General features: G+C 34.4%; 1 long non-coding RNA gene across 1 annotated transcript; it reads left to right on the forward strand.

Moving 5' to 3' along the window:
- The first annotated feature begins 55,031 nt into the window (after positions 1-55,031).
- Positions 55,032-117,474, forward strand: LOC102154182. The gene is made up of 4 exons (XR_005369955.1): positions 55,032-55,137; positions 71,025-71,086; positions 73,142-73,262; positions 117,383-117,474. It is a non-coding gene; the product is annotated as an uncharacterized LOC102154182 (long non-coding RNA).
- The last annotated feature ends 26,705 nt before the right edge of the window (positions 117,475-144,179 follow it).

Here is a 144,179-nt window from a genome sequence, read left to right on the forward strand (position 1 = left end):
AAGTCATTTGAAATATATTATGCAAGATGGGACACTTTAATTAAAACACACAAATTAACTAATGCTACCCATGTCAATGTGTATAAACTTTACAAGGATAGTATTGAGTAAATAAAGCCAAATTGCAAAAAAAAAAAAAAAAAGTTTACTCTAAGATAAAATATGTAAAAATGATGATTATATGCAGAGGAGATGGGAGACTACTTTCCAACGTTGAATATAATAGAATGTTAAATTGATTTTAAATTTCTCTGTGTATATTTAATTACATGTATATAGACCAAATAATTTTTGTGACACCTTCAATCATACTGTGCTTCAGCAGCACTAAAGAAATCTGTGGTTTTTGTTCTTCTCTGGTTTTATTATGAAAAGTAGAATTTTCCATGCCAGAAAACTTTTCTTATGATAGTTCCCATCTTTGGAACACCTAAGTTGTTCAAGAAAATTAAAACCAAAATATTGAGTCAAGTCATTAACAGAAAAAAATAAAACTATAGCTTATGTGAGGGACTAGCTGCTTTCTTCTTCAGAAGTTTGCTATTTATTTTTATTTCTGTAAAAGCTAGAGATAAAAATTGTGATTATTCTTTCTTTTAGTATTTGTATTTTTAAATCAGTATCAGTAAGAATGCAATGTTTCCAGACATCTTTGTGACTTTATTAATCTTTGGTATTTAGTAAATAAGGCCCCCAATTCTTTATAGCAACTGGCATGAAGAGATGAAGTTTAATTCTTATAAGAAAGGTGGTCTGGCTCACTGAAAGGTAAGAGACAGCCCAGAGAACTGTGTTGTCACAAAAGAGACATAGCACCAACTTTCAGATAGGTGAGTGAGGCCATATGATACCTTATGGCTAAGGGTAGAAAATATGCTGTCCTCAAACATGCCACTATAGCATATTGATTATTTTGAAGTATGGGCATTGAAAAACAGCAAACACAGAGAGAGGCTTTCTATGAACTCCTCTTATTCACCTAAAGACAGATCCTCCAAAAGATCAATTGTCATAAATTCCCTCCCTGAGAGTTTTACCAACCAAGAAAGATGATCTCTTATTATAGGAAAAAAGACACTGCACCCAGACAAAACTGTCACAAGCTATCATGTCTATTCTCTTAAGGATCCATCCATAGCCATTTATTTACTCTCTCCTAACAGGTCTGTGTCTCTTCTCCCCCATTTAAGCCTGAACTCCAAACCACTTCTTTGAATTACTCATTTTTCTCTGTTATCTTTCATCATATATGAGGCACACATATTAATAAACTTCTGTTTATTTTTTTCTTGCTGATCTTCTTCATCTCTTTTATCACCAGGTCCTCAGCAAGAACTCAGAAGGGTACAAGAAAACTCATTTTCCTTCCCAAATAGCCCAGTTCGTCCTCCAGCAGCCATTGAGAGTAGCCAAGTAAAACAATAGGGGAATCACCTGCCAACCTACAGGATGAGGGGAAATGATAAATATTTGCAGTTTAAGCCACAATGTCATGGTATGGTTTGTTTTGTAACAATACTTAACAACTACAGAAACCCATATTAAAATTGGGAGCTACTATAACATAACCTTAAAATAATTGTTGGCTTTGAAACCTGGGTGGCAGGTACAACTTGGAAAAGTTTTGAGAAATCTATAAGCAAAGACAGGGAAAATGGCAAAGGGATAGTTGGAGGTTAGAGAAAGGACAGCCAATGTGATGTAGCAGTGGAACAATTAACACAAGTATTGGAAGAGGAAAATACATGTAACAAACAGGAATGGATTAAGGATATTCACAGGGAGAATATTGAGAGGTCAGATTGGTTTCATTTAGCTGAGGTATTCATAAGGTTTGGAAGAAAAGATGAATTAAAGAAGGAAATGATTTGCAATTAGAATTTAAAAAAATATAGGAGGTCCAGAGCATGTTGTGTTAGAAGCATCATTCTGATTAGCAGTAAAAAGTCTTCAGCATAAAATGAGCCCAGGACACAAAGATCTATTCAAGGCTGTAGCAATACGATTTCTTTGTTAAGTCCTCTGAGAGGGATGCCTGGGTGGCTCAGCAGCTGAGCATTTGCCTTCAGCTCAGGGTGTGATCCTGGTCCTGGAATTGAGTCCCACATCGGACTCCCTGCAGGGAGCCTACTTCTCCCTCTGCCCGTGTCTCTGCCTCTCTCTGTGTGTCTCTCATGAATAAATAAATAAATAAAATCTTTTAAAAAATGTCCTCTGAGAGATTTAAATCAGTGTCTCATTTTCTGTCTCTGTTTGCCATAAGAGTCTCTAAGAATCTTGAGGGTCTCCTTTCTTCCTGGTTTCATGCACTTGAACGTGGGCTAACCTTGTGACTTGCTTTGACCAACAGAAAGTAATTCCTAAGCCTGGACCTTGAGAGTGTTTTAGTGGCCACTTTGAGCTGCCCTGAGAACAGCTCAAACAGCTAACAGTTTGTTAGCTTTTCCCTATTGTGTTTTTGCCCAACTTTTTAAGAGGACTTTATTAAGGATTTGCATAACAGAAGCTAGTCAATACTGTAGGATGGAAGGCTACATGCAGAAAAGCTAAAGTACCTCAGCTAAAAGTCAGCAATGACTGCCTGAAAAGTAAGGCTTTCCTACGTATTTAGTCCCAGCTAACCCTCCACCTGAATGAAGCTGCATACATGGGTCAAGGTGAAATATCAGAACTGCCAGCCCATATACCCATTACAGAAAAATTATGAAGTTCCATTTTTTGGGGGGGTATATGACTGAGGTTTAGAAGGGTTTGTTAGACAGCAGTAGTTATAGTCTGATGCCATCTGCATTCCCAAACCCAGTGCTAAGGATTGCAAATACAAATGCTAATAAATGAACACAAATGGTAGTCTCCAGAGAAGAGCCAAACATATCTAAAAATCAAGTTTCATAATATTAAATTACACTTTTAAATGACTAATAAAAAATATTTTATATTACTAAATGTACTACAAACAAAAATCAGCCTTTTGAAAATAGAGCTTATATAATTTCTTTTCTTTCTTTTTTTTATATCATATATTTTCTTTAGTGCACATTTGAATTGATCTGACCACTCCTTAAGATTTAAATTACCTGGAAGGACAGAGAAAGTCTCAAATTTCTACTATATTTTTCTGCTACTTCTTTGTATTTCTCGCTATTATTTTCCATATATTTGTATAACTTTGATGGAACAATGGTTCTTCACTACAGTCTTATCATTCTGATTATATTCCCATTGCAATAAAGTAACTCTTTGTCTAATTTAATGTCTTTGGCTTTGATTTTGATTGCATTCATGCTTGTAAGGCAGAGATCACACCTTACCCTAGTTACACTTGAAACCCTCCTAAATTGGTCATATTTCCTGTGTACACGATTTTATTTTGTATATAAAATAAGCACGTAATTCTTATGCAGTTTGATAAACACTAGTCTGAGAAAGGAAGAAACTATTAAACATCTGCAGATGTTGGAGTAATCAAACCATTCTGCATTTAGAACAACCCTCAAATTGCAAAGGAGTATAAGGATGGGTCGAGAACCTCAAAATGTTTCTAATTCTGCGCTTTAGTGTTAATCCTCTATAAGGTGTTTTTGTTTATTTGTTTTTGTTGTTTTTTATCAACAATTCTTGCAGTGCAATAATGGAGTACATATTATAGGAGGGTAGATTTTAAAGACATCTCCTGAGTTAAATGCTCTTATGATATAACTATTGAATTGTGACCCCCTATATTCGTTTGTTAGCTTTTCCCTATTATATTTTTGCCCAACTTTTTCAGAGGACTTTATTAAGGATTTGCATAAAAACTACATATTTAAGGTGTAAATTTTGATACATTTTAATATATGTATACACTTATAAAGGGATCACCATCATCAAAATAATTTACATATTACCCCAAAAAGTTTCTCTGTGATCCCGTCATTACTTCATCACACCTGTCACCCTCCCTCAGAGCCCTGGCATAGCCAGGCAACCATTGATTGGTCTTTTGTCATTATAGAATACTTTACATTTTCTTTTTTTTTTTTTTTAAGATTTTATTCATTTATTTATGGGAGACATGGAGAGAGAGAGAGAGGCAGAGACACAGGCAGAGAGAAAAGCAGGCTCCCTGCAAGGACCCCAATGCAGGACTTGATCCCAGATTCTGAGATCATGCTCTGAGCCAAAGGCCCAACCACTAAGCCACCCAGGCATTCCTACTTTATATTTTCTAGAGTTTTATACAAATAAACTGTTACAGTATATAATTTTGTCTGGCATTTTTCATTCAATGTAATCACTATGAATGACTGTTCTTTCATAATCTTCACTAGTTTCACTGAGAAGTAGATCCATGGAGCCCCTCTCATTGTCAACCAGTAGAACTCCTTCTTTTATTTCTTAAAGCATAGTTTCCTTTAGTTTTTTAAACATATTTATAAAAGTTTCTTTGATGATTTTGTCTGCTTAAGTAGACACCTGGCCCTCTCATAGACTGTTTCTGTTACTTGCTGTTTTGTTTTGTTTTGTTTTTTTGGTATGGATCACACTTTCCTGTGTCTTGGTATGCCTCATAATATTTTATTAATAACTGACCATTTAGATAATATGTGGACTCTGGGTACTAATCCTCCCTGTTCAGGACTTTCTTGCTATTGTGTGTTTGTTTATTTGGTTAGTGATTTGGATGGACTATTTTTGTGAAGTCTGTTCCCTACAGCGTGAAACCTCTGATACCACTTCTCAGAGGTTGCAGGGCATAGATATATGTCCAATCATCCACAAATGACAGTTTTTCAACAGAGCTCTCTTTGACTCTTCTGTTCTTTCTGTTAATCTGTCTGCCTTGCTAAGTATTACACCCAGCTTTTAGGCTCTACCACTTGCTGGCTGATTGCTCTATTGCTTTTGGTTATGCCCTGGGATAGAACTTGCTCCACAGTCTGATCCAATTAACAGGCCCCTTTGCAAGGGTTGGGGGTTGGTAATTTCTGAAGATGGTCTTTGAGGTTTGTTCTGACACTAGCAGGGATATTTTTAGCCATTTCTTCCCCTGGATTCCTTCTAATAAGCTCTGAGAGCTACCAGCCACTTAGTTGCTTGCCCTCCAAATTCCCATTGTTTTCTAGAGTGACATTTTAGGCTTGAAATTTCCCACACTCCACTCCCAATAAAGTTTGTCCACCTGAGGACATTTTGAAGCTTTCTGGTCTTTTGGCCTACCTCTCCCCATGGACAAAATTTCAGTCATTTCCAAAAGAATGGGAGAAAGGACAGTGGAGAAGTGACTCCTTTGCTTTATGAGCCAAGTGCTGGGTGAGAAGGGTAGTCTCTGGTTTTCTTGGCTCACAAGCATGGAACCTCTGCCATATGAATAAGGTGGGGCAAAGACTTTATTTGTTAATACATGAGGCCCTGTTATTCTCAGTCAGCCTTGCCTAGGTAAAGCTTCCACCCACTGAGTGAGAGCTGAATGGAGAAAGGGAGCCCTCTACCTCTTCACTGGGTTTGTTTGGAATTTAGCCTCTGCAAGACAAAACCTGGGGTAGTGAAAAATGTTTACAGTCTTTTTGTTCTGGGGAGATACTAGAGTATCTTATATGTATCTGGGGCAAGATAAAACCCCACCATCTGACATTTGACTAGAGTGGAGCTTCTGTCATGTTGTGCTTGGGTGGGGGGAGGAGGTTGTAGGTCACTTGTCATATGCATCCATTGTTCTTATTAGCATTTAGTAGGTTTTATTAAATAAATATTTATCTACTTGCTATATATCCTTAGGGCAGTTTCCAGTGACTTCAAAAGACTGGGTTTATTTTTTGTTTCTGTTTTTTAAAATAATTTTGTTTTTCTGTTTTATCTCTATCTATTATCTATCTACTTGTTTATTTAAATTCTAGTATAATTAACATAAAATATTATTACAAATATATAAATATACAAATATATTAATTTCAGGTGTATAATATAGTGATTAAAAATTGCATATATTACTCAGTGTTCATCATGATAAGTGTATACTTAATCTACTTCACCTATTTCACCCATCTCTCCACCCGCCTCTCCTCTGGCTTCATATACCATACACAAAAATAGATTCATAATGAATTAAATACCTTAATGTGAGATCTGAAACCATGAAAATAAATCCCAGAAGAGAGGCAGTAATTTCTCTGAAATTGGCTGTAGCAACATTTTTCTAAATACGTCTTTTTAGGAACACCTAGGTGACTCAGTTGGTGAAGCATCTGCCTTCAGCTCAGGTTATGATCTCCAGGTCCTGAGATAGGGCCCTACACCAGGCTTCCTGCTCAATGGGGAGTCAACTTCTTCCTCTCTCTGGAACCCCCAGGCTTGTGCTCTCTGTTCTCTTTTATGCTCTCTCTCTCAACCAACTAAATAATTTTTAAAAAATACCTCTTTTTAGAAAAATTTTTACCGTTATGGCTATTTCACTGAAGAGCAGATTCAAGGAGCTCCTCAGATTGCTATTCTGGAAGTCGTGTTTCCAGTTTTTGACTACTACATATAAAGCTGAAAATTGTTAAGCATATTATTATGAAAGTCATTGGTGTGGTCATATGCTTCCCCCAAATCCCCACTTGGGTAAATATTTAAGAGTGGAATAGCTAGATATATGGCAAGTGTATATTTAACCTTTTTTAAAAAAGATTTATTTCTTTATTTGAAAGAGAGAGAGAATTGGGGGATATTTGAAAGAGACAGAGAGTTGGGGGGCAGCAGGAGAGAATCTTCAAGCAGACTCCCTGTGGCTCGGCTCAATCTCAGGACCCATGAAATCATGCCCCATGAGATGAAACCAAGAGTCAGTCACTTAACTGACTGAGTCACCCCGGTGGCCCAGGTATGTCTTTAACTTTTTAAGAAACTGTCAGACTGTTTTCAAGATATTTACAACATTTTGCATTCTTATCAGAAGAGTGTAAGTGTTCCAGCTACTCAGTATCTCCCACATTTGGTGTGGTAAGTCTTTAAGACTTTCTGATAGATATGTAGTGGTATCTCACTGTGGCTTTAATTTGAATTTCACTAATGACTACTGATGTTGAGCATTTTTTCATGTGCTTACTTATCATCTGTACATTTCTGGCAAAACATCTCTTCAAATCATTTGTCTATTCTTTTCATTAAATGATTGTTTTCTTCTTAATAAATTTTCAGTGTTCAAGTTATGATTTTTTGCTCTTATGTATTTTTATGTTAGGTAGGTTGGTTTCCAGTATGAATTCTTACATATAGCATGCTGTTCAAAATGTTATTTCAGTTTAATTAAATCTTTTTTTTTTTTAAATGCTGAGTTTCACTGTGTTACTTACTAACAGAGAAAATAATACACAAAACTGTATGGGAAATCCAGGTGTATATGTTTGTAGAAAACTATGTGTGATGAAAAGCAAATTTCCCCGTCCTTCCTAACCCTTTGAATTCTCAGGCCTTCTTTTAAAAAAGCAATCATTTTATGATTTTATTTTACAGTCTACCTCTCTGAAGGTGCCTCCCCACCTGCAGATGATAGATTTAGATATTGTTTTATTTTTATTCACTTACCTTGTCTTTATGATCTTATCTATTCATTCTTTGTCATGCTAGTTGAGAATTTAGGTAACGTGTAAAACACAAATTCTGAAAATTAAAAACCTTTCAATTAATGAAAGCTGTAATGTAAGATACTTAAACTCCTATTTCTCAAGTTCTTACATTTTTATAGTATTTAGTTACTTAATGGAAGAGTTTTCCATTTCTAGACATCTGTCAATTTTACCTTAAAATTCTGTTAATATTGATAACACACTTAGCTTCTGCCAAAATAGACAGATGGATCCCCCTCTCCTGTATTCCATCAACTTCTCAAATAATGGGCTTTCTAGTTTGCATCAATTACAATTGGTAGCCTCAAACTTTCCTGTATAGTTATTTATAGTAGGGTTGGGAATTTCTGACTGTCTTTCTTTTCTCTTACTGGGAAAACAATAAATAAATAAATAAATAAATAAATAAATAAATAAATAAATAAAACAAATGATTCACTCTTCTAGTTTCTTAGTGATTTTTTCTGTTGTCTGAGATACATTTTAAAAGAAATCCTTGGAACATAGTTGAAGGCAATTATTTTTCCAATCATGTGACCAGTTACCTTACAAAATGCACATCTGTTTCCCTACGTATCACTGTTTCATTGGGTTTTCTGCTGTTTCTTGAACTTAAGATCTTTCTCTTTCTTGATTCACTTACTTGAGTAATTCACCAAATTAAAAAGAAAAGGTGAATGGGGGCCTCTGGTAATACACATTATTTTGGTTATGAAGAAAAATAATCTAACTTAAACTGACTAAATCAAAGAAGGAGATTACTGGTTTAGCAAACACCCAGGAATACAATAGTTGTATTTGAGGTCTTAATAATGTCATCACAGCTCAGTCTCTCTCCATGTCTTAATTTTATTTTCATATTTGTCTTCTTTAAAACAGTCTACCTTTTCATAAAGGCTCTTGAAATATCTGGACTTATATCTGTCTAAGCTTAAGTCCAGAGAAAGCTTTTATCTACATCAGTAACCATACCATTACAGAACGCTACCATGACATTACGTTTTATCTACATCAGTAACCATACCATGCTACCAGAATGCTACAGAACATGCTTGTCATTACTGAAGTGGTCAAGTACACATTTCTGATTCAATCAACTTGGCCAAACAGGAGGGATAGGTTGAGTACTTCATGACAGGCTTATCCCCCCTCATGGAGATAGGAATCAGACATAGAATCATCCAAATTATTTGAATGCATCTTAGAGAAGGAGTAATTCCTAAATGAAAATCTCTTTAGGTAGAGAACGAATATTAAGAATACAATAAATTTCCTCCTCAAGGGGTAAAAGCCTTTTTGTGGCTGTATTTTCAGTTTTGCTATGGTAATAAACAGTTCCCAAATCTCAGTGATTTACAATAGCACGTATTTATTTCTGGCTCACATTGCATGAGGGCTGTGGATGAGCTTCAGCTCTGTTTGACTCAGCAGGGCTCTGTGTGGCTCAGGAGCTCAGCATGGGTCCATTTCTTCTCATCTCCAGTCCCACGCTGACAGAACAGGCCCTGCCTTGGATGCACATTGTCAGAGCCGAAGGCAGGGATGCAGGGTCATGTCAAACCGAATCACGGAACACCATTTAAGGTGTCCAACTCAGATCTCTCAAATACCACGTTCATTCACATCCCAATTGCCAAAGCATGTCACTTGGTCAAAATCTGTTGTCAGCACCATGGCAGCATATGCACAGGCAAATCACAGGTCAATTGACAAAGATGTATAATCCTATTACCAGGAGGGAGTGAATATTTTTCAGTAATTATATCATCTTCTACAAGAATATAGGATTCTAGATTAAAAATTATTTTTCTTCAGATTTCCAAGGTGCTTTATTTTTTGTCATCTAGTTTTATTGATGAAAAATATAAAGTTGATCTGATTATTATTCATTTACAGCTTGTTTTATTCCCTTTAAAAGGTTTCAGGATTACTGCCTTATCAGATGTTTTGTTTTGCTTCAGGCATTTTAAGCCTAAAAAAAAATTTTTTTTATAACACATATAGCCTTTATTTTCATTGTTTTTGCTATTCTTTCTTTTGTATCTTTGCTAATTTAGAAGGATATCATCTATTCACTGTTTTTTCTAAGAATAATTACATCTATATCTTCAGATTGTATTGTATAAACTTTCATTTTTGGTTATCAGCCTCAGAAATCAAACAATATCCTTTGATTCCTTTGTGTGAAACATGAAGAACTATTATACCCTTTCCTGTCTGGCCAAGTCTTCCAATATTTTTCATGTTTTATGGTATTTTTGCTTCTCTATGATTTTTTATTGTATTGGTTTTTATTTCTAAACTTAAAGTACTTCCGTTCTCTTTTGCAGCCAATTGATGTAATTATTAGGATTTAATGATATATTTACCTGGATTCAGAACTCACTCCTAGTCATTTTGTTCTTTGACCTATTGATTTATGTGTGTTGAGTTTTGATTTATTATTTATTTGGCTGGATAGCATCTATAGACTTTTGTGGAGATACTACATTTTAAAGAAATTCTTGTAGATGTCAAAATGTCTTTTTCCTTTCTTTTTATGTGAATGCTGCTCTTGTATAGTACATATATTTAATATTCTTCCCTGAACATTCTAGATATTGATTCTCAATTCTGAGCACTTGGCTGTTGTGCTGGAATGGTCTGGGTTCAAAATAATATTTTTTTTAATGTTTGGTACCCATACCAGTTTATATCTTATTCTCAGATGTCCTATATTTCACATTTCTTGACATGATAAACTCTCCATCCCTGTAGTCAAGATTCACATTGCAGTAAATAGCTCTTTCTATGCTTTCTATTCTCCATGTCCTAGTAGCTTTGTCTGGGTATCTTCCATTTGATTTTTCCTTTATATCTGTTACTTCTCCTGTTAGTATGTTTTAATTCTGGCAAAATATTGCCAGGGGTTAATCTTTCCTTTTAAAGCGTTAATCTCCTACATGCTTGAAAAATCAATCTTACTTGCTTCTGCTAATTTTATAGGGATTATATTTCCAATAGAGACCGCAGGACTATAACATGATAACTCAGTGTTACACAGGAAGGGATTTTAGAAACCACATGAACACAATCCTCATTTTATAAGACCAGGAGGACATCAGAATGAAGAAATTATTTACATGTGGTCTCACAGTCTAATACATTTTACTTGAGCTCCGGCTACAAACACAGAAATCCAGATTATCAGTCAATGAGGAAAGGAGGTAAATTCTCCTTTATTATTCCTTTCTCTTTGTTCTTTGTATTCAATCACTAGCATTTTGTATATTTTCAGTTGATTGGGAAGCATGGCTTTATGATGGCCACTTCTTATATACATTGTGTTTTAAGGAACCATATGAATCTTACATAAAAATTATATCAAGTTCTATTTCTTTAAGTCTTTTCCACATAATACAACTTATCCTGAATGAATATTTTTAAGAATTTCCCCAAAATTCATTATCCTCCACAATGGAAAAATATAATCTAAATTCTATAAAAAAGCCAGGAAACTTAGATGACTCAAGCTAAAGCCACAATTTCTCCATCATATTCTACACAATTGGCTCTCTGTTCTACTCTAAAATTTATAAACAAATTAAAAATGGAGAAAGACATGGTTTGGGAAAATGCTTTGTCTCTCACTGAACAATTTTGGTCGTATATGTGCCAATTCAGTCCCATCAGAAGGAAATTAGCCATATAAGATTCCATTAAGGAGATTCCAAAATTTTTAAACATTTTGTTTGGAATTAGCACTGGGAACCCTTTCTCATTCCTCAGTTTATGGACCCAGACAACCTGACATATTAAATAGTTATCCTGGAATTATTTCTTTTTTTTTCTGTGTTTGTTAGGCAACCATCCAATTGCTCACTTTAGTGGTCATCCTGGATAAAATTTTATACAGCGACAAGAAAAGATATGAAGCACAGATATGACATATCTTTTATAACTCAACATCATGAAATATATAAATTCCTCAAACATATATTTTAAAATGTCAGTAATAGAAAATTCAGTAAATGGAATTCTATATTACTAGGTTTTACTTTTTCTTCTAAAGTACATGCCATTTAAAAATGAAGCTTATAAGAAGGCACCCAAACTTACTTACTTTTTTTTGTTTGTTTGTTTCTCTTACTTTTAAAAACAAGTATTGGCTTAGATATTTGGCTTACTTTCAAATATGTCCCTCTTAAAAAATGTCTCTATAATATTACTTCATTTTCTTTGGGGGAGAAAATACTGTTTTACTGGAGAAGTTGATTTGATTCTTATGATTGCTGGAAAATAAATTTGAATTATATTTGAAGATACTTTGGACTATTTCAAAAATATTTTAAAATCATTCTAAGCTTCTTATTTAAATGGTTGTGGTGATTTACAGAATAAACATCCACTCAACTTTGTTTCAAGAACATTATTTATCCATTCTCCCAAACATTGTACATCAAAATTTCCTATGCACTCATGTATTTACCACAGTCTTGGTGGTAACACACAAAACAGTGCTGTTGCCAAGATTTTGGATTAATGACTATGTTTACCTTCACGGTAATGGAAAATATTAAACAATGCAAAATTTTAAGCTTGAAGGTCTGACTAATGCTACAGAACTAGTTGAAATTTGCTTAACTCAAGCAGTGTGTTTGAAAAGGATGAATAACAACTGAGTCTTGTTTTTGCTAGTCAGTGTCAGTAAACATATTTTGCACCAGCGTGGTTATTCTTATCTTTTTTTGCGTGCATTAATTCTATATTCTTTTGGGTATACAATGTAAAATAAAATATTTCTTTAGATATTATCAACATTTGAGTGTGTTCAAAGATATGTTGAGTCCTCAGTAATATGAGCATAGTGTGTGTGGGAGGAGGACATTGAGTTTGTGCAGTATCTAAAAACTATCACTGCCCTACTACCACTGGATGGCCTAAGGATATGCTGTTATTAGATAGTGAGCAGTTTCCAAGGGGATGAAAGTTGGGGCCTGGTCTAAGCAGGTTTGAGTACATGAAAAATGTATTTATCGGCTGGTATTAATTGGTTTTTGGATATGAGCTAATATTCAAGTCAGTGGTGTTTTCTTAAGTACAACCCTAATCAGGCACTGGGTAATGGGAAATAGGAATCAACTTCTGGCAGTGATAGTTTGTTTGTTTGTTTTTTTTTCTGGTTATGCAATTTTAAGACAAGGTTCTGTTTCTAGCATATCATTGAAGGATCAGGTAAAAAAAAAAAAAAGAAGGAAAAAAGTCATATAGATGTGTCCACTCTGTTGGTGATGAAAGGAAGAAGAGGGAAGAAGGGTAAGAGAGGGTATGATGATAAGTGGAAAGCTAAATGGGAAACTCCTTCCCCAAGATGTTAGTTTCATTGAAGAAAGACTAATTCTAGACCATATCCTCTGGTTGAACAGAGGCTACAAATTTCCTTTTGTCCTGCTCAGCATTGGCCCAAGAACTAAGGAAGACTAATCAAGTAAGGGTTCATTTGAATAATTCCAGCTCATGTTGTACCCAGAAAGTCAAGAGAAAAAAATCAATATGACTATCCCATCTACTCTTGTGTTATCTCATTAGGAGCAGGAACATGATGATTTGTGATTTATAATATAGCTATAATCTATTTCATAGATGATGTGTATGTAGGTTTGGTAGGATTTAATGAATTGTGAAAGAGTTAACTTTCTAAAGGTAGTATATAAACCCTCCTATTAAAAAATAGATTCTGCAGGGGAGAAAGCTTTGCTATAAAGTATCAGGTTTTTTTTTTTTGTTTGTTTGTTTGTTTTGTTTTGTTTTTTTGTTTAGTATCCCTCAGGTCTCAGTAACTTTCTGTATGTATGTACACTCACTGCCATTACTAAGCATAATCTCCACCAGTCTTCCTTTTCAGCACTATATACTCAACACCAAGAGCTGATTCAGAGAAAGACCTCAAGAATAAAATGTTGAATCAGTAATATCCATTACATGCTCAGAGTGACTTAGAGTAATGGGATTTGTTGGCACTGGTCAAATGCAAGAGTCCATATTAAAATTTATAGTTGTACTACTCTCTTGGATGCGTGTAGGTGTCCACCACTACTGGCCCCATGATGTTAGTACAGTACTTACTAAAAGTATTTCTCAGGGGTTTAGGAATTTGTATTTTGCTCTCAAAGTCTTTCTCTCACTAACTTATATAGTCTAAATAAACTCAAAACAATGAGTATTTGGGCAAAAAATTATTTTCTCATTTCTATATTCATTATTCTTGTTCACAAATAGACAAGCAGATAGATAGAAACTACCAGCTTCCTACATTGGGGATATATTATTTTCTTCATCTCAAAAATATGGAATATTCATTATTCTTATAATAAACATGCCTTGTGTTGAGAAAAGGCCTAAGTTCTGGGAAATCCAAGATAATTAAGATCCAGTTTCTTCACTCAAGGAACTTACAGTCCAGTAGGCAAGACAGAATTTTAAAGAACAAATGATAGTAGAGTACGATAAGAACTAGACTACAAGGCTTAAAAAAGTGTTCAGAAAAAACTAATTCAACCCCCTAATATATATGACACTTCTACACCTTCCATAAATTTCCATTTTGTGAGTTTGGTCATTTGTAATAAAAGACTCTATTAGTAACAATGAAATACAGAAGAAAAAAATGTGTGTGCTATGCAAACAATACTTGATTTGCTTTAGCAAGTTCCAGATGAATTATAACATATATTTAAACAAACAGCTCTTCACTTTCCTTATTTCTTTAAGAAATCACTTAAAAATGATTATCATCCCTGACACGAGAGTAGATAATTCATATAAAGCTGAGCTCCTATTGTAATTACAGCACAATATGTACAAAGTCATTAGACATTAAAGTATTGAAATTCTCAGGACAATGTAATAGATGTGCACTACACACTTTTTAAAGAGAAACACTAATTACCCATTCTTCTTGCTTCAGTAGAGTTTCATTCTGCTACCCAGGTATAAAAATATTGACAAAACACTTCTGGGTGTTGCCGGTGCCCCTTACTTGTCCATACCACAGAAAGATCAGTAACTTATCTAGCTTCTGCAATTTGTAAAAGGAGTGTTAAAGATGAATTCCTCATGGCTCTCACTCTCTCCCTCCTTCATTCTCTGAACCCATCTCTTGAACTACTGCCCCTTAAGGAGCTAAGGCCTCCCCACTTCCACCTTCCATGCAAGAAGGAACAGAGCAAAATCTAATTGTGTAAAAGAATCTACTTGTATGATTTCTTTGCCTGACACAACTTTGTGGGAAATGTTACAGGAAAACAATTTTGGCCTTAGGTCCAATCTGTGTTTTCAGACCCCAATTCAGCTTTGCTAGTTATCACTGTATTACTCCTGTGTCCTTATTATAATTGATTCTGAACTCAGAAGAGAGTAAGTTATGATTTATCATCTAAACACCAACACACTTTTTATGTGAAAACAAACAAACATATTGAATACTGCAGTGGATACTGAGATCAAATATTGGCCTCCTGAGTTTATGACCTAAATAGGAATGAGATTATTACCCAAAGTTATTACCCAAATAGATGCAATATTAGGCTGAAAATTTTAGAGTTTAGATTATAGTTGTGACAGAGAATTCGAGTTCCCTGCTCCTATTTGCATGCTCCTTTTGAGCACACGGACTGTCATGAATGAGTTTACATTTCCCAGCATTCATTCAGCTAGGTGGTGTCACTTGCTTGGATACATGCTGATCAATGAGTTGGAAGTCAAAATTGGAAGCTTTCAGTTAAATTTTTTTAAATATCTCTAGAATATGACTTGGTCTTCTTTTCTTCATATTGCTACTTAAGATGCATCTTCTGTGAGTCTAATTTTGTCTGTAGGGACATGGGTAGTACCCTTGTTTTAGTGAAACATGAAGCTCCAAACAGCCTGGGTCTCCCATTACTGAAAGTCACCATTCCCATCCTAGAGACTGTCCATATCTGGACTTTTGTTTTTCTGAGAAAATGTAACCCTCTGTCTTCATAGAATACCATTTCTGTGATTCTTGTTATGCGCAGCTAAACTGACCTTTAGATAATCAGTTATGAAATAAAGGAGAGACATTTGAAGTTCGTGACATATGAGATAAGTTTGAATGATGAGTAGGAATTATATATGATGTTGGCTTGGTGGGAGTAGAGTGTTCCAGATTAGGGGGACAGCATGTGCTAGAAAGCAAAGTGACTGACTGCTCAGAATATTAAAAAAATTAATAAAAATCCTGTAGCTTTGTGAGAGTAAAGAGTATGTGAAGGGGGCCAAAGTTTGGAGGCCTTGAAGCCAGACCAAAATGAGATAACTGAGTAAACAGAGACAGTGACAGGTTTTTGGATGAGAAAAGACCTGATTATTCTGTACTTTAAGAAGATAAATATGGAGGCAATGAGCAAATAGGTGAAACTGTGAGACTCAGCAGAAGTGTGAATACTTAGGGGTGGTGTATAGTTTTGTGAATACACTAACTTGTGCACCTTTGTTCACTTGATGACATACAATAAGGACCCATTGTTTGGACACTCCACAGTAGAATTTCCCAATCAGGAAGCTATTGACATTTCAGGTTGGATAATTCTTTCTTGGGGAATGGGAGCTATCCTGTTCATTGTAAGAGGATAAGCAGCATCTTTCCTCTACTTACTAGATGTAAAGAGCGACCTTCTTTAATATAACAGCTTACTAAGTCTCTAGACATTGACAAATGTCCCTAGGGGTAGATATAAAATTTCACCTCTCCCTCAGTTCAGAAATACTGCTCTGCAATCACTCAAATGCAATACAAAACTATTTTTTATGGTGGCTTAATTTTATGGATGCTTATATGTATGTATGTTGTGAGTAGAAATGATTTTGCCTATGGTTTACTCAAAATATTGCTGTATCCTTTTCACTAACTGATCTGGCCAATTACTGAGTTTATTAGTCCATAGCTAGTGATGGGAATCATGGGACCATATTTATTTTAATAAAACATTTTATTAGAAAGAACAAATTAAGATTTTGGATTGTGTGAAAAATCTCTTGTGCCTTAATTAATAACACTCAGTAAATAATCCTTGAGTAGCATTCCCAGAACCATTTGTAGTACTAATGGTAGTTGCCAGGATTACAGAAAACTCTTCAGGGAACTTGTGGCAGGATCAAACATATCCTATTATGTTTATTGAAGGTAAATATCACACTTTAATATTTCTGTAATAGAAAGACCAAAAGTGTTGAAAGTTCTCCAAGAAGTGGCAGAGGATGCCAAACAGGTGTACAAATAGTCCTGCTCAGTGTCTCTCCTAGATTAAGCCCTCGCCCAAGCATATCAGTTTCTTTACATCTTCCAAAAGCACTTCAGAGAGTTTTGTGAAATTTTATAAAATTTTTACTTTTATAAAATTTTAACAAAACAGCCTCTAATACAAAGAACCCCAACTCCCTAAGTCTAAATGCCTTCTTTTAGGGGCCTTGCTTGAATTTTAAAGTCTATATTCTTCCAGGGTTTGGATATTAATTCCTTCAAAATAATTTTAAATCCATCAAAAACTGAAAAGAAAATTATTTAAAAAATCATTTTACCTTCTTCAAACCTACCTTTTAATGTAAATTGAAAATCTATGGGATGCCTGGCTGGCTCAGTGGTTGGGCATCTGCCTTTGGTTCAGGTTGTGATCCTGGGGTCCTAGAACTGAATCCTGCATCAGGCTTCCTTCAGGGAGCCTGCTTCTCCCTCTGCTTAGGCCTCTTTCTCGTTGTGTGTGTCTTTCATGAATAAATAAATAAAATCTTAAAAAAAAAAAAAAGGAAATCTGGCTGTTGCCAAAATGGTAGCAGGATTACTCTTTGTTCTTTAATAACATCACAGCAGGCAGGCAGTCTTACACTTGCCCTGGTTAAAACATTTTCTCTAAGGATCTCCTTCAAGACAAAATGCATCTGCTTTTTGTGGGACTCATGACACTCTGCCTTCTGCCAAATTCCCATTCTCATTTCCCTTACTCACCACATGCTCAAGCCCCCTCCTCTATATGGTTTTCTGAATTGAAGAAGCACTTCATGCCTCAGCGCCTTCCCAGTTCATTTTTCCCTCCTCTCTTCAGGGAACTAACTCTTGATACAGATTTATGACTCAACTTCAGCGTAGGTTACTCTGAAAAGTGCTCCTTTAATTCAGTTAAATTCTGGATCCAATGTGCTCCCACAAGAGAGCAGCCCTGAGGCTGTGTCTGGCAGTCTCCCGCTACAAAGAGCATCTTTGACCAAGAACCCAGCTGCTGTGCTCTGAAATCCATGGCTGCATGCCAAGATGACAACTCTCACAGGTCATGTCTAGTCAATGTCTGAGTGTGGAGAGACTCAGACAGACCCATCCTGGGAGACATCACACTCTTTAGCTTCTTGCTTGCTTTAATGACTTCCCTGATTTGCTAGACCTTCCTCAGATGACACAGCAGTTCTGGAAATTTCACCCACTTTTCACTGTCTCTCTCAACCCAGGGTTAGACTTGCCTCATGAAGCTTCTCAAACTTCTCCACATTCTCCCTATGTTCTTTCATAGGCATTTCCTCTAACAAAACCCTTGCACATGGGATCCTGTCTTAGCATCTGCTCCTAGGAGGAACCAGAAGAGACCCCTGGGTGTATCTCTAAGTAGGCACCCATTAGGCTATAGTGTACTGGCACATATGCTAGTTGGTCTTCTACATTAGATTATCATCTTTTTGTCACTGGGGATTGGCCCTCTTCTCTATTCTCCGTGCAATATTTAGTAAGGATTCAGTATGTGTTTGTTAAATGAAAGACTGAATCACTCACTTTACTGAGCTTTCAATCCTACAGACAAATACAACTAAATCCATTTTAAAAATTGACTTACAGTAAGGCACTCTGGTTGCTATAGGATACAGAATGCTATTAAGATAGCTCCCCATTTCTTGGCCTATAATTTTAGATCTGGAGAGAGAGAATTATAAATACATTATGCTTACTTACATAAAGGCATTTGTGTGTGTGAGGTGGGGGGAGAGTCAGAGACAGAGATAGAAGAAAAGAAAAAAAAGAAGAAGAAAAAAAGAAAGAAAGAAAGAAAGAAAGAAAGAAAGAAAGAAAGAAAGAAAGAAAGAAAGAAGAAAGAGAAAGGAAGAGCAGGAGTAAGGTAAGGAGTAAGAGGGAGTAAGGAAGAGAGAAAGAAAGAAATGGTGTTAGATTCAGAGAAAAGTGAATTATAAAAAAAGTCTATAAAAGCATTATAGACTTGGAAAATGGTATAGGTTTCATCAGTCATAGTATTTCACTTGACAGTGTACAGATTGCTTAGGGAAAGAAAAGAGTATATAACAGGCAAAGAGAAGCACAAGAATTAAATCTTGATGAGAGTGCTCATGAAGTCTTTGGGCATGAGCAGAGTGTTAATTAACAGTGTCAATATAGAGTGATAAGACTGGATAATGTTAAATGTCAGACTTGGGAGTTTTTTTTAATAAGAACTTTCTCTTCATTTTCTGTACACTAGCCACCCACACTGGCCTTCTTGCTCTTCCAGGAACATTAAGCATGCTTCTGCCTCAGGGCCTTTTCACTTGCTTAGCATTCAATATCATTAATTTTCTCCTCTTTTCCAACTTTTTAAAAGTTATTATTTAAAGTCCAGTTAGTTAACCTATAGCCTAACATTAGTTTCAGGTGTAAATACTTCCAGACAACACCTGGTGTTCATCACAGTAAGTGCCCTCCTTAATTTCCATCACCCATTTCACCCGTCCCCCCCACCCTGCTCTTCTCTAGTGACCATCAATTTATACTCTATAGATAACAGTCTGTTTCTTGGTTTGTTTCTCTCTCTCTTTTTTCGCCTTGGCTCATTTATTTTGTTTCTTAATTCCACATGAGTCAAATTATATGGCATTTGTCTTTCTCTGATTCATTTCACTTAGCACAATACTCTTTAGCTCCACCTACATTATTGCAAATGGCAAGATTTTATTTCTTTTCATTGTTGAGTAATATTCCACTACATGTGTGTGTGTATATATACCATATATATATATATATATATATATATATTTTATCCATTCGTCAATTGATGGTCACTTGGGCTGTTTCCATAATTTGGCTATTATAGGTAATGCAACTGTAAACATTAGGGTGCATGTATCCTTTTAAAATAGTATTTTTGTATTCTTTGAGTAAATACCTATAGTGCAATTGCTGGATTTACCCAAAGAATACAAAAATACTAATTCTTTTTTTTTTTTTTTTTTTTTTCAGCCTTTACTCAAGTATCACTTTCTCACTGTCTCCTTCCCTGGGCATTCTATCTAAGGGTTCCAACATTTCTCCCATGCTGTCATTAGCTGTATCACTAACATTCTACATTTTGGACTTATTTAATATGGTTTATTTTTTATCTTTCTGTTAGCATGTAAGCAAAATTTTGTCCCTTTTGCTCACTAATGTATTTATACTGTCTAGATTAATAGCTAGTACATACTAGGCATTCCGGAAAGATTTTTTGAATGATTGAAAATTAAGGAATCACTAAAGATTCCTAAATGAGGATGGGAATATTACATATGGTATTGTGAAGCAGTGGCTTAGAAAAAAATCCATGGAGATAATTTAGTAGAGCAAGTCACTTGGGGATGGGAGTAATGATAGGAGACAAGGAAAAAAGGTAGGCAATCATTGCAAATGGACAAGGGCCAAACTATAACAAAGGTATATATATAAACGCAATGATTCTAAAAATCTGACTCTTGAACAAGCATCATCATTACCATCATCTGGGAATTTGCTGGAAATGCAAATCCTCTGTCTCTCCTTCAGACCTATTGAATGAGACACTGTGTGGATGGGATCTTGCAACCATTGTTTTAACAAGCTCTCCAGGAATTCTGAGGACACCATAGTTTGAGAACTACTGATATAAAGGAAAGGCTTAATCTCAGTGAGTAAATGTAGGAGGTAGATGAAATGAAAGGTACTATCAAAGATTATTTAAAATTTTGGGAGTCTTAACCCAAGGCTTTAGTTGAGGACTAAAGAATAGTAGTTACATGTAAAGGAATAAGGAAATCCAGAAAAATAACTTGAAGGGGAAAATAGATAATACTTTAAAATAATATTCTCACCAGTCTATTTATACACACACACACACACATTTATAGTTAAAAAATCTTTAGTATCATACAATTTTTCCAATTAAATTCATTATGTCTGATCTGTTTCTTGAAAACCAATTTGGCCAATGATGCAGATCAGAGTACTTGGATACTTTAAGGATTTGCTGTCATCAATTTCCCAAAATGTACTGATGCTTAAAAATATCTGTAAGGTATTAATAGCCTTTGTTACAGCTCCATGAACTTCATAAGACACTTGATTATCCTATATCTAAATTTTTAAAACTATAGAGATCAGAAAGATAGCCATGAAGACTATCTGAATTAAGATATCTAATACCATATCTAAGTGGTAATATTTCCATGATGATATTTTTACTGAGAAGCAGAAATCTAAAATATATTCTCAATAAATATTTAAAGAAAAAAGGATACAAGTAGAAAAACTGGTGGAATTTTCCAGGATGGACTGAAGCTAAAGGAAGAAAGCAAGAAGAATGTCATTGATACTTTTTCCAAGTTTTAAGATACTTTGTCAAAAATGTTTCTAAAAATTAATGGAATCTCATAGGCTCAAGATTGTTTGGTATTACCTATAGGGAAATCAGTCACAGAAAAAAAAAAAAAAAAGAGGGATCCCTGGGTGGCGCAGCGGTTTAGCGCCTGCCTTTGGCCCAGGGCGCGATCCTGGAGACCCGGGATCGAATCCCACGTCAGGCTCCCGGTGCATGGAGCCTGCTTCTCCCTCTGCCTATGTCTCTGCCTCTCTCTCTGTGTGTGTGACTATCATAAATAAAAAAAAATAAAATAAATAAATTAAAAAAAAAGAAAGAAAAAAAAAGAGTTTCTGTACTCTTTGAGTCTGTTATTCCCTCTATGAATCTGCTGAACCTTAATCAATACTTCAAACTTCAAACCTCAGTAAAACCTTGTCTTCTTATCTTGACTCACCATTTCTATAGATGCACATAGTAACAGTTATTTTAGGGAACATTTTTTCTAAATGCTCATGCTGCTAAATTACTGTGGAAATAATTTAATTCAAAGAGTAGTTGCACTCAGAAAAGGCAGAGTGCTCAGCTGGCACTTATTCAAAAACCTACTGTAGTAACTGCTTCCCTTAGGTCCCATTGTAATCTCAGACTCCTCACATATGTTAATAGATACTGGAAGTAAAATAAATATAGATTTATTTGATGAATGCTTGCTTGGAATTTTCAAATGCAAAGAGCAAAAAACAAGAATCCTAATTTTTGTTTCCTCATCAACTTTTTTTTTTTTTTTAATGCAGAGAATGAGATGATTGAACATGACTTTTTTATTGCAAAACTGAGCCATGGTTGTTTTTGGAATATTAGCTTTCCTTTTTCATAATGAGTTTTCACACTGAATTAAAATGAAGCACTACAATTCAATTTTATTGATTTACTTAACATGTGATTTTGTAGTCCCAGAAAATTGTACTCCTCTATTCTGATTCTCCCAAACTTATTTTTTTAAAAAAAGAATCAAGTATTCTGAGAAGAAAGTTTTGCTTCATATATCTAACTAGTCCTCCTCAAGAAATTCTTCAAAGTCATTTTTTTCTTTTTATCAGTGCTTAAGAACCAAGCACAGAAACACATTCTATAAATTTTCAGTTTTAATATTCCAGGTTATGGGGGAAATCATATCGTATTTCTGCCCACATCTATAGACAATGTGCTCATGAAGAGCAAGTCACCCTATCTAAGGACAATTTGCAGTTATTCTAGTTTCTTCTATCATTTTGAATCCCAGGCAAGGTCTTTAATTATATCTGTATTGTTTCAGTAATGAGAAAGGAGATTTGAGAACAGAACAGATGAAATGCTTCTTCTTAGAGATCTCATCAGCCTGGTTGCTAAGAGACGGTCAGTTTTTCTCCAGGTTCCTTAATGAAGTGAAGTCTTGGCCACTTCTAGTCTTTACAAATACCATTAGCAACTTAAAACATAAACACAACTCTGACACATGAATGAAAAGTTTCCTAATATGCAAACAGGACTAGACAGAAAAATAAATTTGCCATTGTTGGACAAGGATAATCACACTTAATTTTTAAAATTTTTTTGCCTGATTATTCCTCCCCAAAGTAATAACTTATAATCCCTAATCTTCACCCAGCGCTTCTTTTGTGCCAGAGTATGTGCTTAAGACTGTTTTATAGATTAATTTTTGCTTAAAATCGCAGTTATTACATAGAAAAGCCTTGATTCAAATGGAGGTAGTCTATTTCTAGGAATCAAACTCTTAATTACTTTATTATATTCATCAGTCTTATAAAGATATACAGAGTTTTATAGAAACTTTTTTTGAGGGAGGTAAAATGATGTAACTATTAAAGAAAAATTATTAGAGCTACTAAATAGTAGCGTTTTCACCTTTATTTTATGCATTTTACATAATATTAATTTTACATGGTACAAATGCAATTACAATAATAATAAATTACTAATTTTTCCTGTAAAAAATTAAAACGTTATTTATAATGAAAAAGCCTTCTTTGAATATGCTTCCCTGCACAACTCTGCATTTTATTCACAGTGAACACAATTAGGGTGAACACTTTTTTCTGATCATAGGTTAGCAGGGATTCCAGAGATACCTAGGGATTTTAGGTATGTACACACACTAGGCTGTACTAGCCTGGTTCTTTCCTGGGTTTATTGAGTGCTGTATCTTGCAATATACATTATGAATAAGGGTACATCATCGAGTGCTCTCTTGACTGATCAGTGCAAGGTGGTTTCTGGTAAACATCAAGGTTAGACAAGTACGGGGAGATTCTTACCTAAATTGACTTAGAAGGACAAATTTATGCTTCTAGAAGGTCTGGAATTATTCTAAGTTACTGAAACATTACCATTTGCAATTTTTCACTTGCTGGTGAGGCATTGCAATAGTACTTAGCTTTAAGTACTGATGTCACGTGTTATATATTCTGATAATACATTCTCCCACTTTGTAGCCAGAAATTTGCTATCTAAACAAATAAGAAACCACTGATAATTTATAATCACAAAATTAAAAATATATATATATATATCATAAGGAACTGACAAGAGTACTTGAGTGGCTCAATCAGTTAAGAGACCAACTCTTGATTTTCACTCAGGGTTATGAGATTGAGCCCTGTATCTGACACTGCACTGAGCATGGAGCCTGCTTAAGATTCTTCTCTCTCTCCCTCTGCCACTTCTCTTCCCCACTCATGTACCTGGACGTGTACTGTCTCCCACTCTCTCTCTCTCTCTCTCAAAAAAAGAACGACCTGACAAAGTATAAATATCAAAAATGTAGAATTCTTACAAGTAACTAAGGTTCTTCACAAAAATGATATTCATCAACTATAACATGGTAAAATTAGAAACCAACTTCAAATAATAGAATTAATTCATATAGTTGATGTTACTAATTTTAAATTTAAATAAAATTTTAAATTTGTTTAAATTAATTTAAAAGAATTCTAGATAACTCTGATTGTTGAAAAAATAATTAGTATTTAGGACTGACCTATGAGAAAAACATTTGTTAAAAGCCTGCAGAATGTAGTCAAAGAGCTCATCAGATGGAAATGTAGAATTCTAATATTGTTACTATTCACTTTTTACAAATGTTACAAAGATGGACAGTTTTACTTAGTAGTTCAAAATCACACACTAGCAAGTGTTGTAGGTAGAATTTTAATCTAGGTAGTTCATACTCAGACTGCCTATTACAGAACAAGGTGATGAACATAAGCCTAAGCAATCATACCGATTATAACAAAAATGCCAATGTAATAAGTGTTCCAATTAAACTAAAGCCTCTTAGTTCCAATTACAAAACAAAACTAAACAAAATGCTATTTAGGAAGAACACATAAATCATAAATACAAAAAAATCATTCAACATTACATAAGACCAACGTGGACCAAATGAAATCAGACAATGATTACAATAGTTATCCTAGGCAAAATGTAGTAAAGGCAAAAGATAAAGATGATTATGATTAATAGTTTGCAATAATAAGGGGTCAGTCACAAGAGAGAAAAAATTGCCAGAGATCTTTCCAGTGTAAATAATATGTCTTTGTATCACATACCAAAATTAGTAGAAATGCAAGAATAGAACAGAAAAGTATTAATGTTAGAGGAGAGTCCACCATACAAATAGACAAAAATAATAATAGACACAAATCTTTTTGGAAATTTTAATTCTTAAAAATCTGAATATTCTATGGGTCTCAAGAGGAGAATATAATGGCTGAGCTGATCAAACATCTCATCCTTAAAAGATTACATTTTGTAAAATATTTACCTGACATTCAGGTTATACACTTCAATTTTAGTGACTGTAAATCAACCTCCCCAACTCATATCTACCACGGAAAGTAGTTAAAGACCATTTATGAATCCAGTCAGGGTTGTGTAAGGAGCTAAGTTGCATGTCTCATCATTGTGCTATCCTGTGACTGGGCACTTGCTCTCATTGGCTTCTCACCTTCCCTAGAAAATCTTTAATTCAAAGCTTCTAGGAGTTATATGGGAGACTCACCCCAGTAGAGATGTTCAGAAGAAATATTTGACCTACATTTCTTTCTTTACCATAATTTATTCAACCAGTCCCCTTACTGATAGGCTTTGGTTTGTTTTCAGACTTTTATATCTGTAAATAGTGTTTTACAGATAATCTTGAACACACTTTGTTTTGTCCTATTCTAAGATATCTTTAGTATAACACTCCTTCAATTTTTTGGAATTAGATGAGTTTTATTAGGAATTGAGAATACAATTCAAAGATAATGAAGATAATTTGTTTTTGTTTGTTTAAAACTTTTCTCTTGGGCAGCCCGGCTGGCTCAGCGGTTTAGCCCTGCCTTCAGCCCAGGACACGACCCTAGAGACCCAGGATCGAGTCCCATGTTAGGCTACCTGCATGGAGTCTGCTTCTCTCTCTGCCTCTCTCTCTCTCTCTCTCTCTCTCTCTCGTCTCTTGTCTCTCATGAATAAATAAATAACATATTTAAAAAAAATAAAAATAAAAATTTTCTCTTAAGTTATGCTACTTTTCCCTCTATGCTTCCTTTTTTGGTTTGGACTGGATAAAATTGATGATAGATAGAAAGATAGGTAGATAGATAGATAGATAGATAGATAGATAGATAGATAGATAGATGATAGATGATAGATTATTGCAAGGCAAAAATAACAAAATGAACTAATTATCACCTGTGGCAGAAATAGCTCAGTACTTATAAAAATCCATTTCTTCTTCTTACTAGACATAAAATTAAACCACATTTCCCAGTTTCCCTTGCAGATGGATGAGACCTTTTGCCCAAGCAATATTTAATGGGATGAATAAAAGTGTTAGGTACTATTTCCAGGCCTGTTCCATAAAATCCTTTCAAGTGTGACTACTGTGTTTATTCTCCACTTCAATGATTTTCAAAGTGGGGTACGCAGATGACCAACAACATCACCAGGGATGTTGTTAGAAATGCAAATCCTTGGCCTTCACCCCCGTCTGTTGAATCAGAAATTCTTCAGGGTGGACTGAATAATTTCTATTTTAACATATCCTCTGGGAGAGTTTGACCAACACTAATTTGAGAACATTGGTTGTATTCATTGGCTGGATGCGGAGGACCCTGGGGCACTAAAGGAAGGCAGAACCACAATGTGGAAGATAAGCTTGCATTTCTGGATGCCATTTAGAAGCCATGTTCTAATCAGGAACACCTTTATTTGTCTTTAACTCAACAGGAGGGGATGCATTACTTCCATCAGAGACATTTGTAACCACAGGAAAATAGCAGTGACCAAATGTCCTCAGTCTCTGGTGGACATGGTTAATCTGCTATAGTCTGTCAACAGTATTGTTGACATTCTTAACATCACAATTTAGTTATAGATGGGGATGGATGAACAGCCATCTCCTGGTGTATAAAAAAAGGAATGAAGAGGGTAAATTTCTGCAGATTAGTTTACAAAACAAACTTAACAACATAGGATTCTAATGACTCCAGCTATTTCTTTGTTTAATAATTATTTGTTTTTAAATAGTTTCTGTGGAAATGGGAAGCTACCCTTAGCTTAATCAGTTAATCCAGGCAGATATTGTAATGTTCCTATGATCGCTAGACAGAGGTAACAATGTCAACTTTTCACTGGACTTCGAATAGCAGGGTGTTGCCATTTTTAACATTGGTATTACAAGCATGGTATAAACTAAAAAAAAAAAAAAAAAAGATAAAAAAATGAAGAAGTAGTCAACTGGGGAAAAATTCAACTCTGTTCTTTATTTTTTGCTAAAACAGTCTTTGGACTAAACCCAGGCATATTTCTGTGGTTATAAAGACCATTATATGTTATGAAAAATGATATAGAAATGCCATCAAGGCATGTACAAGGGCATATATCAAGCTTTTCTGGGTGCATGTAAATTTTTAAATTCCCTCCTGGGTATTTTTAGTTATTTTTTATTTGACTATCTCAAAAAATACTTTAATACCAATGTTTTCTTTTTTTATAAAAGGCTTTCATTTGTCATTGAGTCAGAAGGTTCTGTACAGGACTGATTACCATGAATAATTAAGTATTGGATTCAAATTGTATTGGTTCAGTAATTACCCTCCTCCTGGGATTTTTGGTAGAATACGTCATTCATATAGTTAATGGCCATTTCACGCAACCTGGTGAATTTATTCTTGTTTTGCATGATGATGTACTAATCATTTTTAATTAGTGACTCAGGAATATACTGTCTTATTAAGTGCTAAGTGTAGTGAGACACTCTACCTTTCACTTACAAATAATTATCATTAATCTTTTTTATTCAAAGCAAAAGGGGAAAGGCCAATGCCATAGAGTTGAGAACATTTAAAATAAAAATGAACAACTGAACTATATTGAACAATGAACTGTTGAATGTTCATTGTAAGGTGTATTGTTTGGCTTGATTGCCAGGAAATATTCTTGAGAAGTAATAAATTACAATTAGCTTGTTAATCCAAGTAGCTCTAATGTGCTCTGCTATGATTTATATAATTACACTAATTAAAGCCACATTTATGTAGAACTAACTGCACTAAATACCCAATATAATTATTTTTTAAAAATCTCTTGAAACATCTCCATCCTTCAGAACTGAGGACAAATATTTTAATAATGGAATTGAGCCTATTAACTGTGTTTGATAATTGTGAAAGACAAAAGTAGAACAAGACTGTTAAGAGAAGAAATGCTAAAGAACTTTCTTCAAAACACCACCTGCTTTGAAATGGAAGAAAAAAATCTGTATATTTTTATAAGACCAGCTTGAGAAAATAATTTTCAAGGGAAGTATTTGCAAAGAAATTCTAAATGTGTTGTTCTCAGACATCCGTAAGTGAACAAAGTGGTCTTCTTAGATTGGATGAAATAAAGCCCAGTAGGAAGACTTTTCAACTTTTTTTTTTTTTTAAGATTTTGCTTATTTGAGGGAGACAGAGAGAGAGTGTGTGTGAGTAAGGGGAGGGGCAAAGGGAGAGGGAGGAGAAGCAGACTCCCCGCTGAGTGCAGAGCCAGACCTGGGGCTCATGCCCATGATCCTGAGATCACAACTAGAGTGGAAATCAAGAGTCAGACACTCAACAGAAATCAAGAGTCAGACGCTCAACAGACTGAACCACCCAGGCAGTCTAGACCTTTCTACTTTTGATATTTACTACTATATGTTCTAAATTTTCTTCATAACGTTGAATTTGGAAACAAGTGTCTTTTTTTCAAAGAGACATTCTTTCTTCATACTCATCGCACACTAGATGCCTTGTACCTTTTAGGAAATATCATCAATTGCTAAAGTATTTCACTAATGAAAAACCAAAAATCTTTCAGTGTCTTCACACCTAAAGAGCTTGCTTTCATTCCTGTATTATGATCTTGTACTTGGATTAAGTCTTCAGTGCTCTGTAATTCTGGATGGAAATAATTAATGCATAATATTTAACTCTTGAAGTCATATTGCTAGATGATTTCCTATAATGTCATATTGAATCAAAAAATACAAGACAACTGACAACTCATCACTTTAAATCTTTTTGCTAAATGCATTTCATGGAGACATGTTAGAATTATCCATTAAACAAAATTAAAAGTTTATTTAATTTGAGACAGAAAGCTAGTGTTCTCTGTTCTTATTAGTAGGATTTAAAACAGATATGTGTTATGCCAAAATGGAAAATTTACTAATTGGAATAAATTTAATGGAAACCAGTGAAGGAAGTAAGCAACAGAAAACAACCCCCCCACCCCAGACACATGAACCCTAAAACTATATGGAAGAAAAGCCTCAAGAGTAATTAAATAAAAGGAAAACAACGAGCTCATTAGTAGTCAATAATTCTGGAAAGATTTCTTCTTATTTTTAGATTATTGAGGACTTCCTCCCATTTATGTCATGAATTTTAGTTGTCCACATCTTTGCATTACAATAATGTTGGCCTGAATAGTTTTTTAGTACTATAGTTTTGTTATTATTATTATTACTATTGTCATTATTATTCTTATGACAATCCCTTACATTTCCATAGCAGGTTATGTATGTGTCCTTTCAAGTGATTACTATGTTCAATCCCTACAAAGCCAAGAATGATTAAGAAAACAAATGACTTTCATTTGAAATATTCTTCATTATTGTTCTTAAATTCATAATTCTCTCGTACACCGAGATTCTACTAACAACAAATTTAAAATGACAAATGTGACTAAGAACTCATACTTAGCTTCTTGGTCTAATCTTACATTTTTGATATAATATCTTCATGTGTATTTTGCCAAGACATAAGTGATTCCCTGAGATAATGGAAAGACCTCTGACGTAAAATATAGGATATAAAGTCCTTCCAGGGCTATTTCACATAACTGATGACCTTAAAGAGCTCATTCAATGTATCTGATAATTTTCATATATGATGTTGCTCTCTTACTTGATACATGAATTAGGTTATTCCTGAGATTCTTGTAGTTTTGAAAAATCTCTGACTCAAAAACTACTTGAGTATTTATTTGAAGGCAAATAAAACTATTTATTTGAAGGCAAATAAATCTGTTACTTTATCTCACGGAATTATGAAGCTACTGATGAGGACATAGAAAAAAAATCTGAAGTTGTGAACTAAGACCTAATTATACAGAAAATACCTTATAGAATAGAACCCTGACAGCACTTGGGTTGACTATAATCTATAATTATATTTGTTTGGTTTGTAGAGATTATAAGACAATTTTAATTAATTGCCAAAATTTCAAAGCTTTGAGATTTAACATTAAAATATTTAGATTTAAGATTTTTCATGAAAATTCAATAGATCTAATAATTTTCTGCTAAAGCCCATTAGTGGTTTCACCTTTAGAAAAGGCAGGTGGTCCTCAGTTTGCCATAATCCCCACCATGCCTTATTGTAACACTGAGACCCTTTATTCATTTATCTTACCTGTCAGTTACTTACCAGAGGTAGATTAGCAAACCAAGTATTTTGTGTAGAAAATAAAGTTCCCTTAAATCAGATGCAGTGGGTTCCTACAGATATTTTGAAGAATGATCAGATAAGATATTAGACATCTGCAAAACCCATTACTACCTACATGTGGGCATGGCGACTTTAAGGAACAATTGTTGCAAAGTACCTTATATAACATAAAAAATAAAATGCTTTTGTTCAGTATATAATTACCACCGGATAAGTACCCTTCAAAATAGGTAACTTCTAAATGAACATTTTAAAGACTATCTGGCAAAAGAACCATGAAAAGTTAATAACTTTGTGCTTAATAAATAAATCTGTGCTTCTCTCTTAAAATAAATTCCATTTTGTAATTAACAAAGAGGATTTGCCACATCTGGGGAGCTCAACTGTGTCTAAACTAAAACTGCAAACTTTCTTGCACTAAATTTGTAGGACTTTTAAAGAGACTTTAAAAACAATACTAAAAGAATTAGGATGTTACAGTCATTAATTTATTTACATATTCATTCTTGTTTCACTTATTTTACAATAGCTACATGTGCAAATCCTACAAGTCAGGCACTGGTGATGATCCAAGGGTATATACATAATCTCAGAAATTCAAAAATTTCTGAGCATATTTGAGCAAAAAAGTTGAAATTGGAGATATTAATCCTTTATAAGTAGAATAATGTTTAAAGGAGCCAATGCCTAGAGTGAATGTACAGAAAACTCTATTTTATTTTATTTTTTTACAAACACCAAAAATAAAACTACAAATGTATGTATCAAATAAATGCATCATCAGAGATATTTTTACTCTTGAATTATTATATGTACTCTGCCATTATTTCCAGTTGTTATCTCTTCATCAGAAAATTTCTAAATATCCCTTCCCTAGTTTTTATCAAAGCACTAGCAAGCAAATCATTTACATGTGGAACAGTAACAAGCACATTGTTTTTCTGTGTTTGATTCCTTATCACATATTTTTTGTTTGATTGTTTGTTTGTTGTTGCTGTTTAGCCTTTCAGTTAATAGTCCTAGACTCTGAATCAGGCTTGGATTACTTTGGGTTAATGGCCTTAGGGTATAGGAAGATTGAACTAACTAATCCACTGCCTTTGCTAACCTGATAATATTTTAGATCTCTGTAAAAAATTGCATGAAAGCACAAGCAGTCAATTCCTTTCTACATTTGTCATCAGCCTCCTTCCCTTACAGATATGAATAGAGCATCATCAGGTGGCAGAGTGAGCAGCAGAAGCATGTTGGGCCCATGAATAGAGCATCGTGGAAACAGTCAATTCTTTGTCCTGTCTTCCATAATCTTCCCCCGAGGTTTTGCTGAAGACTGAAAAGACTGAAAAGCATGGCTTTTCTTAAGTTTTCTTCCAGTTTTCTCCTTAGTCCCAGCCCTCTCATGTTGTACATAGTTTCCAAAAAGAACAACATACAATATTAAACTCAAATCTTGTGGTTGCCAAAAGATTATCAATCAATTAATTCACAAATCCCAGAATTTACATATGAGATAATCATTGCAAAGATGGACTCACCTTATAAGGTAAGGTACCCATTTCAAACACCTTTATATTTAGAAAGCAGAACTATATGACTCCAGAGGATAGATTCATTTCAACAATAAATATTTCATGAATAAAAATAAATGACAGATTCATGTTTATTTTGCCATGCTTGTGTCACCGCCCTTAACTGGCTTATGGGAATTAAGCTATTTCTATATGTATGTAAGAATAAAATCAACCTTCATATATTGAACTTGTATCCTATGATCTTGCTACATTTACTTAGTAGCTTATAATTGACATACAGTAAACTGCATATTTTAAATTGTACAATTATGTTTTGACATCTGTATATACCAGTGATACCATTATCATAATCAAAACCCCACATATCCATCATACCTAGAAGTTTCCTGAGACTTCTTGTAATCTCTTCTTTCTACCCCTCTCCAGATTTCTCCCTCATCTCCAGATAATAACTTGCATTTTCTGATATTTTATGTAAATAAAGTCATACATTATATACTACTTCATGTGTGTTTTCATTCACTTAAAATAATATTTTTGATACTTATCATTGTGTTAGCATGTATTCAGAGTTCAGCTATTTTATTCCTAATTGGTATTCCATTGTATGAATATAGCACAACTTGTTTATCCATTCAAGTCTTGGTAGATGTTTGTTCTTTTTCCAGTTTTATCTACTACAAATAAAGCCACTACATATATTCACATACAAGTCTTTGAATGGACATACACTTCTATTTCTCTCACTTAAATACTGACATTTCAAATGTCTGGTTCACAAGTAGGTGAATATTTAACCTTTTTAAGAAAATGTCAGCCCATTTTCCAAAGAGGCTGTATAATTTCACATTCTCATTTACAATATATAAGAATTCTATCTTTGTCAATACTTAATATAAGTCTTTAGCTATTCCAATAGACATACAGTGTTGTCTCATTGTGGTTCTAATTTGAATTTGCACAGTGAATAATTCTGTTGAGCATAATTTCATACGTTCACTATCTTCATCTTCTCTAGTGAAGTGTTTATCCAAAGCTTTTGCCCATATTCTTAATGGGTTGCTTTCTTATTTTTGAGTTTTGAAAGTCATTGTGTATTCTAAGTAAAAGTCTCTCATCATATATATTATTTGAAACATGTTCTTCTAGTCAATGGCTTGTCTTTTAATCTTAACAGCATCTTTCAAAGACTAAAACTTCTTAATATTAATTCAATGAGACTAGAGTTACCTTAACAATAAAACAAGAAAATGGTATTATATTACTAAAGAAGAAATCTGTGATTTCTAATGATCACAGATGCAAAAAATCCCCAGCAAAAGTATTAGCAAGTAGAATTCAGCAATACATAAAAAAGAAAATATGCCATAGCCAACTTGGGTTTATGTAAGAAATGGAAGATTCATCAAGTTAAAGAACATGCCCTCAAATTCCTGTCCACATGGAACTTCAAAATGTGACTATCTTAAGGAATAGGGTCTCCACTGATGTAATTAATAGAATTTAGATAAAGGCATAGTGGATTAGGGTGGGCCCTATATCCAATGACTGATAACCTTATAAGGCCAGACAAAGATAACAATACACATAGAGAGAAGATACACTTGTGAAGGCAGAGACCAAGACTACCAGGAATTGCTGGGTAGCCATAATTAGGCTATGAAAAGGCAGCCAAGAGTCTTTCCTACGGCCTTCAGAGAGAATAGCTCTGCTGACTTTAGTTTTGGACTTCCACCATCTAGAAATGTGCAAGAATTTCTGTGATATCAAGCAACTCCATTTGTGGCAATTGGTTATAGCAGCCCAAGGAGACTATTGTTCAACATCTGAAAATCCATCAGTGTAATTCACCATATTAGTAACTAAACAATAAAAACTACATGATCATCCCAATATGTGCAGAAAAAGCATCTGACAAATTTGTCATTAAGAATTCTCAGCAAAGGGCAGCCCAGGTGGCTCAGTGGTTTAGCACCACCTTCAGCCCAGGGCCTGATCCTGGAGACCCAGGATCGAGTCCCATATCAGGCTTCCTGCATGGAGCTTTGCTTCTCCCTTTGCCTGTAAATCTGCCTCTCTCTGTGTGTGTCTCTCATGAATAAACAAATAAGATCTTAAACAAAAAAAAAAAAGAATTCTCTGCAAACTAGGAAAAGAAAGGCAGTTTCCTAGTCTAATAAGGAAATCTTAAAAAAAAGACAAAAACAAAAACAAACAAAAAAAAACCTACAGGTAATACACTTAACTGTGAGAGACAGAATGCTTTCTGTCTCCCATCCCACCCCTGAAGACCATGATGAAGACAAAAAGGCCTCCTCTCACTACTCTTATTCAATATCACACTGGAAGTCTTAGCCAATGCAATATGACAAAAAAAAAAAACAAAAAAAAACAAAAACAAAAACAAAAAACTAAAAAACAAACACAAAAAACCCACAGAAAAACAACAGTGGCAAAAATGAAAGAAAGAAGAAAGAAAGAAAGAAGAAAGGAAAGAAAGAAAAAGAAGAAAGAAAGAAAGAAAGAAAGAAAGAAAGAAAGAAAGAAGAAAGTAAAAGAAAGAAAGAAAGAAAGAAAGAAAGAAAGAAAGAAAGAAAGAAAGAAAGAAAGAAAAGAAAAGAAAAGAAAAGACTTATAGATTACATATTAAGAAATAAAATTGTTTGGCTCATAGATAAATTGTCTATGTAGAACATCCCAAAAAATCTGAAAAAAACAAACTAACAAAAAAACCCCTCAAATTTACCACAACTAATAAACAAATGCAGCAAGATTACAGGATACAATTTCAATATATAAAAGTCAATTCTATTTCTACATACATGCATATCTATATTTCAATAAGCCAGTGGAGAGCAGTGGCACAAATATGACAAAATGCATGTTATTCCATAACATATTTTTACTTAAGAAGTTCATACATAGAAAAAGCATTTTACAAAATACAGCATCCTTTCTTGATAAAAACCCTCAACAAAGTAGGGCTAGAGGAACACATCTCAACATCATAAAGGCTATATATGAAAGACTCACAGCTAATATCCTCCCCAATGGGGAAAAACTGAGAGCCTTTCCCCTAGGGTCAGGAACAGGACAAGAATGTCTACTCTTACCTCTACTATTTAACATAGTACTGAAGTCTTAACCTCAGCAATCAGACAACAAAAATAAGAAATTTTCTTCCTTGGCAAGGAAGAAGTCAAACTTTCACTATTTGCAGATGAGATGATACTGTATGTAGAAAACCTAAAAGACTGCACCAAAAAAATTTGCTAGAACTAATACATGAATTCAGCAAAGTTGGGATGTAAAATCAGTGTGCAGAAACTTGTTGCATTTCTTTCTTTTTTATTTTTATTTTTTTAGATTTTATTTATTTTTTTGAGAGAAAGAGAGCTTGGAAGAAAGAAGTGCAAGTGGGAGGAGGGGCATGACCTGAGCTGAAAGCAGATGCTTAGCTTATTGAGCCACTCGAACGCTCTGCCTATTGAATTTTTATACATCAATAATGAAGCCGCAGAAAAAGAAATCAAGAAATTGATCCCATTTGCAATTGCACTAAAACAATAAGTTTTGTAGGAATAAACCTAACTAAAGGGGTCAAAGATCTGTACTCTAAAAACTGTAGAACACTGATGAAAGAAATTGAAGAGAACACAAAAATGGAAAAGCATACTATGCTCATGGATTGGAAGAACAAATATTTTAAAAATATCTTTACTACCCATGGCACTCTACACATTTAATACAATCCTTATCAAAATACCAACAGCATTTTTAACAAAGCAAGAACAAATAATTCTAAAATCTGTATAGAACCACAAAAGACGCAATCCAAAGTAATTCTAAAAAAGACAAACAAAACTGGAGGCACTACAATTCTGGACTTCGAGATATATCACAAAGTTGTGGTCATCAAGACAGTATGGTATTGGCACAAAAACAGACACATAGATCAATGGAACAGAATGGAGAACCCAGAAATGGTCCAACAACTATATGGTCAACTAATCTTCAACAAAGCAGGAAAAAATAGCCAATGAAAAAAAGACGGTCTCTTCAACAAATAGTGTTGGGAAAACTGGACAGCTACATGCAGAAGAATAAAACTGGATCACTTCCTTACATCATACACAAAAATAGATGCAAAATGGATGAAAGACCTAAATGTGAGATAGAAAACTATCAACTAGAGATGTACACAAGCAGCATCCTCTTTGACCTTAACTGCATCAACTTCTTACTAGATATACTGTCAGAGGCAAGGGAAACAAAAGCAAAAATGAACTTTTGAGACTTCATCAAGACAAAAAGCTTCTGCACAGCAAAGGAAACAAAACAAAACAATTAACAAAACTAAAAACGGCCTATGAAATGGGAGATGATATTTGCAAACAACAAACCTGATAGTTAGCATCTGTAATCTATAAAGAATTTATCAAACTCAATACCCAAAAAACAAATGACCCAGTTAAGAAATGGGCAGAAGACATGAATAGGCACTTTTCCAAAGACATCCAGATGGCTAACAGACACATGAAGAAATGCTCAATATCACTCTTCATCAGAGATATACAAATCAAAACCACAATGAGATACCACCTCACACCTGTCAGAACAGGTAAAATTACAATACAATAAACAACAAGTGTTGGTGAGGATGTGATGAAAGAGGAACTTTCTTGTATTTTTGTCCTGAATGCAAACTGGTGTAGTCATTCTGAAGAACAGCATGGAAGTTCCTCAAAAAGTTAAAAATAGAACTACCTAAAATCCAGCAACTGCACTGCTAGATATTTACCTAAAGGATACAAAAATATAAATTCAAAGGGGTACATGCACCCTGATGTTTGTAAGCAGCATTATCAACAATAGCCAAACTATGGAGAGAGCCCAAATGTCCATTGATTGATGACTGGATAAAGATGTGGTGTATATATACAATGAAATATTACTTAGCCATCAAAAAGAATGAAATCTTGTCATTTGCAACAACATGGATGGAGCTAGAGCATGCTATGCTAAGTGAAATAAGGCAGTCAGAGAAAGACATATGCCATATGTTCTCACTATATGAAGAATTAAGAAGGAAAACAGTTGGAAAAAGAAGAAAGAAAACATATGAACATATGTAAAGGGAGGAAAGAAAAAAGACAGGGAAAGAAACCATAGGAGATTCTAACAATAGAGAACAAACTGAGTGTTGATGGAGGGATGTGGGTCAGAGATGGACTAGAGGGGTGATGGGTATTAAAGAGGACACTTGTTGTGATGAGCCCTGAGTATTGTATGTGAGCGATCATTGAATTCTACTCCAGAAACCAATATTGCAATATATGTTAACTAACTAAATTTAATTAAAAAAACAAACAAACAAAAAAAAACGACTTTCATGCATGAAACGTTGTGGAAACTAATATAGTGAATGCCCGTATAACCCTTCAAATTCAGCTTAAGACATAGTATTTTACATATTCAGCTGCATCTTATGGTATATTTCTCCCAAATCCCATTTTTGTCCTTTTTCAGAGCTTATCACTATTTTAAATTTAAAATTTCCAATCCCACACATTTTTAAAAAATAATTGCACATATAAATGTTTATCCACAAATAACATACTGTATTGTTTTACCTGTTATAAAACTGTATATAAGTAACATACTGAATTTATCCTTCTGCAAATAGGTTTTGTTACTCAATGTTATATTAATGATTAGGTTAACTCATATTTATGCAGATAGTTCTTGTTTAGTTATATAAGCATATTCCGAGTTATATATTTCATGTTTAAGTATACTCCAAGTTATACATGTATTCTGTAAATGAGTTTTTTAGTTTGTTTCCAATTTTTACTACTGGAAACAGTGCTGCAATGGACAGTCTTGTACGTATCTTATTTTGTGCATGGATCAGAGTTTCTTTCAGTAGTCATTCTCAGAGTGTGGGTCTTAGACCAGCAGCATTGATATTACTTGAGAACTTTTTAGAAATGGAAATTCTTAGGGCCCACCCCAGCCCTACTGAATTAGAAAGTCTGGTGGTAGGGACAGCAATCTGTGTTTTAGCATGATCTCAAGCTGATTTTGATGCAGGCTAAATTTGCTGACTCCTACTTGAGAGACTATATCTAGGTGTGAAATTACTACATCAAAGCATATACAAATACTCATCTTAAAATACATGTTGGGCAGCCTGAGTGGCTCAGCAGTTTAGCACTGCCTTCAGCCCAGGGCCTGATCCTGGGGATTCAGGATTGAATCCCACATCGGGCTCCCCGCATGGAGCCTGCTTCTCCCTCTGCCTGTGTCTCTGCCACTCTCTCTCTCTGTGTCTCTCATGAATAAATAAATAAAATATATTTTTTAGTTAAAAAATATGTTCTATAGTTCTCAACTTATTGGTACTACCTTTGTTCTGTATCATCTCCAACATATAAAAAAAATTCACGGTAAAAGTCTAGTGCATATGAAATGACATTTCTTTTAATTTATATTTCTCTGATTATAAGTAAAATAAAACATTTATCATATATGTGTTATGTATTATTTCATATATTAGTTAAATGATGCTTTGTATTGTATAAATTATTCATTCATGTTATTTGCCACATATTTTTAAAGTTGGATTTTTTTGTCTTTTTCTAATTGATTTATGAAATTTCTTGCATAATTTGGATACTAATATATATTCAGTTATTTGTGTTACATATGCTTTTTCTTGGAGTTCTATCTTTTCTTTTTGTTGATGGCATATTTTGCTATTAAATTGTGTTTCTTACTCTATTTTACACATACTCTTCTAAGCCAAAACATCCAGATCTAATGCTCTTTCTGGGTATAGCTCTGTTAGAATTTATTGGACCATTCATTTATTGATAGATGTATCTATCAAGATCCCAGTTGGAACCAAATGGCCATATTCAAGCTGAAGATAATCTAATAAGGTGGCCATTTAAAAAGCAGTCAGGAAAAATGATAATAACAATAGCAATGACAACAACAGACAATGAATACTGGGAACCACTAAAATACCAAAACAAAACAAAACAAAACAAAAAAAAAACAGAATAGGCAAGAGAAAGGAGCAGAATGAGAATTCAGATAGAGCAGCAGGAAGATTAATTCTTAGCAGGAATTGTGGCCTTTGGTGGAGGGACTTAACCAATACATGGAAACCTACCAGGGGATAAGTCTGGGGAATAAGACCCTGGGCTTAGCCCCTCTCTTCCTTCCCCTCACTATCTAAATCTCAGTAGAAGAATCTGGTGGAATATAAGAAATCCCTGATGCAATTCTCACAAATCAACCTCCCAGTTCATCAAACAATAGGAAGAATGGAGAATGGCACTGATTTTCAAACAGCACAGTAACCATCCAGTCTTTGAATTTTCTTCTTCCTATATAAGCAATTGTTGCAGTAAGCATTCTTGTTTATGTGTACAATGTATTGATACTCTTGTATTGCATCATTGACCCCCACATTTGGCATTATGGGATCCAAATATATTCTTTCTGTTTTTTTTTTTTGTTTTTTTGTTTTTTTTTCTTTCTGTTTTTAAAGAGATTAGAAAGTATCTTCCCCCTAATGTAGGAATTCATATTGCCATAAACAATGAATGAGGAAGCTCTAATTCTTTGTGATATTTTCAATTTTGATAACCTGAATAAAACTTATAGACATCTCATTTTTTAAGAAACTTTGGGTGATGTTGACCATCATTTATTAGCTCTTCACATGTCGTCTTCCACATTCACATGTTTTCTTCTGTAAAGATTCTGTCTGAATACTATTTTCATTTTTAAGTTGGGTTATTTTCTCATAATTTGGCAGATAGATATATTATTGGCACAGGTTGATTGCCTTAAGAGTTGCACATACTGTCCTCTCATTTATTGCTTTGCTTTACTTCTGATGATAATATATGGAAGGCAAATACTGAGGATGGATATCTCATGTGAATGTTTTGGAGGATATGGTTATTAGTTGGACTCCACTTATAGGTATCTCTAAGTGGTTTAACACAGTTCTAGCCTGGGTTATAGGATATAATAAAACTTTCATGTCAGTGAATGACACTAATTCACACTCCATTGGCAGGATAGTCTTATTCCTAGAAAGATAATGTTGGACTCCTCTTGAGATAAAGATCTGAATGGAAAAAGAAACTCACAGGAATTTCCATACATGTCAGGAAGAAAGCATTATTAGTATATCTTTTCATTCTGAGAGCATACATGCCAGAGTAATTTGCTCTATAGACCTCATTCTAACTCTCCTTTCAAAATGTAATTAACAATTGACAGTTTAATATGGGAGTGTGAAGAAATTTTGTATTACTTGTAGTATACCTCTTGTTCCATTATCTTACCTGTAATTTCACTGGTATCAAAAGCAGCTATTAGTTTATTGATGTGGGAAAAGAGACTTAAATGTCTTCACTTGCTAGGTTTTCCAGATCTTGAGGATGTTGTTAATGTACTAAATATACTAATTCTTTTCCTTTCCAAAGAATTGAGTCACTTTATAACAATGTTTAACAATAAGGTTAATGTAAAAAGAGATTGTGCTAGGGGATCTCTGGGTGGCTCAGTGGTTTAGTGCCTGTCTTCAGCCTAGGGCGTGATCCTGGAGACCAGGGATTGAGTCCCACATCAGGCTCCCTACATGGAGCCTGCTTCTCCCTCTGCCTGTGTCTCTGCCTCTCTGTGTGTCTCTCATGAATGAATAAATAAAATCTTAAAAAAAAAGAAATTGTGCTAGAAAAATTATAGGTAATGAATAAATGTGAATATAATTTTTTGGAGTTAACACACCTGCTGAGACTAAACTATATATTTGCTTTTGAGATTCCTGATAACCAGCTCAAACCAGAAAATACAATGAATGGAAGGCACTTAGCATATATATACAAGGAAGACAAAGATTTTCCTGTGAGGTAATTCTAAATAAGTTTGAGATGAATGTTTTCTAGCCAGAATGAACCATAAAACTATTTCCACCATTATTTTATTTATTCATCTTAATAAAAATGTGAAATTATTTAAACACCTCAAAAGCCACCTTCTATTTATCTAAGGAGTATTTGTTAGGAAGCCCTTGTTTTTTGTTTTTTGTTTTTTTCTGAGTTCCTATTATGCTATCTCAGTAATATTAGGAAGGAGACAGGATTAAGTAATGTTGGAAATACATTAAGCCTATGTGTTTGAAGCCGCTCAGAAAATAGAAATAGAACAAAGTACTAAAAAATAGTGATTTAATGCTGTAAACAAATTTCAAATATAATGTATTTGTTTTAATGAAAATATGTCACAGTACTATGCTTTTTTATTTGGGGCATTTTTCAGCTTTTTAAATAATTTCAATGTTTACATTTATAAAGATATATTTGGAAGTGTTAATTAATATTTGTTCACAGACAACCCAATAAGCAAACAGGAAAGCACACACACAAAAATTAGAGAAGAATGAATGTAATGCTGAGTTAAATTATATGGCAGGAGGTGAAATGAAAATAAAAAGGTAAACACATATGGATGAGGTGGGAAGATTAAGCATTAGTCAGTAAAGGTGTTTTTAAGCCAAAAGCAGAACCAAAACAGTGTTTGTACATAGTAGCAGCCTATTCACACTGTATTGTTAGGTAGCATTGTATTCCATCATTATTTTCATAATACTCTTTAAAATAAGTGTGGTAAAGAAAGAAAAGAATAATAAAGGGTAATGTTATTCTTAGCTACAATGTGTTAAGCACTTTTCTTGGTGATTTACATGTAATCATTTACTCTTCAAGCATTTTTATGAACTGAGTATGGTTATCATCCTTATTCTATACATTAAAGACATTTAGGTGCAGAGAAGCTGAATCACTTGCTCAAGATCACACAGATAGTAGGTGGTAGAGCATGAATTTGAACTAAGAATATCTGATTCCAAAGCCTGGACTGTTAAAGTGCTGCACAGGTTTCTCAAGTCACCCTTCCTGGCCAGACATTGTGTTTCATATTCCCATCATATACTTTTGTTTTTCCCATCATATACTTTTGTTTAATGCTCACAACTTGACTAATTGCATATTGCTATCATTATTTTATAGAAGATATTGAATATTGCCTTTTCTTTCACAATATAAAGCATGCTAGGTAGGCTACAAGCACCATGTTATCCTAGAATAACCATGAAGGATATATCCATCATTCTGTGCCAACATGGAAATTAAAAAAATAGAAATGAAGCAACATGTAAGAGGGACTCCACCGTTATTTCTCATTTGCCCTAAACAACCAAACAGAGAAATAATCAGCCCAAGCAAAAGAGATTCTTCTTTTAAGGTCTCATAGTAATTCTGTAAATATTGCAAATATAGCACTTAAACTGAGTTGTCGTGGTATGTTTATGAGTATAGTATCTGTATAAGACTAAGGGGAGGACCATATTTTTTCTAGCTGTGAATTCCAGAACATCATAAAATGTCTGGTATATATAAGGTACTTCATAGTAGTCTTGATTATATAATTGGTTCAATAACTTAATGAATCACAACCTCTAAGATGAATAGATCTTTAAGAAACAAAATTAGAGAAAGAAACCAACATTCTCCATGATGTCCCACTGGGTATAGAAAGTTTTTATGTCATATTATCAAAAGCTAAGAATGAGTCAAGTTAATGGGACTCCTAATTAGCAAACAATTCAGATTTTGGTGTTTGTGAAGTTCCAGTAAGGTCAAGAGACAACCTGGGTATTTCTTAGGTCATAGAGATTATAGCAAAGATTGTCTTGCTTCAACATGAATGGGTGATAAAGGAGGAAAAATAGGTAGAAAGAATGTGCAATTTTCATGATAAAAAAAAAAGAAATAGTCTGCCAACTAAATGGAGGAAACATTTGAGAGGACAAAAAGTCCAAGTGAATGCATACAAAAGCAGATAATATTATATAATAGAATTACTCTGTGAAATGGACTTGACCTGGTCTCATGTATAGGATGTGAGAGCAGAATTAGATAAAAGTTATGGTTTATGTAGGTTTCAATAGAACTTTAAGTGATGTTTATTGCATTCATTCATTTGTCTAGCAAAGATCTAATTGAGGGACTGCTTAGTCCCAGACATCATTCAAAATACTGGGGATATAACAGTGGATGAGATAGCAAAAGGAAGAAGAAGAAGAAGAAGAAGAAGAAGAAGAAGAAGAAGAAGAAGAAGAAGAAGAAGAAGAAGAAGGAGGAGGAGGAGGAGGAGGAGGAGGAGGAGGAGGAGGAGGAGGAGGAGGAGAAGGAGGAGAAGGAGGAGAAGGAGAAGAGGAAATCATTTCAGGTGGTGAGACATACACAATAAGATCATGTTTAAGTAAAATATCTGTACATTAAATCTTGATAGATGATTTGGACAGAAGTGAACAGGGAGTGTTGGAGGGAAAAGGGGATTCTAATATATACAAGCAGTTTGGAGAAGGCATCAGAGAGAATACTTATGAGCAAATTTGAACCAAAAAGAGAAAGCTAGCTGTACAGATATTTGGAGATCCCTAGCAGGTTGAAAGATTAGCAAGTGTAAAAGTCCTGGAACAGAAATTTAGTGTCTTTATGGACAAGAAATGAGACTGGAATGACTGAGGTGTAATGAAGTAGGGTAATAAGATAAGTGGGAGATGAGACCTTCAAGAAAATGAAAGCCATATCCGGAGGGGCTCTGGGGAAAAAATGGGTAAGGTGTAGACATGCAATCATTATAAAGAAACACCCGAGGAAAAGAAAAAAGATGAGCGAATCACATATGATTGTAAACGTGCTACTAACAAACTTTCTGGCAAACAAACTATCTGCATTTGTTAGCCAGAGAATACTTGTTTATGGAATGCTCTCAGCTGGCTCGACCTGATCTATCTAGGATTGCATATGATAAACAAACTTACAATTGATGGAGTCATAGGACACAGTTCTAAGAAAAAAATCACTAACCTGAGAATAAAATGGAGATATTTTTATTACCCAGACAGAAATCTTTGAGTAAGTAAGAAGATGCATCTATTACTTCGAATTTCCATATTTTACTCTGCACTGGAGCTAATCCTGATGCAGTGAGAAAGGATATGGGGGAACCTCTCTCTGCTTGCCTATGTCTCACGATTACTTTTATGTTTGAAATTAACAGTAAAGGATTATGGGAAAGACCTCTGATCCACATGAGATGATTGGACGATCTGATCCTTTGTATTATCCAAGGGCCTCATGGTAGTCTACTGTAAGGATTTTTATTCTTGTTCCAAATGAGATGTGGTCACTGGAAAGTTTTGAAAAACAGAAGAGCATAATATTGAAATTAAGCATAACTTGAATTTAAAATGGAGAATACATCATAGAGGAACAAATTCAGAAGCAGGGAAAGAATATCTTAACTATGCAGGCAAGAGCTGATAGTGGTTTGGATCCGAGTTGTAGCAGTGCAAGTGCTAGTAGTGATTGCTTTTTGGATGCCGTGGCATCAAGAATGACGAGATTCAAAATACAGCTTACTAAGAGAAGTCTACCAGAACCACTGTTAGGTGGTTGCAGAGAAACACAAAGAACAGTCCTGACCAGGTAGTTAAACCGTTAAGGTCTGAATGACAAGAGAGGATGTCCTAAAAATTAATTTAAAATGTGAGTGAATTTTAAAGCTCTGTATTGCCAATATTCAAATAGCATAATTGAGCAGCAAGTATGAAGTTGAATTCTGATTTTATCATAGGCCTGGTTTCTCTTTGCCCACTTTGTTTTTGTGTATGTGGAGGGATGGCATGGGGCAGGTTGATAGATGTGACCTTAAATTTCAAAGAAGCAGAATTACATTTAGGTGAAGGGCATTTCTTTTTATTGCTGAATTTTTCATGATATGGCTATCCTATTATTTGATTATCCATTCATCTGTTGATAAACATTTGTAATACTTTCAAATTTTAAAATTATAAACAAAGTTGCTATGAACATTCATATACACATTTTTTGTACATGTAAACATATGGTCTTTATGTCCCCTTTCAAAATAAGTACTCTAATCTCCTATTTTTCTGTTGTTGTTGTTTAAGATAGTCTTTTATTTTTATTTTTATTTTATTTTTACTTACGATAGACTTTAATTTTTGATAGCTATTTTAGGTCGATTTTAGGATAGACCTCTTCTTCTGTCTTCTGTGCCGTTTTTCTAAACAGCATTCCCTGTCCATGTAGTGGGACAGTGCTTTCTATGTGTACATGGAATTTGAAGATTGGGTGTTGTCTTTCTGTTATTAATGCCATAAGCATGGGTTTTGCTTCATTTATTCTTAATTTCATCTTTTTTTTTTTGGAGAGTATGTTGGAAGATTTGAATTAAATGGTCAGCATTACTCTGGCTACCACTATAAAAATATAAAGGGGGATAGTACCATAGGCAGAATAATATCCCCTCAACAGTATTAAGTACTAATCCTTGGAACCTGTAAATGTTACTTTATAAGGGAAACAAAAAGGTGTTTGTTTTGTTTGTTTGTTTTTACAGATGTGATTAAACTAAGAATTGGTGTGATGGAGAGATAGTTGCAGATTATTCAGGTGGGTCCTAAATGCCAAAACAAGTATCTCTATAAGACAGCAGATGAAGATTTGACAAGCACAGAGGGAAGGTGATGTGAAGAAAAAGCAGAAAGGGATCTGAGGATGCTGGACTTGAAAACTGGAGTCCAGGGAATGCCCTGAGCTTCTAGAAACTGGAGGAGCAAGGAATAGATCCTCCCTCTGGAGCCTCCTAGGGATCATTTTTGCTGACACTGATTTTGAGCCAGATATACTGATGTAGTATGTCTAGCCTCCAGAATTGTGAGAGAATACATTTCTGCCATTTTAAGCCACCTAGTTGTGGTAATTTAACATAGCAACTACAAGAAACTAATACAGAGAGCTTTCTTTTTTTAGCTTTACTAAGATTTGCATAACTAACTATAATGCATAAAAGGAAAATTTAAAACCTAACATCAGGGGACGCCTCGGTGGCTCAGCCGTTGAGCATCTGCCTTCCACCCAGGGCGAGATCCTGGAGTCCTGGGATCGAGTCCTGCATCGGGCTCCCTGAATGGAGCTTGCTTCTCCCTCTGCCTGTGTCTCTGCCTCTCTCTGTGTGTCTCTCATGAATAAATAAATAAAATCTTTAAAAAACTCCAAAAAAAAAACCTAATATCAGATATGTCTCTACTTAATGACCACTAGATGTGTTCATTCACAGGATAGTGATTATTGACAATTTTTCTTCTTAGCCTACAATGCTGATGTTATATTACAGGAACTCTATCCTATCCAACAATAGAGAGTGGACATATATTTGAAGGATGTTGAATGAATCTAGTATATTAGAATATACTAGATTAGTATATTCTAATATACTTTTAGTATATTCTCTAACTTCTGTTCCTGAAGCCCCAAATTATATCACTGATTATATAAGAGCCAAAACAAAATAAAACAAAACAGGTTTGCATGATAGCAATGTCTTCAGAGAGGCACCCTTCTACCAGTGAAGTGGGCTATCAACACCACCACGAAGAAGGACAAATTTACTAAGCTGAAACACCCATACTTGAATTATTTTACTGACTCAGGTATTCTTCAAGCAAATGAATAATGAGGTGAAATAGTTTTAGACTTAATTAATCACCCAGGGTTACTAGGATAAAGTAACGAGTCTATCTCAAAGAAAAAAAATTACTTCCCACTCTTAGAATCAGTAAGAAATCAGAAATATTCTAGTCTAGTTCCAGAGCAGCCTGTTAGAAGCGTTAGAAGTGCCAGTTAGAAGTACATAATTGCCTCTTTTCTTTCTTTAATTTTCTCATAATATAATTAGTACTTAAGGAAAAGAGAGTAAGCAGATTTGGAGCAAAAGCAGAGTGTTCATATGTTTATTGATTGATGTTTTCAGTTGTGAAGAAAACCCTGAAAACATAGTAGAAGGAAACAAATTGTGGCTAACATGCAAGCAATTGATCATTAGTCCCAAAATACTTCTAATATGTGGGGGAATTCAATCATCTAGTATTTTAAAATATTTTCCATGTAACTAATATTTTAAGTATATCCTTTGATCATTACAAAAACTCTCCAAAAGAGATAATATGGTAATTTGGTTCATAATATGGTCATTTCATAGATGAAAAACAATGAAGCTCAGAGTGGTTAGGTGCCTTGTGTCAGATCACGGAATGGTGTAACTCCCTTAATATCTATGTGTCTAATGTACTTTGCACTTAAATCATTTTTTATGACAGGTTAAATTTAGAAGTACTAATGCTATGAATTCACTTGAGAAGAGAGAAATAATTCCAAAACAATTCAAAATTAGTACCAGTGCACTGAATAATGTGTTTAAATTATCAGTCATTTTTCAACTGGGCTAAAACTACCATTTTTGGAAAATGTGTAACTTTCAAATTTGAACATAGCTTCTGAATATTTGATAAGAAATTATTCAATGTGAATTCATGTTGATAAAATTTCAAGTGTGTAAAATAGTAACAATTAGTGGAAGCAATGTTTTCTTTATTAAGACTACAAAGGAATGCATTTTATGAAATGATTTTATTTGTGGGCATAATGGTTTTGCTATAAAATGACTATTCAATCACTTTTTTCATCTTTTCTCACAAAACCAAAATGAATTCAAATTAAAAACTAAAGAAATGAACACAAAGTAAAGATTTTTTAATCCTTAAGAATCTGCAGAAAGGTTTTCATGTTTTCTTTTTTTTTTTAGCAAACCCCCAAAAAACAATATAAGAGCACTATCTAGTCTGTGACTTACATTCTGCTGCAATGCAGAGGGACTTTGACTATTAATTGAACTTTCTCTTTCTGAGCTATAGAATACTAGGTTAGAAAGCCATCTTTTGCTAACTGTATTGTGTAATGCAGTGTTATTCTTAAATGTAATAGCATATGTTTTTCTTTTTTGCCATTTCTCCAATTTTTTGTAGCATTTCTAAACAAGTGAGAAAGGATATCACAGCAGCTATTGTATATAAAAATGAGATCTGTGTTCTGCATATTCTTTTTTCTAAATAGAAAAAATATTACCAAAAAACTGTGAGGCCAAGAGCAATAACTGGTATAAAGTTTGCAAATTTATACCAAAATAAAAAATGAAATCATTCATTTTTATTTTTGAGGAAATAAACTGTAGCTTTGCCTGTGAGGCCTGGCCCTAAACCAGAGAAATCTGTATCTTTTCTGAATACAAGAATATTCATCTGCTTGTGTATTCAGTAATTCACTTATTTTCAATATATAATTCAATTACCAGTTAGTGTTTGCCTACGATGGGCTAAAGAGCCTCCAACGTTCTAGAAATATAACTGAACAAACTACAGTCACAATTCTCAAGAGACTAAGTTTATTATAGAAGGCAGGTGAGGGAAACAAATTCTCTTGCCTTGAGTGCTATGTCAGAGGCATGTTTGAAAAGAGAGTGCCAAGAAGAAGCTTCCAATTTAACTTGAATGTTTAAGAAAAAGTGTCTCAAATAGTGTTGTTTCAATATCATCAATGATGATATTTATTTTATCATAAACACTACATGAGGCTTATTTTATAGGCAGTCTTCATTTCATGAAATTCTTTCATGAAGAGCTGATACCCTTTGATTTCCATTTCAGGTAGTTTTTTTTTTTTTTTTTTTTCTTTTCTTTTCTTATGTTCATGCTTTAGGATGATATGTGAGTAGAATCACTGATGGAATGAACTCTTGTCTACCTGTGTTCCCAGGTGGGCTTCATAAATGAAGATGGATGAAAGGTCCTGTGTAACTATATGGTTCATGCTACTTTATTTTTTAAATTATATGGTAAATATGTTCATATACATGGTCAATAGAAAAGGTAACTCAGCAATAACAGTGTTCATCATAAAATATCACTGCATTTAAAGCCCCAAATCACTGCAAAATAATTGGTTTTATAAATTGAAAATGCAATACTTGAATTATTCATTATAATGAAAATTTGCAAACTTTATACCAGTTATTGCTCTTGGCATCACAGTTTTTTGGTAAAAATAAATAACTGTTACTACTATGTCTAGATCTTTTTATTTGTCTTCAGTTTTAATGTTCTGGTGCTCTCAATGACTATCTAAAAATGTGTTTCCCACCACCTTGTTCAATATGCTTGCTCATTTCTTCTAGAGAAGGTAGAGGAAGTAGGGTATGAACCATCCCATATTTCAGCCATTCACACCTATAGATATTAATGCAGGAGCTCTTGCTTCTTTTCCTTTAGTTTCTGATGATGAGTTCCTCATGTTCTATTCGAGTACACTCCACCACCAATCTAGACTTTGAGGCCATTCCTACTTTGGGACTTCATTATCTCGGTTTTCTCTTCTTTCTGTGTAGTCTTCAAGCTCTCTTTCTCTTCTGACATCTTCCTTTTTTTTATTTGCATCTTTTTCTTCCTAACAAAAATTAACAATAAAAATTACTTAACCCTAAATGCATGCCTCTGGCTACAACCCGGTTTTGCATCCGGGTAAACTATTTGCATCTTTTTCTTCCTAACAAAAATTAACAATAAAAATTACTTAACCCTAAATGCATGCCTCTGGCTACAACCCGGTTTCTTCCCTTGTCTTCCCTCAAAGCCTGTCTACCTTGGCAGTCTCTCCTCACTTCTGGACATGCTTCATCCTCACCACAAGATGGTTAACGCCCCTGTTGACTGCCATATAGCCAACCTCAATGTTATAAAAATGAAATATTCTCTTGTGCTTGGCACCTTTGATCATACTCTGCATTAGATGTGTTTTCTTACCTTGGAAATTCACTTACTTGTTTCTAAGATAGCTTCATGTTAACCATGATGGTACTGCAGTAACCTCTTGCCTCTTCTCTCTCTCTCTCTCTCTCTCTGTCTGTCTGTCTCTCTTTTTAAGGATTTTATTTATTTATTCACGAGAGACACAGAGAGGGAGGCAGAGACATAGGCAGAGAGAGAAACAGCCTCCTTGCTGAGCAGGGAACCTAATGCAGGACTTGATCCCAGGGCCCCGGGATCACTCCCTGAGCCAAAGGCAGCTGCCCAACCACTGAGAACCCAGGAGTCCCCTCTTGCCTCTTCTCTAACCCTTTAGGCCCACACATGTCATCTCCTGAGCTAAAAGGATAATCTTACTGAAATGAGAATCTCACCATAGTACTTCCCTGATTAAATCAGTTGGAAACTTTCTATCATCTCAAAAGCAAAGTTTGGACACCTTAAAAGGGAAAGTCACATCCCTCTTATTTTGACCTTGACTCTCTCTTCAGCTTTAACTCCTTGTTTTTCTTACAGTTTTGACTCCTAATTTTTGGTGCTCCCAGAATTTCATTCTTTCTTTCTTTCTTTCTTTCTTTCTTTCTTTCTTTCTTTCTTTCTTTCTTTCTTTCTTTCTTTCTTTCTTTTTTTAAATTTTTTTTTCAATTTTTATTTATTTATGATAGTCATAGAGAGAGAGAGAGAGAGAGAGAGGCAGAGACATAGGCCGAGGGAGAAGCAGGCTCCATGCACCGGGAGCCCGACGTGGGATTCGATCCCGGGTCTCCAGGATCGCGCCCTGGGCCAAAGGCAGGCGCCAAACCGCTGCGCCACTCAGGGATCCCATCATTCTTTATTTATTATTTTCTTTAGTCAACCATTTTCCTGGGTGACCTTCTCTACTTAGGGTTTCACCTTCTTGGTAATCACTTCATAATCACCTCAAATTCATCCTCTTAAAACTGAAATAATACTTTCCACCTAAACATGTTCATTTTGGTTCATTTTTTCATTTTTGTAAGGTAAATCGTTAGAACAAACAGATGCCTGAATAGATGCAATAAAGTCCAATACGGGTCAGTAGTGGGGCTTTTTTCTTTTTCCTTAGAGTCATTCAGGGAGGCAGACTCCTTCTGTCAAGTGCATGCCCTCCCCTGGAATCTTGGAACACTTCTTAGGACTCTATGCATCCAAAGGAGTGAGAGGAATAACTACAAGATTGCAGAGGTTTTTATGAGCCAGGATCAGAGGTAGCAAATAATAATTATAACTATATTTCATTGGTTGGTATGAAGTCATAAGGCCTCCTTAAGCAACAAGGCTGGAAATGTGGTCTGTCCACAAGCCTGGGAAAAACACAATAGGATATGCTTCACACAGCATTATCTCGGCATACCAAATTGTTTTTTCCTCCTTTATTTCCTAAATAAATAAACCTCTATTCTTAACCCAACTAAGCCCATTCTAATGGGTCAGGTCCCATCATCTCTCAAAAGAATCACTGCAATAACCTCCAAACTGCCTCTAGCTTAACCCTTCCTATCTATCATCGACACAGCTGCAGGCATAATCAAAGTAAAATGAAAATTTTACCTATAAAATCCCCCTGATTAAATCCTTTCAGTGACTTCCTATCACATACAGGGTAGAAACAGAAATATCAGAGAATGGAAAAATAATCCTCCTGACTTGACATCTGCCTATTTCACCAGCCTCAATACTGGCTCAATATTTTCACTTTGTGCTATGTGTTTCATTTCTGCCACCCTGAATATACTCCCTTCAGTGCCTGCTCATTCGGTTTCCTAATCTGGAACACCTTTCATCTATCGACTCCATAACCCCTTAGGATGAATTAGCTTCCTCTCATCAAAACTTACATAATCTCTGGTAGCATTATTAATTAGTGATTTACTTCACTGAACACAGCAATCTTTGCAAGTGCCTAAATAATTCATTGAACTATGAGATCCTTGAAAACAGGGGCTGTGACTTACTCACTTTTCACTCTCAGTTCAAACAGATACTTGGCCCATAGTAATCATCTACAAATATGTGTCAAATGAGTAAACTGTTCCTAAGCAAAAATACACCTTGAAACTCGTTCCTTTACCTGTTTTCCCTTTACCCTATTTATGCCTTGTCTTTCACTTCCATGGCCTTTTCCTAGTCTATTGGCTGGAATTTAGGTTCGAATAGGCTGATAACAAGATAATAATCATTGTTCTGTTAATTACTCACTTTTGTACTTTACCCATATGGATGAACGCCCTGGCACTACATGGGCATCATATGACAGGCACTTGGGCACTATGTTATAAACCCAGAGAAGCCCATCTAAGTTTTCTGGAATTAGTTTCTTAAACAAAGTCATTTTCTTGTAGCCCGTTAACTGTCTTGAACAATAGATTCCTGCTTTTAACCTCAGCTACAACTCTGCTCATTCAAGTAACTCATAATGTCTCATAACCAAGGCTGTTTCATATTCTAAATATGGACACTTAAAAGATGTGCTTTCCTACCACACAGTGGGATCAAGAGTGTAACCATGATAATAGTACAAAACAATACAAAGAAATTCAATTGGAACAACAGAAGAATGTGGGCAGCAATCTAAATGGAATTTCCTGTTTTTCTCGGAATTCTAAAATCATTGGTGCCAGTTGTGAATTATATTTTAAAAAGCAGCCCAACATTGAGTGGAAAGTGCACTCAATCTTCCTCCATTAAGTTTTGGTCTCACTTCAAAATGGTAGAGCCAAGGCTTCTTCTTGCAATATATTGATTAATAGCTTTCAAGTGATGATTTGGGACCAAGTACGTTAGTAGTACTTGTGCCTCACAAAGAGTACATCAATTTTCATTAATTAGTACCACTGAATTAAGTTAGATTATGGGGAAAATGAGACTAAATGCATGGCTTAAAATGCCTGGATCTTTAAATAAATATTGTTTAGAGATTAAGTATCCAGAATTTTTGAATTTGAGATAAAACTTGACACCTTTTCCTAATATGTAAAGGGAGAATATAAAGCATTAAGATATCTAAATTTAGTGATATTTTGGGAAACTATTATTTATTTTGTGGTTTGCTCTTAAGGAGCAAGAGCAGGTACCTGGGTGGCTCAGTCGGTTGAGTGGCCCCCTCTTGGTTTCAGCTCAGGTCATGATCTCAGAGTGGTGAGATCAAGCCCCCTGTTGGGCTCTGTGCTCAGCGGAGTGTTTGCTTGGGATTCTCTCTCTCTCATTCTGTCCCTCTCCCTGCTCATGAACACATTCTCTCTCTGTCTCAAATAAATAAAAAAATATTATACAAAACCCAAAAAATTATATGTATATATACATATATATGTATGCACACACATACATATCTATAATTTCATGTGTCTTTGGAGACTTGAAAAATATAGTTCTTTAATCCTATTTAATTATTTAAGAATAATAAAAAGATTATATTATTCTTTTTCAAATAATAAATGTAATAATTCAATATTTGGGGAGCACCTGAGTGGCTCAGTTAGTTAAACATCCAACTCTTGATTTTAGCTCAGATCATGATCTCAGAGTCATGGGATCGTGGCTTTCACTGGGATCTATGCTTGGCAGAGAGTCTGCTTGAGTTTCTCTCTCTCCCTTTTCTTGCACTGCCCACCTCCCATTCTCTCTCTCCCCCCTCTCTCTCTAGAAATAAATAAATCTTTTATTTAAAAATTCAATATTTGAACAAATATAATATGTCTGCACTTTGACAAACAGTGTTTGCTTCAACTTAAAAAGAAACAGTGTATTTCTCAGGCTATGCCTTATACTTTGATTCTAATGTTGGCAATTCATCTTCTGTCAATTATCTTTATAAATACCATTTTGAGGGATTTATAAATAGATCATTTAAAGCCAAAATAAACCAAGAGACATTAATTCTGTCTTGTACTTTATACTAAAGATAAATAATCATTCTTGAGTTAGCTCAGAAAAAATAGAAAATATGAGCAAAATATACTGTTTGTTTCTACAGTAAAAGATCTTAATTAATAACTGTATGTTAGGAAAAGATTTTACAATATTTGTGATTTTAAATCTTAAATTATCCTAAGAGTTCAGAAAATGTCCCATCATTGTTTATTTCTGTATCCTTTAAATACACACAAACAACAATTATTCAAGGCATTTGCTCAGAACTTAGAAAATACATACTCATGCAAATTATAAATTGTTCCGGATTGCCCAACACTGGAACATTTTACCCATACAATAACTAAATTAAAATTAGTGGAGGACCATAGAGCCTCTTTGAGCTCTGAGGCTTCTTGGGAAGCAGAGGGGATGTGGAAACAGTGTAGTCCAGGCGTTGTATCTCTGTCAAAAGCTTCCCAGAGCTCCCAGTCAAGGGTGAATTAATACTGCTTTTCTGTGTATTTCTACAATGATATTTTAGGAACATACTCCATTAGAGCACTTACCACAAAATTCCATGAAATCTCTCCATCCTCATATATTCTGGGATCCTTGGGAGCAGAGATTGTGCCTTTTATACCCTTATATGCCCTTCGCTGGTACCACCACTGCTGCTTCAGCATGTAGCACCCTGACACGCATGAATGTGTCTGACACAATTTGAGAACATTAAACGTATGTCTGGCTGAGCAGCTTAATCATGAACTGGAGAAAATGGGGTGCCAGAAAAACCCATGTCACAAATTGAAATTCCTAGCAGGTTCCCAAGAAAATGACAAAATCTAACAGGAAGAAAAGAAAAAGGTTTTCTAGTATTAAAAATAAGCTATAAGATAAGCTCTAAGGTTGATGACAAACCTCAGTCAATAGTTGGTCATAGTAGCAGAGAGACAAGAGAGAACAATGTGCATCATAGGAAATATATTCCCTGGCTCAAAGATATGCCTCTCTTTCAATCTGTGTGGCAACAAGGAAATCTGGTTGACATTTTTTTGATGATACTGATTTCTAAGAAAAGCCAGAAATCAGGTATTTACATGACATATCGCAGTTTTAACATGTTGACTTCAAATATATGTATGAACCAAACCCAACACACTTTGAGTCTAAAACAGGCCATCGGAGTCTTAATGCCCTCTGAATTGTTCTCTGCAAGACTGACAGAGCTGAATCAGTACTTTAGGAAGTTTTCATTTCATACCAGGCTGTTTAAATATTCCATGCTGATGCACAAGCATATTCAAATTCAATTCCCAAGGTGCTGTGTCCAGAAGCATGCTGACAGTGGCTTCCATGTAATCATTTTATAATCCTCTACTACGTTTCCTATATTTGACTCTCCTGGGTGAGCACTTCAATTGTACAGCCAAGTCAGTTCAAATATCAGCATCTCTGCTTTCAAACGTTATTGGTTTTTCCCCCTTTACTTTTATCACTGCTATTGAGTTACTGTTCCTTACTACATTTCCCATAATTCTTCACTATGTTCATTTCACCCAGCCAGCTCTTTTTTTTTCACCCTTCCTAGAATCTGACAGGCCACAGAAATATCTGATTTCCAAGAGATGCTCGCATTCTATACTGATGCCATCTAGGAGTGTAAATGCCCAATATCATGCTGCCGAGTGGAGAAAGGTAAGAAAAAAATCGTTGTTGGTCTTTGTATTCCTCTAATCGTTTAAAATCTTTTGAAGAAACAGAAATGTTTTATTTTTCAACCACGGTCTTGGTTACTTTTTTTGCTCCATCTGTGCAAACCAAAATGCAATGAAATTTTTTGAATGATAGAACTGGAATGTGTACTCAGAATGTGACACCAATAAGATTGCAAGGAATATTGAAGGAAGTCTTCGAGAAGACTGACAGTGACTCTGACTCCAACAGCAGGGATTTGAATATAAATCTTGCACAAATAAATGAACTATTAAGAAAAATTAATCTGCTATAAATAGCAGATTCATTTAAATTAGGCAAGAGGCTAATTTTTACAACTATCAGAAAACATGTATTAAGTCACTTTCAAATAATTTCATGATATGATTATTTTTCACATTTTTCAAATAAGGAATCAACATTGAAGACAAGAAAAAAAAATCCAAAGAAAATTTGAATTGGCTAAAGCAAAATTTAGTTACTCTGGTAGTAACAGGATTTTTTTTTTTAACTGAACGTGATTGACAATCCTATTTTCCGACTAGTGTAGATTATAGTTCTATATTAAACATATATATTTGAAGATTGATTGTCTTCTGTCTGGGATTTATATAAAACTAGTATATTAAAATATGCCATGTATGTGGTTAACCCAGTTGCAAATCATTAAACCATTATTTAGTAATTAGCATTGTTCATATAAAAAGAATGAGATACATGCATCATTTATTTTCAATACAGCTTTGCATAATTAGAGTAATATGCAATTTGATCTATTAAAGTACTAATTAAATACAAAATATTTAATATGTACCAGAGAGTTGTGCTCTGAAATTGCACAATTATCTATTGTGTTGTTATTTCCTTCATTGACCCTTCCTCCAAAGAAAGGGGGAGTATTCCATAAAATACTTTCAGGAAAAAAGGAGTATTAAGATACAATTAGAACCACAAAGAAGTCCTGAGTTGGTCAATAGTGTTACACTTCTCCAGGCAAGTAGAAAAATCTAATTTATGTTCTACCTCCTTCCCAAGGCCCTTCTTTGTGCCTTTGAATATGGTATAATTAATAAGATGGCCCCAAACAGTCAGAAAAAGGAAAAGGGGAGAAGTTGAAGTGTCTAGAAAAATTGGAAATCTTTTTCCAGTTTTATTGAGAAATAATGGACATATCTGTATGAGTTTAAGGCATACAGCATGATGATTTGATTTACATGCATTGTGACATGGATACCACAATAGGTTCAGCCTACATACATTGTCTCATTTAGATACAATAAAAGTAAAAGAAAGAAGTAAACAATATAGGGAAAAATTATCTCCTGGTGATGATAACTCTTAGGATCTACTCTCTTAACAACTTTTCTATCATATGGCAGTGTTAGCTATAGTCATAGTGTTGGACATCACATCTCTAGTACTTTTATACAGAATAATTCTAAAAAAAATAAAAATAAAAAAGAGGTTTTTCTTTTTTTTTTTTTTCCAATCTTTCATTAGGGAGTCTATCTTTGGGAAGATTTCTATCCCTGGCAAGAGGTCAAAGTCATATATTCTTATTATTCTTTTTTAATTTAGCTTCAATGTATTACCACATGAAATCTTATCACTTCATTCAGAATTTATCACTTTATCCTGCTCAAGAATCTAGCATTATTGACGATATCAAATCCAATCTCAGACATTACTCAGGGCCTTCTGACATATCAGCCCTTGCTGATTTTAGAATAATTATGAGGGGGATGAAAACAATAAATGACAGTATTTTCCTAGGTACTGTGCTCAATGAGTTACATTATCTCATTTAATTGATTGAGGTTAAAAATAAGGGGGGAACTGAGGTGTGCCTGGATGGCTCAGTTAGGTGGCTCTTTGATTAAGGCTCAGGTCATGATCTCAGGGTGGTGAGACTGAGCCCCGTGTTCGGCTCCATGAGGGGGCATGGAACCTACTTAAGAGTCTCTCTCTCCTTTTCCCTCTGTCCCTCCACCCATTTGCATGCCCCTCCTCTCTCTCTCTCTGTCTCTCTAATAAATAAAATCTTTTTAAAAAGGAAAATAAAAAGTGGAGAAACAGATTGTGAGAGGTAACCCAACTTGGATTGAGTCTTATACTGCTTCTACGTTGCAGAGCTGAGCCAGATCCAAGGGAATGTGATCCGAACCAGTGTTCTTAATCATCCACTCTATTGCTACAAATTTCATGGTATCCCAACACTCCATAAGCCTCCTCTGAACTCTCTCTAAATGAATCAGACCAGACTCTTCCATTTACACAGTGTCAACTTATTCTTTTCTCGGTGCCTTAGTTCATGTTTCCTCTCTTAAAGTGTGTACTTTGTCACTTAGCCAAATATTCTTTCTCTTTCAAGGCGTGAGTCACATGCTTCACCTCCACAGCTCTTCCACCCCAGATGCATACCTCGGATCTAAATCCATTCCTATTTCCATAGTGCCTAGTGTAGAGATACAAAGGTGATTATCTCTCAATAAATGTATTTCCTGAAAGCATTAGTAGTAAAGACATAAATAATCCATTATAAAACAAAGAATGTTGTCACGCACATTTGATTCCTTGTTATAAAAGATAGGTTTGCTGCCAGACCTCTTTCCTGTGCCAGATTTTCCATCATCAACAAAATTTTCAAAAAGATTTTCATTCACTTTCTGACTGTCCTTGGCCTATGTCCATTTTTTTTTCTTAAGAGCTTCCAAATTTAATTTTAACTTCAAGTCCTGCTGCTGAATACAAGCATAGAGCCAGAGCAGAGATTCTTCTTGCAGAGAAAAAGGGGTCCATTTTAATTGGGAGGCAAAAGAGGGACTGTTTTGAAGTTGCATCTGTTACATTAACAATGGCAGGCTCCATTCTTTTCCTGGCTGTTCCTTCCTAGCATTCCTGCTCCCTTTGCCATAAGACTCAGGTGCATTAACACTTATGGAGCAAGTCCTGCCATGGCCATGACAATGAAGGAGAGTTCTTCCTGAGAGGGTAGGAGATTCACTAAAGGTCCAGTCAAATTTATAGCATGTTATTCAGACACATTTAGACAAATCCTACCCTTGTGATGTGATATCCTTTTTGTTTCTCTGATGTATTATTGATAGGATAGGGGCTAACTGCCAAATTGTCAGGCTAGTGAGGGGGTTGCTCTGGACCTTATGCTGGCCTGACTAGCTAGCACTGTTTTTGTTTCTTTATGCTAGGCAACTTCAGGAATATAGGTATCACTTCAAGAATGTGGGTTTAGATTCATGCATATTTGTACTTACAGAAAAGGCATCATGGTATAGTGATTGAATTGACTCTGGAGCCAGACTTAGGGTCAAGTCCCAGTTTTGATACTTCAAACTGTGTAACCTGGACGACTTATTTGACCTCTATTTAATACTCACTTTTTTTTTTCAGTTGTAAAACAAGGATAACGAGAGATCCTACCTCAGAGGGTTTTTGTGAGGATTAAAAAAAGTTAATATTTGTTAAGCATGTAAACTGATAGCAGTCAAGAGTGTTAGCTATTCTTGTTTAAACTTTGTTGAGTAATAGACTAAATAAAAAAGAACAGATTTATTGTGTGATACAAGTTTTTACTTTGTTCCTTCTTCTCAAGACCCAAACACCTTGAGAGCAGAGAGCAGGTATTATTCAACCTTGTATATCTGCAGCACTTTTCCAGGAGGTTGTTACATTATATGTGTCAATGACTATCTGCTGAATGGATGAGAGCTGCAGTAATTAGAGAAAGGGCAAAGCGAAGTAGAGTTTAAGGGTGTAATTGTCCAAAATGCTTAGGAGTGTGGAGACTATCATATTGGTAGGCTTCTCCCCATCAGTGTGGAAGTCACACCCAGAGTGATGGAAGTCATTAAAGTGGAGAGAGGAATTGCTGAGACAGGTGTCACAGGTCTCAGGAGAGGAAAAAAAGTATGAATCAAAGGCACAAGAAGGTATTAGCAAGGAAATGAGATTCGACTGTGGGCACAAATCACATATAGAGAGTTTTCCATGAAGTGGAGGTTATATTGTGAGGTGGTACTTGGAAAAAGAGAGGAAAGCCAGTGCTATTTATAATATATAATGTATGCAGTATTAATTTACGATAACTACCTTATCTCTTTTTAAACGTTCCAAGGTAATTTTCAAAACAGAGCTCTTGATTACTTTCATTTCCTCCCACCAAATACATACATATTAATAATAGCACTGTTATGAGCTGAATTATGCCCCCTAAAAATTTGTATGCTGAAGTTCTAACCCCAGGACCCCAGAATGTAATTACATTTGGAGCTACGGTCTTTAAAGAGATAATTAAATTAAAGTCATCATTAGAGTGGGACTCAGTCCCATATGACTGATGTCCTCCTAAGGTGCAGTCAGAAGACTGAAGACACAGATGATGAGCATCTATGAGCCAAGGAGAGAGGCTTCAAAAGAAACAAACCTTGCTAACATCTTGGCCTCAGATTTCCAACCTCCAGAACTGTGGGACCTGCATTTCTATTGTTTAAGCCACCCAATCATGGTACTTTGTTATGGTAGTGTTAGCAAATTGATACAAACAACAAAAACGATCTATTTCTTCTCTAGGCTTTATGATTTCAGCAAGTGGTACCATAATCCTTATAGCTATTGAAGCAAAAATCCAAGGACTCATTTTTTTTAAATTTTCCTTTTTCTCTTGATGCCTGTATCCACATCTAAGCCATCAGCACTTTTTTAAATCTCTACTTTAAAATATTCACAATCCAAATAAATAAATAAATAAATAAATAAAATAAAATAAAATATTCACAATCCAATGAAGTGAACTCTACATCCTTACTTTAAGCCACCTTTACCTCTCTTTGTCTACCTCTTCAACCAATTTCATATCATTGTACTCTGAAACTTTGCTAAGTCATATTGCCTTTTTTCTCTTCTTCATATATTCTAGATTCATTGCCAATCTTGGAAGTCTTTGCTTTCTCACTAATTATTTCCTCTGCTTATAATTATCTGTGCCTTCTTTCCACCAAATATCTGCATCTGGGTCAATACCCATCTGGTCACTGGGGTCTCAGTTAAATGTGTTCTCAATGACAGCTTTTACAATGTCTCAGTCTAACAGTCCCAACATATAGCCTTGCTTTATTTTCGTATATGTATTATTAACATATTTGCCTGCTTCTTATGGGTTAATAAAGAATGTTGATTGGTATTTATTGCTGTGTTAGGATTGGCAACTTGTTTGCCATTGAACACAGGAGATATTAAATATCCCTTAAATATATTTTTTTCTTGTTAAAGAAATATAACTATAAAGAAATCTACAATTAGAGGCAGGTGATTCTCTTCAAAGTTTATTCAGAGGAAATGAAAATGGCCCTACTCTCAGTACCATAACACACAACCATCCATAAAGAATCTATAGGGATGGTTAGGGAACACAGAGAGAGAGAGCATGCATTTATTCATCCCTCCCCTGAAGCCAAGTATGATTAATGGGTTGAAATTGGGGGTGTCTACAAGAAAGAAGTATCAACTCTCCATCCTCCACTGTATATCTACTCAGGCTCTTATATCAATGTGCCTACCTAAAGATGGTAATGACTTCATAAGATGAGAGAAGAGATAGCATTGGACCCATCTGCAATCTTATTGATAGTTGAGGTGGGTATGCGGATGTTTCCCATGAGGGGACACCTCATAAGTTAGATGGACATTAGCTGTTTTCCTTGTTTCTGACCCCAGGACAGCAGCCAGGAGGGGCCACGAGGTATACCACTAGTGATGTGAGCTGAGGCAATGAAAGAGGTAGCATTAGAATTATCTCCCACATTATGGGGTTCTATGGTCAAAGAGTTTAGAATGTAATGTGAAAATCTCATACCAGGGCCTTACAGGAGATGCAGAATTGGGATACTTATTCTATAGAAAGTACCAGCTGCAACACAGCATTTGCAAAGAAAGTGACAACAAACACAAGCTGCAAAAAGAGACATTTGTCTCTTTGCCTTTCACTCCTTGATTCTCCCAACAATGGCCTACAGATGGAAAGGAGAACTGTATGGCTATGAATCAGGCATGAAACTGGAGTTTTAAATGGCTTAAACTGGAAATAAACAACATTTATTAAGCAAAAAGTACCAGAGAATTATGGACTCTTCCCTTTAAGGAACAACAACAACAAAATGAATTCCATAAAAAAGCATTCATATTTTTATACCATAGATTTGAGATTCTTTTAATATACTAGCTATAGCTTATTATTATGATAAGTATGCTTCCTGTACTCTTCATGTACACAAGAGTGTATCCACAATACCTAGAACAGTGTCTGCATATAATTGAGTGTAGATGACTAGCTGACTTTGCATTTTGGTTGGTAGTTGAGAATAATAAACATAGAAAGAATGGGGAGAAGCAAGTTTTAATGTCCTAGGCATAGTCAGTTTGAAACCCAAACATTTAGGTGATAATGTGATTAATCTATGCCCATGGTCAGCAGTCCATTGAAAGTCGCAAAAGAGGTTTGCAGAGATATTCTCCTGGGAGCCTCAAAAGTTCTCAGCATAAATATTTGAACAGTTGACAACCACAGAGGATACTTCTCTCTGATGGAATCAACGCAGCCCATGCTGATTGGAGGCCTCAGTCTTCAATGCTGAAACTAGATTATGGTGGGGCCCAAGTAAGTCTTGACAACAACTCTGCTCACGTGGTTAGAGGGAGAGTTTTGTAGTACCAAGGATCTTCCTCCACAGAATGATTGGCAATGGAATATTTTGAGGAACAAATAAGTAAGGGGTTGTATACAACATAAAGCTCAAAAGAGATGCAAGACATTAATATGCATATGTTACAGTTCTCATGCCTCCTTTACTTCTGCTCTTGAACTTCATGTTGAACTGATTTCTCCTGAGTGGAAATGTGAAAGAAAGGGAGATAAAGGCAGGTAGATGAGGTAGTGAGAGAGATTGATGGTCACCTCAGAGGGAGTGTGAGATCAGAAGAGCCCCCATGTGTCCTAAAAAGAGCCAGTTCATGCTGTGTAGAGCTATCCATGGCAAACGGCTGGTTATCAGCAGGAAAACTGACAACCAGCAGAGGACTGTACCTGTTAAGTGAAGAGATGCCTGTCTCTCCTCCCCCTCTCCCAGCACTGATTTTTCTCCAATCTTATTCTTATTATTCTATAAGTGATTCGATTATTCTTATTATTCTATAAGTGATTCTATTATTCTATAAGTGATTTTGACTAGTAAAGACAAATAAGAAAAGATGATGAGGCATGCACCTGTGAACATAGTTGATTTTTTTACTCAATATTTTTTTTAACCAAAGTCTTTTGATAAAAAAAAAAAAAAAAAAAAAAAAAAAAAAACCTCCTCTATACAGTGTCAACATTTTAAAAAAATATTCAAAGACTAACTTACAGGCTTTGATTTAACAGGTTGAAATTTAGAGCATAACTTTTTCCATTATTTTTAATGGCTTTCAGCTATTTCATTTTTTTCACTAATCCTTTTTATGTGTTATAAGAAAAAGAAATACAGACAGATATATGAAAGCCATTTTTTCCCCAGAGAAATAACATGAATGCTCTAATTTGAAGGGAACAGCAATGTATGTACTGATTGGCGAACATAAAATCTACTCTCTACTCTGAAATTTGGTTTTAATTTGATACTTAGTAGGAGAATCATGGAAGAAAATCCTCTCATCTATGATATTAGGAGATTTCCAATCTAATCTCAGCTGAGCTTTTTTTTTACACAAATTTTGGCATGCATTATATCTTCCCTGGGCTGAAGATATATAAAATAAGGATGTTGGTCTAGAAAATATCTAGCATCCTTTCCAAATATGAGCATCTATGACAACTTGGGGTTGGGAATCACCTCAGGCTATTATTAACTAACGAAAAGAGCCCACTGATCATTGGCAGTTCCTTAGTCCATTGTAAAATTTCTCTAAAGTCCATTTCATTTCAGACTGAATTGTAAACATACTCTAAGTTAGAACAAGACATAAAACTAAAAGATATATGTATATATATTTAAGATTTTATTTATTTATTCATGACACACAGAAATAGAGGCAGAGACAGCAGAGAGAGAAGCAAGCTTCCTGCAGGGACCCCAATGTGGGACTCCATCCCAGGACCCAAGGATCATGCCCTGAGCCAAAGGCAGACACTCAACCACTGAGCCATCCAGGCTCCCCTAAAAGGATTACTTTAAACATTTATCACATATAGGACAATACATTAAAGAAAAAAATTATAACATAAGCAAAATTCCATGAGGTCAAGGACTGAATCTGTTTTATTTGTTCTATTGTCAGTGCCTGACAAAGTGACCGGTTGAATGAATGAATCCCAATAATTTGTTACAATTAAAAAAAAAAAAAACCTTAAAAAAAAAAGATAAACTACTGCTAGCTCTCTTTGATTCCATGTCTTCTCCACCCTGCAAAGGCACAGGACAAAGTAGACATGAGGTGGGGATAAGCAAACCAATGCAGTCTCTGCCTCAGAATCTAGACAGCTGGGATGCCTGGGTAGCTCAGCGGTTGAGTGTTTGCCTTAAACTCAGGGCGTGATCCCTGGGTCCTGGGATGGAGTCCCACATCAGGCTCCTCGCAGGGAGCCTGATTATCCCTCTGCCTGTGTCTCTGCCTCTCTCTCTGTGTCTCTCATGAATAAATAAATAAAATCTTAAAAAAAAAAAAAGAATCTAGACACCCCAAGGTTCAGTACCTTGTAAGTGACTGCTGCATTACTACATTGGATCCCCAGTCATTGAGTAGGGATATTTGTCCCAGTGCTGACAAGTAGGTTTATGCATGAGCCAAAGCTTATTCTTCTCTGCTGACAATAGCCTTAATGTTTTATTTCTGAGGCTTCCTCACCCCACTCTTAGAAATGTCCCTCAGATTTAGGTTTCTGACTTGGTCACTGCTCTACATTCTGATTTCTGTAAATTGCCAGCTTCCTCCATGTCCTGGCTATAGTTGGGTATACAAATAGCTTTTACAGATTCCCATAACTGTATACAGAAGCCCTTCATCGAAATTCCAACTCAAGCAAAGTCCTGTTATCTATCCATGGTCATCATTTTCCTCCATCTAATATTTATCTTACTTACGTACAATTCTGAATATTGTACATCTGGCTCTTCCATCCCATGGCTCTTTTTAGAGCTCCTTCCTATACGGCTTTTTGCTACTTTGCTCCTCTAATGGAATCTTTACTTATAGATGGGCCTGACATGAAAGCCAGACTGAGACTTCCTTAGCCTAGTATAAATAAATCATCACATTTGCCACATTGTCCCAAGTTGTAATAATAAGCCACTAGTTTTACCTATGGAAGCAATTAGCAATGCTTCCTATTTTGGGATCTATGAGAACATGATCTGACAGGTATAATAAGTATTTAGACCCTAAATTCTGAAATTGTCACCCAGTGAGAAAAATGTTGTTAGAACTTCCAATTTTCTCACAGAAAAAGTTTTGTACCATACTATTTTTGAATCATATAAGGAAAAGAAAGTAAAATTCACCCATGATCTTGTTCTTTAAAATGATGTGAAAAAGAACTAAAACTCTCCCCCCTTCACTTTTTCTAGTCTATTATTGGAAAGAATAGTTATTATTTACTGAACACCTACCATGAGGCAAGAACAGTTGTAGGCACCCAGAATCCATAAGAGAATAACAGCAACAACAACAAATTTATCTTCCTTCATAAAGCTAATATTTTGATTGGAAAAACACACAAAAAATTAAGTGAAAGAATATGATTAGCGGTGAGGAGAAAAGTGACATTAGCATGAGGATAAAAAGTGTTAGGGGAGTTCATTCTGAAATTTTTGGTTGGATGGCTGGGAAAACTTTACAGAGGAACTGGTAAGTCAAACCATGCAGACCTCTGGAAAAGAACATTTCAGGCAGATGTAATACAAGAGCAAAGACTCTGAACTGAGAGTATAACTAGAAGATTGGAAGACAGTAAGAAGACTTGTGTGAATGAACTGAAAGGAAAGATAAAAAGGAAGTGATGTTATTAGCAGGTGGGTATGGGGTTGGGAAGGGGGCAAGGATATATGTCCTAGTAAATACTTTGATTATTGCTCTGAGGCAAATGAATGAAAAAAATGTTGGAGGATTTTGAAAAAAAAAAAAAAAAAAGAGTGAAAGGATCTCAGTCTGGCTTTAAAGGATCATCCTGACTGTGTTGAAAAGGACTGAAGGGGTTAAGTGTGACTCTAGGAGGACTAACAACAATAACTGGTCATAAAATAGAACAACTACTACAATATACTATAATTAAAGTTATATGAATGTGGTCTTTGTCTCTCTGTAAATATCTTATTGTACTGTACTCAGCCTTCTTGTGGTGATGTGAGATGATAAAATGCCTCTGTGATGAGATAAAGTGAGGGGAATGACACATTGTGCATGCAATGTGACGTAGCATTAGGCCACTAGGGACCTTCCATGATTTGTCAGATCATCTGCTTCCAAACTGTGGTTGACTGCTGGTCAGGGAAAATGCAGGACAGGGAAACCACAGCTAATGGCAAGGGCCTACTGTGATTGGATTTTCAGTATGATTTGACGGTAAAGCCAGCAGGATTTGCTAATGGTTTCGATGTGGGGTATGGAACAAGGACGAGATTCAAGGATTGCCCCCAAATTGTTAACCGTAAGGAATTGGATAGACAGAGTTGTTGCAAAGTGAGGTAGGGGATTGTTAGAATAAGTTTGGAATGACTTAAGAATCAGAAGTTCAGGGATGCCTGGGTGGTTCAGTGGTTGAGCATCTGCCTTCAGCTCAGGGCCTAATCCAGGGGTTCTGGGATTGAGTCCCGCATCGGAATCCCTGAAGGAAGCCTGCTTCAACCTCTGCCTGTGTCTCTGCCTCTCTCTGTATGTCTCTCATAAATAAATAAATAAATAAATAAATAAATAAATAAATAAAATCTTAAAAAAGAAGAATCAGAAGTTCAATTTTAGTCATGTTAACTTTGAGATGATATTATATCATTTAAGTGGAGATGTAAGCAGGCATTTGGATATGAATTTGGATTTGGGGAAGAGATCCAGAATACAGATAAGTAAGTCTAAGGGTCATCAGAGTATAGATATATTTGGAGATAAATAGTGGATGAAATCACCAAGTACGTGATCGTAGATGAAATGAGAATAGATTTAAGAATGAGTCTTTGGCTGAAATTGAAGTTTAGAGGACTAGAAGGAGTACAGAAACAAGCAAATGAAAACCAAAATGAGGAACCAGGTAAGAAGAAAACTGGGCTTTTAAGGTAAGGGTAAAAATTGATTCATGGAATTTGTGTTATGATTATACAGATTATATATGCATAATAAAATGTCTATGTATACAAATGAATGCATACATATATTTGTTTATGTGGGGTGCAGTTATTATTTTACAAAATGGGATCATGTTACACCTAATCACCTAAAATCTGCTTTAAGAAAACAATTTATCAGGGAAGAAATTTTTGTATCATCTTTACTCTTAAGGTAAAGATGTTTTATTTTCAAGTTTTTGATTGTCCAGGATTATTAAAACAAAGTATTATAGTAAACTTAAAACAAAATACAGTGAAAATATTGGCTATAAAATTTTAAGCACTTTCTCTTTTTTATTTACTTAACAAAAATCCTCTTTGTAAAGAGAAAAATAAAGAAAAAAAAAAGACAAAGGAAGGAATAAAGGAGTAAGAACCAAATAGAAAAAAACTCAAATTGTCCTTATATCTTACTATTGCTATTAATACATTTCAATGCATGCTGATTCTCTTTTATTAGAATGAGAAAGTAAGTTTTGTTTTGTTTTTTTTATTTTTTTTTAAGATTTTATTTATTTATTCATTAGAGAGAGAGAGAGAGAGGCAGAGACACAGGCAGAGGGAGAAACAGGCTCCATGCAGGGAGCCCGAGGTGGGACTCCGTCCCGGGTCTCCAGGATCACACCCTGGGCTGAAGGCGGGGCTAAACCGCCGAGCCACCAGGGCTGCCCAGAAAGTAAGCTTTGAATAGAGCAGAAATATTTATGAAAAAAAAATTCTGAAAAAAAGACAGTTTCCTCTCATTCTTACCAGAGATAAATTTTTTTTTTCTTCTCTAAGATTCTAACATCTGTTGCTTCCAAAAAGACAAACTCTAGGTCAAATCACCTATGTGGGAGCTCCATGATTTTCACTGGATAGGAGAGACGAAAAATAAATAAATTAACAGTAGTTATAATGTGTTACTATTCACACATTTAAGACAGCAAAAATATGGTCCATTATTTCACAGCATCTGGGAAACAGTGAAGGAGTCGAAGGCATCCTTTTAGAATATGAGACTATCTCTCAAAGGCTCTTCTTACCACCCCTTTAGGATTCCCCCAAGTGATGTCACTTTTTAAACAGTCAGTTGGCTATGTCACAAGACTTTTCATCTACTAAAGCATAAGTGAAAATCAAATACATGATTATTGAACATTGACTGCATACAAGAAACTGTGGTAGGCGGTTTGTACTTTGTCTCACGTTTCAGATTGTTCACTGGTGTTCAGAGGGGAGCATATGGAAATATTGCTTTAAAAGTAATTCTTTCAAATTGAATAACAGAAATCTTATGGTACATACTTTAAGTACTTTATTAATCAGAAGTAAGTACACTGCCAAGCACAATTTTTCAACCAATAGTTCTCATGTTCCAAGGGCTAAAACAAATTAGACATGTCACTTGAAATTTCCTGAGGATTTACCATAGACATAAAAACAATATTCAAGGTGCTTGTATGGAAAACTGTCACTGAATAAAAAATAACAGACGTGGGCCAAATTGAGTCTTTTTTTTTCCTTCCTCAACTGCTGTTCTCCTGCTTCTTCACTTATATTTTTTATTTAAAAAAAAAATCAGCTGAATTGAAGTAGATTCCATGTGCAAAAGTGCTTGCTGAACAGATTTGTAGTAAACAAGTACGAAGGGATTGCATGTTGTTGAAAAGATTTCTAAATGGGTATTCTAAATTAGGCATGTAATCTCAGCTCTGCTGCTGACTATTTGAATCTTGTCATTTAGGTCCTTATGCCCTCTGTTCTCTTTGTAAAATGAAGAAAACAAGCTATGACTCAGCACTTATTCATGAGAACAGGCAATGGGATGCCAAACTGAAACTTCTAGATTAGAAACCAATACAGGTGGAACATCCCTATAGGGAATATAGCCTGGAAATTAAGAGAGGAAATTATTAGGGTATGTGTACTTTGTTTCTACTTTCAGGACTTACGGTTTCCCTTCATAGACTTATGGGTCCCCCCCCCCCCCCCCCCTTTCTTTCCTACAGAGATGGTTTCTCTTTTAATTTGTTCTAGTTTAGCTGAGAATTTTTGCTTATTTTCTGATTTTACTTTGCCACTATTTAGGTTAAAACTACTCTTACTTTCCATTTTCTTCCTTTGCTTTTATATTTTTGTCTGTTCCATTTGCAGTTCCTCAGCACTGAGGTCCTGCAGCATCAGTTGTGCTCATTAACAACAGTTACATACTTTAAATTCTTATTTTTGAAAATAATTCTGAAGTTTTTGAAATTGAGTTTTTGCATGTGTTTATCTCCTACCTCATAATATTTGTTGAGTGACCAACTTTCAGCCTTGTTTCTGCTATTTCTCATGGTTCTTTTCTATAGATGCCAATTTTTTCCATATCTTGCCAAGAACATGCACTTGATGTCCTAAATCAATGTTCAGAATGTCCTCTTTCTTTCAGAAAATAATTTTCAAATTTCAGTTCTTATTCTCATTCTTCATGACAGTTCTTGCCGTTTCTAAGACCTCATTTCATTTGTTTGCTTTTTTGCTTTGTCTGTTGAATATTCAGCTACACTTGAATGGGGCATGACGAGTCTGAGTCTAGAATTTGGTGGAATGGAGTTTTTCTTTCCTCCTTCCCCCACCTCCTCCTTCTCCTCCTTCCTAAAAAAATCAGTTTTTTGAAATACAATTAGTATACAATGTTGTATTAGTTTCAGGTATACAATGCATTGATTCAACAATTATATTCAGTGCTCACCACAAAAAGTATATTTACCATCTGTCACTATATAACATTATTACAATATTATGGACTATATTTTCTATGCTATACTTTTCATCTACATGACTTATTTATTATATAACTGGAAGTTTTTACCTTGTACTACCCTTTACCTATTTCATCTGCTTTCCTACCCACCTCCCCTATAGCAAACACCAGTTTGTTCTCCATACTTAAGAGCCTGTTTCTGTTTGTTCTTTTTTTTTTTAAGTTTCCACATATAAGTGAAATAAAATGGTATTTTTCTTTCTGTTTCTGACTTATTTTCCCTTAGGATAATACCCTCGAGGTCAATCCAGGTTGTCACAAGTGATAAGACCTCATCTTTTTCATGTATGAGTAATATCCCATTATGTATATAAATACTCTCTCTATATGCCATATCTTTCTCTTCTTTATCCATTCATCTATCAGTGGACTCTTCAGTTTGCTTCAATTTCTTGTCTTTTGATAAATAATACTGCAATAAACATAGGGGCGCATCTGTCTTTTTGGATTAGCATTTTCATTTTCAATACCCAGTAGTAGAATTCCTGGATCATAGTAATTCTATTTTTAATTTTTTTGTAATTCTATTTTTAATTTTTTTAAGAAATTTGAGAAACCTTGATGGATCTGAGACTTTTATCCCCTTCACTGTATATTTGTTCTGCTCTAGTCTACTATACATATCCCCACTCAGATCTAGACCAACAAGCCAGGTTGATACACAAAAATCCTAATTTGCTTTGTGGTATCCAGTAGAGATTTATTGAAGTGGGGTTGCTGGACCGAGGTTCAATATCATGCAGGTTCTTTGACCAAATTTTGTGTCCTTTTCTATAGAATTGTTTTGTGCTAGTCTCAGCCTCTCAATAGTCTTGTGGCTGGAATGGCCATTGTGGTTCTTATTATGATTGCAAGACGCCCTTAACAATTACTGCCAGGAAATTTTAAAAGAGACATGGTTTATCACTTACAAGCCTTGGAAATGACACAGCACATCTGGAGCTACATGCTGAGGTCTCAAATAAAAAGAGAAGAACATAGGCCTGTGGTTCTCCTTATATTAGGGTCAAGGGTGGGAGGCCTAGGGTTTTGCAGGATCGATCTTTACTGGTGAATTTTAAACAAAAGAGAGGGAATTTAAAGCACAGAAGAAGGAAAAAAAAAAAAAAAAAAAAAAAGGAAAGGCCGAATAATCAGTTATCAAAATCAGCCAAGATCTCTAAAACAAAGAAGTCTGGAAGGCAGGTGCAGATAGTTCTTTATCCATATAGTTGTGTGGCTGGCAATGCATTTATTAAAGTAGATGCTCCACAGTGAAGCTGAGGTCAGCGACTTGGTTTACAAAAAGAAAAACCAATAGTCAGTGCTTACACCACAAGAATAAAGATAGGAACCACTTTACCCCAAAGCATGCAGTGTTTCTGGTGATTCTCCTATATTTCCTAACAACAGTGTTTTTCCTACAGCAATTTAGCATCACATACTGCAATGTGTTTCTATACATCATATCCCACTTCCTACTGTGTCACCTACTGAGTGTTATGTCACCAAAGGGACCGAGGCAAAAAAAGCTAATGAGAGTGGAGGGGAGGGACAGCATCTGTCTCCAAAAATAGTCCCCGAGCATTTGGGAATATGAGTGACAATTTTGTATGTCATGGAGTTGGGTGGGGGGGCGAGAAGCAACAAGATAGTGTTGAAGTCATATGTTTTTCAATCTCCCTCCTCTCTCTCTCTCTCTCTCTCTCTCTCTCCTCTCTCTTTCTCTTTTTTAAATTCAGGGAGGGAGTAGGATGTTGGGAGAAAGATGATTTCCTGCAGTCTTCTAATTCAGAAGATGGAGGTATGATGAGTATTCCAATGTTGTATTTTTTAACACATAACCATGGACGGTGCACTAAGTAGCAATGGACCTCGGGGTTTTACCAAAGAGTTTTTGCTTATATTTACTTTGCTATTTTCAGCTTTTGGCATTTTAGTCTTTTTGTATGTTTTCATGGATATTTACTGCAAAGTTGACATAAGTCACATCATGCACTACAGAATGTCTACATGTGAACTAAAGGGCTTTTGAAGCTCATCTGAAATCAAAGCCACTATTCCAGATTGCTGGTTATATATGCCCATATTTCGTCTGAGACTTCTGTGACAGTTATTAGATTGGGCTATAAAATTTTGAGGGTATATTGAAAAACATATAAAGAAGCACTTTCATGTAGAAATGCAAGGTCATAGCAATAAAGAATCCAGGGTCCCAACTTTTATATTAGTCTACTTTTGAGTTCTTAAACAAAAATATATCATTCCAGGTCTGTAAAATTTAAGAAGCAATGAGAATCAGAGAAAATATTTATTTGAATTTGCAGGGAACAATTTCCAAATTTTCACACATTCACATTATTTTTTTAATCCAATTGTAAATAAAGGCCTATGTTTGTTATGTTTATTATAAATAAATACATAAATACACTAGGCAAAAGAAATAACTTTGAGCTTAAAATCAAGGATTTTCTAGCTCCATTACCAACTACATTGTGATATTATTCATTAATCACAAAATGATAGAACTTTAAAGGCCTCTTAAAAATCAGTTAGAATGATGGTTCAGTGTACTACTATAAATAACATCTTTTTGATAAATTTATAAATGTGATGCCGCCTCAATGAATATGATAGCTTTTCCATAGGATATTTGTGGCTTTTTATTGAAAATCACTATGCAACTAACTATGTTTTCCTTTTCAAACTGGCGTAGAGGCTGTCAATCCTTAGTGTCCATAATTTATCTTTACAACTATCAAAACGTAGTAATATATATGCAATATAAAAGCACAGCCTCAAAATTTTGACCTTCCATCCCCTCATTTGAAAACAAATTATTAAAGTTAACTTCTTGACTTTAGACATAATAAAAGTCCAGGAGAAATACACTGTCTTGTCCAGTGTTGCACTACTTGTGCATGCAAGAACTGAGGGCCCCAAATCAGCCTTTCTATAGTACCACACAATCCAGCAAAATAGAATCCACCAATATTGCCTCCCAAATTGATATCTACTCTTTTCTGGTTTTCCTCTGTGTGCTATGTTAGTTAGGACTCATTTGAGGTGCTCTGCTACCTGTATCTTCTAACTTTCATCCTTAAGATGACAAAATGGTTGTTCCAACTCCAACCATGCTGCTTAACCACAGGCATACAGGAAAGAGGGCCAGTAACCAGGAAGAGGTGATGCTTTCTTAGAATAAATCACATTATGCCTTATTAATCCAGAAATACATCATATGACCACCCCTACTTCAAAGGAGTCAAGAAGTAATTTTTTTTTTTTAAGCAAGACATTGACATCTCAAGTAAAATTCAAGCCATTACTGAATACCTGGTATTTGGTAAATATTGAGGAATTAGAAATATCTGTCCCATATATGCTTGTGTTGCTATTGACATGAATGAAATATTTGTAGCAATCATCAAGAGTACCTAAATTAATGAGATATATTATTTATGTCAGCTTCAAATAATAAAATGGATTTCCTAAATTTTTATTTGCCCTCTTTGTAATTCTTCTAGCACATATGATCTTTTCCTTTTTAAATTCAAGTCTCTATCGATAACCAATATTGCTCTCTTTTCAAATTTCAGTGATGGATGGATAATACTCTATAATGATGAGGATTTTTTCATTCTTATAAATAAGTCATGTTCTTCTAGGCCAACTGAGTGGCACATCTGAATCAATCAACTCATGCTAATGTTTGTTCATTAAAGTCTTATGAACATCAGAGTGAACTTTCATGATATTGTTAGCTACCGATGTATTTTTCAAATGAAACCATTCCCAACAAGAATATTATAATGACATTACAATGTTTTACAGTTTTTGAAAAGAATTTGTCTTTTAGGTTATCTTCCTACAGTATTGTTTATTTGTTTTCTTCTCAAATGACTGATTGAAGTTGAGTATCAACAATATAGTGACATTTTCTGGAAAGTATGAAGACCACAACGACTCTTTGTTTTCAAGTGAGTGTATATTTATACCTTAATGAACCTGATTTAAGGTTATAATTAAGATTGAATGTGGAATTTGAAGTGTCTAGTGAGAATTTGTGGCTGAATACATGGAAAAGTGAGGTGAAATTATCCTTATCGTCAATGGTCTCTCTCAAAAAAAAAAAAAACATTTTTAATACATTAACAAGCATAGAAAAAAAAATGATTAACAAAGACCTCCAAGAACAGCTTTCTAGGACACTATTTGAGAATCTTTTTTTCATAAAGAGTCCTGTTTATTTTGTCCTTATGATATCATGTATCCTAATAGCTCCCCAAAACTTAGCAGGTAGAGTTCTTTAAAAAGAAAGTATAAGTAAAAAATACTAGACTTAAATTTATTTTCCAGGAGAAACAGTTTGAGAGAGAGACAGTGTGCATGTGTGGGGGTGGGGATGAGGCAGAGGGAAATGAGCAATAGAGCCCAAAGCAGTGCTCAATCTCATGACCCTGAGATCATGACCTGAGCAGAAATCAAGAGTTGGACACTTAACCAATGAGTCATCCAGGTGGCCCAATAAATAGTATCTTTAACAGATACTGCTGTTCCTGGTCAAGGTTTGCTGCGCAAAATTTAAGATTGGTTATGAAAATCATGTACAATGAGCTAAGAATGATGGATCTGTATAGTTTTTTGTAAAAAGCTTTCTAAAATCTGAGAAACATAGTAATTTTTTGCAATATTTACATTTTTCATGAAATTCATGTCCAAAATAGTATGGAGGAAGAGCTATAATTTATTGATTTCACTTTTCCTAGTCACACTCAATTATAAAATGTTGAATTTCATTACTCTGACAAAATATTTTCACATATGAAATTAATAGTAACTAGTATTAATCAGGATCACACAATTTTCTGATCATTTTAATAGTGACTCTGTTAACTCCCTACAAAAAAGTCAATATTTTCATCCATGTTGCAGTGATCCTAGAAATATTATAAATGCATTGATGATACTAACTGCTAAACTGTTGTTTCCAAATAACCAAAATCACTTTAGCACACTATCTTGAAGCTGTGCATCATTACTTAGAATAGAAGGGAAATAAAGAAACTTAATCTTAAATTGGTAGTAAAAAAGTTAATGAACCTCTTTTCCTTTCTAAATTATATTGCCAGCATGAATTAAAACTAGTTTAATAGTCTGTGCAGAATATGTAGATACAAAGTCATAAAATCTATTATTGAAAATCCTATAGCTCACTAAAATTAGTCATTGAATAAGGAAACCAGGGTTTACAAATCTGTCTGTGGTCAAAAAAAAAGAAAAAAGAAAAGAAAAGAAGAAAAAAAAAGAGCATATAATGCAATTGCTCTTGTGACTCCAAATATTAAACTATGTTTGGAGGAACCTTTATGCAATGACAGATTATCCAACCAATCCAAGAAATCTTACAATAATGGATATAAGAGCATATCATGTCTTTTCAGAAGGGTTGTTTAAATATCAACAATTTTTATATCAAAAATTGTATACTGTTTCAAGCATTTCTTTAAATCAAAAGCTTTTCCAATAAATCTACATATATTTAGCATAACATTTTTTTAAAAGATTTATTTATTTATTTGAAAGAGTGAGCCAGGGAGAGGGTTGAAGGGGGTGGGGGGGAGAGAGAGAGAGAGAGAGATTACAGCATATTCCCTATGCTGTAATTTTGTAAGAGAGAGAGAGCTAGAGAGAGAGAGAATCTCAAGCAGGCTCTCTGCTAAGCACAGAGCCTGATGCAGGGCTTGATCCCACGACTCATGGGATTATGACCTGAGCCAAAACCAAAAGTCAGATGCCCAATCAACTGAGCCATCTAGGCACCCCTGGGCCCAATATTTTTTCAAAGATTCCAAAAATACAAACCATAAGTTAAATCTATTTTTTTTACATAATACTTGCTGTCAATATTTTAAAATATTAAAATCAACATTGAACAAATAGATTTTTGTAGCTCATTATTCAGTTTTCAAATAATTATTTCATTTTGAGATGACTTAGTTTGGAAAAGCCAATAATAAATATCTAAAGTGGAATCTCAGAAGGAATATGTTGTATAATAAATAACTACATATGGAGTGAGAGAGATGCATTTTTTTAATTTTCATGAAACAGTATTTTTTTAATTTAAGCATAATGAACGTAACATATTAGTTTCAGGTGTATATCATAATGATTGAACAATTCTATACAGTATTTAGTGCTCACCACAAGTGTAATCACCATCTGTCACCAAAGTTATTACCATGTTATTGACTATATTCCCTATGCTGTAGTTTTCATCTCTGAGAAATAGTTATTTTGTAGTTAGAAGTTTGTACCTCGGGCAGCCTGGGTGGCTCAGTGGTTTAGCGCCGCCTTCAGCCCGGGGCCTGATCCTGGAGAACCGGGATCGAGTCCCATGTCAGGCTCCCTGCATGGAGCCTGCTCCCTCTGCCTGTGTCTCTGTCTCTCTCTATATATATATCTCTCATGAATAAATAAATAAAATCTTAAAAGAAAAAAAAGTTTGTACCTCTTAATCACCTGTGTCTATTACAACCATCTCCCCATTCACCTTTTCTCTGGCAACCACCAGTTTGTTCTCTGTATTTACGAGCCTGTTTTTTCATTTTTTTTCCTTGCTTGATTGATTTATTCCTTAAATTCCACATGTGAGTGAAATCATGTGGTATTTGTCTTTCTGACTTAGTTCACTTAGCATAATGCCCTCTAAGTCCATCCATGTTGTTTCAAATGGCAAGATCTCATTCTTTTTTCTGGCTGAGTATATTCCATTGTACATACATACAATCTCTTCTTTATCCATCCATCTATTGATGGCCATTTGAGTTGTTTTATATCTTTGCCATTGTAAATAATGTTGCAATAAACATAGGGGTGCATATATCTTTTCAAATTAGTGCTCTCATTTTCTTTGGGTAAATACCTAGTAGTGGAATTACCAGGTCATATGGCAATTCTATTTTTAATTTTTTTTAAGATTTCATTCATTTATTCATGATAGACAAGGAGAGGACTGTTACAGAGAGACAGGCAGAGGGAAAAGTAGGCTGCTCACAGGGAGCCCAATTCAGGATCCATCCCTGGACTGGGGATCACACCTTGAGCCAAAGGCAGACACTCGACCACTGAGCCACCTAGGCATCCTCTATTTTTAATTTTTTGAGAAATTTCTATATTGTTTTCTACAGTGCCTGCACCAATTTGCATGCCCATCGACAGTGCAAGAGGGTTCCTTTTTTCCCTACTACTTTGCTAACACCTGTTATTTCTTGTTTTTCTATCCCAGCCATTCTAATATGTAGAAGGTGATATCTCATTGTGAATCTGATTTGCATTTCCTTGATGATTAGTGATGTTGAACATCTTTTCATTTGTTGGCCATTTGTATATCTTCTTTGGGAAATTGTCTATTCAAGTTCTCTGCCAATTTTTAAACCAGATAACATGGGGGGTTTTGGTGCTGAGTCATGTAAATTCTTTATATATTTTGGATATTAAACCCTTATTGGATATTTTTTTCACTTTAAACACACATATGTCCTTTTATTAATGCTAAGATATAACCTACTTTGAGAAAAAGACCTCTTGAAAGCAAAGCTTATACTTTTGCATATACAAAGTTAATATAGGCCTTTAACTTTTAAATTTTAATATCTTCTCCCATTTAGTAGGTTGCATTGTCATTTTGTTGATGGTTTCTTTTTCAGTACAAAACTTTTCATTTTGGTATAGTCTCAATAGTTTATTTTTGCTTTTGTTTTCCTTGCCTGAGGAGACATATCGAGAAAAATGATTCAATGGCTGATGTAAAAGAAATTATTGCCTATGTTTCCTCCTAGGAGAATGTATTTCTTCGAAATACAATTCAGTTCTATCAATACTGGGAGTTTCATCCTGGGGTTAAATTAATTACTTACATGTCATGACTCCAAAACTAGTATTTTCATCTAAAAGCTATATGATCTAAAGGCAAACTGATTTAAATGAATACAAATTCCTAAATACTGTTCTAAATTATTAGTTTTATTTTTTTCTATTATACGATTCAATATGCTACTGAAAACAAAGCATGAACTACAACTGATCAAAAAGTTAATCTTCCAAGGTTGGAAATAAGATTTGATTCTTGAAGGCTAAAGAGTATGGAAAGAAGAAAGTAAGACAATTAGTAATTGTACATGCCAGGTTCCTTCCCAGATATTACAAAGCCCCTATAGACTAACTGGGCACCTAAACATAATAACATCACCACTAAAATCTTTATTAAAACTGAATGGCATTCTCTTCTGAAAAATGGAATACCACCAAAGTTCAATTCTATCTGCTGTACTGAACAGAGAAACCATTTACAAGATATAATGAAGCAAGAATCTCTTTAAAAATACATGAAGGGCAAATGTGTTTTCTTTATGAGCTTCACAAATTTGATGCACGTTCTAATTTCTTTCTGTTGTAGCTTCTCGGGTTCCATTGATCTTGTGGCGTGGGAGGACTGTTACAGTATGAATCTGTTATCAAAAGCTGTATGACAGCATTAATTAAGTTGTGCTTTGGGAAAATGAAAGCAAGCAAAATGCATATTTGCTTTTCTGCAAATAAATGCTTAAGTATAGCAATGTGCATGAATTGCTGGTATATTAATCAATTAGATCTTTTTTCTTCTTTTGTTGAGTCTCTTCTTCTTTACTTCTTCCTTTCCTTTCTTCCTTCCTTTCTTTTGCTTTAGTGATAGCTGCTATACTTGTAATACAAAGGCAGTTAGCAGGAACAGATATGAGGCATGAATGCACTACAACCCTTCATTTACAGAGAAGTTTAAGAAAAGCACATGAAATAAAATTGAATTTCAAGAACCATTGGGGCCCATAAGCAATTTTCTTAATTTGTATTTTTTATACATGTGTCGGTGTTTTGTTTGTGTTTTGTTGCAAGAAGAAAAGCTGCTCTTTATAGTAAAGCTCTTACTACATGAAGAATCATCTAGACTCACTATTTTGAGGAATGTGATCCCTCTTTTCATGATCATCTGTCTAAATATCTCTCTTCCATCCTTATTCGTATTCCAAATGAGCTATAACTTTATTTGCCAAGTTGCCTTTCTTCCAAGAGAATTTATTTATTTATTTATTTATTTATTTATTTATTTATTTATTTATTTATTTATGATTAAGTTCACAGGCTTCATTTTGTTTTGTTTTAACTGTATCTGTGGAAAGGGACAAAGCATATGGTTGAAACTCCTTCCATTAGTCTTCATTCAACTTTCTTACCTTGTGTCTCCCTCTCCAACCTCGACTGCTGTTATTCTGTGATATCCCTTTTGACATGCTGTTTCTTTGCCACATTCCATCCTCTACCCCCTTGAGAATTCTTACTTATTTTTAAGGCTTTATCACATCTGTCTTCCTTTCTCAGCCCCCTCAGTAAGTACACTTTTTATTTTTTATTTTGCTATTATATTCTGTTAATGACAATATCATAGAAACTGCCATGTTTTATTTTTCAAATTTTATATTGGTCTCTATTGGGCTGTAAATTCCATGAGGACAGAGAATGTGTCCTGTTTCTTCATTTTCTTTTAGATATATTTGTTATAGTTGTTGTCATTGTGCCAAAGAATACTTGGAACAAATTCTATCCTTACATTTCTTTCTCCTGCTTGCCTTGAACTTCTACCAAAGAGAATGACCAATATATTCTGTCCCATGATTATAATAAGAAATATTTACTGACTGCTATTGTATATCAGGGCAGGCATTGCTTTTGGTGATATTCGTACAGAAGTGAATGAGACAGAACCTCCAAGTTAGTGGGGTAAGTCTTCTATTCCTATGGATAAGTTGATTATCTAATATTAAAATACATGGATGTTTCGATATCAAGTATATAAAATATTGAAATCCTGCATAACTGTCTAACTAGTGGAAATGGACTTGAAGAGGAAATCTACATTGGTACATCTGTGTCCCTTAAATGGAAAACTTTATCAAAACCAAATTCATTATCTTTTCCTTATTTAATTAATTTGCTCAAAGTAATGTTGCATTTTGTTTACCTCTTATTTGGATTATGACTTCCTAGTACCACTATTTCTTTTTCCTGGTATTTCTAATTTCCTTTGCTTGTCCTTTGTTTCTCAATTGTTTATAGAGTAAGAAGTAATTATCTTCAACAAATCAACAATTTGACCCATGGTTTAATAATGTATTTTTTAAAAGGACAATATTGGGCAAACTTTAGTAAATCTATAGGCCAAGGATTTTCTTTAATTGCACTCAAGGACTCAAATTGATTATTTGAATCATTTTTGGCTTCGCTAAAGTCTAATAACAGTTTTAGAATTCAGAGACACTGATTGATAGTTTAGCTGGGAATGGGATTCACATTTCAAAGTATTTTTCATGGAGACATTGGAAGTATTTCTGCATTTTATTTAAATGTTTTTTGTTTTTGTTTTTTTTTTCCTCTGGGGAGAAATCTGTTGGCTTTCTAGAAAATCCTTTTCTGCCATAGCTGCCTAATTTCAACTAACCCCCCTGCATGCTCTTATCCCTAGAAAAGGAGGGCTCATATATCTCATGCATTTTTTTTCTTATAGTGCTTATCATGGTATTTCTACTAGAACAGTTACTCAGAAAGGATGATGATAACATGAATGATTTTATATTCCTGTTTAAGAAATAACCACAAACCTTTCCCTCACCCTCTCCTCCTTAATTTAACATTTTCATCCACTCAGAAACCTTGTAGTCATCCTACATGTTGCTTACACATATGATACATTCATTTAATTTGTTAACATTTATTAAACATTTTCTGTGTACTAGGCACAGTTCTGAGAGTTGGGAACAAGGTGGCAAAGAAAAAATACTAACTTCACTGAGCTTCCTTTTCAGTGTCCTAGCAATAACAGCTCTAAAGTACTTTGAATTATATTCTTCTTTGCATCTCATAGTTGCCAGGTCTTCTCCATTCATATGTTAAAGTACTAATCCCCAGCGTGACAGTATTTAGAAGTGAGGGCTTTTGTAATGTAATTAGTTCATGAAAGTGGAGGATTAGTACCTTTAAAAGAAGAATTATGCAAGATGTCTTTCATTGTCACATGAAGATAAAGCAAGAAGGCATCCATCTATGGTTCAGGAAGAGGACTGTCACCAAAACTCCACGCTGCAGCACTCTGATCTTGGGCTTCCAGCCTCCAAAACTGTAAGAAATAAATTTCTGTTGTTTAAGTCACCCAGTCTATGGTATTTGTTATAGAAGCTTGACCTGATTAAAACAATGGTGATTGGCATCTCTTGCTGGTACTACTAAAATAGAGTTCTCATGCAGTCCTTCTAATATGCAGCTCCAATAATCCTCAGACCTCGCTAGAACCAATACTTCATTAGTCCTACTATCCTCATCCTCACTACCCTCTTCTATCTCTCCACTTCTCATATATGTTCTTGGTTCTTCTTATTTTGCTTAATTTCCCTGGTGATCATTATTAGCAACACCTAGCATATATCCTCACCACTCACGCATCAAATTCTTAGTTAAATGGCAACGCTTGTTTAAATTAATCTACCCACCAATTTTGTTCATGCTCCCATGCACCTAAGTGTGGCTAGAGACAAACACACAACCCTAGACTTCACAACACTTATTTCTTTTCCTACCTTCTATAGCATTCACCGAGTTCTTTCCTGTTGGACACTTTTGTCTATGCTGATCCCTTGTCCTGGAGACTCCTCCCTTACATTTCATTTGATTCACCGTATCTTTCAGCTCAAATATCAAGTCCTACAAAGTCCCTCCCTGTGGCATTTTAAAATAGAATACATAGGTACTATTGGTACATAAACCTAAGTAGTCTATTTTATGTGGATAGATTTTTATTTCAACAAATCATCCAATAACATCCTGTTCTTTTATTTCACAAAAAAATAGAATTAGAACACAAATTATATTAAAATGATATTATGATATTTAAAGCAAATTTTGATGCAGTAATGTTTGTGCTTCTATATTGCATTTAATGGCATGATCTAGTAATTATAATTTTTCAATAGTGATGGTAGTAAATGATAACTTGGGATATCCATAACAACTATGATATAAAAAGGTCTGTGATTTCTGTTGGTGAAAGATTCTCTGGTAGTATTGATATGATTATCAGGTTTTTGAAGGAAATGCTAAAGATTTCACTTAGAGGTTTTGAAAATAAAGGTGATTTTTCTCATTTTAATGTCATAGTTTCCATGAATTTCACCCAAAGACTCTTTAAGAGTCTATGGTCCCTTGGTTAAAAACCCTGATTCCTACAAATCCTTCATTTTGTGGATAAGAAACTCTTTTTTACATCTTAAGGTTTTGTGCATGAAAATGAAAGCCTGCTCTCCCCACTCTCATTTCAATGCTGAAAGGCCACACACAGTCTGAAGTAAAAAACACAGGATAGATCACATTGAAATCCTGGGGGACAACATAAAGTCTGGCAGTGCTTTGTTAGATCCTTAAAAATCTACAATTGCAAGTATTACATATTAAATTAAGAATGAAGGTACTTGTTTCCGGTGTGCCAAATGTGGGAAGAGTCTCGAATCAACAACTCTGACTGAGAAAGAAGGTGAAATCTATTGTAAAGGATGCTATGCAAAGAACTTTGGGCCCAAGGGATTTGGCTACGGCCAAGGAGCAGGAGCCCTTGTTCATGCCCAGTGAAGGTGTAAACCCAGAACCGAGATCACACACCGAGAATCACTACATCACCCAGGCACAGATGACCCAACACTTGACTACTGTGAAATCATGCCAGCACTTGAGTACTGTCTGTTGTCCCCTACGCGGACAGGCTGGCTGACTGGCAGGAGGAGAGCACTGTATCCGTTTGCTTTATTCCTCAGCATTCCCAAGAATTGTTTCTTTTACATGTTAAATAAAACTTCAGCTTGAAAAAATAATAATAATAACCCTACCACTGCTATATTTTACTCCCCTCATTTTATTTGTCTACTTAGGCCACTGATCATTAACTGAAAAACCTTTAATATTTCTAAGATACTAAATATCTTTTTGTTGTTGTTGTTAACTGTTTTACTGTCTACCCTATCATAGAGAGTGTAGGCTTCATAAAAACAGGGACTTTCCATGTCTCTCATACCACTGTAGGAACAGTATTGCCTGGCACATAGGAGGTGCCAAATAGCATTGTTGAATGAATCAACCAAAGTTATAAAATCCATTGCATAGAAAATCTTTATTTGTATTAAAACTTTTTTTTTTTTTTTTAGAATTCAAAAATAATATAAAATGGTTTAATCAATGAATGTCAAGATTTCTTAATTGCTGGCCAACAAGAAGGTAATGCAAAAAATCACAAACTATCATAAGACCTACTAATATAAAAATATAGTACTAGAATTATTATTCTTAATTTAAAGGATAATAAACTTTCAAATCATGATTATACCATATCTTATGAAAATAATTTCATAATTTACTGGTAAGACTCAGTAGGTAAGGAAGTGTATTCACTTAATTACTTGCACATGGAAGGGTATATATTGAATATTGGGCATATACTTTACTGGAAAAGTAGACTTACCATTTTTCAGAGTAAGTTTGCCTGAGAAAAATATATCTATTTATATACCAGCAGCTAGAATTCTTTAAAGGAATCTTCAAATCTTCATGCAGGTAGGTGGAAGATGCATTTGTTTAAAATGAAAGGAGACATTAGGGAAGCAGGTAGGAGGAATGAGTGAAATGGTGTAGGCAGGAGCAAAAGCACAGCAACGGGAAAGAGAGATATTTGACCTTGATGTGGGTGGTGAGAAGGCAGTGAAAAATGTGCTTTCAGAATAAAAATGAGAGGTACTTTGAAAAAAAAAATGAATTTTAAAAGATCATTTACTGTAGGGCCAGGAAAGCCAAATGCACAGTGAAATAGCAGTGGGCTGTGTTCACAGCTCACTTAGAGATGCTGCACACCTGGTCACCTTGTAGTAGACCTGAAGAATTTGTCTGTCACTATCATTTAGGACAATCAGTTCATAGTCATCCCCTGGAATGATGATCTGTTTATGAAATGAAGGATTATTTAAGAAAGACTAAAAATCATGCTATGAAAACCTCTAATACCTCTATTATTTCTTATTAAAGATGCCTCTTGATTCCTATGAAAACCATTAGAGTGGTTAAAAGAAGAAACATTGAAATTAAAGTCTTGGCTCTGGCTCAGGTCTCCCATTTTCCAGCTCTCCAACACTGTGCAAGCACTGAACCTCCCTAAATCACAGTTCTTCCTGGGATAAAATTAGTCATTGCAAAACCAGGACTAACATGAGACTTACTGCATAGATGATTAACCCCAATAAGCACTGTGAATTATTATCATTTTTGCTGCTGTTTTTATTATTATCCTGAGTAAGATCCAACTCTATTTGGTTTGATTTGTTAGTTGTAGAATTTTCTTTCTTTCTTTCTTCCTTTCTTTCTTTCTTTCTTTCTTCTTTCTTTCTTTCTTTCTTTCTTTCTTTCTTTCTTCTTTCTTTCTCTTTCTTTCTTTCTTTCTTTCTTTCTTTTTTCTTTCTTTCTTTCTTCTTTTTCTTTCTTTCTTCTTTCTTTCTTTCTTTCTTTCTTTCTTTCTTTCTTTCTTCTTTCTTTCTTTCTTTCTTTCTTTCTTTCTTTCTTTCTTCTTTCTTTCTTTTTTTTCAGCTCTTTCTAAAAACCGTTTGGAGAAACTCCATCATTTTTTGTTTTGTTCTAATATCAAGAAACTAATATTCTAATATCTAACACTATTTTGTTTCATAACTTGTATTTGCATTGGAGTGGCTAAATATGTCTGAATTTACTGAAGTTTATTCAATAATATAGAGGTTGAAATTATTTTACTAAACCTTCAGAAATAGAAATATAATATCACTAAGTGTACAGTGATTTAGACCTATAAAATGATAGTTAAGCAACATTAAATTGGCTGAATTTCCCCTACATTTAATCAATTATTAATAGTTTCTTGCTAATTTACACTTCTAACATGACCTTTAACATAGAAGTATCCAGATAAAACAGACTTCTTTCTCAGGTCTTGATTTTTCCAAGGAGTAATTTCAAATTTTGCAAAGATAATATGTACTAAAATAGATAATGTTAAAGTGTACCATCAAAACAACTGATTCCATTTCAATAAAATATCTTGCTTTTCAGGTAAATGATAAAAAATCTCCCAATCATGAATTATGCTATACCAAGTGTCCAGTATCCATCCAATCCATATTGGTGTATATTTTATGTAAGAGTAACTACTTTTCCTGAATTTTCTTTAAAATTAGGTTTGAAACTACAATTTAATTTTTCTACCTAAAAATTCTTGATAATTGCAGAATAAATTGTCAATAAATTTAGGACATCCCTACTAATATGACTAAATTATTTATTTATAACTCGCAAGGTTCCAAAAAACAAAGTCTATTGTTAGGTAGAAACTAAATTATTATAGTTGATACTTACAGTGATTATTGGGTCTTTCCTGTAAGATTATGAAATCAATCAATTAAAGCTTTATTAAGAATTAATTGAAGATTGAGAGTGTCCCACAAATGGCCTCTCAACTATAAGGTGACTGCCCCGGATGCCATGTCTGAGCAGAAAATAAAATAAATGAATATGTGAATATGGGAAAAACAAATTCATGGTAGAAGGTTATGATAAAAAGTGTAAAATGTTTTCTGATCTACTTAAGGTATTAAACTGCCATGTCACTCATCTGGAGGAAAAAAACAAATTATTCTAATAAAAGATTTAATTTATTTATTTATTTATTTATTTATTTATTTATTTATTTATTTTACAGAGGGCAGGTTTTTTTTTATTTTTTTTTATTTTTATTTTTTTTATTTATGATAGTCTCACAGAGAGAGAGAGAGAGGCAGAGACACAGGCAGAGGGAGAAGCAGGCTCCATGCAGGGAGCCCGATGTGGGATTCGATCCCGGGTCTCCAGGATCGCGCCCTGGGCCAAAGGCAGGTGCCAAACCGCTGCGCCACCCAGGGATCCCAGATTTAATTTATTTAAAATAAATTTTAAAAATAAAATGAAGTTTTGAAAGTTTACATTAGGGAAATGCATACATTCCTAGAAGACATGCATAAGAATACTCATAACATTTATACATGATAGTCCCAAACCAAAACCAGCCAAATATTACAACAAGAGTAATATAGGTAAGTGATCTATAGTTTACTTTTACCATGGGATTAAATACAGAAATGAGAATATTAAAAAATACCAATATTCAAGATAATGTGACTGAATCTTATGAAAATAATATTTAATAAATCAAGTGTAAAAAGAATATGTGACTCCATTGATAGAAAGTTCAAAAGCCTGCACGATAGTATGCATTAAAGATATCTGTTTTTGGAAATTATGATATAGGTTCCCCTGAGGGTGAGAGTGTAGTAGGTGAGAAGTGACACAGGGGGTGTGGGGGCATCCAGGATGTTGATTGTGTTATGTTTATGGTCTGGGTACTGTTTACACAGATCACTTTGTGAAAATTCACTGAGCTGTACACTTATAACTTGTGTACTTTTCTACCTATGTGCAATAAAAAATGCTTCAAAATTTTAAAAAGTCCATGCAGATTTTTTTAATGCCTCCCATTGAAACATCCACCAGTATAATACACATTTATTACCTGTGGAAAAGCTAAAGTGTTCCAGACTTCTGAATATACATCCCATTCTGAGCAGGGGGACCACACCACCTACCCTATGATTAGCTGACATCTGAAACAAAATTGATATCTTCAATTGACTCCTCTCTAAAGATTCTAATATTTTAATAGATAAAAATACTTCGCAGGTACCGAGCCATCTAGCAAGATCCGAGTAAGTTCTGTGAAGTGAAAGTTCTCAATTCTTAATTGTTTTTTCTCAGTTGAAGGTGTGAACATTTTAACCCATGAGTTTTCACAAGTACTGTATTTTTGACTCATTGATACCTTTCTTAGATAAATATTTTCACAACATACAATTCATCAAATGATATCTCCATGCTTATTTTGATTGGTTTGCCAAACTTAGGTGCTGTGAAATTGTAAGGCTTCTTAATTTCCTTTCCTTCCTTTATAGAACATAAATTTATCAAATTAAAAATAGGAACGCAATCAAAAGAGACTTGTACAAGTGGAACTATTCTAAAGTGCAATTACGTAATTAAATCTTAAACACTGTGTAAACTCTCATCATCCAATTCGTTCAGTTCCTCCCTTGCTTTCATGGGGATAAATTTTAATGTTTTCCTGTTTTCCCATTCCATTTTAAATAAAGCTTTGATTCAATAAAAGATTCCAAAGCCAAGGTTAATTGGGGCTCTATTTATTTAATACTTTGATTAAAGATGTCAAAAAAAATTTCAGCAAAATGTAAACAAAATTTAAAGGGCTGATATACCAAAAAATTTTAAAAGGATCTTAGTATACACAGTTGATTCACAAAGTAGATTTCTAAAGCTCATATATGTTTAAAATCAAATTGATGAAAGGAATCTAAATCAGAAAGCATTCACTGCAAAGCTGAAGGTATTCTTTTGTGTTCAACATCTGCTTCATTTTAGAAAAGTTACTTTCCCTACATATGTATAAAAGTAGTTATACATTTTGAGATTTCAACTTCTTTTCAGATTGGTATAATAATGCAGCTAGTTTCTGCACTATTATTAATTAGGTGTTTATCACAACCAGTTCCAAGAACATTTCTATTTCTTAAATTTTCTTAATTAATAAGAACCTGGTTTTTCCTCCTCAATGTGCTCCACCAAAAATCGGATTCACATTGTCACCTCAAAAAAATCATATTTGATTTTGAACATTAATTGAGGTTATATCAGCATTCAAGACATCAGATATTTCACCTTGACCTAACAAATTTCCTAAAAATTTTTTTTAGATTAAATGAATTGAACGCAACAGTATCACCTTTATGAGAATTAATTTTTTTGTTATTCTATTTAGAGTATTTGATAACATGTAAAATTTGTATTATTTAAGTGTTCTTGAAATTCTTCTGTTAATAGAACTAGTATAACAGCTATTGCTTCATGTTCTGTATGTGCACAAGAAAGCTAAGAATTAAAAGCAAGAAATTTGATCTAAATGCAAAATCAAACTTCACAAAGTAAATTGTAATCATACTTGCTGAGTTGTCTGGGTTCTTAAAATAATTCCTAATTTTTTTAAGTAGATGCTGAGGCTTTGTGACAGTTTGTGATCCTCATATATTCAAGGATTTCACGTGGCTCCCATAGTAAGTGGTAAATATCAGCAAACATTTTGTGGAAATTACATGCTTGTCATCAACTTCCTAGAGAAATTAAAATGCCATAGGCATTTCACTGGACATTGACTTTTGTTTACTTTACATTCACTGTTGCCATAAGAGTTTACTGTAAAATACTGTGTTACCAAACCAAAAAAATAAATATTCATAAATTAAGGATGATTGAGAAAATCCCTGTAGCAAAGGCATCACAATTTTCCTCTATTATAGGGCTGGACTGCTCCACCTCTGATCTGCACATATATTTTGTCTAAAATTCAAAAGTATAAGTTTCCCCATTTTCATTAGCTCCACTAACCGGTGGCCAAGTGACGTTAGTACATCTCCTAGGGTGTAACAGAGGCCACAGCTAAATCAGTTGGTACACAGCCAGGTCAATAGGACACATAATTCCTAATGCTACCTAGACTGGAAGGAGTTAGCTGTACCTTGCCACCTAATTCTGAGAGTACTTCAGCTATCAGCCAACACCCTGAACGTTATCATTGAAAAGGAGATGTTAACTCACTTTCCACTAACTTAGAGATGTTTCTCTGGTCATCTTTCAGATTTATGCAATTATAATAAGAGCTCTGTTTTCTGTATGTGTTTCTCATACCACTAGATCAGACCATGACCAAAGCTGGAAATACAAATTGTCTACACAATACATCTCATCTTTTTTAATACAAAAACTAGTAGTAATATTTCATTGAAAAATAAAACTTTGGGACACATGCTAAAGAGCATGGGATCCTGGGTACTGGATGGCAAGTTTCGAACTCTTTCAAATTCTTATGTTGGAATTCATGTAATCAGTTCTCAAAGAATGAGGTTTTCCTGAGAAGAACTTTACACACCAAAATGTATCCCATTGGTCCCTATCAATCTCTTTTTTACCTATTGTAGTAAATCATTACGTTTTCACAGTTCTACTCAATATGGAAGTGAAAGAGGCACTTGGGTGGCTCAGCCGGTTAAGCACTCACTCCTGGTTTCAGCTCAGGGCACGATTTTAGGGTTGGGATTGAGCCCCATGTCAGGCTCTGTGTTCTGCACAGACTCTGCTTCAGCTTCTCTCTCCCTCCCCTCTCGTCTTTTCCTGCTCATGCTCTCTCTTTCTCTCTCAAATAAATAATAAAATCTTTTAAAAATATCTAAGTGAAAGAAAAGACGCTAAAAAAAAAACAAAACAAAAAAACAGTCCATAAGAAACAAAAGCAGAGCAATTTTCAAGTTGACCAACAATTTTAGGTGGGTGGTAGGGTAATTGGAAGTCCAGTAAACTTATATTCTTTTTCTTCCAACGGCCATATTACTTTATTTGATTCGGATTGGCAGCAAATTAACATAACTCACTATTTGAGACATAGTTCATCAGATTGCTCAATGATTCTTTAGTCTCCATTTGGAGCTGGTAGCTTTTCTATTGATTTCATACTTGGTGTTCGATTTCACAGACATATATTGCCTAGGGAAATTCTGCAATACAGTATCCTGAATATATCTGTAGTACCTGTGATTGGAGGTGTCAATGTAACCAACCACCTGTTGACATCATACTTAATCTGAATGTGTGCACGGTAAATAAATACATAGCAGAAAAAAATATATATATATAGCAGAAATAATTGTCTTCTAATAGAACAGCTCAACCATCAATAATGATTTTTCTCCCAGGGACCTCAACCATCTTATTTGTAATAAAAGCCTTTATCTTGACACTGGTATGCTTCGGGACCCCTGGAAATCACCCCTATAGTATCTTAAAATACTATGAATTTAAAAAATCATAGTCCTATATAATTTTGTTGTCTGGAGAAAAAATGAGTTTGAATCCCAAAATAGACAACTCTTAAAAGTATAGAAAGATCATTTTCACATTTTCAGAAAATCACTGTTTATTACTCTCATTTCCTCATCCTAGACTCCTCCATATATGTTTCTTACTGAAATTTAATTTAAGCAATTAAACCAAGACATATTTTGCATCTTCCTTTATTTTTGAAACTGATTTCCATTTCATGGCTGTCATTATGACATGACCAAATTAAACTGTGAATAATTGAACATTTCATATTATAATATGGCAATAACATTGGCTGATCATCATTTAATCATTTGGTTTGTTCAATGCAACCTAGTTATTAAGATGGGAAAAATAATTCAGAAACTTAATTATTTTTTCTAGCAATCTAGAAAGCTGATTAAGGCAATAATTATTTAAATTATGACTTTAAATACCATGTCTTTTAAATAAAGTTTTAGATAATCTTATTCTATACCTAAGTTGCTAAATTTTCTGTAGAAACTGCTGGAGGAGTATGAAAAGGGATTTACTGGGAAACTACAGGGGATGATGCTCATAAGAGCTTTGGGTCAAAGCTCTGATTATGTGATTAATTTATTCTATCACTTGAGGTGAGTCATATTAAGACCATGAATCTCAATCATAAAATAAGGGGTTGACTATACTCTCCAAGGTAACTTCCAGTTTGATATTTATCAACTGAGGTGTGAAAGAGGAATTAATATATATCTGAATAAACTCTTAAAGCCTTAGAGTATTTTTTCCTCCCAATATAATTCTTTATTGGGCTAATTTTTTCTCAACCTCCAGGTCTTAGCTAAAATACAATTTCTTTCCCTTTGCCTCCTCCATTACTTCTAAATGAGATTGGTGAGCCTCCTATGTTCTCCAGTGATACCTTGTACTTACTTTACTTAATCAATTAAAGTATAGGTCTCAATTAATGGCTTATTTACTTACATATTATCTTAAAGACAGAAACAACCAAGTCTTATTCATGTTGTATCTCCAATATCTAGGATAATGCTCAGCATTAATAAATGTACAGTAAATGTGTTGAATGAATGAAATATTAAAGTCAGTATTTGTAAAAGTAGTTTTTACAAGTTCTACGTTAGAAGTATTAAGTACAGTCCAAGTAAACTGAGTAACTTTGCATCAAATGCAAATGAAAAATTTGAATGCTACTTTTATACAGAAAAAGAAAACTAGGAAATATGTCTACTTAATTATACTTCCCTTCAATTTTTGTTGTTGCTGTTGCTCACTTTTATGTGAAAAAAGATGATGAGTGGCCAGCAATTTTATTATGTTTGGGCATTTTAAAAATGACATGAAGTTATTTTCACCTGGGAGATTTAAATGCATACATGCAACATTTACGTATTCAGCCTGAAGAATGAACTAAATATATTAGAAGTACATCATCGCAGAAGTTACTTCATTGTTCTTGCTTTCTAAGTAATAATTAAGATGACTTAAAGAATATATAAAAACAGTAAGAAGGCAAAATAATACTATCTGTCTTTGATAGTATTGAATTTTTGAAAAAATTCATTAGGTATTGACTGTAACCTAATCCATAAATATATCTGCTGGAAGAAAATGTGCTATGGAACCTAAATATATATTTCATTCAATTGTATGCATGCTCACAATGTTTTTAAAAAATCTCTTTTCAATATATAAAAGATGACAAGGCACCATAATTCTCCTTGCTCCAACTTCCTTGAAGTGCATTTTTTTATATATCAAAGGTCAAACTTGCTGACTTGCTCAGCACAGAAAATGAAAAGTAAGTTCTAAGAAAATAGGTTATGAATGTTAAATGCTTCAGGTCATGAGGCATACCCAAAAGGGATTCCCTAAAAAGATTTGGAATACAGAAACAAGAGATGGCACAAGACAAACAAAGTGACCTTAATCAGAAACATTCCTGAAGGAAACTATCTTTATATCACCTAAAATCTTCACATCTAGAGTTACAGTAAATTATTTTTTCCTGAGGACAAAGTAAACAAAACAATATTATTTTTTTGTATTATTTTCTAAATTTTAAAAAAGATTTATTTATTTGTTTGTTTGTTTGTTTGTTTGAGAGAGAGAACATGCATGTGAGCAGGGGGAGGAGCAAAACGGGAGTGAGAGAAAAGAGGGAAAGAATTCCAAGCAGCCTTACCCTGAGCATGGAACCCAACACGGAGCTCAAGCTCATGACCCTGAGATCATGACCAGAGCTGAAACCAAGGGTCAGATGCCTAGCTGAGCCACCCAGTTGCCCCAAACATATTCTTTTTAGAAACTTTTTTTTAAATAATATTTTATTTATTTATTCATGAGAGACACAGAGAAAGAGAGAGGCAGAGACACAGGCAGAGGGAGAAGCAGGCTCCATGCAGGAAGCCCGACGTGGGACTCGATCTTACGTCCCCAGGATCACACCCTGGGGTGAAGGTGGCTCTAAACCCCTGAGCCACCCGTGCTGCCCTAGAAACTATTTTTGATCTATATCCACTTGTCAGGATCAAAACACCTACGTAATTTGATGAAATTTCAAAAACTTTGTAATCCTATAAAGCAAATCTAGATACTAAGTTGTCCATATTGTCTGAATATAGAGGAACTCGCTAAAAAGTAATATTAGGAAATTCTGCTGGAAATTGTATATAACAAGAACCTAATGTAATTTCTATTATTAAGCTTTCTTAAAATGTAAAGATTATTCTACGTGAAAGATGTAGTAGAAGTCATAATGCTGACCCTGTTTAAGCCATTGAAGACAATTTAAATTTACTAATTAATAAGCATATATTTTCTTGACCTTTAAGAAATGTAATATGTAAAAAAAAAAAAAAAAGAAATGTAATATGTAAAAAGGAAGTACTAACTTTTAACTCCTGACTACTCAAACACATCTCTCTAACAGGTGAAAATGTTTAAGTATATTTAAATTTCTATTGGAAAACAAACAGGCATTAACTATTGAGAGTAACCACTGTCTAGCAGAAAGGAGAGTGGGACTGAGAACCAATTCTTGATTTGGAATTCCTGATTTTCACTCAGTTCATGATTTGTACTCTTACAGTGCCTCAGTTTACTAGCTGTGTGAACTTGAACAAGTTCTAAGACGTTTTTCCCTAAATATCTGACAGTGAAAATAAAACAAATCAACCAATTTATAGTATAAGTCGACATTCAACATCCTTTCTCCCTCCCCTTCCATGTGCAAAAGCACTATGTGATTTAAGTGTCTATTAATGAAGCGTTAAACCAAAGAGTATTCGAAATTTCTGTGTCATAAATGTTCTTAAGGTGCTATGAATTCAACTCCATCCTTTCATATATAATGCAGACCCAGGATAGTGTGGTAACTTGGCCAAAGTCATAAGTAGTGCATACAGAAATAAAACTTGTTTCTCTAGACTTGTAATCCAGTGTTGTTCCCAACTGTACTTTTCTTCAGAGGTTGTACTGTCTTTATAAAATTCTTGTATGGAGCTTCCCATTTAAGCAATGACTCTACCAAACCACACTGTCTTGGACGTGTTCAAATTTTTATGTCCAGTCCTCTCCTTGGTTTACTGAGCAACCAAGTTCAGTCAAAATTATTTATGACCACTTCTTCTTCTGTAATACAGAAATAAAAATGCTCACTATTATAAGGACTCACAAATATTTGCATTTAGAGCTATGCATTGTGTGCACCCACATATGGTAATGACTGAAAGAAAAAGAGAATAAATGATCTTCAAGATTGAAATTACAAAATGTCAATGAACTGGAAAAGGACACATTAAGGAAATTCTTTTAGATGAGAGAGCACAAAGTATAATATGAAACATTATGCAACCAACCTACAAACATTTTTTTTAAAAAACAAAAAAACCCCTAAAGACATTGACAGCACAATGACATAAGCTCTTGTTGCACAAAATCCAGGTTTGAAATACTGCTCTAGAACTACTTATTAGAATATTGAATATTATGTGGGAGGATAGAGAAGGCAGTCTTTTTATTTTTCATCCCACTTAGAGATAAATTCTCTTCAGGCTGATTTATAGAGTCTACTAGATAAAACCTTTGCCTAAATTAAAAAAAAAAAAAAAGAAGAAAAATCAGACAGTTTCTCTACCAGTTATAACACAGAGAAAAAATTTCCCATGGGGTGTCCCTTTGCAGAAAGATGCCTCAGTTTTTCATAGACAGAACTCCCTTCTATAAGCAGGACGTCATTTTCTTGAAATGTAGCTCTCCCTCCATATTTCTGTAAGATTATATATCATGAATCAAGTGAAAATATTTAAGATCTAAGAAGGATAATACAGAATCCATCATAAGAGGGGAGCGTGCTTGAAGAACATACTACAAAACAGGATGTCTTCCTTTTCTCTACATTTCTGGGTTTTAAGCTGAATTCAAAATACATGCACTATAAAAGTGATGAAATGCTAATTTTTTTTTTACTTTTATTTTTTTAAGATTTTATTTATTCATGAGAGGCACAGACAGAGGGAGAAGCAGGCTCCTCACAAGGAGCCTGATATGGGGCTCGATCTCAGGACCTGGGATCATGACCCAAGTCAAAGGCAGATGCTCAACCGCTGAGCCACCCAGGTGTCCCTAAATGCTAATTTTAATCTGCTGGCAATGGCATGATTATATATATGTATTCTGTTCAGTATGAAAATTCTTAGTCTTGTTGAGAAGTGGGAATAAATGTAAAAATCACTCTTAAAAGACAGTGGAATTTTAAAATTTGGGATCTAATACTTGGAATTATAAATTGAAGCTCAGGTGGATGAGTTATATTTATTTTTCATGTTACTTTGGACAAGTGGTTCCTCTCTACACAGGCGAATCTGGTTGTCTTAATCCATCATTAATGTGCTTTTATTATAATGAAATTCTTTTAGGAAGTAATGGCTCTGAAGTGCTCTCTACTAATTGTCAGGCATGTTTTTTACATTCATCTAATTTTCATCCTCAAAACAGTGCTATGAAGTTTGTTTCATTATTTACATACATAAAAGAAGAAATTAAAGCTTAGTGGTAAGGGAGTTGTTTGCAGAAATAATAGGTGGAGTGACACCTAGGTCTGTCATTTTTTTTTTTGGTGTGGATGTGTGATTTAAATTGTAATTTAATTCACATGGACATATTAATCTAACAAATTTTCATTTAATTATTTTTAGTAGAGTTGAAAAATAAATGATATAGTATTTATCCATGTGTCCCCCTCCCCAATTACTGAGATATAATTGATATAGAACATTGTATAAGTTTGTGTTGATTCGATACATTTATGGATCATAATATGATCGCCATCATAGCTTTGGCTAACAATGCCATGATGTCACATAATTCCATTTCTTTTTTGAAGTGAAAACATTTAAGATCTACTCTTTTAGTGACTTTCAGGTAGATAATATAGTCCTGTTACTTATATTCACAATGCTGTATTCTAGATCTCCAGAACTTATTCATCCTCTAACTGGAAGTTTACACAATTTGACCAACATCTTGCATTTCCCCTATCCCTCATACCTGGTAACCACCGTTCTACTCTCTGTGACTTCATCTCTTTTAGATTCCACATGTAAGTGAGATCATATGGTATTTGTCTTTTTCTGTCTTATTTCACTTAGCATAGACCTCAAAGTCCATCTATCTCACCTTCCTTCTCATGTCTAATAATGTTCTATTGTATACATAACAGCATATCCATTCACCCATTGATGGACTGTTAGCTTATTTCCATATCTTGACTAAAGTGATCAATGCTGCAAAGAACATGGGAGTGCAGATATCTCCTGGAGATCCTGTTTTTATTTCATTTGAATATATACCCAGAAATGGGATTACTGGGTCATTTGGTAGAGATTTTTTTTGTAGGCTTTTGAGGAATCTTCATACTGTTTTCTATAGTGGCTGCACCAATTTACACTCCTACCAGCAGTGCACAGTGTTCCCTTTTCTCCACTTCCTGGCAAATACTTATCTCTTGTCTTCTTGATGATAGGTATTGTAATAGGCATGAGGTGATATCTCAGCATGGTTTTGATAATCATTTCCCCAGTGATTAATGATATTGAACAATTTTCCATGTACCTATTGGCCATTTGTGTATTTTTTGTGGGAAATGTTTATTTAATTAATCTGCCCGTTTTTTAAGTTTATTTATTTTAGTAATCTCTACATGCAATGTGGTGCACGAACCCATAACCCAGAGATCACATGCTCCAATGACTGAGCAACCCATCTGTCCATTTTTAAATCAGGTTGTTTCTTTGTTATTGAGTGTTAGAGTTTTTTGTATATTTTGGACACAAACCCCTTATCAGAACTACCATTTGCGAATATTGTCTAACATTCCATAGGTTGCTCTTTCATATTGTTGATTGTTTCTTTTGCTGTGCAGAAGCTTGTTAATTTGAGATAGTCCCCCTGAGTGCCTTTTGCTTTTGTTGTCACATCCAAAAATATTTTTGTCAAGACCAATGGCCAGAAGCTTTCTCCTTCCATTTTCTTATAAGAGTTTTACAGTTTCCAGTCTTATATTTAAGTCTTTAATCCATTTTGAGTTCAATTTTTTGGGGTGGTGTAGGACAGGAAACCAATTTCATTTTTCCGGGGCTTACACAGTCCTCCCATTGCATATTCCTGGCTCTCTTGTGAAATATTATATGACTTTCTGGGATTTTAATTCTTTTGTTGATTTCTTTTGCCTGTTTTTATGTCAGTATCATATTGTTTTGCTTACGATAGGTTTATAGTATAGTTTGAAATCAGGAAGTGGGATGCTTCCACCTTTGTTGTCTCTCAGGATCTCTTTGCTATCCAAGGTCTTTTGTGATTCCATGTGATTTTCAGGATTGTGTTTTCCATTTCTGTGAAAAAATCCCATTGTGATTTTGATAGGGATTATATTGAAACTATAGAAAACTTTGGGTAGTTCTTCCAAGCAATATGGGAATTCTGTCTTCAATCTCTTTTTGTCTTAGTTTAGTCACCTGAAAAATTAAGGATATAATAATACTCAATTTTAGAATGATTATTTATGTAAAAAGCTTAGAGTATTCTTATTATGTAGTCTATTTGTTATAAAGGTTATTTTTCTCTACTTTAGAAATATAAACAACTTCCCTGAGTTGGGATAAAATTTAAAGTAATGCAGAGTAAATAAAATTAAAAAGTAATTTTTTGGAGGACATCTGAGTGGCTCAGTCAGTTAAGCATCCAACACTTGATTTTGGCTCAGGTCATGATCTCAGGATTGCAAGTTTGAGGCCCGCACCAGGCTCCATGTTAAGGGTGGAGTCTGCTTAAGACTCTCTTTTTTTCTCTCCCTCTCTCTCCATTCTCTCCCTGTTTAAAATAAATAAATAAATGAATAAATAGATAAATAGTCTATACTTTTTTTTATGAACAAGCAAGTTGTAAAGATTGAAACTTACCACTCCCAATACAACTAAGTGATTTTCTAATGAAAATTATTACAATTTGGTCCAAGGCCCATGATGCCAAAATATGGATTTTATGGATCTTATCTACCCAGAAATAAACCATTACGTGGCTCTGTACCAGAACTTAGGAAATGTCTTAATATATGGAAAGTTCTACATTTTATTGGTTATATTGCTGTGAACTGAAAGGCTTCACTAAGAATGATTGGAATGATTATTTTATAATAGAGTACATTAAATATTACAAAATAAATAATTTACATAATTGAAAAATACAAAAGGATAATCAAAAATAAAATCAAACAAAAGTTTAAAATAGAGGAAGGTGAATTTTAGAAAGAAATAATGATAAAGGGCTGACTTTGCAGTTAATTCTGAACATTTAAGTTTCAATGACAAAAGCTTCTGGCAGCAGTTAAGAGCTTTCTGCCCCAACTGTTCCAACAAGAAAATCACCAAGGGAACTCAACCTTCCTAAAAGCCCCTTACAAAATTCCTTTACAATAAAGAAAAAATCTGGGTCTCAATGCCTAAACTGAGCCTTTATCAGGAAATTTTAGGTAGCCCAATTTCCATAAAAAATTCTTTTTTTGGCTTTTATTGATTTGTTAATGACAGTATAAGATATATTCTTCATATTTTAATGTATTGTATTAGTTTGTAAACTCAATTTATATTCAGTGTAGACTGTATTTTATCCTTCTTTCTATTCTTTTCAATAGGGTAAGCCAAATCCTAAAGAAAGAAGTTTCTGTACTATTCTCATAAAAGGGAAGACAAGATGTCTTTTTTTTTTCCTTTGGGATAACTTACAGAATTTTCTTCTATCCCCTATTCCATTCCTAACTTGTGACTATAAATATAAAAATTGACACCTCCTGACAACATAACAGAAGCATAAGTTAAAACTTTTCCTAAGAAAGCATCAATCAATCAATAAATAGAAGAATAAACCAATATAAAGTTAAAAATTAAATAGTCAAACTATAAATATAGACTGTAGTTTAGTTACTGAGATTGTACCAACTTCCTGATTTTCATGGTTGTGTTATGGTCATGCAAGATGTCATTGGGGAAAGACAGGTAAAGATCACATGAAACTCTGTATTAGTTTTACAATTTCCATGTAGATTTTAACATTATTGGAAGAAAAAAATTTGTTTTCAGCCAAATATGGTATAATGTACTGGAAATCAGAATATTTTACCCTAGGATCACTTAGTCCACATGTTAGGAAATGGAGCCATGAAGCACTGTCATATTTACCATTTCCAACACATCTCTCTCTATTACAACCAAAACTAACTATCATTACTGTAATTAGCTGTGCTGGATGCAGGAGAGAAATGACATACCAGAAAAACTTCTAGGGTATTCCCTTGTTGTGTTTAGCTCTCAAAAGTAATCAGGTGGTCCAGAATATATCACTAAAATACATTGGGTAGTGCAGTACAATGGTGTTTCCTGAACGAAGCTTTTAAATCCAGGTTTCATTTTTCTGCCTCTGAAATAAACCTAATTACATTAAACTAGCTCCCACTGAGAAAGCATCAAAAGGATTTTTCTTGTGCATCATTCTTTCCAAAACACTTTTATCAATGTGTATGCCAAGAAGGGTCATTTTAAGGAAAGCATGTGATTATTTATTTATTTATTTAAACATTTTACAAAGTCTAAAGCAAAATACCCAGAAAGATGCTGTGATCATTTCTGTTTGAATCGTTCTAATAATGTTTTCAGAATGCTTCTGTTCTCAGAATGAGATGAGATGAAAGTGTATGGCCTCTCACAAGGCTTTGCAGTAGCTAGATGAAATGAGACAACCCTCAGTATGTCTAAATCTCAGTTTCCTATTAAAATAGGGATAAAGAATCAGAAATTGTGAAGATTTTGTTATATAACTATGTTAAATTGTCTAGAACAATGGTTAGCATATATAAGAAACTTGCATATAATGAGTTTCATTCCCCACCCTCCCTAAGAAAACAGAAATTAAATTATTCTTTGACAAGTGACTCTGACATTCCTTGGGAGTATGTGTCTTGTCCATTATTAAGCTCCAGCTTCTCCATTCGTTTGGAGATAATGTCTTGCCTATTTTTGCATTGACTATTTAAGGATTAACAGGAGCCCTGAAGCTCTGAAGATGAAATCCACGGACTATAAGTAACCCAGGAAGCATTTCCTGTTATTATAGCTACACAGTAATACATTATATTGATTTGAATTTTTATTATCATGAATTGTTTTTAACATAACACAGCTTTCATTGTATAACAAACCTCGACCAGACTCTACTAGCTTCTGATTATCTCAGCATTTAGCGCAGTGCCTGACACATAATATTCAGAAATGTTTGTGGGAAGGATAAATGATGACTGAATGAAATACTGCTCTAACGACATTTGTGAAAAAATAGTTAAGGGATTCGATGTATTTCTTTTATGCAGCTATAAGAACAAGTAAGACATAGCTATTAGGACACATGCAGTTTTATAAAAAAGTTTCAGAAGAACATCACTGAACAGGCCATCATTTGAATCTACACCAAATCTGATTAAATTTATAGTAAACTTTTGTATGGTTCTGGGTGATTAATTTATATCTAAAGATCCTGATAATGGAAGTATGTGCTAAGAGCAGTATTTAAAAGGAAACCATTGGCTCAAAGTTATCAATGAAGCTTTTTTAAAAAAAGTGACAGAATTAGAATGCCTTATGTAAGAACGTGGAATTCAACATGAAATGCTTGCTAAAGAAATGCATTCTTTATGTGAATAAGTAATGAAATATTAAGAGCCACCCATTCTTTTCCATGATCTCCAGTATCAGTCTTTTTATCCCTACCTGCTCCTGGCTACCACAGCTGTTCCAATATCTCCATAAAACCAAAGCCTGAATCTTTAGGAACTGCCCACTGTGGTCTTCCATTGCTGCTTGCTTAAGTGTCAATCTCTCCATTACAGGATACAGCAGCTCTTCCTGGGTATATAATCACCAAGTGACATGACATTTGCATGAGTCCTATCATGTCTTCTAGCTCTATTAGCTTCAGTCACCAATAGAAACTCACACCTATCCCCCTTTCTGGTCAGTCCCCAAACTCCACATTCCCTTTGTTGCTATAATAGGTTAATTAGTAGGACTTGTTGTTGAACTTCATGTAAATAGACTCATACCATCTATATTCTTATGTCTGATTCTTTTCTTGTTGCCAAACAAAAGAAGTTTGAAATCTATTACTCTGTTGTATCAATAATTTATTCCTCTTATGTTGAGAGGTGGTCCATGTTTTGGATACACTACAATTTGTATATGCATTTTCCTGTTGTTAAGACATTTGATTGTTTCTAGCATTTGGCTATTAGGAATAGAGACACTATTAATATTTTCTAATAAATCCTTATGGACATGTTTTTCATTTCTCTCATAAATGCCTGTTCAAGGTGGTGCCCATTTGATTAGTCTTTTCAATTATTTTATCTAGCAGTTATTTTACATCTTCTATTTGAAATCTTTTGTCAATCTTTATTTATGTAAAGAGAAACAGAGAAAGAAAATATATACAAATATGCATATACATACATATATATTTCCCCTCTCTGTATGTAATTTGTCTCCTCATGTCTTTAACGTAACCTTTTCATAAAACATTTTAAATTTTGACCTAGTTCAAATTTTCTTTGTGTGTGTTTCTGTGGCTAGTACTTTGTGATTCTTTCCAAAGAAATATTGCCTATCCCCAAGTTTGTGAAGTTTGTGAAGTTTGTCAAGGTTTTTTCCTGGGATTTCTTCTAGAATTTTTGTAGCTTTAACTTTTATAGTTAGATCTGTGAACCATCTGCAGTCAATGGCAGTGTATGCTATGAGGTATGAACTTAAGTATATTTTATTTCAAAAGACTGTTTGTGTACCACTTGTTCAAGGGATTTATTTTCTTGTTTATTGCTTTGGTTGAAAATCAAGTGACCATGTAAGTGTCAGTATATCTTAGAACTCCCTATTCTGGTCCACCTATCTATATTTCTAGTTTTAACCATCCTATTTGGATAACCATAATATTAAAAGAAAACTTAAAATCAGGACGTGCAGTTCCTCCAAATTTGTTATCTTCCATGATTGTTCTGTTTATTACAGATCCTTTGCATTCCTATATAACTTTTAGGGTCACTTTGTTAATATATGCAATGAAGACTGATGAAATTTGGACCAAGGGTGTGTGGAGTTTACACATCAGTTTGAGGATGATATGTGAAATCCTTATATTAATTTATCTTTGCAGTATGTTATAGTTTTCAGTGTAAAGGTCTTGCATATCATCTCTTAAATTTGTTAAATTCCCTCCTGATTATCTTCAGTTTTCTTGATGTTATTGCAATAAATATTTATAGTTTAACTTTGTTTTCAGTTAGAATATATAAATATAATTAATTTTTATGTATTACCTTGTAGGCAATGACCTTTCGAAATTTTCTAATTAATTCTAGTACTATTTTTATAGATTTCCTAGGAGTTTCTTTGAAATAATTATATTAACTATGAATAAAGAAATTTTTAGTTCATTTATTTCAATCTTTATTCTGGTAATGTGTGTCTTTTTTAATGTAAATCTGGCAAATTTATTAACCTTCAGAAAGAAACAAATTTTATCTTTTAAAGTTTTTGTCTACCGTTTTTCTGACTTTTTATTTCATTGCTTTCTACTTTTATGCTATTTCTTAAAAACTTTTATTCTAGGCTTATTTAACTTTTCCTTTCCTTGCTTCTTAAAAACCTGGAATTATTGCTTTAGTTATTTTTTCATCATATGGGCATTTAAAAGAATAAATGTCCAAGAAATGGAAATCAACCAAATTTTTTTTTTCTAAGATTTTACTTATTTATTCATGAGAGACACACAGAGAGGCACAGAGACATAGACAGAGGGAGAAGCAGGCTCCCTGTGGGAAGCCTGATGTGTGGGACTTGATCCCAGGACTCTGGGATCACAACCTGAGCCGAAGGCAGACATTCAACCACTGAGCCACCCAGGTGTCCCAAAATCCACTAAATTCTAATGTGCTATGCTTTCATTATTATTCAGTGAAAATATTTTCCTACTCCTTGGTGATTTTTAAAAAAATTCATGGTTTACTTAAAAGAGCATACTTAATTCCCAAATATTTGCGTATTTTCTAGATATTTTACTGTCATTGGTTTCTAATTTAACTCTATGATAGTTTTAGATCAGAATTTATAAGATTTTTTAAGAAGATTTTATTTATTTGAGAGAGTGTGTGCACAAACTGGGGATGGGCAGGGGAGAAGAGGATAAGAGAAAGAGAGAGAGAGAGAGAGAGAAAGACCATAGCAGATTCTTTGATAAGCACAGAGCCTGACCTGGGGCTCCATCTCATGACCCTGAGATCATGATCTGAGCCAAAACCAAGAGCCGGATGCGTTATTGACTGAGCCACCCAGGTGCGCCAGAACTGATAAGATTTTCTTAAGTTAGGCTTATTTTGTAGCCAAGTAGCTATTTACCTTGAGGAACATGCACAAAGTTTATGCCTTTTGCTCTTGTTGCAGTTATATTCTAATAATGTCAATTAGATCAAGATGTTTAACAAAGGTGTTCAAATTTTCTTCATCTTTACTTATTTTTTTCTTATGGGCTTTCCCTCTATTCACAGATTCCTGTATCCAAATGTCTGTTACATGTGTCAGCTTTATTGTCTAAAAGATATTTCAGACTTCACAAGGGAAACTTTTCCCAAATATGTCTCCCCCACCATTCTCCACTAATTGAGTAAGTTCCACCATCATTCATCCCTTTGTTCTTTGTTCAGTCAAACACTAAGAATAATCCTTTATTTATCTCTCTCTCTCTCTTTTTAAATCTTACACACTATTTTCAACCCATTATTGGATCCCATTCTACCCCAAAGATACTAAATCTGAAATTTTTTTGACATTTCTACTGATAAATTTGCAGTCCAAACATGGTATCTTTCATTGACTGCTCTCACTACCCTGCTCCCTCTGCTTATAGCTTCACATCCCAGTTGTCAAAAAGAACCAGGATGATCTTGTTAAATCCTCCATATGCTTCCTATTGCAACCAGAATAACATAAACTCTGTATCATGGCTCATAGGCCCTACATGAGGTGGTCCCTGTATATTTCTCCAATTCACCTCAAGTTACTCTTTTCCTCCATTATTCTCCAGACACAGTGGGTTTTCTCCCCCCTTAATATGTGAGGTTTGGGGATTTGGCACTTCCTGTTTCTTCTACTTGGAATAGTCTTCCTGTAGATTATCTTCCTCTAGATTAACTCTTCAAAGGGACCTTCTATGACTTCTCAAATTCATGTACTACCCACCATCACTTCCGCATATTATGCTATTTTATCCTTTTCATGACCTTTTTATTACCTGAAACTATTTTATTTTGTTGTTTATATATTCATGTACTACCCACCATCACTTCCGCATATTATGCTATTTTATCCTTTTCATGACCTTTTTATTACCTGAAACTATTTTATTTTGTTGTTTATATATTCCTATCTTCCTCATTCCTGGAATGTAATATTATCAGGGAAGGAGTTATACAAATAGTGTTCAATGCTCCTGTTGTATAACTTCCCTCTTGTACAGTGTCTGTTACATAGTGTCTACCCAGTAAATATTGATTGATTGAATTATTCCATCTCTCTGAGTTTAGAAAAGAGACCTAGGCATTTGATCTGATTATCAATGATAAATATTTACAGATTTCACTAGGTATGTGGCTTTCTCATAGAAAGCCATGCATGGGAAGATTTGTGTAAGTCATTCACTTTGATTGAAATTTAAATGTCCACGTGTAGTTAGTGGCCACTGAATTAGCATGGTGTTTTGGAAATTGTAGAATATTCCATACACTCTGAGAGAAGCACATTTTACTTACTAGTTGGTGACCCATATTAAATATAAAACAGGGTATTATTTTTAAAGTTTTAGGGAAAATATATCAATACTTTATTTATTTATTTATTTATTTATTATTGCTGTTCAATTTGCCAACATATAGCATAACACCCAGTGCTCATCTTATCAAGTGCCCCCCTCAGTGCCCGTCACCCAGTCACCCCCACCCCCAGCCCACCATAGCTGGGGGCATCACAATGCCAGATTTCATGTTGTACTATAAAGTTGTGGTCATCAAGACAGTGTGGTACTGGCACAAAAACAGACACATAGATCAATGGAACAGAATAGAGAATCCAGAAGTAGACCCTCAACTTTATGGTCCACTAATATTCGACAAAGCAGGAAAGACTATCCACTGTAATAAAGACAGTCTCTTCAATAAATGGTGCTGGGAAAATTGGACATCCACATGCAGAAGAATGAAACTAGACTATTCTCTTACTCCAGATACAAAGATAAACCCAAAATGGATCAACACATTTTTTAAAGCAAATTTTGAATATAGTTCATCTTAAACTTGATTTATAAAACTGATGGTTAGAATATTAATTAGCTATATAAAAATCTTTTTGTTTTGTCAGAGGAAGCTGACATTAAGACGATTTATGTATTATAAAAACTTCTATGGTGTTTCTCATATATGGTACTTGATTTCTTTTTGATGAAATGAAATATATATAACTATTTTGTTTTCCTAATTTTTAAAAAGATTTTATTTATTTGTGACACACACACACACACACACACACAAGCAGGGAGGAGGGGCAGAGAGAAGAAGATTCCCTTCCTCCTCCTCCTGCTGAGCAGGGAGCAGGACTCAAGTCTAGATCCCAGGACCCTTGTTTGAAGAGCTGAGCCAAAGGCAGACTCTCAACCAACTGAAACACCCAGATGCCTCTGGTTTTCCTAACTTTTTGAAATAAATGCCATTCGAACTGCATTTTCTCAGATACCACTTAATGACCTTATGTTTAAACTTAACACTAATGAAACCCCTTGATGCTCTACTTATTTTCAATTTCAAGGTGAGGGATGTGTATTAATTAGAGGCAGGCTGTAGGCATTTAAAAGTCAACCTCACATAGCTGGGTCATGGTTATGTCATGATATCCACTGTGCTTTCTCATTGAAATAACTATTCATTAAACAAGTAAACAAGATTTATGACAAATTTAGCTATGACACACATTTTTGTGTTTCTGAATTCTTATATTTTGCTTCTGATTTGCAGGATTAAAATGAGCATTGCCTTGATTTTGTTTTTTACAAATAGATGTCTTGGTTTAAGAAATTAATGTTCATATTTGCCACCTTATTTAATTGAGCTCAGTAAAACACTCAGTTTCTAAAACCCATTTATGCTGAGTAAAATCGATATGAAATATAAAACCAATGTCTTTTACATCGAAATTTTAGTACTGCTGCTAGTCACAAAGCAGGCTTGTAGCTTGTACATTTCTATACCATTTCTAATACCTCAGCTTTATTTAGGATAGGGATTTAAAAAAATAAGGGCAATAAAAGTCTTCCAGATGTCATCTGTATTATATCTCCTCTAAATAGGAAGCACAGTATATGATTAAAAAAATAAAGAGAGGGCAGCCCGGGTGGCACAGGGGTTTAGCGCTGCCTGCAGCCTGGGGCGTGATCCTGGAAACCCGGAATTGAGTCCCACATCGGGCTCCTTGCATGGAGCCTGCTTCTCCCTCTGCCTGTGTCTCTGCCTCTCTCTCTCTCTGTCTCTATGAATAAATAAATAAAATTATTTAAAAAAATAAAGAGAATGGTGGACCATCATATTTTTGTGATTCTTTGACTATATCATCCCAGTCTCTTATTTCCATTTTCCTGTCTTCATGGAATTAGCTATTTCTGACTTGATATGGCAAAAGTATAACTTTTAAACACAATTAGTAATAAAGGAGATAGGACTTCAATAGCATTGAAATATCATTTAAATTCACTACCCAAGCTCCGGAACGTTAATACGCTAGGGGTAACACATTTTACAACCATGTCTCTTTCCACCTCTCTCTGTCTCTTTGTCTCTGTGACACACACATATACACACATGCATGCAATAAGCATCCCAGCTTTAGCAAAGTCAGTCTATTTACATAGTATCTAATATGCTCTTCACCTTTTGTTAAAACAAGCAACTTATGATAAAACTTCAGTGAAATAAGCATATGATGTTTTTGTAGAGTAAGAGTCTTCATATAGGCAGGATTCCATGCCCTCTTCCCCACAAGTACAGAAGGTGGTATTTCTCAAAAGCCACAAATTTCATTAATGGTAGTAGGACAACTGAAAACAGTGACCTTGGTGCCCATAAATGTGAGGCATTTTTCACCTTCCTTCTTTAATGATGCATACAAATGCTATTTCATATGTTGTGGTGAATAGTAAGCATGCAAATGACTATGTTTGCCACTGTCAATAGTAAAAAGAAGAGACTTATTAGAAAGTTTCCCCCATGAAGTTTCCAAATTTAATTAAATGAAATCCACTGGGAAGTGTGCCAAAGGTATCAGAGAAGAAAGAGGCAGCTAATGACATATATATGTATATATATATACACACATATATATGTAATATATTATTATATTACTAATATTATATTATTAGTAAGTTATTTCTTCACCTCATCAATTATAAACTATCAAACATATATATTTACACACATATATATATTACTAATAATATACTAATATTATATATCAGTGTGTGCATATACACATATACATACTTGAAAAATATTAAAAATAAAATTTTTTATTCTAGGAATTGAGAATTCACAAATACCATCATCCTTTGTATGAACTAATACATAGCATAACATAGCATTGTCTTTTTTCTACCCTGCCAATCTACACACACACACACACACACACACACACACATCCCTTCATCTATCAAGTCTCCATTTGCTGTAGTTCTTACATTTTATGACTCATAGAATCTCATATGGATCTTTCTTTGTATATAAATCTTGTTTTCATATCTTACCAGAAGCTTGCCCAGGCCCCTCTCTTTTCAGAAACTTGAAATAGAAGGCTTTCAAGTGTTATACTATATCTGATACACTCATCAAAGGTCTGTGGAGCTGAAATCTTGTACCTCCTAAAAAAATCAAACTAATGTATTTTCTTCCAGAAAATTGTAAACTTAAAAGGTCTTAGGAGCAGAAACTGAAAGATAGTTTTTTCTTTCTTTATTTTGCACATTGTATTTTCTATATTGTTAGTCTCAAATGTGTCTTTAAATGCAGAAAATTTAGACCCCATAATATATTTATATTCTATTAAACAGAAACAGGTGTTAAAAGATACCATCCTAAGAACTGAAATAATATAGACATTAGCTAGTAAAAAACAATGCAATATTTAAATCATTCCCAAGAGATTTATCTGTTACCTAAAATTCAGGGTGACTTTATCTTTATTAGTCTTGCCAAAAGTTTGTTGATCATATTCATCTTTTCAGTGAACCAATTACTGGCTTTGTTGAAGCTTTTTATTCCATTTTTTCTATTTCATCAATTTCCATTCAAAATTGTAGTACATCACTTCTTTTACTTTATGGTTATTCTGATTTTTTTTCTGACTTTTTAAAGTGAAATTTTAATTGATTAATTTTTAAATTATTTTGCCTCATTTTCTTTTTAATCCCCTTTTTCACAAATTAAAATGAAGAAAAAATTAGTAAAATGGAAACAAATGCAGGAATTTAAATATATTTGTTATATGAGTTTGAGAAGGCGAGAAGATGAACATAATATAAACAAGCACAATAGGTAACTGAAAACAGACAAAAACAGTCAAGTGATCAGTCATAGGTGCGTGCAAGGGTAGATGAATCTCTACAAATATACAACTGGGGGGAAAAATACCAAAACACCAAAAGAGACTCTTCAAAGAAACAAAATTTAAAAGGGCCTCAAATTTTTACTCCACAATAATAAATGCCAAAAGACAACAAATAAAACAACTTCAGGCAACGTAGGCTGGAGATAAAAAGACCCAAACTATATATAATTAGTAAATATGGGAAGGAGAAAACTAGTTTGAGAGTCAGTGTATATCCTGAAGTAGTGTCATATGGCAGTAGCATGGTTAGCATGAATCTTAAATTATGAATCACTTAACTCAGCCTCAGCTTATAATATGGTAAATGGGACAATTAAGCCAAGCCCATAGGATTGTATAAATACTGTTATTTCCTTACACTCATTTCCTCTCTATTTAATGAGGTAGCGTGTGGGTGGAAGCAAAGTAAACGTTCAAGCTATATTCCAAAATTAGGGATTATTCCTGATTGCTTTTATTGTTAAAGGAACCAAAAGAATTTGGCAACTCATTTTATCTAGAAAGGAAAGAAGGGGAAACCCAAAAATGATTCCAGGATCCTAGGTCTAAACAATGACCCTGTTTCGAAGAACACTTGGGCTTACTATTTATTTTCTTTTTGAATTCAGATCTATGTTCAAGTTATTACTAACAAAAATGTGGATATATGAAAAAGAGGAAGAATTAGAGGAGCAAAACAATTCATTATGCTGTGGATATGTTACCATTAAAAGCATTTTGTGCCAGAACATTTTAAGGGAGGTAGAAATGCTGAAGTTAAGCAAGCAACTATACATTGACATGTGGAACTTAAAAGACAACTTGGATTTGCTATTATTACACTGCCACAGAATTTTTAAAGGTCATCATTATTTAAAGATTTCATCTGCCTCTTCACTTTTTGGGGTACAAAGTTTAAGTAAAACAACAGATTTAGAGATAAATATGAGATGCTTAATGAATAAACAAAACAAGATGAATAAAATATAGTTTCTTGTTAGTTTAAGTATTGAAGTTAGATTTTTTTGTTGCAGTTTGGTTTTGGGAGACCATGCAAAGTAAAAATAGAAAACCAGGATTTAATATTAGGCAAATGCAATTAGGCAGTTCAGTAAAATATATCATGGAAAATAAAATGAAAGAGTTGTAGAGGCATACATACATTGTATATACCCATACATTGTAATAGACAAGATGTGGTGGTAGAGATACAAATAGATGCTCAATAGAACCAATAATAGGAGGAAAATCAAGGAGAAACAGAATATTAAATTTTAAAAAACCTAATTTTGGAACAAGAAAATCATTGGCAACCTTCAAGAGAACAGAATATGAAATTAAAAAAAAAAAAACTAATTTTGGATCAAGGAAACCATTGGCAACCTTCGAGAGAACAACTCCAGAAGAGAAGTGGTGACGGAAGACATCTGGCAGGTACTTTAAGGCAGTGGGAGAATGGAGAAGAGACAAAGGCATCAATCTTTGAAGAGATGTGGATAATTTTTCAGGTTGGTGTCCTCAGGGCCTATCACAGTCCCTGGTATTTAGAAGGAATACCAAAAGCATTTTGAGATTAATTGAATTTGAGTGTGATGGTTCAAGATGTTGGTTAAAGGTTAGGAATGCAGAAAAATCATTAGGGACCAGAGTGGGTTAGGGCCTTAGAAATGACAGGAGTCACTGTTGACATAAGACCTGGGATCTTGAGCCGGTTGTTGATAGATCAGAGTATTTTTGCACAAAAAGTCTCAAAGATTCAGGCTAAAGATGATGTAAAGGCCAAAGTTTCCAACAATCATCTGGACAACACATGGGGGGATTTGACGTTGAGTTCCAAGAGAGAAAAAAGAGATGCACAAACAAAATTTGTAGTTAGTAGAAGAAAATTTGTGCTCAAAGGGGATTTATGATTGCTACTCAGATCTCCAGAAAATCAGGGAGAAATGGAATGCAAATATAAGATGAAACTCTAGCTCTAAAAGAAACCTTTCTTCCCAGAGCTAAAGACAAAAAGCAGGAAGAAAGGTATAGAAGAAAAGTTGTCATGTTGATAATGAGGAAAATTCTGAATTCATATCAGAAAATCTAAATTTTCTTGAGGAACAACATATTGGGTCATCTGATGAAAGAGAGATCAAAAAAGAGTGACAAAATTGAAGATACCGGAACAAAGTTGTTCCTGTGGGAGATTCATAAAATAAATAGCAAAGAAAAATTAGATATTTTCCCACCATTAAAATAATGGGCTCGGAACTATTTTGTATCATGCATCACATAGCATGACAAGTGGACAAAGAAAGCAGTGAGAATGACCCAAGAATAGGATGGTAAAGCACATTGTATTTGAGTTAGTCATGTCAAATTAAGTCAGAATAGCTGAATGAACTTTTGCCTTCATCTGACTTGTTCTTGAAAATGCAATATTGAAGGTTCATATGAGTATCTATCAGGATAGGTGTTAATTAGGCTTCTTACGTATAGTTTATTTATGGGCTACAGATTTCCAAACAGGAAAGCATTGCTATTCTGGTAGTTCTCAACAAATCAACTTTTCAAAAAGAATAGACTAGACCAGGAAAATATTCCCGGTGATCTGTGTGACAGAACTATAATATTCATTTTTAGATCCTTATTTCAAAAAAATCTTCCTGTGACATGTGTTTTAATAGAAGTTCAACATCTATGAAGTGATGTCCTAATTGCAATCAAAAGGATTGTGTTATTTCAAAATTTATTTCAAACTTTCAACCTGCTATTCTAAGTATTTTTTTTCCCTTCACTGATACTAGATTTCTTCCAATAAATGTTTACTATATGAGTTCTCAATAATGGTTCAGTAGGAATTGACATTAATTTGTTATCATGTTTCTCCAATTTTTTAGTTTTAGTTTGGTCTTTTTTTTTTAAATTAGATCTAGTAATATTTGCACCTCAGTGCTAGGTGTGGGAGATCAACAGGACATAAAAATGCATAGAGTTCCAGACCACATGGATCTGTCTAGTAAGAGAGACAGATAGTAATTACATAATAATACAGTCCTACTTATGTTGAGTAATTAAAGGTAATATTTATAATTTTCCTCTTTGATCTCCTAAAAAAGATGATAAAGAGAACATAGAAACCATTAACTACAATGAGTAATCATATCATAGATAGTATATAGATATACAATATCTAAAACTAATATATGAGTAACTATAATATGATTAATAATTACACATAAATGACATATAACTATATTTGCTTTCTATGTGTATTTATTATAAGACAGCTAATTGTACAATAGCTATATACATGTATTATATAGCTGATATAATGGATAAAATAATGTTATATAGGTATGCACATTATTTACATAGAACTATATAACATTAATTTAGTCTAAATTGTGAAATTTATTAAGATCTTTAGTTTTATCCAATGTAAATATTTCTGGTGTGAACATCCATTTCTACCATTTACCCAAATTGAAATAGTGTCTGAATCTCAACAGTAGTTTGGCTCTAAATCAGGTTATTCTTACCCAACATCATAAGGTTTTACCTCTTGTAATTATTATCATTATCAGGTGACAACACTGCCACCCTTACTGTCATTGATTTTAGAACCAGCTGCTTTAGCATATGTTCTCTACATGCAGCTCGTACCCTGCACATTTTCACCCACCAACATGTCACTTATGTGAGGAGACATGTAAATAAATGTAAATGTTTGGCAGAACAGGCCCACCTGTTCCAAACCCACCTCGTATCTCCTGCAACATCCCCTTTTATAATATACTCTAGTACTTTCCTGCCTTTTCTTCTTTAATTCTTTTACCATGTTGGCATTTCAAGAATACTCTTCTTTTTAAATTGCTGGGTTTACTTTATGTCTGTTTCATACTTTTTTTCAGTGCTTCAGAATGTTCCTCTTTGGAGGCAGTTGTTATCTTGAAAGAGTCAACTTCTTTGAATCTCAGATTCCTCAGCTAGTAAATGTGGAGAGAGATACTGGCTTTGGAGAATACTGTGAGAATTAAATTGAATAATGTGTATGCATTTAGGAGGATGTTAAATATTATGGTTATGGTGACTATCTGGATTTAGGATGTGCACTTAGGATAATGTTCAACATTACGGTTATGGTAACAGTCTGGATTTAATATCAACGTGAAGCTCCTTCTAGACTTCCAAATGGCTTCTGTCCTCATTCCATCATTCCATATAACCGCTTAAAGCAGTTAATTGTTTTTGTATGACCTCACTTGTCTTTTGTCCTTTACTTTTGAAATGTTTAGCTTTCTCTTTCTAAGATGGTGACCTGAATAAAGATCGCCACAACAACATGCCATCCTGAACCTATTGATTTTCTTCTTGGGCGTAATTCGTATTCCCTTAGTTTATTGACTTAGCACCTGGACCAATCATTTTGTTTCATTAAAGTAAGAGCTAAACAAAGCAAGAACCCAGGGTTCATTCCCTATTTAGGCTAGTTGGGATTGCACTGAAAACACATTTCTTTCATGGCCACAGATGTGCCCCTAACCCTGACCATCTGCTTAGCAAATGAGCAGAAGGGGCAGGAGAAGCCACACTGGACTCTGTTATGCAGCCCAGTCCCAGCACTAAGCATTCTGGCCCACTAATCGCTGCATCATCATGTTTAAAGACTAGAGCACAGCTGAGCAGATGCCTTGGGTGTGATCCAGGAACAGTACCAATGAAGGGGGTGAGAAGAATAAAAGCCTTAGACAAAGTGGCATCCAACAGGGACCCTGAATATACTGATTTAGATGTGCCTTTTATTACAAATTATTTTAAAAGACTAGGCAATTTTCATGTTTAATGATTCTTCAGTTGATCCTCTATAAGAGGTTCAAGTGAACATCTATTTGAAGTTTTTATGCTCGAGCCAATTTTACGTGATTATATATATTATATTGTTATATTATTTACATTGTCATATATATATATATAAATTGGGCAACACATTTCAAAAAGGTGTGTTCTTGGTTGCTAGGTCATTATTTGTCTGATTTGGAAGATTTTAGCTAAAATTGTCGCTAAATTAAAGAATTTGAATTATAGCCATGAAAGGGGGATTTTGGCAAGCAATGTAAGGGATCTCCAACCCCTCATTGCCTTCTGAATTCTAATTAGGAAAATATAAAGTGGTTCTGTGTCAGAGCAAGCTGCCCAAAAGACAAAGCTGCTCCATTAAATCAAAAGGCACAAACGTCAGCAGAACTTTGAGACACTGGGGTTTCCAGTAAGAAAAAAAAACTCATTAAATGAATGGTACTTTTCACGGTGCTCCGTTTTTATTCCCTGTCAGAAAAAATTATGAGAATCTATTTTTTTTTCAAAGGGAGAAAACAAAGGTGTTCACAGATGAATAGCATTTATATATTTGACACTTTATCTTCCGGGGACAGTTTGATCAAGTTACTGGTTTATTATCTTTGAAGTGCTAATGAGATTTTTCTTACAGAGGAAGGAATTTTTGTTCATAAGAATAAAGAAATGCTTCATTTATTAAAGGTTTTTATTAGTAGTAGTACATATACGGAGCATACTACTTTTAGCACTCAACAATTAAATCAAAGACCAGTGACCTTTAGGGAGTGGTATTCCAAGTCTTTATTCGCTCAAATTTAGATTTCATGAGCCAGAGATGTATTGTAATGATGAAGACCTAGTTAACTAAGTATTATTGTAGACAAGCAATAATGATTTTAAAAATTGTTTATGACAGCTTTTTAAAATTAAAATAAAATAAAGACAGTCCACGTGATTTTTGATTTTGCTTTTCTTTGTAAAAGTTGCAGGAGAAAAATCACCCCTTGTGGGAGTCGTTATGAGTCATATTTCTCTGTTCTGTTATCCCTGGGACAGCTGTTGGGAGCAGAGGCTTTCAAGAGGGAGCATAATGCTGTGTTTGCTGGAAGCAGGGAGTGTTTTATTTCATCTTTGCATCCTCTGTGCTGATACATAGGAGGTAGTCAGTGATGGTTGTTCGATAAATAAATCTACTTTGGAGGTATTCTTTTCAGGTATGGTTGTATTGAGGTACTATTATATTGAATTACATTTTTTTCCCATTTCACTGTGGGCTCATTATCTCTGTAGTCTCACCTCCAAGGAGGTAAGAGAGTGAGGTCACCAATCATGCCTTTATTTTATCAAATACCCTTAATCCAACTCAAAGTCTGACCAAATACTAAAGCTCATGTTATTAATTAGAAACACAGAATAAAAATTTTTTTAAAAAGAAAAGAAACAGAATATTAACCTTCCAGGCACTCATCCTGAAAATAAACCAGAACCCTCAAATATCTAGTATTTATGAAAATTCCAAATGTTAAAAAAATACTCATATAAATGGATATATTATTTTTTTTCTATCATGATAGATATCTAAAGGAATTTTTTTCACAGTTTTTGCCCCAATATTTAGAGAAGTTGTAATCCCTAAATATCTTAAGGGCATTATGAATTTTTTAGTTATATTTTTCTGCTTTCTATCTCAATTTTCTAAAATCATTTTTATATTTATATTACTTCAAAGAGAATTTAAAAGATCCTTTTATCTTTTTACATAATATATGAATTTTGTAGTGTACCTCAGATCCTATGGGCAATGAAGATGTTATAAATATGTATATATAATTTATAAAGTTTCCTTTTTACTGTCTCTGTACGTAGTACAGTGCCTAGCACGTAAGTGTTTAATGAATGCCTTACCATAAAACTGAACTGAGAAACTCTATCCTGAAAATAGAACTGAAGGGCAATTGAAGTTATGGAAATACTTACTCGTGGACTACAATAAGTAAATGAGGGCCACAGACCATAAACCCTTGCAGTAAAGTATGATCCAGTGGTGAAAAAGGACAGGCGAGAGTAATTTCACTAGTAGGACCATCTCATTTTGAACTGAGGTGAGGGAAATAATGTATCAAGTTAGCCACATCTTGCTACAGAAGTAAAAGAAAGTTGAAATTTTAAAAAGCCCATTTTTGTTTGGGAAAGAAAAGAAAGTGAATTAATTTATGAATACTAGAGAAGTAAGTGACGTAAGCATTGCAATATTGTGAAATACTCTGATAAAATTTTTGACTTTGAATTCTTCCATATGCTGGGTAATGATGATGTGTTGTTTACTCATAATAGTTTAATTTTGTGTCATAAGTGCTGACTGTCTCAGGAATGACTCACTAAGAAAATCAAATTAGAGGCAAATAGGATTTCCAGCTTCAATGAAACCATCTCTCAGGATCAAGGAAGGATAGGTCAAGGAAGTTTCCAAATCAATATAATATTTCACTGTGTAATTTTTTATGTTCAGTCTTCTATTACTGATATTTTCAGAAGAAAGTTATTTAAATGAAAGATATATTACCTTTCTGTAATACACTTGGGTACAATATGTAAACTAGAGAAACCCTTGATTCTTTCCAGATATTCTTGATTAAATAAATTAATAAATATGCTCATCTTGCTTAATTTAAAGTTAATATTTTGAGGCACAGGCAAAGAAGGGAGGAAGTCTTAGTTTAACAGAATCCCAGGTGAAACTATTATCTCAAAGACATATCCATGTTCATTGTAACGTCCTTCACAGTAGTCATGGTATAGAGACAACCTCAGTGTAGATCAATGGGTAAATGGATCAAAAAATATGAAATGCCATTTGATCTTGAAAAAGAAGGAAATTCTGTTATTTGAAATTAATGCATTAACCTGGAGGATATGTTGGTAAGAAAAATAAACCAGACAGAGAAAGACAGATATATGCATGGCATGACTTATATGTGGAATCTTAAAAAAAAAAAAAAAAAAAAAACTGAACTCATAGAAACAGAAAGTAGAAAAGTGTTTGCCAGGGGCTGGGAAGTGAGGGGAAATAGGTAGAGGCTGGGAAAGGTGGTTTGCACCCTCAAGAAGTTGTCCAGGCAAAATCTGAAAATGGCCCCTATATATTGAAGGGCAAAGAGAGAACAAATAGGCAGACCACTCCAGATTGGTAGGTGGCAAGTTCAATGAGTAAAGAAATTCGCATACATCTGAGGCTTGTCTTGGGTGTGCATAAGATGGTCTCTTATCATATCATAAGATCTCTGCATCTGCCTGCTAGAATCTTAGAAGTCTATAGAGAGACTTTAATTGAGTTTGGACACGTATACTGTCCAGGTAGTGTCAACAACACACGTGCTCTCTCAAAGCTATATTCTTGAAAATAGCTCCCCATGTGGGAATGTTGAGCAGAATGTCCATTCCAAGGACAAGGGAGGATGTAGGCGTTCCTGTTGCCTGGGTCTAGCTCGCCAGTCAACGAGCAATCACATCCTCTGATGACCTCCAACAATAAGGCACAAAATTTGTTATAAGATAAATAGGATGATGATCCAGTTTATAACATGGCCAATAAGTTGGTAACACTTTATTATATGATTGACATTTGCTGAGAGTAGAAATTAAATTCTCACATGCATGCACAAAGTACATAGATAGGTGAGGTGATGGGTGTGTTATCTCTAAGGTGGGAATGTTTTCACGATGTATATCAAATAATCACATTGCATACTTTAAATATGTTACAATTTTTATTTGTCACTTATACATCAATAAAGCTAAAAAGAAAAACAGTCCCAGGATCTAGTTGATAAACCTTAGACCCATGACACTCGGTAGCACCAAGTGAGAAATTGCAAAGAAAAAACAAACAAATGTAAACTTGATGTTTTTTTTTAAATTTTACATGGTAATTAAGTAGTTTTACACATTAATATGAATTAAAAGTCTGTGTCCATGGAGCTGTATTAGACAATATCATGCTTTCAGAAGCACTCTTTTAAAAAGTCACTGTACTGACTGAGCATCCAATTATGAAATTGAAATTATTCTTTATTTCTGAAGACTCCTTTTACCTCATAGTCTCTTAGCAGGAATTAAAATGAGTGTGTAACATCATTTTTCCAGGGGAGGAAGCTTGTTCAGAAGGTTAGAGGAGAAGCTACTGGGCCATTACAGTTTTGAGTTTCTCTTGGATCAGCCAAGTTTGAGAGAGCACGTGTGTTGTTGACACTACCTGGACAGTATACGTGTCCAAACTCAATTAAAGTCTCTCTATAGACTTCTAAGATTCTAGCAGGCAGATGCAGAGATCTTATGATATGATAAGAGACCATCTTATGCACACCCAAGACAAGCCTCAGATGTATGCGAATTTCTTTACTCATTGAACTTGCCACCTACCAATCTGGAGTGGTCTGCCTATTTGTTCTCTCTTTGCCCTTCAATATATAGGGGCCATTTTCAGATTTTGCCTGGACAACTTCTTGAGGGTGCAAACCACCTTTCCCAGCCTCTACCTATTTCCCCTCACTTCCCAGCCCCTGGCAAACACTTTTCTACTTTCAGCAAAATTGGCCAAATGATCCGGAGCAAGTGTCAGAACCAGGAGTTGAACTGAGTTTATAAAGTCTGAAGTCCATTCCATTAATCTGTATGCTGGTGTTTCCCCTACTTAAAAGTTTGTATATATATTTTCAAGAGTTTGAGAATTCCATTTGAGTGAATATATATGGCTGCCATGAGTTCACAATTTTCTAATGAAAGAAGAAACAATTGGCCCATATCTAACATTTCAGTAAAGTGAATTATTTTGCATTCACTATTTTCCAAAATATTTGTTGATCAGAATATGCTGGTCACTCTCTTAGGCACTGAGGAGAAAGGAGAGATTAAGCACACTGAAATATCTTCCTCGTGGAGTGTGCATTTCGATGAAGGAAGACAAACTACAAATAGTAGGTAATTAAAATGCATGGAATGGAAAATGGTGATGAGTGATGGTGAAAAAAAGAAATCAGGACCTGGGGAGGAGATGCATGGAATTATGGGGTTATGGTTTAAATTACAATCATTAAGAAGGTGATATTTAATCCAAGAACTGATAGGAGTAGACAAAATAGAATAGGGTGATCCTTAAGATATCTGAGAAAAGAGCTACCCAGGCATAGGTAATCTAAGGAGGAGAGCTGGATCTGCAGGGTACCTGCTGTGTTCAAGGAATAGCAAGGAAATCAATGCACTTGGAAAGAATAAGCAAGGTGAAAACAGTAGGACAGATTGAGTGGGGATCTGGAGGGCTATCATAAGGATAAAGTTTCCTTCTGAGTGTGATAGGAGCCATGGTGGGCTCCTTGCAGAGGGTTACAATGATGATGCATTGTTGAAAAAAAAATCACTCTGGTTGCACTGTCAAAAATAAATAGTAAAGGTCCAAGATAAGAAGCAATGAGTGAGGAGGCTATTGCCACAATCCAAGTAAAAGAAGACTTGGGGCCTTACAGGATGGATGGCATGAATATGGAAGATTTTGAATAGTGGGCATACATAGGAAAGAGTATAGGTGGGTCTGAACCCTAGAGCTCTAACTATAAGAAGTCAGAAAAATTAGGAGAGATCAACCAAGGAAAGTGAAAAAGAGCAGCAGGAGAGGTGGGAGGAAAAACCAGAGGAGTATAGTACATTGAAAACCAAGTACCAAATATGTCTCAAGAAAGGCAGTAATCAACTGTGACAGATGCTGCTGATTGTTAAATATGATCAAGACTAATGATTGACCATTGGGTTAACCATCTGGGGTCACTAGAGACCTCATCAAGTAGTTTCAGTCTAGTGGTGGCTTTCAAGCCTGATAGGAAGACATTTAGACAGTGCATATATCCATTTCTTAATTTTTAAAAAATATTGCATTTATTTATTCATGAGAGACACAGAGAGAGAAGCAGAGACACAAGCAGAGGGAGAAGCAGGCTCCCTGCAAGGGAGCCGGATGCGAGACTCACTCCCAGGATCCTGGGATCACACCCTGAGCCGAAGGCAGACGCTCAACCACTGAGCCACCCAGGCATCCCCCATTTCTTAATTTAATAAAATAAGAAAATGATTTGTTATCACAAAAACATTCACATGTTCTGTTTTTATTTGTTTCAAGGAAGAATTTTTTCATAAAGTAATAACAAAATTTTTCCTGTTACATTTTGGGACCTGTCAAAATAGCTATTTTAGATTTAAAAAACTATTCATTGTACAAAAGGAACACTAAAACTTTGATAATTGATTGGCTCAGTTTTAACTTGAAAGCCTGTTTGGCTTTATAGTTTTATTAGATCTGTAAAGATAAAGAGCTTATACCTACACATTATTTATTTAAAATGATAATTGATGAAAATGATAATTGAAGAAAATTAAGTCAATACGAATGAGAAGTATCTGAGAATTGTTTCCCTTGGAAAGAGAGTAGACGTGGCTCAATAATGATGAATTCCACTCCATACTATGTCTCCCAGCAGGTTCCAATCAAGTTTGAAAGGAGTGGAAACTATTAATTTTTTTAAAGATTTTATTTATTTATTTGAGAGAGACAGAGACAGAAAGAGCATGAGCTGGGGAGGAGGGTTAGGAGCAAAGGGAAAGGGAGAAGCAGACTACCTGCTGGGTGAGGAGCTGGAGACAAAGGGCTCAATCCCAGGACCCTGAGATCATGACCTGAGCAGAAGGCAGATGTTTAACTGATTGAGCCTCCCAGGGGCCCCAGAAGGAAACTATTATTAATGTCAATTGTAAAAACCTCATAGGTCATTGTGAGTAGTAAGTTAGTAAGAGTTTGTGCCTGAAACATGACAAATGTCAGGTTTGCTATTATTATTACTGGGAATTTTGGCAATATGAGTATTTGGTGGACTGTGAAAATTATTTTACATTTGATAATTTAATAACACAATCTTAGTCCTATCCTAAACTTTTACTTATTATTTTTTATATCTTTACATATAAGCAAAGTGAAATAATTCGATTCTGGGACAGATTGTGTGGCATAAAGATCCTGAATATATTTTTTAAAAATGATAAATATGCATTCTATGCTTGAGGCTCTTGACATCTTACTTTTAACCTTAAGTTTTGACTATTCATATTAATAGATTTTCATGATTGCCTTAGTTCCTGGTTATATGTTATGCCATTATAGGAAAAATAATTTTTGTGTGTCTTAATCTGAAAGAAATTGGTATCTGTTAGTAAAACATATACACAGATTTATTAACCTATATATATATATACACGACATAAATATGTAATATATAAGCACATGTAATATGTATATTTATGCACTTACATACATAATAGATATATAATATGTACACATACACACACATACATTGTGTGTAGTGGTGTACATGATTTGGAGTGTGAATATATTATGTCTGTATGTATTTGTAACTTATATTTATATATCCATATGTAAAGAATGTAGCTCTAGTACTATATAAAGTGCAATCTTTTTGTAATTCCCTTGTCCTGATAAATGGTAAACTGAAAAATTGCAATTTTTCAAATGAATGCATATATTTTTAAAAATGACCATTATTCATGATCGTGTTAATAAAGATTTCATTCAACGATTGACTTATTCTACTCAGCATACTATATGTTAACAAATTGAATTTAAATAAAAAAAATATATTAAAAAAATAAAGATTTCATTAATGATACATGATTTTTACCACAATGATATGTTTAATATTTGCCTTGGAATATAAGGTGAAGTATTTTAGACTTCATAATTTTAAAGTATGTTTTCTCTCCTAAGTCTGAATAATTACATCGGGATTCCATCTCTCTCCCCCAAAACCAGGCTTTCCTAATCCCATATTTAAAGTCTGGTATTTGAATATTGAAGACAGTGTAGGTTGAGGTCTTTGAAACAATTTCAATTTCAATTCTCTGTCTCTACATTCTCTGTATTTCATGGAATGCTTGAGGCCAATTCTCCGTGAAAGACTCCCAACTGTTATTGCTTTGTTGGAAAAAGCAAGAGGAAAAAAGAATGTCTTAAATTAATTTTTTATACCATACTTAGTCCAGATTTTCTTCCCTTTCATATCCTCTTCTGCTTTTTGGTATTATTGAGGTTCTTTAAACAAGGCCTTGAGCTATTCATTGCTAGTGATTCACTACCAAAAGACTTTTTTGTTAAGGGATTGTATTTTGGTTAAAAGAAAAGAAAACTATGAAACTGATAATTCTATTTTGAAATGTTGTATCAGTGAAAAACAAACAAATGTGTTTTAAACATTAATAAAAGTTGAGGAAAGAAAACAATTTGCATAAACAACTTTTTTTTTTGAAGCATTTTTAGCCTCAGAGTTGCTGTGCTTTCAGGTAAAAATGCATTTTATTTTTAATGCTTTCCTATTTAATCTTTGTGATTTTTCCTTTAGGAACTTGTTTTCATAAAAGTGAAATGATTTAATATCTATTTCTTTTGAATTAAATGTGAATTCCAAATCCCCATTCTGTGTATGTATAAATACATACATAAGCATATATATGTTATATATATGTATATATATATATATTTAAAAATATGTTCTTATTCAGCACACTTGCATATTTTTCTTGTGGATATCTCATCTTAAAAGAAAATCAAGCTAGCCCATATACTCATATTTATAACCTGTTTTGCATTGCTTCGGTTGTCTAGTTTTTTGAGCTCAGCTATGTTCTTCACTCACAAGCTTCGTACATGAGAACAGCTTTATTCTTGTAAATATAGAGAAATGTGCAGTATTTAGGCCCTTCAGGCACTCATCATGCAATGACAGCCATCATGAACTGGGTAGCAAGAATTTATAGTGCCTAGAAATTATTAGATGATTAGCTTTCCCTTGAGTTCCATGCCACCCTGAACAGGCTTTCTGGAGGGCCCATTATAGTCTTCTTCCCCTGGTACTGAGCAAGGAAAACAAAAATAGAAGCATCATTGAGTACAATGTTGATTTTGAGATGAGGCATTGTTTAAAAAGAGAATGCTAGGAAACTGCTATAAAGTACAAACATTTATCTAGGCGTAACGGACAATGCCAATTGTTTTGCCTCAAAGTCCAGAGCTTTTAAAAAGCTCCTTTCTCAAGTCAATAAAATCTCATGAGAAATTACTGAGATTATTTCTGAAAATGGCAAGCAAGCACATGGATGTTAAATAGTGAATTTACCTTTTTCTGGGAAAAATGTTGAAGGTGTCTCTTAATAATGTTTATGCTGTTTTTATGAAGTAAATCAAACCACATGTGAATAATGGCTGATTTAATGTTTTAATAAAAGTCTATTATCAATATAAAATATGACCCAGGGGGCAGCCCTGGTGGCTCAGTGGTTTAGCGCCACCTTTCGCCCAGGGCGTGATCCTGGAGACCCGGGATCGAGTCTCACCTCAGGCTCCCTGCATGGAGCCTGCTTCTCCCTCTCCCTGTGTCTCAGCCTCTCTCCCCCTGTGTCTCTCATGAATAAATAAATAAAATCTTAAAAAAAAAAATATGACCCAGGTCTATGTAACCAGTCAAAACTAGAAACAGATAAACTTGCATTTGAAAAAAAAATCATGACTACAGTGTGGACATTTATCATGTATTGCAATATTCTCTAAACATACACTATGCTGATTACTGGATGTAAAATATGAAAAGAAATTTTAAGTAAAATGGGTAAAGTAAGCTTATCTTTCTCTTTGAACATAATTGAGATGTTTGAATGAACAGAAAACATAGAACAACCCTTAAAATAGGCATGTATTTGGACTTTGGGGGCTTGAATAATAAAAACTTCTCCAGCAATACCATTAAATGGGATCTGTTTTCCATTTGTGAAACCAGTGTTCAAATGAGAACATCAATATTTCTTAAGTAGTCCGTTTAAAAACAGTCGTACTCATATCAATGCCACTTTTAATGCAGCTTCTTCTTAGCATGATCTTCATGAAAAATAAACATGCCCTCAACCACTCCAATCTTAAAAAACTTAGTTACACTTTTGTTATCCAAGAAATGAGAATGTGCTGCCGTATTCCATCTCTTAGGGTGGAATAGTGAGGGTTGGTGGTTGTGAACAAGTATTGTTTACACAAATGCTACAATTGCAGAGGTCCTCCAAAAGGGCTTTATACAGACCCTCTATATCATTTAAATATCTAAAATTTCACATTGCAATAAAAAGCTTATTTCTAAATGAAATCCAGGATCATTCTGGATATTAAGCCTAATGCCACTGGCTCAGTACTCAGAAAGGAGTGAGAACAAATGGGCTCATACAGAACAACACTGTGATTATTCCGATTTTTGTCGAGCTTCCACTTATGTGGCAGCTCTTTTTTTTTTTTTTTTACTTAGGGATCAAATTTCAAATTATAATAATATTTAATTGAGCACATCCCACCCAATCCCTTAGGTGTCTTCCAGAGGGCAAAAACCAGTTCCAATGTCTTTTGCATTTTTTTAAAATATACTTAAATGCTTGTCAATTTTAGCTGCAAGTCATTGTCTGCCCAGTTTATCAATTGCCAAATTAGAAGAGTTTCAACAAAAAGTTCTCCCTGAAATGAGAATTTGCTAATTTGTTAATGTGTTGTGTTGCTGTTAAGAGTAACGGAATGATATTTTGCTGGTGGATCCCATTCTATCAGGTATTACTGATTTACAAAGTAGCATTTTTGAAACCTATTAGAATGGCATGGAGTAATTAGGGTAATTAATGAGTGGGGCAAATGGGAATGTTGCACCCCAACTAGCTGCTTCCCATTCTCAGTTACTGCCTCCCAACCACACTCACAGCAAACACAAAACAGAAACTAGGTGTATAACACTGGGAAACCGTGAAAAATCTTAGCTTACAAAATGATTTTTCTAATTGGGCCCTTTATTTCCAGCATAGGTAGGAAAAGCAGAAACCGAGAGACTGAGGCAGCCCCCATTTTCAATCCACGCAACTCCACTTCTCTCTTTTACAGATGGAGACAGAACTGCTTCAAATATTTGCTTGATTTTGGAAGGAAGGAAGGAAAAGGGAAGGGCGGGAGGGAGGAAAGAGCCATCTCTATGGCAAGAACCAATTATCTAGAATATGGTTTTTAAAAAATTGTTGGAAATGTATTAGTTTGTATTCTTGGGTCTAAAATCTAGCTTGTGTTATTTGTAAACCTTTGATTTTTTTTTGTTTGTCCAAGAGCCACATCTTCCCACCTGAAAAGAATTTTTAAAGAATCAGTCACAATGAATCCTGTATAATAAATGAAGTCATTTTGTCTAACTCCAAGGACAGTTTCAAGCCCTAAACAGTGGAAGAGGTGGTTACTGTGTACGTTAGGGAGAAAGTTACTCCATTACAGGTTTTACACTAACATTAGTTTGCAAGTATTTTAATGTAATATTCCGTCTTTAAAAGAAGTTACACAGAAGAAAAAAAAAAGCTGAATAGGGGAAAATCATAAAAATGAATCAGCAGATAAATAATACCAGATGAAGATACTAATATTAAATGACTAAAGGCAAAAATATATTCTAAATACAATAACAGGCAGAGAACCTTGTTGTCTAGTCACCCAATTTTTATTTTTAATATCTGCTTATACAGAAATTATTTTCTTCTATGCTTGGAAACATTTCCCTGTCTTGACCTTTTGAAAATTCATCTTTCCAAAACCAGGAATGGGGAAGAAAGAGACCCTTGGGGGCATTTTTAGGCCTACTCACTTATGAAAACATTCCGTTAGACATACCCAGACTTTTTCTCTTACACTTCAGGTCCTAGTCTTGTGCAAGTCTACTGATAAAACAAACACTAGTAGGCAACCTGGAAATGGAGAGAGGCATAAAGACAGAAGTCAAAATCCACAAATCCCAGCACTTGCCAATATTTTGGCTTATTCCTCTTTCCAAGTTATTTTACTATGCATATGCATTGAGACACATGTTCAGGCACAAATATAATTTGATTTTTCAGCGAATCCCTCCTTAGTAAAAACATGCTGAGCAAGCCTATTAACTTGTAAATTCTTGTCAGCAATGTTATTATTTTAAATTGTTTCTTCTCTCATAAACATTAAGCATCCATTCCCGAAGCTATTTCTCAAAGCAGAAATACTTTCAGGAAGGAGAACAACCATGATCACATATGAATGCATCAATGCCCACACGCTAATGCTTTATGAAGAAGACAGAGAGGGCTTAGAGACAAAAGATTTGCAAAGTGACTTACCCCAGTGGATTTTTACTTTGAAGTTATCAGAGTGATCATCAGAATGTATGACACAATTAGCAAGTGTATTATTGCTTATGGAGACTTAGAATAGATATTCCAATGTTTAGGAGGCAGAAGGAAAGATGTGGATTCAATGCTCAAGCTTACAGAGCCAAACTGAGTCTTAACCAAATGTCCCAACACCAAGATATGCTCACTTTTCACGTTTCCATATTACCTCTTTTATGGGAAGAACCAGAGTCTCACCATTGAAGGCACATTTGCAAATGTGCTGAATCAAATAAAATTAATTGAACACAAACTCATTTCACAATGCACATTGCTTGAGCTTATGTGTATCACCAGGAAAAAAAAAAGTAATTTTCTACCTATCTTTATAATGAACTTCAAATATTTTAGAGTCATAGATATTTTGGATGCTATCATATGGACATAGCAAACAAAACAGCAGTCCCTTATTTTTATTTAGCTTATATTTCTGTTAGAGATATTGACTAGTCAGAAGTGTCAAAGGAAGTTTTTAATTTGTCTCCTGTGTACCAAACCTAAGAAAAGGAATGTTTTTGCAAGACAGACATTTCTCTCAAAAAATTGCCATGCACAGGTGGTTATTCTGCTTCATTTCTTACTTGCCTGATAAATCTTGTTTGACAGTTCTCTGTTCTTAGACAAAATTAGAAATGTTTACCCCTGAAAAGGAGCAGAAAATACTATCCCAAAATATGCCTCCTTGGCATAAGGATTATTTTGAACTTGTTATTATTATTATTTTTTTTAGACACAACAGCTATGGGAGAATTTCTGAAAACTTCTGAAAACAGAGAATTTACCTTTTTGTAAGAATCATTTGTATTCTGCTCTCTGAACCAGTAGGGAAAAATGATGAAATCTCCAGAAGCCTAAATGGAGAAGACAGTACTTAAATCTTCATGTCAATCATACCTTTGTTTATGGCCTGATAACTTCTCCCAAGAGTGACTGTCCCTACCCTCCATACCTTTCTTTTGTCATCAGCTCAAGGTAGTATTTAATTGTCTATTTTTCTTCAAGTTTTTATGTAAATTCCAGTTAGTGAATACACAGAGGAATATTAGTTCCAAGTGTAGAATGTAGTAATTCAACACTTACGCACAACACCTGGTACTCATCATCAGGGCCTTCCTTAATTCCCATCACCCATTTAACCCATCCTCAACCCTCACTTTGTTCTCCATAGCTAAGAGTCTGTTTTTGGTTTGCTTCTCTTTTTTACTCCATATGTTCATTTGTGTTGTTTCTTAAATTCCACGTAGTTCAGAATATAAATGAAATGTTATGCTATTTTTCTTTCTCTGTCTGATTTTGCTAAATGTAATATTCTCTAGCTCCATGTTGTTGCAAATGGCAAGATTACATCCTTTTTCATAGCTGAGTAGGGTTCCATATATGGAATACATATGTATATACACGCACACACACATATATATATAAATGATATGTATGTATAAAATGGAATACCACAACTCTTTTTCCAGTCATCAGTTGATGGACATTTGGGCTCTTTCCATGGTTTGGCTATTGTTGGTAATGCTGTTATAAGCATCAGGGTGCATGTATCCCTTTGAATTAGTGGTTTTGTATCCTTTGGGTAAATTCCTAGTAGTGCAATTGCTGGGTTGTAAGGTAGTTCTGTTTTAACTTTTTGGGAAACTCCATACAGCCCAGGGTGGCTTGGCTCTACCAGTTTGCATTCCCACCTACAGTGTAAGAGGATTCCCCTTTCTCTGCATCCTTGCCAGCATCTGTTGTTTCCTGAGTTGTTAATTTTAGCCATTTTGACAGATGTGAGGTGATATCTCTTTATAGTTTTGATTTGTATTTTTCTAACGATGAGTGATGTTGGACATCTTTTTGTGCGTCTCTTGGCCATGCAGATGGTATTTAAGGTGATGTTTGGGCCACTTTGAGTTTTTCTGGATATCTCGCTTAAGGACAGAAGTTATACACATTCTTAAACCTCTATTTGTTTTTCTCCTTTTAGTCTGTCTTTAAAGATTACAGGGGGTGTCACCACCAAGAACCTAGAAGGGTAGAGAGAAAATGGTTTCCTCCCCATATTCCCTTCTATCCATTATGTGTGTGAATATTTTATGAATATATTTATATGAAGTACAATCTAGCATGACCATGCCTTTTGTTCTTTCCTTCCAGGTATAGGTTTCATCTGGAGCTTAATTTAAACAAGAATAAGATTACATTTTTAGTATGATTTGAAAGATCAAATTGAAAAAAAAAATTACTTTTTTATTCCTGATAGATATTGAAGGGGTTCAGAACAAGTTTCCCCAAAATGTGCCACTTTGGCATGTGAACTAATTTGAGCTGAAGGCAATCAAGATCCTGTGGGCTCAAGAGAAAAAATTTCCCCCTCCCTTTACCTAGAGGAATCTAAATTGGGAGTCTTTCCCAGAATAAGAGTCATTTCCAGAGATAAACTTTATCTGAGTGACTCATCTGTAGGGCAGGGCAAAAATTTAATTCTCAAGCATCTGCTCCTCTTCCTCTTGCCATGCGATGTGACTTTTTTTTTTTTTTTCCCTCCAAAGCTCCAGGAATCTATTTCATTCTTTAGTTCAGAATGGTGCATATACCTCATTTTACCTTTCTGCCTTGGAACTTCTCATGTATGTGAGGCTCCCATACACACAAAATTAAATTTTTCTCCTGTTAGTCTGTTTTATGTTAATTTGATTGTTAGACCAGCCTTAGAATTGAGAAAGGATGAGTAAAATGTTTTTCCAGCCCAGCAATATGGTTTTCAAAGAAAATAACTGCAAACAAGATGAAACAGACTTGGTAGAAAGAAAGAAAGAAAGAAAGAAAGAAAGAAAGAAAGAAAGAAAGAAAGAAAGAAAAGAAAAGAAAAGAAAAAAGAAAGAAAAAAACGAAAAAGAGAAATAAGAATGAAGATGGTCACATAAGGAGACTTTCCCTTACTTACTGCTGCCTGAATCCATAAAGCTGTCCTATTTAATATCTTTCTGACACTTGTTTTCCATTAATTAGATTTTTCTATGCTACCCAGACTACCATCAGTTCTTCTAATGCATCTTTACTTTGAGCCTAAGTAATCTAGAGCTATTCTGCTCACTACAAAGAACACTAACAAGAACAGGGTTTACATTAATTTACCAATACAATATTTCAGATAATGTGTTAAATATGGCACCACAAAAATGTTATTTTCTATAAAGTGTATTGTGAACCTTAAAAAATAAAAACTGCTGGTAATTTTACCAGCAAACGGTGGCTTATTCAGGAATAAAAAAGATTACAATCTGGAACAAACAAGCTGCAGAAAAAAAACATAGGTTAAGTCTGAGGAACAAAAGTGAGGCACGTATTTGCTTCGGCATGGATGGACCTGGAGGGTATTATGCTGAGTGAAATAAGTCAATCGGAAAAGGACAAACTTTATATGGTCTCATTCATTTGGGGAATATAAAACATAGTGAAAGAGAATAAAGGGAAATGAGAGAAAATGAGTGAAAATATCAGTGGGGCTGACAGAACATGAGAGACTCCTAATTCTGGGAAATGAACAAGGGATAGTGGAAGGGGAGGTGGGCAGGGTGTTGGGGTGACTGGGTGATGGGCACTGAGGGGGGTACTTGGAGGGATGAGCACTGGGTGTTATGCTATATGTTGGCAAATTGAACTCCAATATATATATATTTTTTAAGTGAGGTATGCTTTTTTAAGGAGAAAACAGGTAAGTTGGGAAGACTGTTGTAAATGAAGTCTGTTGGAGTAAACTAGGCATTTGAAGTATGGTGGCTTTTCGTTGGTTCAGTTGTTGCTCAGGGAGGTAAGGGAAGCATCTCTTCCTCCACCTGGTATAGTAGAGTGTTATCCACATGCAAGGTCAAGTCTGTAAGGTCATGTCCATCTCTTTCTGTTGAGTCTGCAACTGACTAGGAGTGGCAGCTCCCCCTGCCAAAACCTCCTGATTCCATTTTACTAAGACTTCCCATTATTAATTTTCATAATATCCCAGGTAAAGTTTTATATAAAGGCATATCCAGCACCTTAAGAATAAATCACACTTCAACTTGAAGGATCAAATAAAATTTCCCCACGAGAAATGATGTATTCCATATACTTTATACTATTTTTTATTTTATTTTATTTTTTAATAAATCAATTTTTTTAATAAATCAATTTTTTATTGGTGTTCAATTTACCAACATACAGAATAACACCCAGTATAGAAATAATTGTAACTGACTTTCGAGCTTTGAAGGCATTTAGAACAAGTGTCCCCAAAATCTGCCACTTTGGCATGTGCACTCTTTTGAGCTGAAATGCAATCAAGATCCAGCAGATTCTAAAAAAATCATTCCCTCTCCCTTAAACTACCTAAAATAATTTAGATGGGGGCCTGGCTCAGAAACAGCTATTACCGCAGGTTAAATATTTTTTATCTGAACGATCTATCTGTAAGGCAGGACAAACACCTAATTACCAAATATCTACTCTTCTTACTGTCCTATGAATCATGCTTCTGCTTTTGAAGCCCCTATCCCTATCCCATTCCTTAAGCTGAAGATGGCATATAAGCCTCAATTGTCCCGCTTGTTCTTAGGTCTCATATTACGGGGCCCTTGCATAGTGCAAGATTAAATTTGTTTTTCTGTGTTCAATCTGTCCTAAATTAATTTGATTTTAGACCAGCCAAAGAGCCTAACTGGGTAAAATAATTTGTTTTCCCCTTCCCAATAGCTTAAAATTAGAGGATATGTTTCTTTTTCCTCTTCTATGTCTTTAAAAACAGAATGGAGTGAAGAGATTAAGATTTAGTGTTCCTTCCATTTTTTCTTTAAACAAGACTAATACTAATACTACTAATAATAATACTACTACTAATAATAAAAGTAATAGTATCTATAGGGAAAAGACATGATGACTTTAAGGATTTCTAGATTGGAAAGTAATTACAATCCTGATTTCTTCTAGCCTTTGGCTTTGACATTTCCAGAGCAGCTGAAAATATGCTTTTCATTAAGGGGACAAGTTATCAATTATCAAAACTTAAACTATTAAATTAAATATTAGCGCTTTGGCACAGTTTTTACATGATGTGAATAATAAGAAAATAATTAAAGTCCTATTTTAGTTTAATGCTTTCTGGCAAAATCAATACAACATAACTGGATTGAGACCAAAGAGAATTAAACTTGATTTTTAACCTAGTGTTAGCTGTTTTTTCCCCTACCCCTTCCTCAACTTTTGTTCCTTGCCACTGCTAACATTTTCCTCACTTCCCACCCCATCCCTAATAATCACCCAGAAAAATGAATAAACTAACTTGAAGCAAATGAAAGTGTGTCTCCTCCTGTGTTATCCTGGGGATTGAAGGAAAGCTATGAACAAAATCTGTCACATGAAAAATGTATTTCCAAGTATAATTGATTAGAAAAAGTTTTATGCAGAGCAGATAAGGATGCTTCACACTTTGCAGAATTGGAGCCATGAAGACGTCAGCTTCTCTCAATGCTCATGTATGCGTCAAGACCTTCTCTTAACTATGATCAAAGTCTCCTTCTTTCTTTCCATACCATACCATATTTTCTATATTATTTTTAATCTCTGTTTTATAGCTTTTTGCCTTCCGTTAGATTGTCTGAACTACTCTTTTGGCTATAGCTGCTTCATTTCCAGTGTATTATTTGAAGTTTCTCTTGGTTCTCACTCAACCACCAAGAAAGAGGGATGTGGGTGTGGGAAAGAACAAACTGGAGGTGTCAGGTGCACTCACTTGGATTGCAATGCTAGGACATTTTCTTTGGAATGAAAGATTGAACAATGTGCTCTTCATGCAAGAAGGTAGTGGTATGCTGCATCACTGCTTTTCTTATTCTCTTCCTCCCTCTCCACTTACTTCTCCTTCTCTACTTCTCCTCTCCATCTTCTATCCCTTCTCTTTCTTAATGAAATTATACTTTTTACAGCACCTTATTATCTCTGTTTTACCTTGCTTCCCACTGCCATGGCAAAATATGTCTGTGTCTTCTCCTAATTGAAATTACATACTAGCCTTTAAAAAGTTGCTAAGTAGGATTAGGACAGGCCCTGGGGAAGAAAATACATATCAGATCACCTAAACTACTCAAGAAAAAAAACAAAACTGCTCAACTCTCTTGTCATATACCCATTCTTTACCCATATTTAGAGTCAAATCTGAGCTAATAAGTTTGATTACAGAACTTTCATGTTTACCAACTATGCTCTACTTCATAGGAACCTGATTAAGGATGTTGGGATTTGGGCCATCATTACTCTTTTCTTTTTAAATTGAATATCCAGTATAGTTTTTCCATTTTAAATGAAAATATATCCACGGAGCTAGATTTGGGGCAACAAACTCATATAGAGACCTCAAACTGAAAGAACAGTTGTTCTTCCTGAGGACAAATACTCTATGCTTGGAGCATGTCTGTATTGTTGAGAAAACATCTTGATCCCTAATGATATTCTGGTATTAACATGGATAAAACTTATTTCTGGCATTAAAGAAGGCTTGATTGACAACTCCATGTTCTAATGGGCTTTTCACTAATCCTAGAAAAAGCAATCCTCAGAGAACAGTATTGACATTAGCATAAAATCTTGACCAGGAATTGATTTGGAGCCAAATTCTTGCTTAATAAACACATGTATATTGCTTTAAAAGTACTCTATGATACTTATTATCTGTGATAATAATCCAGTAACGCAATAATTAACACATATTAAGTCCTTATGATGTGCCAGCTGCAACAAACCTATGAGATAGGAATAATAATTTCTTTCACTGTATATAAATGAATTGAGGTAGGAAGTAGTTAAAAGTGATATTTGAACACAAGATGCCTAACTCCAAAATCATACCCTTAGCTATTATATGCTGCCTCCTTCAACAATAGAAAAATTAGATCTGGAATTTAGTTGCAATATCCTCTGATACTACCAAGATACTCCCCTGCATAAAATAAAATCAATTCATAATCGATTAGTCAATTACAAGTTCCTTTCCCTTTAAAGCTACTATCTTTTTTATTCTATAATTTGGAAATAAACCTTCTGAAACATAGATGTTCATTTTCTGTACTCTTTCTCAGCATCTATTTACTACTAAACCAATTAAAACTTGAGTTTTGCTCCAACTACAATGCCAAAATATTAGGTTGAGATTAATTGTGTCCTTGATTTTTTTTTTTTTTTACTTTGGAAATCTTTTTTCATTTTTTTCATCCATCACTGGAATATTTGGCTCTTTTATCTGCACTCATTTTATCCCTCCTCATTCTTAAAACTCTTTTTGTTAACTTTCTCATTACTTTCCTTTTTTTTTTCTGTAAGTTTCATCCTCAGAATCCTTTGTTGGTGTGTCATTTTCAGGCTAACTTTTACTGCTGTCCTCTTATCAATTAAAATAATCTTTTTAAAATCATTCCATTTTGTACCATGACCTGAACCAAGTTGATGGTTGCAAATATATAATTCCAGTTAGATCTTTCTCTTCCAAAACCAGAATCTTTAACTCCTCCTCCTCACCCATCTCCACACCAGTTCATCGCATCCTATTTAGAAGAACTTCTAAAGGACAGTCTTTTCTCATGATCACTCTTAACCACCCCCACTTTTACCCCTCCCTCCATGGATGATCTCACTTCAAAGTCAGTAAGTTACTCTTAACTGTTCTCCTTTCTCCTGTCAACTTCAGCTTCTCTCTTTCTGTCTTTTGACCTTGATACTGCCAAAATAAGCATTTGCAAAAACTTAATTTAGCTGTCACATTTTTTCTGCAAACTCCTCATTACTTGTAAGATGAAATCTAAGATCTTTATCAAACATGAATACTCAGATCACTTTGCCTCATTTGATTAAGATCTCTCAGAACTCAGAATATTTGAGTCCAGAAATGATAATACCTCAGAAAATAAAACCCTATTTCCCCACTTTGGTCTAAGTCTGAAGAAGGAGTAGACTACAAAGCACTTCCATAGTCCACTATATTTGGACAACTTAAGGAAGTCTGTAGACTACCCAACTACCTCTGAGGGAAGGAAAACTTCCTTTTACCTTCTCAGCTTCTGTGGCTGGACTAAGAATTAAATCAGCATAAAACAGATTAATAGGAAAGAAGACATACACATCTTTAAATTAATTTATTATTTTTTTGTATACACAGAAGTCTTCAAGGGAAAAAGGGAAAACCCAAAAAGCTCAAATGTTTGTATACCCTTTTACACAAAAAACAATAAGTCATGAGAATGTGACAAGATAAAAGGGCTTGAATGCGGGGCAGTAAGTTGTGGGTCAGTGAGTAGGAAATATATGGCAGAGGGGTAGAATTAGTGAATGACAAGGTTTATTTTAGTAAATTTGTTTGCACAGGTCCATTCTACTCCCAGTCTCTGGTGATAAGATTATTTTTCTCTTGCTGATAAAGGGAAGGCACATTTCTCACGGGAAGTTTTATGACCTGCTGTTAGATTGAAAAGGGGAGGTCAGAAAGCCCTTCCTGCATCTGTTATTTCTCAAGTATCTTCAGCTCAAAATAATCAAAATGCCAAAGAGGTATATTTCGAGTGTCATGGTCTGAATCCCTTCACTTCCATCATTCAGGAAGTTTTATCCTTATACTTGGTCTTTACTACTCCCTATCAATTCTCAGATTCGGTTGGGGTTTTGTAAGACTTTGCAATTAAGCATGAAAGTCCCTCTTGAACCACACATACATTTTTCATTGCAGTAGCCCTAGAGTGCTATTTCCAATGGCCCCTACAGTGAGGCTGGCTGTCAATCATCTTCTAAAAGCATAAAATTATGCAGCTGAATTCATTAATCTAAATCATTCAGAGGTCTGTTATTGATGACTGTTATCGGTTTACCCAGGCTAGAGCCTTGTAGTGATCTTGACTGAAGCACATACCCTTCATGCAAAACCTCAATGCAAATGGTTTCCCAGGCCTTCTATCATCAGGCTCCAACCTGAGTCTTACTCTTCACTCTATTCTCTTATTTAAAAATTGAACCTCTAATTACATTTATCTACCAAAATTCACCTCTAATTATTTTGTTATGAAACATTTATCTACCAAAATTCACCTCTAATTATTTTTGTTATGAAACATTTGTTATCATAACATCTTGTTATGAAACTTCTCTTGGGCAGAGTTATTGGACTCATTTTTTTCAACATTCTGTTATGACTAGTATGGTAATTATGACTTTGTATTTTTTTAAGTTGCTTACATATCTGTCTCCCAGTCTAAATGGACTTTGGGAGCCTGAAAGATAAACTCTGTCCTTTACATCTCCATCTCCAGCACATAGGATAATCTCTGGGACACAGGAGATACTAAGTATTTATTTAGTAGGGGAAAAGGAAAGGATTGAATTATTGAATACAAGAATGAATAAAAATGAGCTGGTATGGTATGTTTACTATTATTCCACTTTGGAGCTAAGCACTGCTGTTTATAGATGGCATTACAGTGTTGAAAGCTCTCTCAGAGGCACTTGATATTCATAACCTCACCATGAGGCAGACAGAGCTGATATCATTTGTCTTATTTTAGATATGAGGAGGCATTGGTTTTCAGAGCTAAAGAAACTAACTGGAGATGATATAAAACTAGACCAGAACCCAGATCCCCCGACTTCATGAATTGCAATATATAAAGTGACCTTAGAGTTTATATTATCTATTATTTATGGAAATTAAGATGTCTGCTGTGAAATAAGGTGAACTATCCATCTTTAATTCACAATAGAGAAGGAAGAAATTCAAAATAATATGAAATATATCCTTGCAGATAAGACTCAATTTTTCAAGGTAAGAGGAAGCATTCAAAAGAAGAAATTTTATAATTTTTTGAATACTCTGTGTACCACATATCTTCAAAAACTTTTTAAGTTTTCATAGTTGCTTCATTCTACACAATTACTTGTTCTTTTATAATACGTTCTAAAATGGATTAGAAATGCGGTAAATCTATGGAACATAATTACTATAGAACGTAATTACTAGTTGTGTTCGTATCTCAGATTACAGGAAGTCTTATTTTGTTTGTCTCTGATGACCCTCCTTGAAGCCACTCAATTTAACAAGTTGCTGCTCCTGAGAAATTTTGGAAGACCTAAGTCAGGCTAAATCTGTACTAAAGTAGAGCCAAAAGTGCATAGCAGGGGCTGTAAGTAAAGTTGCTGGAAAAGGAGAGATCACTGTTGCTCTTGATTCTTTAAAGAAATGTAGCCTCATAATTTTAGTCAAACCAAATTTCTTAAATAGGCAAATTGGACTAAGAGTTGCATTCCAAAGACAATGCAAAGGATTTTTGAAGTGTCAGGGATCATTATGATCCACCCTCCCAGCTGCCTTGTGGTACAGAGGGACGAAATAATGAATAAGGTATACCGGGTGCGGGTTGTAAACTGAGAACAAACTTTCTGGTGTTCTGCAACTTCCCACCTAATTTATTATTTAATCTGAGGTATGCTATACTGTTCAATCAGAGGCAATCCATCCATCAAAGCACAATGTGTGTCCTCCAGCAATGAATGACTAGTTTTGCTTGCTACTCAGAGTACCTGTTGTCATGACTGAGCAAAGGAACCTTCTCTGTAAATAACCTATAAAAATACTTTTCCTATCTCCCTCTTTGAAATTTACCTGCCTCACACCTCCTTTGGAAAAGCATGCTTTCTCTTGTGGCACTAATCAATAGAAGTATTTCTGTCTCTGTCCTAATTTTTACCACTGAAAAAGATCAAAGAAAGAAAATGATCAAAAATGAATTTTAATTAATATTTCTGCTAAGTTGCTATTCTTACTTAAAGGCAACTTCATCATGAATTATTTTTATTTATTTATTTACAAACAAGAAGACTCTCCTTCTTAAATGGAATTTTATGCGTATAGGTGATGCCAATACAACTATGTAACCACCACCAGAGTCAACATGAAGATCAGTCCATTCTCTCGAAAGTTCTCTCTATCCTTTGCTGTCTGTCCTCTACTTTTGGACTTGAGCATCATAGATGTGTTTTCTGCCATTAGTTTCATCTTTTCTAGTATTTCACATAAACAGTATCAGCTGGTACATGTTCATTTGCATTTATCATATTTTCCTTATAATGTTTTTGAGATTTATGCAGGATGTTGAAGGTATTACCATTTCCCCCTTTTTGTTACCATTATAGATATGAACCAAAGACGGAAACTAAGTTTGTTTCTTCACAGAAGCCTGAAATATATTAACTCAGTAGTCTGCTGGCACCCAACTCAAATTTTTACACATCCAGTTGTTTCAAAAATAGACAAACAGATTTTTAAGCATTTAGGATCTACTTGTTTTGCAACCCTTGAGAAATTACAGCTTGTACCTACTGATCATTGTTAAGAAAGTGCTTTATGATTATAAAAAACAGAGCTGCTATTGGCATTTACAGATGACTGGTCACTGATTTAGAGACTCCCCACTATGGCACTGAATGATGTTAACTAAATGCATAAATCTCCTTAATCCCCCTGTCCCCTATGGGTCTTTGCAATTGTCGCCTCCTGGATGGAAGCCCCTTTGCTGTAAACCTCAGAAAATCTCCTGTGAAGGACTTTCTTCTCTGGCAACCCTGTCTAAAAGACATTCAATAAAGCTTGCTGTGTCTTACTAGCTTGTGTGGTCATATTTTTTTTCTCCCTTAATAAGCCCCTATATCCCTCTAACTCCCTACAACTATAAAGTATTCCATAATATAAATACCTGCACATTTTATTCATTTAGCAGCTAAAGGACATCTGATTTTTTTTTTCCAGTTTTGGCTATTAGTCACAATTCTGCTACTAACATTTGCATACAAGTCTTTATGTGGGTGTATGTTTTCATTCCTATTGGGAAAATACTGAGAGTGTATGGAAAGTTTATGTTAACTTTAAAAGAAACTATCAAATTATTTTCAAAGTGGCTCCGTGCTTGATATTTCACCAAGAATGCAAGTTTTAAATGCTCAACACTATCTCCAGCATGTTCTTGTTAACTGTTTTTGTTTTAACTTTAGCGATTCTTATGGGTAGGGAGTAGGATCTCATTGTGGTCTCAGTTTGCATATCCCTGATGATTAGTGATGTTCAGTTTCCTTTCATGAGCTTAGTGGCCATTCAGATATCTTCTTTTGTAAAGTGCTTATTCAAATCACTTGCCTTGCTTTAAAATGAATTGTTTTGTTGCAGGAGGTTTTTGAAAAATATATTCTGTATGCAAACCATCTGTCAATTATGTATTTTATTTATTTTTGCATGTATTTTTTTGTAATCTCTGGCATGCATTTTCACTTTCTTAACTGCATCTCCTGAAGAGTGTAAGTTTTTAATCTTAATTAAATCCATCTTATCACATGTTTTCTCTTAAAGTTTGTGCTTTCTAATGTCCTGTTTAAGAAATTTGTGCTCTACTCAGTAGCACAAATATTTTCTACCATGTTGTCTTTTAAAAATTTAATAGTTTTGGAACTTATATTAGGTCTGTGGTCTACTTTAAGTTAATTTCTATGTGTGGTGTTAAGTCAGGGTCTAGGATCATTTACGCCCTCCCACAGAAATGTAAGTGTTCTAGCCCCATTTTCTGAAAAGACATTTTTTTCTGTAATAAATTGCCTTTACACATTTGTCAAATTTAACTGACCACTTAAGTGTGGTCTATCATTTGTGATTTTTAAGAGCCTTTTCTGACTTAAACTTAGCAATCTATCTTCCACAATGCTGTCATACTGATTCAACTAAAAGACAATGTTATCATGTGAAGGGTTCAAGAATATACCACCCCAAAATATACTACTTTGGCATGTTGATTATTTTGAACTGAAGGTACTTGAGAAACAGCAGATGCAGGAAGGGCTTTATGACCTCCCCTTCTCTATCTACCTAAAAGCAAGTCATAAAATATCCCATGAATAAGGTGCCCTCCTTGTACCAAGAAGGGAAGAACATGTTTATCACTAGAGACTGGGAGTTGACACTGGAATGGACCTGTACAAACAAACCTATTAAAATAACTCTTATAGATCATTGGTTGCCCCCTGCCCCAATATATCTCCCAGTCACTGCCCCACGGCTTACTTCCTTTAGCCCACACACTTTTGATTTGTCACATCTCCATTCTTTATTGTCCATTGTTAAAACAGAATATAACTTTTGGGGCGTATAGGCTTCTTTGGGTCTTCATTTTCCTTTTGAAGATTCTCCGGTTCAAGTAAAATTATTAAATCAAATGTGCATGTTTTTCTCCCATCAATCTGTCTTATGCCAGTCACAGAACCCAGGAAGGCAGAGGGAAGAGTTTTCTTTCCTACACATAGTGTTCTACTTACAATTGTTCAATGAGTCTGCAGTCCCCAGAGCATAAACTCAAGACACATTCTCATTGTCTATAATATCTTTCCTAATTTTGGCAGATAGAAGATGTCATATTACACGGAGAAGTATATGATGTGCAAAGATGCAGGAAGTTATATATATATATATATGATTTAAGAGATTTCCAACTACTTTTGTATTGCTGTAATGTAGGTCATGATGTCTAATGTATATGCACCTGATTAATAAATTGTCTATCCTTTTTTAAAAAGGTTGTATTTATTTATTTGAGAGAGAGAGAAAGCACACATGAGCAGGGAGGAGTGCAGAGGGAGAGAGAGAGAAGCAGACTCCCCATATGGGGCTGGATCCCAGGATCCTGAGATCATGATCTGAGCCAAAGGCAGATGCTTAACCAACCAACTAAGCCACCCATGCACAACATAAATTTCTCTATCTTTATCGCCTGTAATTTGTCTTCTCTTTTCCCAGTGTCCTCTGTCCATTCATCTTTGCAGAGTTTTATCTTAGTGCCATGATATCGTCTAGTCCAACTCAAAATATTCTCTGACAGCGATCAACAGATCACCTGATAGTATATTGAAAACACAAATCTCAGGCCCGACTCCAGGCCCACAGAATCAGAATATTTGAGGGCAAGGCCAAGAATTGGTGTTTTAACAAGTCCTCTTATTTATTCTTATGCAAGGTCATTGTTGTATATGACCTATCTTCTCTTTAGCATCTGTTCTATAATGTCTAATATTTCTAAAACATGGTCAGTCATTTTTACATCTGTTAATATAATGAAGGCATTGCCTAAGAAAATGAATATTCAGAGGATATTCAGGGATTCTTATACATAGCTACTAACGACTGGTTACTTTTCTGTACTAACTTTGCTAAATTAACTTGGTTTTCACTCAAGTACTAAATGTTTATTAATTTATGGGAGTTGGAAAACCATATTATGTGAATTCTTGAGATAGTATAGTAGAGAAAATGTTAAGACATGTGCTTTGAAAATGAATATCAAATTATAACACACTATTATTTTGAAACTTCGACAATGATAATATAATTTTTCTCCCTAAAACATTAATGTTGAGAATTAGATTAATACATTTCTAATGGGGATCCCTGGGTGGCGCAGCGGTTTAGCGCCTGCCTTTGGCTCAGGGCCGATCCTGGAGACCCGGGATCGAATCCCACCTCGGGCTCCCGGTGCATGGAACCTGCTTCTCCCTCTGCCTGTGTCTCTGCCTCTCTCTCCCTCTCTGTGTGTGACTACCGTAAATAAATAAAAATTTTAAAAAATTAAAATATTAAAAAAATAATACATTTCTAATGTTAGATGATTCCTAATGAACTCTTCCTGATTCCAATGTATTGCTACTTTTTTCTATTATTCTGTTGTTTTATTAATTTAATTTATGTAAAGTTTGTGATCAGTTAATGTATTAAATGATTTAAAGAAAAAATTGTTTTAAAAATATATACCAAGAAATCTCACTCCCCTCTCTGTCCCTGCACCTCATTTCACCATTTTTATTAGTTTCTCATTTATTCAATTTTTAAGTAAATAAAAGCAAATGTGTTTATACATATCACCTTCTTATCATATATATGGTGGCATAACATATACATGATTATGTACTGTTTTCTTTCTCTTTACAAAAACATTCTAAAAATTGTTCCCCATCTGTACATAGAAATTTTCTAATAGTTTTTTTAAACCCTGTTTTTCTCTGCAGGATAAAAAATAAAAGTTTCTTTAACCAGATCTTTATTGCTGGATATTTACATTGTTTCTAATCATTGGTTCTGAAGAAAGCCACAGGTAACAACTGTGTGTGTATATACATACATATATATATATATACACATATATATGAATAACATATATATATGAATATCCTATTTATTATTCAGATTACATGAGGTAAGATTTCAGAGTTAAACGGTAAACACATCTGTAATTTTGGTAGATACTCCCAGATATTTACCTCCTTCAGAGATAACCCACTGTTAATGTGCCGATCTCACAGTTATGGTAATTTTCAGAGTTTTGGAAAATTTTTCCATTGGATAAGTGACAAATGATATTTTAAAATAAGTGAGTTTCAAAAAAAATAAATAAGTGAGTTTCTCTTATATATATTAAGTGAATTTTGACATGTTTTCATATATTTGTCCTGTAAAACTATCTCTTCATATTCTTCACCTCATTATCCAATGGGTTGTCTTTTTCCCCATAGATTTCTAGAAGTTATAAAAATTGGAATGAGACTAGTTTAGGTCTTTGACTTGAACAATTGATCAGAGAAAGTTTAGAGAAGATGAAGTTTTGAGGAGGAGGTAGGTAGAAATTAAGAGTTTGATTTTTGACATGTTAAATTTGAGATATCTGTGAGACATTTCAAATAGATGTAAATTAGGCAGTTGGGTGTTCCAATTTGGAACTCATAGGAGAAATGAGGGTTACTGATATAAATTTGGTAGTCATTAGCATATAGAGGTGATAAGGTTGTGGGAATGGATGAAGTCATCTAGGAAGAAAAAGTAATGGAGAAGGGAAGAAAGAATAGGATTTTTCCCTATAACATTCAAATATTTAGAGTAGCCAGAGTAGAGGTTCATTGATTGCCTCAGGTATTGAATTAGCCAGACTAGGTCTGTGCCAGCAGGGTCCCCTGAGCCAATTGCTTCTGAGGGAAGGAAAACACATTTGGGACTTTTCCAGTGGAAGTTAGATCAGAATGGGGTCTGATGGCCCATTTCAGTGTGTGCAACTGGGGAGCATGGTGAAATCATAAGGAATTTGCTGATCCGCCATAAGGGCTGAATACAGCTAAAAAGAAGCTTGACCATCTCAATATCCATCTTGGCAGCTAGCTACAGTTTATCACATGGCTCACTTTGGACAAATTATCAGCAATTGCTGGAATAGTTCATTTTCCAATGCCTAAAGGACAAGATTCTTAAGCCAAACTGTGGCCACTCACTACAATTTAACAATGTATTTTCATCTCCTCTCTCTCTAGTGTTTGCTATATCATTAGGGATCTCTAAGGCACCAATGAAAATTTGGAAATGCATATATTTTCTTGGTGGGTTTTGAGTATCTGATACTCTTAGTGTCTTCAATTATATATTTCCTAGGAAAGCAGTCTTTAAACAAATACTATCTATAATAACCACCCCAGAATCTCTCTCTCCCTCCGTCTCTCTCTCTCCTTCCCTCAAAGATAAAAGATATGTATCTTTTCATATAGGCAAGCAAATTTGTAATCAACGGACACTACTACAGATAATAGCTATAAACTCTGATAAGAAAAAACACATCAAAATAAATACTTAAAGACTCTGGAGAGTGAAAAAAATTGGTAAATTCTAGAGGACATTTGACACTTAGGAAAAAGAAACACAAAGCGTGAGTTTTCTCTGTGTGTGTGTATGTTTTCTAGATTTAGCCTTAGGGTAGGAAGTCTTGCTGCCTCAGATGTGGCTAAAACTCTGATAAATCATTCTTTCTGTCTTGAAGAAGAAAAAAAGATTTCAGGAAAATCACATCTATTGGAAAGTAAAGGAAAAAAAAAGAAATCCAGAGAGGAAGAGCGCAAAGTTCTTTCTGATACTGGCTAAACCTTGAGCCACCTAAGTGTGAGGCAGTTGGAAGAAAATAAAAAATAAAAAGCCTACCTATGACCTGGGGGAAAGAAGAACTGAACTGTGATTTAAGCTGCCACCTAAGAGTCAGTTTGTAGTTTGAATCCAATTAAATGAATTTCCTACTTAAAAAAAAAAAATCAATAGTCTTCAAAATAATCTAACAGGATTCAGTCTCCACAATATGACATTTTAAATGATAAGTGTTCAGAGCAAAATTACTTGACAAATGAGCAACCAGGAAAATGTAACCCATTCTCAAGATATAAAATAATCAATGGAGACAATCCCAAGTTGATACAGATGTTGAAATTATCAAAGACTTTAAAGCATTTGTTTTAACTATGCTGAACTACATTTAAAAAAATACACTCACTATGAATGAAAAGACAGAAAATCTCAGCTGAAAAATAGAAAATATAATGAAAGTACCGAGTGGAAATTCTAGAATGAGAAATTATAATATCAAATCAAATACATAATAAAAACACATTTCGATCTGCCTCACAGGAAATAAACTAGCATGCAAATGACAACAGCCTCAAAACTAAGCAATAATCTGAGACTATATAACTACTTCAAGATTTGAACCTCATTCTGACACCAAAGCCTTTGCCTCCAAGCATTTCAAAGAACATGATTCATTTAATAGAGTGGTGCAATGAAGTTAATATTACAAATATTCAGGAAATGAACTTGTATCAAGTTAAAGATATATGCCAAAGTTTTAACAGAGATTTTCGTGGTTGAAATTGAATATGGTTTTCATTTCCCTCTTTTTAGTTGTTTTTTTTTTCTTCTCCTAGTTGAAAGAAGCCAGAATATGTCACCCCAAAATATGTCTCTTTGACATAAAAATCCTTTTGAGTTGAAGATAATTAAGAAGCAGCAAACCCAGGAAAAGTTCCCCCTTTTCTGCCTCAATGCAGGATATAAATTTTCCTTTAACTGGAGACAGACTTATCATCCCAGAGGTGGCATTCCAGAGGAATCTGCAAATGAATTTTACTCCATTACTTCTGCCTCCTCATCCCCCATCTATTTACCTTACCATAGTTTGCTGCCCCTGGAAGCTTCGTTGTTTCCTCTGTCCTGTCATTCCTCTACAAATGTATTATTCCTTTTTGGAGATGATATATAAACTGGCATTCTAAGCTACAATTTGAGTTACATTTGGTTAGGTTTCTCCCACGTAACGGACCCTACATGCATTAATAAATCATTTGTTTTTCTCTTGTTAATCTATCTTTTTTTATGAGTCCCAGTTGAAAACCTAAGATGCACAGAGATAGAGTTTGCCTCCCTTATGTAGTATTAAGCATATATTTATTATACAGGTAAGGAGAAGCTATTTTTATTTACTTAAGCTAGCTGAAAAAAGAGAATGGAAGAATACAAAGAAGAGCTTACTCTGTAAATTTGCTTCTTTTCCAAATTAAAAATATTACAGTTTCAAGGTTGACAAATTAGATTTAAGTACTCTATTGAACTAATTTGTGTCTCATCATTTTATGTTTTGCTATTGGAATCTTTAAAGTCTTTATGTTAAAAGTCTCAGTATTAATTTAACTCCATAGAAAGAGCTTGCTGTTTTTATTTTGTTTTCCATTTATTGGCCATGACATTTGGATCCATTTTGTCATATAAATGCAAAAAGAAAAAAATATATATCCACACAGAATTACCTTAGTCAAAGTGCAGTTTTAATTAATTCATTCACATCAGCCACCTCTTGACCAAATCACTTTATTCTATTGGGAGGTGCTATTACAGAAAATAAGCAATTTTTCAAAGCAAGAAAATAATACAGTGATTTTTCTGGGGGCAGAGCAAGGAGCATGCTTGGGGCTATGATGGTGGAAAGTGGTTTTCCTGGTGGTTATGTAAGATGACAAGGATCAAAACATGCTTCGCTATGCCCAGCTGTCGTTTTCTTTTTTAAAATCTAACTTTTCCAAGGCTTAGGCATCTCATTACAACGCTTATCTATGGTGCTTCAATTACTTTTAATACAACTCATTACCCCACTTCATTTACATATCTAACAACATCCTGTACATTATGTACATCTCATCATCTTCTAGTAGAGCTTGGCCTTAACATTTCTGCACCTCATTTGACTTCCAATATGCAGCTCCTGTTCCCAATTTATTTCTATCTGTGTCATTTATTAGAACATTTAAAGACAGCTACATATGAAATTTACCTTCAGTTTATATGTTTGCCTTTTCAAATTTAAGAATGAAAAGCTGCTTATTTTTACCTGAGAATTTTTCTATAGTGTGAGTGATGTTTCACTAGCTAGTATACCAGGAAGTTTAGCTGAGTCATACTCTGATGCATTTAATAAAATACATTGATTGCCCACTTAG

The sequence above is a fragment of the Canis lupus genome, chromosome 15, assembly GCF_011100685.1.
Source record: "Canis lupus familiaris isolate Mischka breed German Shepherd chromosome 15, alternate assembly UU_Cfam_GSD_1.0, whole genome shotgun sequence".
Lineage (NCBI taxonomy): Eukaryota > Metazoa > Chordata > Mammalia > Carnivora > Canidae > Canis > Canis lupus.